The sequence below is a fragment of the Vigna umbellata genome, chromosome 1, assembly GCF_029865625.1.
Source record: "Vigna umbellata cultivar VRB3 chromosome 1, Vumbellata_1.0, whole genome shotgun sequence".
Taxonomy (NCBI): domain Eukaryota; kingdom Viridiplantae; phylum Streptophyta; class Magnoliopsida; order Fabales; family Fabaceae; genus Vigna; species Vigna umbellata.
In genome coordinates, this window is record NC_142165.1 from 25474757 (window position 1) to 25618935 (window position 144179).

The following is a 144179-nucleotide window of genomic DNA, read 5'->3' on the forward strand; positions in this document are numbered from 1 at the left end:
ATGCATTTGATGAAGATGATGATGAAGAGGAAGAGGAAGATACAGAGAGCTCGGACTGATGAGGAGCTGAGATAGCATTTACTGATGAATGCTATCATATGATTATGCTTTTATGGTTTAAGTTTTCTGAACTTATTTGTTTTTGTTTTTAGATTAGGGTTTGATGTACTCTATTGAACACCTGGTTTGTTATGATGGTTTGCTATTAACTGTGATTGTGTGATAAGTAATGCTTGATGATGCTTATTGATTGATTGATGTTGAGATGATGTGCACATTAAAATGCTTATACAGGTGATTCACAAGCTTTGTGAACAAATGCATAATATCATGATTGTGATTGTGAAATTAAGCAGGATGTGCATGTCAAATGTGAATGAGCTTATATGTGAGGTTTTGAGCTCCAGAGTTGTTATTGTTGAATGCTATTACTTTGAAAGCATGAATGACTTTGCCCAGGTTTTCTATGATTGAATCAATTTCTTGTTTTGCATCATATGATCAAAGGCCGTGTTTTTGAAACCCTTTTTTATTGGCCAAATTCATAAAGTTAGCCTTCTAAAAGAGAACACGTTGTGTTCTATCCTTTGAACCCTTAGCCTTAAATATACACTGAACACCCTTGATTGAAATTCTTTACCTTGAGTTAAGTAGAAGATCTTGTGTGGTATTGTTAAATGTTCAAGTTTGGGGTTATTGGGGAAACATGAAAAAGGAAAAAGCATTGAGCTAAGAGCTAAAAACTAAGAATATGCAAAGAAAAGAAAAGAAAAAGAAGCAAAGCTCAATGCAAATGCAAAAGCAAAGGCAAAAGAAAGTTGGGAATGAATAAGAAGATTGTGTTGTTATTCTCTTAACTCAAGGATTTTGTGATCCAGAAAAACCAATTTTCTTGTTAGCCCAGCCACATTATAAGCCATTGAAAAGTCCTTGTGATGATGCATGCTTGTGAATGTTTTTGATTGTGGTAAAATGAAAGGCAAAGTTGATTCATGTGACATTGTGATAGTGGAGTGAATGAGTGAAACACTTTACCTCTTATACACTTGTGTGTTGAGTGAAACACTTTACCTAGTGAGGAAATATTCCATAAGCACATGAACATCCATGCTTAATTGATTGATCATTCATGAAAAATAGCATTTGTTGGAATTTAAATGACTTTGTGAACACTAAAGCATGTGCACATCTTGATTGAACTCTTGGTCTTAAGTTTGAGTGAAGTTATTACTTATCTTGAAAAGAGGATTTTGAATGAGTGAACCATCATATGAATTGGTTGGAGATGGAGTTACATTTTGTTTGCTTGAGGACAAGCAAAGTTCTAAGTTTGGGGTTGTGATAACAGTTGAAAAACTGTTATTTTCATGCTTAAAAGTGATACTAAAAGCAACCTTTAGACTTAGAAACTAGCTTGAAATCATGCATTTTGTTTATATTTTCAGAAATAAGAGAGCTGGACAGGTTTATGCTTGATTTGAGTGTTTTTGTGCAGGTTTTGAGGTGAATTTGGTGAAAGAAGTGAAGAATGAGAGAGAGGACATTAGAAAAGACAAGAAAGAGTGCAAAAAGAGAAGTCGAAGGCACCGCTCAGCGGCAAACTACCGCTGAGCGGCACTCAAGAGGTGGCGTTGGAACCGCTGAGGGGCAAATGGCCGCTGAGGGGAAGAAAGAAGACGCGTAACCACCGCTGAGCGGTAAATGGCGCTGAGCGGCACTTTTTGGGCTTGGACTTTTGTAATCTTTTGTAACTCTAGATTAGTATATAAGGGCTTGCACGTCCTATAGTTAGGTATCTTTGGCAGAAACGAGGCAAACACTCTCTCTTTCACCCCTTTGAAGGAGGATCTTGGATGCTCAGGCTACCTCTTCACCTTTATTGGGTTTATTCTTTCATACTTTCATTGTTATTCATCTAGGTTCACCATGAATATGGTGAACTAAACCTTGTATGTTTGTTGGGGAATCAATGTAATCTCTTGAAGCTCTCATATATGGATTTGTTGAATACATCTTTGAATTAAGACATATGCTTTCTTTTCATCATTAGTTAGGGTTTTTCCTCTTTGCTCAATGCTTGCATTGTTTAACTCATTCTAATGCATGATTATTGGTTTTGTTGATACGGACACGTACGGGGAAATCTAGATCCGGGGAATTTCTCCCAATATTTTACTGACAATATTATATTGGTTGCCTTAAGCTCCTGCGGTAATGAACTAATCATTAGGAATGCTAGGAATTGTATGAACTATTTGATTAGGGAGAAGCCATCTAGAATGGTACATTAGTGAGTGGCATTAACAATGATGATTTGAATGATGAATTCCTAAAATATATGAGAGTGGATGAGATGAAATTGACCCCCAACAACATATTCATTCATATATTCCATTGAAAGTGTTTATCTTTTGTCTTTGCCATTGATCAAAATTCATGCATACATGTTTATTTTCTGTCTTGCATTTTAAACTCAAATATTTCGTTTGTAAGTCTTAGTTAATCAAGAAACCACATAACTAAACTAGGCCGTGAGTCCTTTGGGAAGAACGATACTTGGTCTTACCAAGTTTTATTACTTGAACGATTCGGTCATACTTGCCGATTGTGAAACAAGTTTGTGACATCATATTTTGGTGCTTACAAATTTGTCCATCAATGTGTGAGTAAAAGAATGCTCATTACTTAAGAAATTTAAAAAAATAAAAAAACTCTAATACCATCACATTGTAGTGAAAATTTTGAACTTTATTATGTTACGTGAAAATAAATGAAAATGTGCAGAAATATTAATTAATCTAATAATGTACTAAAACTCCTCAACATAATTTATTTTGAAAAGAAATAACATTTTGGAAACCTCGAAAATCATTCCATATTTATCTCTCGTGTTACACCGCATCAACACCATCCTTTGTAATATCAATTGCTCTCGTATAAATACGATCATTGCAAATGGAAACCATAATCACAAAATGCAAGGGTGAGCTAATAGAATAAACATCAAAGCAACATATAATAATATATTTATCAATTAATAACTAAGCTAATTACACCCCTACTTAATCAAATCCACCATACAATAAAAAATGCCAATAAAAACTTCAATCCAAACAAGCTATGCTATCACCACATCACTATGTTCTCTTTCGTACTCCGGCCACTCGACCTGGTTAGCAAAACAAAACCCATTTACCAAAGCAAGACTTCCAGGATCCTATTTACCAAAACATGTCCCACTTACCAAATTAGGATTTTCACTATCCTATTTACCAAAACACGACCTACTTACCAAAGTAGGACTCTCCTGTTTACCAATACAAGGCCCACTTACCAAAGCAGGACTTCGCGAGCATGCCACTAGAGTACAAAAAGATGATATAAAAAATAAAGTGATCGCAATCACAAATATCATGGCAACCCTCATCAACTACCACGGGAATGGTTAAAACAAATTACCCTACTACCAGAGCATACTTACCTAGAATAATAAAGCCAGTAGCTAATGCACGATTAGTTTAACCAATCCTTTGGGATGAGAATCTGTACACACATTGACAAAACCATATGTCATCTACCATAACACAATATAAAATTATATATTACTTCTAAGAACATTGGCATTCATATGATTCCTATAACAAGCAAACCTAAGGTGGACCTAGGTACATACACCAAAATGTGAAGTTAGAGAAGTCATACACCATATACAAACCAAAAACCCAAGAAATGCACGTAGTCAAACAACATATGTTAAAAAATATGCAGCAAAATGTTTAAACGTGTAAACAAAACCAAGAGAGGTAGTGAATTGGTTTACTAATTAAAAGTTATGCCTTTTAAAAGTTTTCCTTTCTTAAAATATGATTTTACAATAAGAATGATTCCTTTAAATATTAACAGTAAATACAAACTAGAGGGAAAGAGAGAACTTGCACAATGATTTTTATACTAGTTCAGATCAAAAGATCTTACGTCCAGTTGTTAAAGAAGAGATTAATTAAACACTAAAAATAAACAAGAACTTACAGTATAAAGTACAGTAGAGATTTAGGGTCCACCTCTCCTGACAAACAAGAGATGATAGACAATTCCTTTTGACACACAAAAGGATGAATAAACCTAACCTTAAAAAACCCAAAAGAATGAAAGTGTCACGACCCATCACCACTTTCGTGCCTCACATGTATCAAATAGCTTAAACCTAGAAATCAACTACATTGTATATAATGTGAATAACCATGACATGCTACTAACCATTGGACAACTTTATGCCCTTTCCCTTTTTTTTCTAAGGCTAGTACATGTAACGTTACTCATTGAACAACTAAATTATGGACCTACCCCATTTCTCACCACACATTAAAATCTTTCATGCATAAGAAATTATGGAAAAACCCGTGCATTGACCCCTATTGATGAAGTCAAAGGCAATCCTTCTTTACCACATATCTCGAGAAAAAACACACATTCATAGAGTTAAGAAGTGGACCTTAAGCCTAACTCAACCCCACAAAATTGGCTTGTAAGGTGAGGTTTGCACCCACTTATATGCAATAATATAATCTTATCTCTAGTCGATGTGAGATTCCAACACACCTCCCTCACGTCGAGGTATATACATCTCGAGCGTGAGACTAGACATTAATGGGTGGTCTGATAGTGGTCCGATAGCGGGTGGAACAATATCACACAAATCTCGCTAGGATATGCTCTAACCTAGCTCTGATATCATGTTAAGAAGTGGACTTTAAGCCCAACTCAACTCTACAAAATCGTCTTTTAAGGTGAGGTTTGCACCCCCTTATATACTCAAAGTTGACCTTATCTCTAGTCGATGTGGGACTTCTAACACACCTCCTCACGTTGAGCTATATACATCTCGAGCATGAGACTAAACATTTATGGATGGTCTGATAACGGGTTTTGCACACAATTCATATTAAACAATTAAAAATCAGTCTTAAACCAATAAAAATGTTTTAAAAATCTATCAATACTGAATCACAATTACAATTCTATTAATAAAACAAAAACTATCAAAAATACTAATATTTAAAATTATATATATTTTTTATTCTCAAATTATTTTCAATAATTGTATTTAATTTGTAAATTAAATTTATACATGTTGTATAATAAATAAAAGTAATGTAAAATATCTCTCCAAAAGCTATACGTAGAAAATATATTATAATTTATTGTGAAATTTTATTTATTATATAAAAATATTGAACTTAAAATTTATTAAAAAAATTACCTGACTTTCTTAAGTTATAACAAGAATATTGTAAGATTTGGAAAAATAAAAGTTTTAAAAATAAAGTAGTTTTGAGACTTTGGATTTTTGTTTGAAAATTAGTATTCTTAAGTATATATTTTTGTTAAAACATATTTGTTATGTTATTTCTTTATTTTTTATATTTTTGTTTAGAGGTAGAAAGGTCTTTTACCTTTATTTAATTAGTGTCAAAAATAATTAAGGGGTGTAGAAAGGAAAAACATGTAAATCTTTTAGAAGATTTAGTTGTTGTTATTTTAAAAATTAGTTAAATAAAAATAGGAGATATAATCAATTAAAAGAGATATTATTATTATAGAAAATCATTATTAGATATTGTTAGATATTTTAAAAGATTAAGTGGATTTTAAAAAGATTTGGTGGTTGATGATATTTTAAAAAGTAATTAAGAGAGAATAAGAGAGGAAATCTTAGTGGCGTTAGAGATAAACTGAGATATTTTATTAAAACTAAAAGGATAGAGATATAATAGAAGAACATAAAAAGGAGAAGAAGATAAAAAGAAGAAGAACAAAAAGGGGTTTGCATTTTGTTACCCTAAAATCAAAAAATGAAAATTAGAAAGATAAGGGAAAGAAAAGACCTTTTCTAGGAGAAAAGAAGAAGAGATGTAGAAAACCTTAGTGCAAAGGAGAATTTGTGGTGTTTTTGAAGTTAGATAAAACTCTAGTATTGGCGAAGGTCTTACCATTGTTTGTTGTATGCTATGCATTCTTGATTTACTTGCACGAAAATACTTGTTTGATATGTGTTATATAATTATGATTATTTGTTGCTATTGTTGGGCAAGAGTTTGGGTGTGCATGTGAATAGGTTTTCGGTAATATTTGTGATGAGTTTTCCTATGAATGTATTATGTATCATGATGTCTCACTTTGTTTTAGTGGAGATGGGTCATGTTAGTAGGGTACATTAAAGTCATTTGAAAAGAGGAAAAAGCCAATTGAGAGAGAAAGGAAAAGAAGAAGTCATTCTCACATAACATAAAACCTTCACTAGTGTTTTCATCGTTGTGAAGTCATTCACCGTTGGATCAGGCTGATTTTTGGACAGTGGGTTCTAGACACATGGTTTTTTATTTTGATCGTTAGGATTGTCAATCAGAGGTCTAGTTTGGGAGAAAATAGTCTCACCTCAACAACTATGTTTTTGTGAATTTTCATCTTCTTGGTTTTCATTTGTAAGCATTTATGCTTAGTTAGTTTGACTGATTGAAAATCCCATTTGATGTTTTTATCAGAGACTCTTTTGCACCCTATTATTTATCATAATTGATTTTGGTGAAAATGGCAAATTTGATGAAGAATGGACGTGGACCAAGATTGAGGAGTTGTGGAACATAATGATAATCAGAGATTGAGGTTAGTGGTTATGTTTAGGGTCAACTTGACTTATGGTTGAGAGTGGAACATGAGTGAGTGTTGGGATGTACTTGAGTATGTGATTGATGAGCATAAGAGTGGAGGATAAGTCTACTTGTTGTACCCCGTAAATCCTGGTTCTATCTGCAAATAAGTGCTTCCTTTTGCCTTGTGTGCATTGAAAGAGTTGTTCGAGTATTGAGCCTTCCTTGTGTGGGTTAAAGGTGTGTTCCTTGTCCTTATGTGACAAGATTACATGGTCCTTAGTTGGATTGTGGGACTACTCGAGCAAATTTGTAGGGGAGGCTATCGATGATCTGTAGGGGAGGCTATATATCGATGATCTGTAGAGAGGCTATAGATGTCCTGTAGGGGAGACTATAGATGTCTTGTAGGGGAGGCTACAGGTGGGTTGTATGAGCTGCTATAGTTAGTGAGGTAGGGTACAAGAGTGAGATGGACTCTTTCCACTATGGTGTTATGGTACGGTGATGCTCATGGTGTTGTTCATGATTAGGATAGTCATGATGATGGTGTATCTATGATGCTATGCTAATAGTGATGTTATTATAATGGTTATAGTTGGTAGTTAACATAGGTGCTAATGGGTGGATAAACCAAGGGTCTAAGTGTGAGATGTTAGAGATGACATCAATGGTTAAAGATCAAGAATCGATGATCGAGGACCGAGTAATTCATTATGTTTGAATTGTTTATGTTAGATGATTATGAATCTTATTGTTATTACTTCCATGTATGAGATGTTTGATTATTGTTGATATAATCAGAATGTATGTATCTTGTTGTGTGTTTGATTATGGTTGATATAATAAGAATGTATGTATCTTGTTGTGTGTTTAATTATGGTTGATATAATCAGAATGTATGTATCTTGTTGTGTGTTTGATTATGGTTGACATAATTAATATGTATGTGTCTTGTTGTTATGATTATTTTATCGATAGCTTACCCATACATGTTTGTTTTTATGTGTTTGTGAATGAAATTATGAGTGATGATCGTATAATGTGTTATATATGAGCAAATGTTTCAAATGTATGATAGATTTGTGAGATGACAAGGAAACAATTTGGATTTCTCTAAAAAGTTATTTTGGTATAGACTTTTGAAACAAAGTAATTATAATTGTTTTATTTCTTTAGTCATTTTAATTAGTTTTGGAATAATGTAATTGGACAAGACTTTTAAAACTATTATGTTTTGAATAAATTATACATGTTGAGAGATTAAAGTTTTTGAAAAATATGTTTCTATGCTATGATAAAGTTTTGAAATTTATCCACTTTTGTAAAACCGTGACATTCCAGAAATCGAGATGTTACACACACACACACACACACACACACACACATATATATATATATATATATATATATATATATATATATGTGTGTGTGTGTGTGTGTGGTTGGCTAACTTGCGTAATTTTTTAAAGTATACCAAAATTTAGTTGAAAAAAAATACCCTCATATATTATGGATTTTAAGTGTTAAGGTTAAATGTATTTGAATAATTTCTTATTTTCTTTTATTTTTAATTTTAAATTAAAAATAAAAATTATTAAAATACCTCTGTGTTTGAAGTATATCTTTTTTAATATATGAGAATATTTTTGTCAACTAAATTTTATTATATTTTAAGATATTACTAAGTTAACAAATTTCATATATATATATATAATATATATAAATTTACTTATAAATAAAATAAAATTTTTGAAAACAATTTGAGAATTAATCATAATATTTACTTAACTTCACATATAAACTTATAAATATTCATAAATATTAATGTATAGTTCACTTTAAATATGATATGTAAATTTTAAATTTTACATTAAATTATTATTTTAATATTATAAAATTAAAAAATTTAATTGTTAAAAATAGTTTATTAATATTAATTGAATAATTAATGTTTCAGTAACGACCTAGATCTAAAATCATAGTAAAAACAAGAAAATGCACAAATCTCAAACTAGGAAAAAAAAATTGTCAGTCAGCAATAGTGCAAGTAATAATAAAAAGGACGAACCAACTGTTTCCAAGACTTTCAGTACAACCTGTTTGGGACACGTATTTTACCTCTTCAAATGCTGCACGCCGTCAAAACTCAAAACTAAACTATTATACTGTTACAATAAAAAATAATCCTCTTATTAATGAAAAATAAAATAAAAAGATTCACAAACAAGGAAGAAGAAGAAACAAAAACATGGAAAGGAAAGGAAAAGACTGAGAAATATACACACTCACTCTCTAACACTCTTCTCACACACTCTTCGTTTCCCTCTGTGTTCATTGCGTCTACATTCACGTTGTTCTCACTAGCTCCTTATCTACGTTTTTTTTTCTTCTTCTGAATTTCGAGGTATAGATATGTGTGAGTAGTTAATTTTCGTTTTGTAATTTTCGATTCGATTCGCTCTTTTCTGTGTCACTGTGCCCTAGCTTCTGCGAATGATCTGTGCTTGTTGGATCTGATTTTATTCAATTGTTCTTTGTGAAGATCTGAATACGGTTCAGTTTTTGATCTGTTCTTTTGTTTTGCGGGAATTTGAACGGAATTGAGGATGTGGTGGCGCCGGACGTAGTGGAAGGAGGGAGGAGTTCTGCGGCATTTGCATTTCAGCGAGGTAGCTTCTTTTGGCTTTAACTGATTTTGTGTTTTTTTATTTTTTATTTTTATTTATTTTTTCTTGTGACAGTGTGTTTGATGTGGATATGTTTCCTCTGTAGTGTGCTGCGTTGTGAAATGTGCATTGCAACCAGTGTTTTAAATTCCGGTCGCCATCTCGTTTCTTTTTTTGATATTGCGGGAAATTACGGACAAATGCAACCGATGCAAGGCAATTGAGTCACTCATAAAACCTTGATGATGCAGGAAAAATTACTGCCGCGGATTGTAATTTAAAACCTTGATTTCAATGTAAAATGTGGAACTTAGGAACTGAGATGATGGTTGGATGCTTTGGATTTCGGATGACTTAGCCTTAGCGTAAAATTTTGTGGATTGCGTGTTGATGTGGTCTACATAGAGTGATGTTGTTGATCTTGTTGTTGCAATTGGCAGTGTGTGATTTGTTTTAAAGTAGGTGTCTCTCCGGTAAAAGTGTTTTCAAACAGTGTTTCTGTCAACTGGTCTTGCATGAGGAACCAAATGCATCTTCATCTGATGTCTATGTGAATTTCTTTTTTGGAAATTTGGTTTTAATTTTTAGAATATGTAAATTTTCAGGCAACAAGCAAGGAGGGTAAACTGGCGTATTGGTGCAAATGTCAAAGTCTCCCTCTCATGAACCGCGACAGTCCATTTATTCTGGCTCTCTTCCTGGGTGAGTAATTTTTATTTTGTTCATCAGGAATTTATTGTTGGTGAAAGTATGATATGAAAACTCTAAATAACATTAGTGGTAATTGGTGCTAAATCTTTTAATAAATAAAAGTACTTTATGTTCTGTTCTAGAATTTAGATCCACAAGAACATACAGGAGAAAAAAATGAGAAGGAAAAATAAAATAGGTTTCTCCCGTAGGTTAAAATTAGTGAGTTTCTATGAAGTAGCTTATACATTAGCTAATTTTAATTTACAAAAGAATCTTTTTTCCCCTTATAAGTATTTATGGCGAAATTTGTTCAAATAGAAGGAATGATTGGTTATAACTTATCTGAGTTTGGCATTACATCATTCACTTGCAAATGTGAAAATAGATATTAACAAGTGGCCACTGAATATATACGCAGGGAATTTAATGAGGCAATGGGAATGGATGATCCAGAATCTACAATGGCAACAGTTGCTAATTTTGTGGAGCAACTGCATGCCAATTTGTCATCACCGGTTGAGAAAGAAACCGTTACAGCGCGCTTACTAGGTATTGCCAGGAGAAGAAAGGATGCTAGAACACTCATAGGTTCTCATGCCCAAGCCATGCCATTGTTCATAAACATTCTCAGAAATGGAACACCTCTTGCAAAAGTTAATGTTGCTTCCACTCTGAGTGTCCTGTGCAAAGATGAAGAACTGAGGTTAAAAGTACTACTTGGTGGTTGTATCCCACCATTATTGTCACTTTTAAACTATGAATCCACGGAGACCAGGAAGGCTGCCGCTGAAGCATTATATGAAGTTTCCTCAGGTGGTCTGTCTGATGATCATGTTGGTATGAAAATTTTTGTCACAGAGGGTGTAGTTCCAACCTTATGGAGTCAACTAAATCCAAAGAAGAAGGAAGACAAAATTGTGGAGGGTTTTATTACTGGAGCATTAAGAAATCTTTGTGGTGACAAAGATGGCTACTGGAAAGCAACATTAGAAGCTGGAGGCGTGGATATCATAGTGGGGCTCTTGTCTTCAGACAATTCTGTTTCTCAGTCAAATGCAGCTTCTCTATTGGCACGTTTAATGCTGGCTTTCAGTGATAGTATCCCCAAAGTAATAGACTCTGGAGCAGTCAAAGCTTTACTTCAGCTTGTTGGTCCAAAAAATGACATTTCTGTTAGGGCTAGTGCTGCTGATGCCCTAGAAGCTCTCTCTTCAAAATCTACTATGGCTAAAAAGGTCATTGTTAATGCAGATGGAATTCCAATCCTTATTGGAGCAATAGTTGCTCCTTCTAATGAGTGTATGCAAGGTGATGGTGGCCAGGCTCTACAAGAGCACGCAACTCGAGCTTTAGCCAATATCTGCGGTGGCATGTCTGCATTAATACTATATCTTGGAGAGCTTTCACGTTCTCCTAGCCTTGATGCTCCAGTTGGTGATATAATTGGGGCTCTTGCTTATACACTCATGGTCTTTGAGGAAAAAGTAGGTGTTGATGAGAAACATTTTGATGCAACTCAGATAGAGGATATTCTAGTAACTCTTCTAAAGCCTCGGGACAGCAAACTGATTCAAGAGTGTGTCCTTGAGGCTATGGCTAGCCTTTATGGAAACATCTGTCTCTCAAAGTGGCTCATTCAAGCTGATTCAAAGAAGGTTCTTATTGGACTTATAACCATGGCTGCCACTGACGTGCAAGAGTATCTGATACTTTCGTTGACAACCTTGTGTAGTGATAAGATTGGAGTATGGGAGGCCATAAAAAAGAGAGAAGGTATCCAATTACTAATATCATTGCTTGGATTATCCAGTGAGCAGCATCAAGAGTACTCAGTTCAGCTGCTAGCGATCTTAACTGAACAGGTTGATGACAGCAAGTGGGCAATTACTGCTGCTGGAGGGATTCCTCCACTGGTGCAGTTGTTGGAGACAGGATCACAGAAAGCAAGAGAGGACGCAGCAAATGTTCTGTGGAGTTTGTGCTGTCACAGTGAAGATATTCGCGCTTGTGTTGAAAGTGCTGGAGCCATACCAGCATTTTTATGGCTTCTTAAGAGTGGTGGACCAAAAGGGCAGGAAGCTTCTGCTATGGCACTAACAAAGCTTGTTCGAGTAGCTGATTCTGCCACAATTAATCAGCTATTAGCATTGCTCCTGCGGGATTCTCCAAGCTCGAAAGCCCACATAATCCGAGTTTTAGGTCATGTTCTTACCATGGCTTCACAGAATGATCTCCTTGAAAAAGGTTCTGCAGCTAACAAGGGCTTGAGATCTCTAGTTCAGGTCCTCAATTCATCCAATGAGGAAACCCAAGAATATGCAGCTTCGGTTCTAGCTGATTTGTTTATCACAAGACAAGACATATGTGATAGTCTTGCAACTGATGAGATTGTGCTTCCTTGCATGAAGCTTTTGACTAGTAAAACTCAAGTTGTTGCCACTCAATCAGCTCGAGCACTAAGTGCTCTGTCTCGTCCAACAAAGAACAAGGCTGCAAATAAAATGTCTTATATTGTAGAGGGTGATGTTGAGCCACTAATCAAGTTAGCTAAAACATCCTCTGTTGATGCTGCTGAAACTGCTGTTGCTGCATTGGCCAATCTTCTCTTTGATCCTTTTATTGCTGCTGAGGCTCTAGCTGAAGATGTTGTTTCAGCTTTAACTAGAGTTCTGGCAGAAGGGTCCTTGGAAGGTAAACAAAATGCATCTCGTGCACTTCATCAATTATTGAAGCATTTTCCTGTAGGTGATGTTCTTAAGGGGAGTGCTCAATCTCGTTTCACTGTGCTTGCACTTGTTGATTTGTTAAAAGCTATGGATATGGACGAAACTGATGCTGCTGATGCTTTAGAAGTAATCGCATTGCTAGCCAGGACCAAGAAAGGTGTCAGCAACAATTACTCTGCATGGTCAGCTCTGGCTGAAATACCGTCAAGCTTAGAACTTCTTGTCTGCTGCCTGGCTGAGGGGCCCTCCCTTGTGCAGGACAAGGCAATTAAAATTCTATCTAGACTTTGTGGGGATCAGCCTGCTGTTCTTGGTGATTTGTTATCTACTAGTTCCAGATCCATTGGTTCATTGGCTAATAGAATAATGAACTCCTCCAGTCTAGAAGTAAAAATTGGAGGGTCTGCCTTGCTAATTTGTGCTGCTAAGCAGAAGAAAGAGCTTTCAATGGATTCACTTGACGTTTCTGGGCATCTGAAACCATTAATATATTCTTTAGTTGAAATGATAAAGCAAAGTTTTAAGTATTCTTCTTTAGAAATTGAAGTTCTCGCTTCTAAAGGTTTTATGGAGAGAAATGGTTTTCAAGAAGTTGATGAGTTTGATATTCCTGATCCTGCCACTGCCTTGGGAAGCACTATTGCGATGTGGTTGCTTTCAGTTATTGCTTCTTTCCATATAAAGAGCAAGCCCACAATTATGGAAGCTGGTGGACTTGAAGTTCTCTCGGACAAACTTGGAAGATATACTTCAAATCCACAGGTGTATTATAAATAAGCTTTCTATTAATGCTGCGTTAATCAGTTCCCTTTGTCTTCTAGATAGTCTATTCAAATTTTTTCTGATCCATATCCCAGCAAGTAGCAAATACTGAAATATGCCATCTATGCTGTGTGATGGCTTGCGTTATGCTTTCTAGAAAATATCTATTTGCAATTGGGAAATTAACTATAACTTTGAGGTCATAGGAATTGGCATTTTAGAATTCGTTATAAGTGGACCAAATTTTGGATAGTGTGTCATAAAAGAAACAGATTTTGGAAGAAAGAGGTGAGCAATGAAAACAAATTGTTGTAATCTTCATAACAACTTTTATCATTTGGTAGCCGGGCTTCGTGAAGAAGATTCCAAACTAGGGGTAGCCTGAGATGGATCAACAAAATATATACTGCTTTATTTTTTATTAATATGAATTAATATTTTAAAATATAAGTTACTTATCTCATAATTTAAAAATATATGCTTTCTAAACTGTTATATTTTTTCAACAGCTTCTTTGAGAATTCTTTTTCCTCCCTTTTAATTAATCGTTACTAATTTTATTTTAACTTGGACTTGGGCCCATTAAGCTTGAGCTTAAGACTGAATTGTAAACATAAGTAAAGAGTGAAAAGATTAACGCTCAATGTACATTCTGTTTTCTACTAAATTTTGGTCATATGATTGTTATTCTGTTGCTGATCTACATATCTTGATTGCCCGTTTGATTTTGTCTGTTGATCATGGCATGATTTCTGTTGCTGAATTAAATAGATTTCCTACCTAACTTTTGACAGGCAGAATATGAGGATACAGAAGGAATATGGATCAATGCCTTGCTGTTGGCCATTTTATTTCAGGATACGAATGTTGTTCAGTCTCCTGTGACAATGCGCATTATACCTTCTATCACTCTTCTGCTAAGATCTGATGAAGTAATTGATAAATATTTTGCTGCCCAGGCTATGGCCAGTCTTGTTTGTAATGGCAATAAGGGAATAGATCTTGCCATTGCAAATTCTGGTGCTGTTGCTGGATTGATAACTATAATTGGGCATGTAGAGTCAGATATGCCTAATCTCATGGATTTATCAGAAGAATTTTCATTGGTACAAAACCCTGATCAAGTTGTTTTGGATCACCTTTTTGAAATTGAAGATGTAAAGGTGGGTTCTACGGCCAGGAAATCTATACCGCTCTTAGTGGATCTCCTGAGACCAATACCAGAAAGGCCTACTGCTCCACCAGTTGCTGTTAGACTCTTGATATCCATTGCAGATGGAAGTGATAGCAATAAATTAATCCTTGCTGAAGCTGGAGCTCTTGAAGCTTTGAACAAATACCTGTCCTTGAGTCCTCAAGACTCAACTGAGGCTGCTATATCTGAGTTATTGAGAATATTATTTTGCAATTCTGATCTCATTAAACACGAAGCAGCAATCAGTTCATTGAACCAACTTATAGCTGTTTTGCGTCTTGGATCAAGAACTGCTAGATACAGTGCAGCAAGAGCACTTCACGAACTTTTTGATGCTGACAACATTAGAGACTCAGAATTAGCTAAACAAGCTATTCAACCATTGGTTGATATGCTTAACACGACATCAGGGCATGAACAGGAGGCTGCTCTCATGTCCTTGATCAAGTTAACTTCAGGAAATTCTTCAAAAGTATCTCTTCTTACTGATATGGAAGGAAACCCACTTAAATGTCTATACAAAATACTGTCTTCTGCTTCATCCTTGGAACTGAAGAGCCATGCTGCCCAACTCTGCTTTGCCCTTTTTGCCAATAGCAAGATCAGAGCAGATCCAGTTGCCTCAGAATGCATAGAACCCCTTATATTACTGTTGCAGTCTGGTTCTGAGACAGCAATAGAGTCTGGGGTTTGTGCTTTTGAGAGATTGTTGGAAGATGAACAACAGGTAGAGCTTGCAGCAGCCTACAATATTGTGGATCTCCTTGTGAGCTTGGTTTCCGGTACTAACTATCAGCTTATTGAGGCTACCGTATCTGCTCTTATCAAATTGGGCAAAGATAGGACTACAAGTAAACTGGACATGGTGAAAGCTGGCATTATTGATAATTGTCTCAAGCTACTACAATTAGCACCTAGCTCTTTATGTTCCACAATATCTGAGCTCTTTCGCATTTTAACTAATAGTAGCGCAATTGCAAGAAGTTCAGATGCTGCAGAAATTGTAGAACCTCTTTTCCATGTTTTGCTCCGTCGAGATTTCAACTTATGGGGACAGCATAGTGCATTACAAGCACTTGTAAATATATTGGAGAAACCACAAAGTCTTGCCACCTTGAAGCTTACTCCAAGCCAAGTTATTGAACCCTTGATTTCTTTTCTGGAATCCCCATCCCAAGCTATTCAGCAGCTTGGCACAGAACTGTTATCTCATCTTCTTGCACAGGAACATTTTCAGCAAGATATTACAACTAAGAATGCAGTTGTGCCCCTCGTACAGCTTGCAGGAATTGGAATATTAAACTTACAGCAAACAGCTATAAAGGCATTGGAAAAAATTTCCACTAGTTGGCCAAAGGCTGTTGCTGATGCAGGAGGTATTTTTGAGCTTGCAAAGGTTATTATTCAAGAAGACCCTCAGCCACCGCATGCACTCTGGGAATCAGCTGCTCTAGTTCTCTCTAATGTATTACATTCCAATGCCGATTACTACTTTAAAGTTCCTGTGGTAGTTCTTGTAAAACTTTTGCACTCAACACTTGAGAATACAATTAGCATAGCCCTTAATGCTTTAATAGTTCATGACAGAAGTGATGCTTCAAGTGCTGAGCAGATGATGGAAGCTGGAGTTATAGAGGCTCTGTTAGACCTGTTAAGATCTCATCATTGTGAAGAAGCATCTGGCAATTTATTAGAAGCTTTATTTAACAATGTGAGAGTACGAGAGATGAAGGTGTCTAAATATGCTATAGCGCCTTTGTCCCAGTATCTCTTGGATCCACAAACCAGATCACAGTCTGGTAAGCTTCTTGCTGCTTTAGCTCTGGGAGATCTTTCCCAGCATGAAGGACATGCTAGATCTAGTGCCTCTGTTTCTGCATGTCGGGCATTGATAAGTTTACTTGAAGATCAGCCAACTGAAGAAATGAAGGTGGTAGCTATATGTGCATTGCAAAACTTTGTCATGAACAGCAGGACAAATAGACGAGCTGTTGCAGAAGCTGGAGGCATACTGGTGATTCAAGAATTGCTGCTGTCTCCAAACACAGAAGTTGCTGCACAAGCTGCTTTACTGATCAAATTTTTGTTTTCTACACATACACTGCAAGAATATGTATCAAATGAGTTGATCAGGTCTTTGACAGGTATATCATAAATGCTCCTATTACTAATGTCCCTGCTTCACACTTATGCATACTTTTAAGCAACTACTTTTAGTATATGTCCCATGGCTCTACCCATGTCTGTTTACGTCATCTATTAGTAGTCTTTGGTTTAACTGATTAAAAAGAAATTCATTTAACTTTGGAATTTTTTCATGGATCAAGCTTATTATTGTATGACAACCTCATGTTAATACTCATTTAATTTACAAGGATCAGGTTTTGAGTAATAGCTGTAGTAGTTAATGGGAAATGCTTGTTATTCTAAATGTTTCTTTTATTTTTTTCTGTTTGAACTAATATTGTTAGACTAAGAACAGATGTCTTCAACTTGTGATTTAGCATATGTTTCATTTTGGACTTGTTAGAACTAGAAAAACAATACGTTTTGGTTTGTTGAGTTTCTTAGAGGCAGGCATTACCAAGTTACTCTTCATATGCATGTTTTCTCTAGTTATTAGAAATTGTCAACATGTACAAATATCTCCTTTCTATATTTGTTTCTCTCGTGGTATAAATCTTTTGTTCAGCGTAGACTTCTGCTTTTAGTTTCATTTCGGAGAAATGGAGGACCAGTAAAAACATCTTCTGTAATGTTAGAGTTAGTGAAATAGTTTTTTTACTGTATCAATCTCAAATTTGTATTAATGAGAAAAATCAATTTTCACACATATAGATAGGGTGTAATTGTGATGCTTTTCTTTTATATATATTTTACCAATTTTGTTATGCAGCTGCACTGGAAAGAGAGTTATGGTCAACTGCCACAATCAATGAAGCGGTTCTGAAAACTTTGCATGTGATATTCATGAACTTCCCTAAGCTCCACACATCTGAAGCAGCAACTCTTTGCATTCCTCATTTGGTAGGTGCACTTAAATCTGGTGGTGAAGCGGCTCAGGACTCTGTACTTGACACGTTTTGCTTGCTAAGACAATCATGGTCAACTATGCCAATAGATATAGCAAAGTCCCAAGCTATGATTGCTGCTGAAGCCATCCCCATTTTGCAAATGCTCATGAAAACCTGCCCACCTAGTTTCCATGAGAGGGCAGATACTCTTCTGCACTGCTTACCAGGGTGTTTGACTGTCACCATTAAGCGTGGAAACAACCTCAGGCAAACTATGGGAAGCACTAACGCATTCTGCCGGTTAACAATAGGAAATGGTCCTCCAAAACAAACCAAGGTACATGGTTAATTTAAAAAACATGCCATTACACTAATATTATGTCTTTGCCAATGTATACCATTGAAGTTCTTCAATAATTTTTAAGCTGAAAGTGTTGGTCTTTTGTTCTTTGCGGTCCTTTTTCTTTGTTTACCATTTTCTTTGAGCGTTTTCTTCTACTAATTATTACAAGTTTCTACTTCTCAAATCTGGAACGACTTTAAAAGGATTCAGTTTTTGATTATATGATTTCACTTTAATATTGGGTGTAATTTAACTGTGAATCATTCCAGTTTTAGATGTGATGACTGCAGATTTACTTATCATCGTCCAAAATTTATTTATTACATTGTTAATTGATTTGTGTGCTCTCTCCTAAGAATTAAACTTTATTGTACAATATTACTGATACCGTTATGGTTTTTGGTTCTATTAGGTAGTGAATCATAGTACTTCTCCCGAATGGAAAGAAGGATTCACTTGGGCATTTGATGTACCTCCAAAGGGCCAAAAGCTACATATCATATGCAAAAGCAAGAATACTTTTGGGAAGGTAACTAGATATTCATTCCGTAAGTGATATACTCATTCTCCATTTTTATGTGGTAACTGCACATCAGTTCCTTTTCTGAAAGGAGTAATGACTACCGTTCTTTTTATGATGTATACTGGTGTTATTTTGTTAATAACTGGAAGGATCCCTGTCTTCTTCTATCATAAATGTATTTCACTTTTGGGTCAAAGCAATTTTACCCTTTTTTTCACCTTCCCTCTATCTCGACCAAGCACATACTGTAGTGCTTTAATTGCTGACTGCAAGTATTGTGCTTTTTTCTGCAGACAACTCTTGGAAGAGTCACCATTCAAATTGATAAAGTTGTATCAGAGGGGGTTTATAGTGGATTATTCAGTCTTAATCATGATGGTAACAAAGATGGTTCTTCCCGAACACTTGAAATTGAGATTATATGGTCCAACAGGATCTCCAATGATGACACTTGAAAATGACACTAGGCTACTTGTCGGGTGGAAGCATAAAACGTAATCTTTAACATGCTTGAGAGATGCTGGAAATGGTTTTTCTTGTAATTATCAGCATATTTGGATGATCCAATTTTGTAGTCTGGCAGATTAAGTTGCGTCAGTTGTAAGTGTAAATTAAATTATAAATGTCTAGAGGCAAGGGTTTGAAAAAGATGCTCCCACGGTAAAGAAAAAATGTTTACAATTGTACAGGTCAGTCAACAGGTGTTAGAAACTTGAATCATAGGGGGAAAAAATGGCATTTTAATTAAATTTGTCAAAAGTCTTTTCGTTTTTTTTTTCATTTGTATCAGTCGCTGATGTTGGGATCTACACTAGCTTCTGCTGTAAAGTGGCTCTGTTTTATGTTTGTAAGCCACAAGAGATGCTACATTGACAATATGTCACTGTCCATTTGTGTCGGGAACATGCTCTTTTTTCACCACCTTGCCCCACCCAATAAACGATTCCTTTTTTATAATTGATTCTTGGACATTGTTGTAGGTTTATAATTCATTTAATTATTTATTCTTAAATATAAACTTTACTGTTCTTTTCTTTCTTTTTCATTTTCTTTAATCAATGGTTTGGATCTTTCTGCTTTTAGCTCTTGTAATTTACCTCTCAATTTTATAGTTTGCATGCCGCATTTCAGCTGTTATGTATCTATTTGGCGCTGCATCTGTAACGTTTTTGCACCAATGAAGTTACCTATAATTGAGGTCTTGCATTGCATCCATGCAGAGCAGTTATTTGATGAACACCTGTTTAGCCTGCAAGTGCCACTCTTTCATTAAACGGAATAATGTACTAAATCTATGAATTATTTGGACATTATCCGAGTCTGATTAATTATAAAATAAGAATTAGATATATTTTTGGTTCTTAGTATAAAAAATTGTGCTTTGTTTCTAAATTAAATTATAAAATGTTTAATTCAAGCATTTTAGAAAATTAATTTAAAATATTTTTTCATAAAGAATATGTGAAAGTAGTATTATGTGTCATTGTAAAATCTGTATTGTCACAAATAAAACACTCGACACAAAAATGTTTTATCTACTTTACATAAAATACAAAAGTTAAATATTTTATAATTTAATTTAAAAACAAAACACAATATTTTATATAGTTTAGAAACCAAAAATACATTTAACATTAAAAATAATTATTAACGATTTTTTTTATAAATCATATGAGTTTGAGATAAAACTTTACAACTGTGGAAATTATGTTCGTGGGAAAGAAAAGATAAAATTTCATTCCTAGTGAGTAGATCAAGTGCCTGAACTGATTAAAATTAAAAAAAGAATGTTTTCTTTATGCTAGTAGGTTCACTTTGTGATTATCTTCCCACACTTTGCCGCAACGTATTACCAGGCTAGATTTCACTGGTTGATAAAATAAATTATTTCAAGTTTTATTTAATAGGCGTATAACTCAATTTCAATATCTCACATTATTAATTAAAAGTAAAATGAATAATAACTCAATAAATATTTAAAAGGCAAGAATTTTTTCCAAGATAAAAAATATTGTGAGTACTAATGGAAAAGTCAGCAAAGTGTCTGTGAAGATAGTTATGGGTGAGATAAAAAAAATTACACTAATAATAAATATATGATTTTGTAAGAGTGATTCATTATTACAAAAATACCCGATAGTTATTTTTTATTACATAACAATAGGCGTTTCATTTATTTGAAAACTTAACAGAATAGGAAGATAGTAGTGGTTCAAAAAAGCTAAGTTAATTGTGAATGAAATGGTTGTGTCTAGGTCCTAAAGGCAAGATGAAAGAAAAGGGGAAACAGCATGAATGGTGGGGGCAAAAGGACAGTGGCAGAAGGTGGCCAAGGCATATCATAATAAGTTGAGTCCTATATTACAGATCTAAGAGGTAGCTTGCTGCATGAAAATGACAAAGCATAGAAGTAGGTAAAGGAGACACATCAGTCGTCATTTTGGATTAATCATGCACAAGGAGAAAATAAAGAACTACATCAATTCATTCATCACTGAAAAGACTTTACTATCATAATGCATGGCAACCAAATCCAACTAGATCTTCTCTCTTCCTTAATCACTCACTCACCACCACAAAACAAACAACTGCATCAATTCATTTTGGCTTCTATCGTATGGTTACTTAGACCGTCAAAACAGTAAGAAATTCAGCTGTCTCAGAAAATATATACAATAATATCGTATTTATCTGAAGTGAGAATATATATATATATATTAATTTTAATCATCGAATAAAAATATAATTCTGCACTTTAATTTATTAAATAAAAATTATCTACAGCCATAAATTTATTCACAAACTTTAATAAATTTTCTTTAAATATCTTATTTTTAAGTTTCTATCATTTAAAACATGTTATTTTTTTACCCAATGCTATCAAATATTTTAATGTTGTGTTCGTTTGGACTTAATTTTCTATTAAAAAAAATATATGGATTGGAGAATTAAATCATGTTCGTTTACGAGGATTACGTACAAAGTTGATTTGTGGGATAGATGATTTTTTTTATCTGCTGAGTGCTTAGATTTAAAGAAATTTCACAACAAATATCATTTTTAATCTCTATTATTTCATAACTTCCAACTTTGATGCTAAATGTAACCCTGTTGTAATCGATTTTAAATTGAAGGCAGTCGATTCCATGCGAAAACGTAACGCTATAATCGATTTAAATTAGAGGTACTTGATTCCATATCAATGCTTTGATCAGGATGTTTGTTGTTAATTAATTTGCAAGTATACTTCCTTGTATATTTTCATGTCAATAACTTTTATTTTATGTCTATTCTGTTCAAGTTGGATGCTTCATATTTGAACTTTTGTACAGTTGAAAGGATGTATTACTTGACAGCTTTTTCTAATGTAACTTTTTAGTATATAAAAAATAGCTTACTAATTTATTTAATAAAACAAATTATTGAATAAATCATCTTTACTTAAAACATTAAATAACATTTTTTAACATAATAACTATATACTTTTTAAAATTGTATATATTTAAAATAAAATTTATTAATTTATTTTTAATTAATTACTCATTAAATAATAAAACTATATATTTTTTAACATAATAAGAATATCGATACAGATAGGTGCTATGTTTTAACTAGTAATAAATAATAATAATAATAATAATAATAATAATAATAATTATACCACTTATGGTTAAATTATATTCTTAAAAAATAATATTTAAAGAAAAAAATAATAATTTCCTTAAAAAATATTTTTTTAATTATTTTATTAATTTTTTTATTCTACTATTTAAAATATTTTTTATCAAAAAATATTTTATTTATAAATATCATTTTATATTATTATTACTAGTAAAGACAATTTGATAATCTTTATTTTCTATCCACTAAAACATTTTTTAATCTATCACATCAATCCAATCTCGCATAAACTTTCATAAACCTTACATCCAAATTCACTTTGAATCACCCTTAAATCCCTTAAAAAAATAATATACAATTCACTTATAGTACAAGATGTGAACAACCTCACAATCTTACAAAAACAGAGACCAATCAACTCTCTAAACACCTTGAGAGCAATTTCAACTCTTAATAAAGAACACCACAATTCTCTCCTCTTGCCTAACTTGCATAGGAACAAAATCCTCTAATTGCAAATGATGAATCTGATTTTCACATTAATACACCAGTAGTGCAGAGTTGATCAGAAACCTTTCAGGTCAGTTTTCTTGCAAGAATCTTGATGATTAACCCAAATGAGATCTTTGATTCTCCAAGACTTGTTCTTAGACGCTCCTGTAATCAATACTCAATCAAAAAGTTAGTTATGAAATTGACAATTCATAAGAATTATTAATAGGGGGACAATATGAGTGTTAAAACCCAATCCCTGATGTGTTTGGTTTTTGATAATGATACACATTGATTGTAACAACACATATATATTTTCATGACACAACAGAAATGTGTATTTGTGATTGATACATATGTTAGTATGTAAATGTTTTCGTTATAGTTGATACATATGATGACATGTTGATTGGTTTGCATACTACTGTGATCTTAATTGTGTTTATATCTTCTGTATGCATACTAAATGTTTTAATGTGATAAAACCACAAGCACAAAGCAACTTTGTATGAAATAGTTGATTATATTGATGTTGTAATCAATTAAGTTCATCACACAACTTATGTTTTAAACGGTGACAAAATAACAAGTTTTAACCAATTACATTAAGTGTATAATCGATTAAACTCATGTCTTTGCAATCATCTTTTTGAAATGTGTTGTGATGAGTTTTAAAGTGAAAAAATTTTCAAAATCTGTTTAAGTGTATAGCTTAATCGATTACACTGTTTATGTAATCAATTAAGTCTATTATAATTTGAAAATTGTTTTCAAGCTAAGTCATAATAGTGATAACGGTCATATTTTTCAAATATTTTGACTAGCATTTATTTGCAATCGATTATATTAAATGTGCATTAAATTATAATTGTTTTAATTGTAATTATGTTACAACTATAAATAATGTAACCGATTACATTATTTACGTAATCGATTGAATTGCGTCTGTTATGAGAAAACTATAAATTGACGCACTTCACACTGCTCTCAAGACTTTTGATCATTCTAAACTTTCATATCTGATATTTTCTGAATTGAGAAAAGAATTATCGGTGTGTTGAGACGCTCCAAGAAACAAGATATACATAAGTTGATAATCTTGAAGGTTTCTTGAAGAACATATTTGGTTTTCACTACTGATCAACTACTGCACTACTGAGGTGTACTCTTGACTGATCAGATTTCGTTTTTAGCAATCTTGGATTGTGTTGTTCCCTGTGCGTGTGGCCAGGAAGAAGAGTGAGGAGTTTTTTGTACTTTGAGAGGTGTCTCAAAGGGGTGATTGTAGAAGAGGATTGTTCTTGTTGCAGGAATTTGTTATTGGCTATATTAGATGAGTGAGTTAGAGAGGTGGTTTACATTTTGACAGATTGATCGCTATAAAGCCTTGTTGTAAAAACTTATATATTTATAGTGCAATTGGCTTTCAATCTCAGGTTGATTGAAAGGACACTAGATGTAGGCAATGAGGCCCAACCAGAATAAACCTTGTGTTTGTATTTCTTTCCTTATCTCTTTTACTTTCATTGCATGTGCTTTATTGCTTGGATTTTAAGAAAGATTAAAGATCATTCTTAGTTTGCGAAAAGATTTAAAAATCAATTGTTTTTATTGATCACCAATTCACCCTCCTCCCCTCTTGGTAAGAGAAACAAGGCACTTGTTTTCTAACAATTGGCACCAGAGCAGGTTTTCAAAAATTACTCGAAAAATAATCGATTACATTTTCCGTGAAATCGATTAATTGATTCTGAAGGCCTTTGTTTCTCAGACCTTTGGTGAAGGTGCTTCTACATCCTTTGGAAAATAAGGATGTGAATCTTTCTTGAATCTGTAGATAAGGGCGTATGAGATGCTGTGATTAATGGTCCTTTTGAGTCTACAAAATTGATTGATTGAAAACCTGTATTGAAACTTTTCTAAGTGGAATCAAGAGGAAAATAAAAGGGCTTAGTATGATATAAAAGCTAGAAATGTTATTTCTTATGAACTTACCATTGATGAGTTTTTCAGGGTATCAATGTGTAAAAGCGCAAAGGAAATGTGGAAAGTCCTAGAAGTGACTCATGAAGGGACTAACAACAATGAATATGGCCACACTTTTTGACAAGCTTAGGGAACACGAGTTGGAGTTAGGAAGGTTGAGAGAGGAAGAGGAGACTGAACAGAAGCAGTCCATAGCTCTCAAAGTAACCAGCAAGAAAGCCTCAAGGAGAACTTAATCTTATGATGATTCTAATGCAGATGCGCCTGAAAAAGAAGTGATGAACATGATGGTAAAGAAATTTACAAAGTTCATGAAAAATAGAAATACTATATCTGATTTTGCAGGCAATTCTAGGTGAGGTTGGAGAAAAGGAAAAGTTGTAACTCTCACGTACTATGAATGTGGAAAAGAGGGACACATCAAGCATGATTGTCCAACCTTGAAGCTGAAGCATAAATATGAAGAAAGGTTCAACCAGGATAAAAGAAAGAGCAAACAAAAGAAAGCATACATTGCATGGGAAATAATGATGAAGATTCATCCAGTGATGAAGACAACCACAGTCTAGAAGGGAGACAAACTTATGTCTCATGGCTGGATCTGTCAACTCAGAAAGCAGCAGGAGCAGTTTCGGAGATGAGCCTATTGAGGATAGATACTATCAACTGCTGGATGCATTTCAGGAACTCCATGCCGAAGCAATGAAACTTCAATATAAGGTTAATCGATTAAACTCTGCAAGAAAAGATTTTGAATATAGAATCAATAACCTTGTTGAAGAAAATGATAAGTTGGAAATTGAACTTGATAATGTTTTACAATTTGCCTTAAATGGTAAATCTGAAATTAAAATTGTTGAGAACGATTGTAAAGATTGTCATGCTCATGTTGAAAAGATTGAATATCTAACTAATACACTGGCTAAATTTACTCTTGGTAGATCAAATCTAGAAGTTGTTCTAGGATCACAAAAAAGGGTAATTAATAAATAAGGAATAAGTTATAAGGCAAAAAGTGAAAGAGTAAACTCAAAGAAGTTCACTGATTTGAGTAAACCATCAAATATTACTTGTTTCTACTACAATTCAATTGTTCATACTATTAGAAATTGTTACTATAAAAAGGTTGGTGTTCCAAAGGAAAAATTTAAGTGGATTCCCAAAGAACCAACTACTGTGACTAATATCAAAGGCCCCAAGTTCATTTGGGTACCTGCATCCAAACCATATGAAGATTTTGCAGGTAAATAGACTGGACTGGAAGCAGACAACACTCAAGGAGGAATTACAATGGATATATCAAAAATCACTTGAGTATAATCTTTGGTAACAGTTGTTGTTAAATATTATATTCATGCATCATTGTTTTTATCTGTGTATGTGTATTGATGTATGTCTATGATATTTGCTTGTCTGCATTGTTAAATTGCTTGAAAAACTGATTTTACGACTTTTAACCGATTGTATTAGTAATGAAATCGATTAATATGTTCTTAGTATTTCTCTACTTTTCAAAAATCTGAGACTGACTTTACTCTAAATCGATTGTCACTAATCAAATCAATTAAAATGTTATAATGGACTTCGAAGAACCCTCCTCTATCCCTCTCCCTCCTCTCAAACCCTCCCGAAGGTTTCTTTTCCGCTGCTCAATTATTAGTCTCGTCAGCATGAGAAGGGGGAAGCTCGCGATTGGAATCCCTAGACCCAAAGAAACCATTTCTCTTAGGCTCGTCAAAAACCCTAGATGAACCCCAACGGGAATTCGACGAGCCACCCAACTTGGACAGCACTTCGTCGAAGATAATGGAGGCATCGGTGGTGGACGAACTGTGGCAGCACGACTCTGGATGCAGCGAGCAACCTACAAGAGAAACCAAACCGCGAAGTGGAGATTTCTTTGCGCGAGAGAAATGGAGGACGGAGGACTATGCGTTTGGTGGCGGAGGTTCGCCTAGTGGCGGTGGAGGTCGTAGGGGAAGAAGAAGAACGAGGAGGCACGCGCTAGGGAAAGAAGAAAACCGTGTAAACTCATTTCATGTTTCAGTAATTTGAACTAGTGAAAGAGCTACTACCTCGGTTGAACAAATAACCGATGCAGTAAGAGCACTACTAACTCATTTCATCTACTAACCGATGCCTAAAGAGCTAAAAAAAAGTTCAAAATAACCTATAAGACTCGGTTAGAAGGCAAACCGAAATAATATATTATTGCAGAGGGTTTTATGCTTCGGTTTAGTAAATAATCGAGGCAGTAGAGTGCATAGGCTTCGGTTTCCAATGAACCGAAGCGTATAAGTTCGCCTTAATTACAAAAATGCTACCACGTTTTATTATGCTTCGGTTTTGTGAAAACCGAGGCGTATTAGGCACGTTAAAAGACTATTTTTTTACTAGTGCTTGTTTCTCTTACCAAGAAGGGGATGTATTGGTGATCGATAAAAACAATTGCTTTATAAATCTTTTCGCAAACTAAGAATGATATTTAATCTTTCTTGAAATCCAAGCAATAAAGCACATGCAATGAAAGTAAAAGAGATAAGGAAAGAAATACAAACACATGGTTTATACTGATTCGGCTTCAATGCCTACATCAAGTGCAGTGTCCTTTCAATCAACTTGAGATTGAAAGCCAATTACACTATAAAGATATGAGTTTTTACATTAACCTAATCTGACATTTCCTGGTCTTGACTAAAGTCTGGATGCATTCTATCATAATGCTTTAAAGCTTCCCTAACAAATGGATGACTCAAAATAGATGGGTCCCTTTGATTATCAGTATGGCATCTCATGTAGTCATTAAAGAGTATAACCTTTTAAGTCTTGGAATAATAGGAAAGTACCATATTTTTTTAATAGCAATCTTCTTTTCAATTCCTCTCTTATATCAATCCATTCCACAAATAAAACAATTAGTTATACTTTTATGAAAAATTTTACTCTAATACAACATGCATCCTTTTGGACAACAATCAACTTTCGTAAACCCAAACCCCATTTTACTACCGACTTCTTAGCTTCGAAAAAATTATTAATCATTCTATGATCTTTTGGCATAGTCTCCCCCATAAGTTGAACCATCCTATTAAAAACATCCTTCAAACATATTATAATCAGATTTCAAGATTAGAGCTTCCAAAAAGAAGCTGACAATTCTGAGTGATTCTCACATATCCTTCCCACAAGGGTGCTTGCACAGAAGTAATCATTTGATGGAAATGACCTAATTCTTCCCTTTGCTCACAAGTTCGATAATTTGAACTCCCAATATCCACTAGGGGGAATTATGGCAAATCTTCACCATGATTTGTCCACCAATAATAATTACGCATGAATCCACCTTGGTAAAGATCCAAACCAACATGATCCACATACTTGTAAACTTTACACTGACACTTAACATTTCACCTTGTTCTACAAACTTTTCTTGACCAATAACATATTGTAGGAACTCATACATTCCTTCTCTAAATTCATCTGTCAGCTGTTTATTAGCATCCAATCTTTTATACATCCATTTTCTACCTTACGGGATTTCCATCAATACAAACTATTAACTACAATAAATAACATATCCAACCTGATTAATGAATTAACATGTAATGTTTTATTTAGTAATCAAACATTAGGTAATAACATGTTGAAATTGTTCTTAGGCCAGCTGGGATAATCTCTACCCATCTATCACAATTTCTTTCGATGTTTTCCTCTCCAAGTTTCACTACGTGCCAACATTGAATATGGCTTCTGTCCTTCTTAAACTCCTTCATTCTTATATGAACATTATTTGATGGAAATTACATTCTTCAAATCATAATATATAAAATTAAAATTAAGCAGGAATAAGATGAAATGTCAACTCAATAAGTAAAAAACTCACCTCTATTGTAGGTGCACAACTCCTATAACCAAGCTGATCTTATGACTTTCTCAATCTAATTCCAACCGCACCACATGTTCAGTTGCACATCTTCAAAAAATGGCAGAGCTATTTTACTTTATTTCTATGTTTTAGCAAAGTTACCTTAAAATGATAAATGAAAAGAAACGAGAAGTATTTAATAGGGAAGTGTTATGTATGGACCAGTTTAAGACTTTCGCAATAACTTTAGAACTTTATTTAACGAATGACATCAGTATCAAGTATTGTTTTTTTTAAATATTTACTTGTGATCAGGGAGAGAAGCACATAGTTGTGAAATTTATTCCTATATCAGGTTTAGGTTTCCTTATGCAGCATACATAAGAGAACTGAATTAGTATACTAAAATCAAGTTGAAATGGTGTTTAAGAATGAATCAATTCTCTTTGAAATTACCAGTTAATTGCACTGCTTCAAATTATTGCAAAATAGAATTCAGAGATTTTAAATTCTCCCTCTCTCATTTTTCAAATGGAATGCTTACGCTTACTTCTCACATATTCTCCTTTGTTTGAATTTCAAAATTCAGCAGTGTACGAAATCGCTAATTCAAAGCACACGAAGATCACGTCAATTTAAAAATCACAAAATTGCATCGAATCATTCAAAGGATTTACAATTTTCTCACTTATATTATCTAAATTATCTGATTGCTAATTGCACCACGGAACACAAACGCATGGTGGAAAATTTTCCAGATATGTTGTGAAAATGTCGAATTTTTCACACAAATTTTAAATCTAATAATTGATGACTAAACGTTGAACATGTTTTATACGTGTTTGAACCTCCCAAAACACTGTCTTTTGTGCGATTTCTCCACTTGTCCGCTACTACTTTGAACACTGAGGTTTAAGCAAAAGAGCAATTACTTCATGCACCCTCGTCAATTTCTTTCTACACCCATTAATTTTCAAAACTGACATTTTACTCTTGTAAAGTGACATTCGAATTATTAATTTCCGAACTGAACAGGATTTTCGGAACAAAAATTTCCGGAACTAAAGTTATTTTTGAAATTAAATTTTCTATATGCATGAAATATATTCCAAAATATGTTTTTTGGAATAGATTTTTGTAATAAACTTTCCATAATGAATATAATATTTTTCAAACTGAATTTTCTAGAATACTCTACATTAAATGTGTTTCGAAAAATGCTTTCTGGAGTACATGAAATATTTTCCAGAATAACTTTGTAGAATGAGTTCATTTAGAATTTTCTTTTTTTCTTTTTCCTTTACAGAAGTGACAGTGACTATGACCATGGTGGTGTGGTGTAATGATGAAGGTATTTAAGTGTTTTCCTTGTATTGTAGGGTGTTGGAAGAAATTTGATGGGATACTGGAAGAATTGTCTAGCAAAGGATATAATTGAACATCAAGGTTTTGTAGAGCTTGAAGGTAGGTAATTCACACTAGTGTAAAATATATTTTTTATAGCGTTTTTTATACCTGCTAAAATTTATTAGGTATAAAAAGTGATACAGTGGTAGTATGGTAAATAAAAGAAGTTTTTCTATACTTATTCTATCAAAAAATAGGTATAAAAATGACGTAATGACAATAATAAAAAATTTTATACCAGTTACACTTAAAACAGGTGTAAAAAAATATTTTTTCTAATCTTGAAAAACTTTTTCAACATCGGTTAGGGTGTAAAAATTTTGATACCCTAGATTCCTTTTCTCGGGTCACTTTTCTCTTTTGCATCTTTCTCTCTTTGACCCCTCTCTCTCTCTTCTATCAGAATGTTTGTACGCGTTTGCTGCTCTTGTGGGTTGTTGCTCAATAAAACACTCACTGTTATTTGTTTAGAGTTTGATAAGCACGAGCGACAGAGACTCCATTCTCGAAGGTTTGTTTAGGGTTTCACTCTTCCTTCTTTTCCATTTCGATCTTCCTTCTTAACTAGCAATAGTGAGAGAGTGCATCTCAATCCCCATTGGCCAGGCTGACATTCAGGTCGGAAACGCTTGCTGGGAGCTTTATTGTCTTCAACACGACATTTAGGTCTCCTTTCTCAACCATAATTCCTCCATTTCTTTATACATTATCTCTTCTCATGCTCAATCTCGATCTGTTTCTGTTGTTAGCTTTTCCTCTACATCTCAACAACGTTTTTTTCATTTTCGTCTATTATTTGTTTTTCATTTTGTATTGCTTCACCGATTCGCTGATCTGTACGCGTTCTATGTTTTTGTACCAACATTTTTTTCATTTTTGCCTAATTTGTTCCCACATTCACGTGTACAATGTGTATTTTTTTGGACATTTGCTTCTGGTTCTGTATTGTTTGAGTGATTTGGGATTTAAATTTGATGATAACGCCTATTATATAAATAATTTTTAAAATTTTTGTTTATATTTATCATTACATTTCTAACATCAACAAACTTTGATTCCTTTCTGTAACTATTTTCGATTCCTACTTTTCTATCAAAATTGAAGTTTATATTTATCATTACATTTCCTATTGTTATACTTATTTTTTTATAGGAAAATACCTAATAAAATTTAGATTTCGCGGGACAAGACGAGAGGGTGGTGATTTCTGGCCTGAGCAAGGACAAGAACTTGAAGGCTCATATATTGGAGACGAAGGGTGGGAACAAGATTGGATTCTTTTTTCCTCTCCGTCAATATCATGAGGTTTCGTTTTTTCTTTCTTTACAAGTCTCTTCACATTGAAACCATGATTGCTTCTATGTTTGTTTATTTTAGGCTTTTACTTCCTCCAATCTCACAGTTTCAACAACCATGAATATTTCTTGATCAAAGAGATAATAAAATATGTAGAAAAATAAGATTTAGGTGAAGAACATTTATAAAAGGATCATAATTTTTTACCATCACATGATTAGAGACAACATGACACAATTGCCCAATTATTTCTCTTTTTACTACAATTTCAGTTTTCAACATCAAATTTCAGCTCGTGTCATGTTCTGTAAAGTGGTTATGGGAAGTTTGGTTGTTGTAATTAACTTGTAAAGGCTTTTCTAGAATGCATAAACAGTTATAATCTTCACAAGCAGAAAGTTCATATTTTCTCTATTGCTCAACCATGTCTCTTGTTCCTTTTTTTTCCTTCTTCTTCGATTTTTTGGATGCTTGTAAGATTTGATTAGTGAAGGAAGGATGTGATGCAAGCTGATAATTAATTTGATTTAGTTGATGTGAGATTTTTCTCAACCTTCGTTGTTGAAAGTGTAGAGTGCACGTGTCTTAAGCAATTAGGTTGTTCAAATAATGGAACTTTTCCATCAAATTTATTTGAACTTAAAAATATAGATGGCCTGATAGAAGTTTTAATTTCATATTGGGGATTAAACCAATGAGATTATTATAACTTTGAGAAACTTAAAAATGGTGTCAAGTACAGTGGCTAAATCTAATATTATATTGTAACTTTGAGAAACTGAAGGATGAATTGGTAAATGTTTTTTTCATATTGGAACTAAATATATAGATTTTTCATTTAGGAACTAAATTGAAAAATTAATATTTGATGCGAGGACCAAAATTTTATTTTGATATTTTTTTATTTAATTCTTAACTTTTGTAATTTAGGAAAGTTTTACCCGTTAATAACAGTTTCAATAACTTGTTTTAGATAGTTTATAGGTTTTATAGATTTCAGTCTCTTAGTAGCCTATACAAGGCTTAGTCTATGCAGATTTTGTGTGCTTTATAAAGTTGTAGGGGTTATGTATGATAAGTAACATAGTAATAATAAATTTGATATGTATGATAAGGAACATAGTAATAATAAATTTGATGATGTCTTCTTCTAGTTTTTCTCCAATTATATTCTCTTGTCTCTTTCTATTTTGATCTCATGATTATGTTCGACAAATATGAAAATAAAGAGAAAGGAAATCTGAATAAAAATTATCATTAGTAGAACTTTTATACCGGTTTGGGCAATAATAGGTATAAAAGTGAAACTTTTTATACCTATTTCGCGAATAATAGGTATAAAAAATGAAACTTTTTATACTTATTAGGAAAAACAATAAGTATAAAATTGTAATTTTTTACACCAGTTCTATAAAATAACAGGTGTAGAAGTTATACTTTTATACCGGTTCTAGACTGGTATAAAAATAAATACATTTTATACCTCATGCTTTTATACCTATTAGAAAAATGGTATAAAAAACCAATTTTAATAGTTATAAAAAGCCTTTTTTGTCATAGTGTCATTTTCTAAACATTGGATTTCTTTTTTCATCATTTTATAGTAATTGAGTTTGATATGTACTTTGAGTTTCTTTTATATTATGTATGAACATTTTTCACAGAGCAATATGTAAACAAATAATTCAATTCTAAAATTACACGAAAACACTAGAAGGGATGTTGAATAGTGTATGGAAAAACCTTTTCGCAAATGGATGTTTAACAACCTTGGTGACGGTTAGACAATATACATAGGTTGTTAGATGCTTGATTTATAAGGTACTATTTAAACCACAACGTTCAGAGATAAAGTGTATTTCAAGCGTTTAGCAAAATTATTGCAGCATTTAAGAAAGACAGTTCTTAAGGAAAATAGTGTTTGATAACAAGAGCGTTTATCAATAGTTAACTTAGTAAGCAACTACAATGTTTATAAGTAAGGTGTTTTGTAAAGCTAAAACAATAAATACACAAATATTTTATATTGGCTCATTCAACTGAGTTATGTTCAGTTCTCCTCCATGAGAGGGTTCCAGTATAATGTCAACAAGATTATAATTGAGTATTAGCACCACTTTTTGTTACACTAGTAAATTCTGGTAACACCTCTTACGCTTACTAGAACTGAGTATTAGCACCACTCTTGGTTACACTAGTCAATCCTGGTAAGACCTGTTACACTAACTAGAATTGAGTGTTAGCACCACTACTGATTACACTAGTCAATCCTGGTAACACCTGTTACACTGATTAAAACTGAGTTTACCCACTCTTGCTTTCTGCTAAACAACTGTCTAGCGTTTAATTAGCGTATACTCAAAGTTTTTATTCTTTCACAAATGAGTTTTTCTTTGATCTTTTCGTTGTTCGTGTGCTTATCCTTCTTAATCTTCTGTCCAAGGATTCTTCTATTTATAGGCTTCATGGGAAAAGATTCATTAGACAATGCTTGTCTTCAATTTTCAGATCTTTGTAGCCTTTTCATAGGTAGCAACCATAGGTTGAAGTCAACGTCTCAAAGCAAACATGCTTTTTGCAATACTTTAACCAAAGTAGGTAGTACAAAATTTTTAACACGACATTTGGTGGAGAGAACATTCCATGAATGTCTTTTTTGTTTCTAACGTCAACTTCTGACTTGTTCATAATGGAGCAATGGATACTTGTAATAGGTATTTGCACAAAGTAGAGTATAAATGCGTGTTGAGAGATGTGTCCTTTTTTTATTTACTTTTGTTGTTTGAAACTTTGTGCATTTAATGCTTTGCATTGCGCATTCAAAACAACTTTGTCAATTTTTCAATACATATAAATCGTTTAATCACTTTTGAAAAGATACCAAGTATTGATTAATAAAGATTTCATCGTTGGATGAAAATATCGTTTTGCATCAAGGTATTGTTTAGCCTTTAAAAGGTGTTTACTAACAGCGCATCGTTTAGTGGTCTTTGTTTAGTACGAGAGCGCTAGGAAGGTGTTACTCAACATATTGTTTTTGCATCGTTGTTTATAAATTTAGCACGTTTACCAAAAACATCATGTAGCACATTGTTGCATTGTTTAGTAAGATACAATAAGAGTGCGTTTAGCAAAGATATCGTGTAGCATATTGATGTGTTTGCCAAAATATCATTTAATGGTGCGTTTACTACCATATTAGCATGTTTACTAAAATATCATTTAATAATGCGTTTACTAAGATATCATATAGTGACCTTGTTAAACTGATTTTTGTCACCTAAAATCAGAACAAACTAGAGTTCCCTACTAATGTAGTAAAGGGACAACCTAAGTATAAATCCTCGGACTCGATACAATTAAGTTCAGAAATGTTTGGTTAAAATCTTGTTATTCTATTACTACTATTTATTAAAACAAAACAAGGTGGGGAAAGAAATTAAACAAAGAAATTTAAAAAGAAAATAGTAAAGAAATCAAATCTGTATAAAAGAAAAATCAAGAAATAAAATGCAAAGAAATAAAACCTACACTAAAGTACTGAAAACATTAAACCTAACTATGCATACAAGTCAAACAGTAGCTAAAACAAAAGAAACATATGTGCATGGAAATTGAAATGAACAAATCAAATCTGAACACTAAATCGCAACAGTAACAAACTAAACACTGTAAAACACATCAAACCTAGGGTAAAACAACAAAATGATAACATCTGAATTCAAAACACAATTGTAATAAAAATGCAGAATCCTAAACTTGCAGAGAAATTAAATCAACATCAAAGATTAAAGCTAACCTAATTCAGATAACATCATAAATGAGAAAGCAAATGATAACAAAATTTAGAATTAAAACAAAGCCAAATTAGTACCTAAAATCTAACTAATCAAAAGCAAGATAACAAACTCACAAACATAATTGATTTCATAGGTGAATGTACGTTGATATGAATAAAAGAGTGCTTAGAGTTCTCAGGAAGACATCCTGTGAAGTTGAATCCCAATCCAGGGTATTCTAGTTCAAATTTCATAACTTTAAATTGACTATTTCCACTCATTTGTCCAACCAAAGTTCATTAGCCTATTCATCAATCTAAAATTCACAAAGAAAATTTAAATGTGCAAATGATTGAGGATAAAGTTTCAATTACACTCAGAAAGACATTTTGACTAAAGTAAGCCCATCACAGGGTCTTGTAGTTCATATTTCTGAACTTAACAGTGGTAATTTCTACTCATTCTCAATCAATGCAAATCTAAATCTGATATTCACTTTAAAAAGAAAAGAAACACAAATTTGAATCATTTTTTAAGCATTGGACTCATCTCTGACTCGAGAAGACATCTCGAAAAAGAATGCTCAATACAGAGTCATTTAATTCCGAAAGGAATTATAGAATGCAAAGTTCTAGAGTCCAAATCAATTTCTAGGCAAAACAAGAAACACAATCACACATGAACACAAGAAAACAGAAACATCACAAAAATCAAACACATAATCATAAAAACGCTCAAAACAAAACACATCAACGAAAAAAAAAACTTTTTATTAACGAGAAAAGAAGAGTACAAGAAAAGGTACCAAACAAAACTCGCAAGGAGAACGAAAACCTACTCTATAGAAAGCGTGAAAAAAAAACTAATCTACAGAGCGTAAAACTATATTTGAAAAGTAGTAAAGTGTCAAGTCTGTATATTACATTGTAGAAGACTCCCCCGTTTATAGGGTTAAAGAAAGAGGGAAAAAGAAAAAAAAAATGGGAACCTTCTTCAAGACGCTTCGAGCTTCTCCCCATCGGATGGTCATTTTTACTTTGCTTACACTTCTATCATCTATGCCTTCCGATCAACTTGAACGGGCAGCTCTGGCATCTTCTACCTTATTACGGCTTCAGCCTCCGCACGTGCGTCTGGTTCAGCTTTGCGCTCCTGAGCAAGTGACACGAGCTCTTCTCTTCACGCTCTCTTTCTCTATGCATGAACCCTAGCTTTTTGGGTTGTTATTCTCTTCCAAAATGAAACGCAAAATCTGGACCCCTTCAAATCAATTGTGCCTTCAACGCTGCGTTTAATTAATCTTTTATCCACAAAGGCTTCAGCCCATCATAGGTAGCGACCCAATTTCAGCAATTGCTCTTTCAATGAAGCATTCCAGAAGCTCAAGAAAATTGCTCTTCAAATCAGTAGGCCAAAACAACAACGTTCCATTTAATTGGGAGTCAGCCCATATATAATGCAATAGCCCAATTCATAATTCTTCAACACAGAACATTGCACTTTAGTGAAGCCAATCAGCGGCACAATTTGTTTTTGTGTGTTGCTCCCTCCACCACCACCGTATACTTCCTCCACCTCCCCACATTATTTTAAATATAATTATATCCTTAAGTTAAAAAGATTTTTACTTTTACCCTATTTTAAATAATTTGAAACCCTAAGTTTACTTTTCCAACACCCACCTACGAAACTCTCTTCCCTTTTCCCCATTTCCGTTTCACCTCCCCACCTCCCCGCTTCCATTCCTTTTTCTTCCCAGTTTTTTGTTTTGTTTGAAAGCTTCCATTGTTGCCGTGCTGTGAAGGAGCGTCGCCGCCGTGGTGTGGAGGAGCGTCGAGGAGCGTCCACTAGCGTGAGGAGGAGGAATTCTTTGGAGTTTTCGTTTCTTCCAGGTTGGTTTTCTTCACCATTCTCTTCACAACAACCCCTAAAATAAAAAATGTAAACGGAGGTGACATCCTTCAACGGATGTTGACATCCGTTGAAGGATGTGACCTCCGTTTAAAGGTTATGTTTTTTATTTTAGTGTTTTATTTCAAGGTTTATTCGAATACGCACCTGGAGGAAGCACGACACGCACTGCACCACGAGAGCGACACTGCACCACGAGAGCGACACTGCACCACGAGAGGGAGATTGCTTGATAATTCTTTCCACCACCATCAACCTTTGCAACTTGTAGTATCTCATAGTGACGAAAGAAAGAGAAGAAGAAGTATAATGTTAAAATGAAAGCAAAGTATTTTACTCATGTACGGGACTAGAATAGGTTATTAGTGAAATAGGTTGTGAATGAGCAAAATTAAAAAATAATAACCCTAAAAATAAAATTTTACTGAGGGGCAAAATAGTAAAGGGGAGGTGGAGGGAGAAAGGTGTGGTGGTGGAGGAAGCAACACCCTTGCTTTTTTTCTACCTCAGATCAGCCCAAATCAATTGTTGTAAGGATTCATTGTCTCTCAATCTAAATTGCACATATTTATTAATCTTCCGCCCTTTATCTACATAAAAGAAAGAATTCAAAATAAAATCCTATAACTCTAAAAACAAATTTTTACATTTAAAGAAAAGAACAAAACATCAATTAAAAAAATTACTATTTATTATCTAAAAACAAAAAATTAATATTATTTTTACAAAACTCTAAAATTAAAGAAAAATCTAAATACTGTCCTAATTTTAGAAAATAAAAGGCTAAAATGCACTAAAATAAACTTCTAAGACTAGAAAAAGAGGTAAATTTATAGAGTTAACATACCTTTTCATAATAAATCATGGTTTAGTAATAGTGCATTTATTGTTAATTGGATCGTTTGGTTCTAGCGCATTTATTGAAACTTTCCTTGTTCATTCAGATGCCATAGTCTTAGTTTCATAAAAAGCATTTCATTCAATGATATTATTTTCACAAAGACAATACTTTGTCAAATAATCATTTTGTATATCGTTGTTTGTTAAACATCAAAATATAAAGGTGTTAGACAGTCCTGTCTTATAGATGTTGTCTTAACAAATTTAAAGTTTTATTTTAAATTGTATAATCTTAAAAGTGAAGTTAGTATTGTGAATTATATAATACATATATAAATTTCAAATTTCATATTTGCAATCTATAAGATTATCTATTTTGGGAAAAAATCATTATGTATAGATATAATTGTCTTTGTTATTTAAAGCTTTAATGTTCATTATCACTCATCAAAATGGATGATGAATTTTGAGTAAAACATTGTACAAAGCTTATATTGTCTCATGGATGAAGTTTCTTATATCATGAAATATGAGTCAATAGAAGATAAATTAGTTAAAGGGAATTATAGTAGAGAAGATGAAATATTCACATGTTTTAAGTTTTTCATGTCATTATTTGTTTAAAAACACAGTAATGGACATATCTTGCTATTGGAATGTATTTGTGTAGGTATTTGGAATGTGAATGACTTACTTCAATGGGTCCATTAGGTAGCATTTATGGTTGAATTTATCATTGTCATATTGATGCTTGACATTGTTGATAGGAGGAGCTAAACCTACCATTTATGTCTATGTTTTATTATGATGAATAAAAGAATGGTTTTATAGTTTCTTGCACAACAAATGACATAACAATTGATATATATGTATCTTGTTTGTTTGTGCTTGTTATGAGAATTCATTTGTATTAAAATGAATCATGGTTTAAACAGATTGAATATATCATTTTTGGGTGAAATAATAGCTTTAACATTGTATATAATCTGTTAGATTTCACCAGATATCATTGTATGCTTAACAGGGGAAAACTGCTCTGTAATAATCGATTACATAAGTTATATAATTGATTAAAATAGAAAGTTATTCCATTATATGTTTGATTAGTGATATATCTGTTTAAAATGAAAATTGGATTGAAACTTTGCTTAAGTACAGGATTAATTGATTACATAAGTTGTATAATTGGTTAAATCAATTTAATTTGTTTAAATCCATTTCATTTAATAGTTCGACTTGTCATGGTCAAATGAATTTATAACTGGCTAGTATGATTAAATAATTGATTACATGATTAGGATAATCTATTAAAATAGAAGCAAAACTTGTTAAAGCAGCATGAAAAACTTAACAGATTACATAAATACCTTAATCGATTATAATGCGTCAAGATTCAGAAAATCCTATATATATATGCGTCTTGAGCTCTGTTTCAAAACATACAATTGTTATCACTTTCATATACTAACTATTGCATTGAGTTTTGATTACACAAATGCTCAAAAAGTGATATGGAAGAATCAAGGTTCAAATTGGGTGATTTATACATCAAAGTTCTTTCAAGAAAATGGACTAAACTGTTCTGATTTGATCTGCACTAAGAGGAGAGCAATTGAAAGATCAAGATCATCATTGACAACCTGTATTTGTCTACCTGTGCGTGTTGGCCAAGTGTTGAGAGTTGTGAGTGTTCTCAAGGGTTGTAAAAGAGTGAGGGTATTCATCTCTTGTTTTCTATATTGATTTTGAGTGTGTTGAGAAGTGCATTGAGAGGGGTATCTCTATATTTCTATAAACTCAATCAATTTATAGTGGAATCCCTTCAACTCAGGTTGTTGAAGGAGGACTGCATGCATGCTTGTGATTAGCCAATATAGGTTGTCGGTGTTGATCTTTCTCTTTACTCTTTCTCTTTTATTATTGATTCATCACTTATTGTTTATTGATTTCAAGAAAGTCAAAGATTTCACAAAGATTTTGAAAAGAACAATTTTTAAGGATTAAACCAATTCATCCCCCCTCTTGGCTTGAGATATAAGGCATTTCTTCTCTTACAATTGGCACCAGAGTTGGGAATTTGAAAATTACTCGAATTTTAATCGATTACCTTTACTATTTAATCGATTAAATCGTTTCTGATGGCCAATATATCTTAGACATTTTGAGAAGGTGCATCCATAAATAGGCCACCACTATTTGCAGGTGAAAACTACCCTTTTTGGAAAATAAGGATGAAAATTTTCTTGGAATCAGTGGACAAAGGTGTTTGGGATGCTATTATCAATGCTCCATTTGAACTAAAAAAAAATTGAGAATGGCAAGACAAAGGCTAAAGATTTCTCTAAGTGGAATACAGATGAAAATCGAAAAGCTCATTACGATGTCAGAGCCAAGAACATCATTTCCTTAACACTCACAGTTAATGAATTCTATTAAAGAAGGAAGAAGAAGAAGAACAAAAACACACCATTGCCCTCAAGACTACAAGTAAGACAACTTCAAGAAAACACATTAAAGAAGCTGAATATGAATCAGAAAATCCAGAACTAGAAGCAATGAACTTCATGGTAAAAAGGTTTTCAAAATTCATGAAATCTAGAAATAAATCAAGTTCTGATTTTGCAGGAATCACAAGAACTAGCAGAAAGAAAAGCAAAGCTGCTACAGCCCCAACATGTTATGAATGTGACAAAGTTGGCCATATTAAACTTGAGTGTCCTGTCCTTAAAATGAAGCAGAAGCTAGATCACAAAAATAGTCAAGACAACAGAAGACACAAGCAAAAAAAAGGCTTATATCTCCCGGGAAGATAGTGATTCAAACTATTATCAATTACTTGATGCATTTCAAGAGTTACATGGTGAGGTAATGAAAATGCAATATCAAGTTAATAGGTTGAAAAGTGAAAAGAGAGACTTAGATAAAAGGATTGAAAATCTGGTCAAGGAAAATGAAAGCTTGAAATTTAAACTAGAAAGTGTAGAATCATCTAGGCAAGCTGAAAAAGAAAACAGAATGAAAGCTCAAGAATGCATGAATTGTTATACTCACCTAGAAAGAATTAAATACTTGATGAGTACTCTATCAAATTCACTCTAGGTAGCTCCAACCTTGAAGCTTTATTAGGTTCCCAAGAGTGTGCTCAATAAGCAAGGAACTTCGTATAAAGGTAAAAGTAATAAAACCAATCCTAGGAAGTTTACTGATCTTAGCAAACCTTCTTCTATATCCTGCTTCTATTGTAATAACATTGGTCACTTATCTAAAGCATGCTATTATAAGAAGGTTGGTGTTCCTAAAGGGAAATTAAAATGAATTCCAAAGGAAACACAACAAGAAATTAACAGTAAAGGCCCCAAATTCATTTAGGTACCTGCAACAAAACCTTTCAATTGTTTTGTAGGCAACTAAGATGAATTGGAGACATAGTGACTCAAGGAAAGCACAAAACTGAATCATATACTCCTTGAAATCATCAACTACAGTAACAAGTTGTAATATTGGCAAAACATGCATCATTTATGTTTTGTATAATCATGTGAATGTGTGTGATGGATGTTGGTTATTTGGCATGAAAGCATTGTGTGAAAATTCATTTATGTGTGTTTTAACCGATTATGTTAGTGGTGTAATCGTTTAGACTTTTCTCATTGTTTTCACTAATTGCTGAAACTGTGATCTGTTATGTCTTAATCTATTATGTCAATAATGTCACTTTTATGCTTAAAATGCTTCCACAAATATCTTAGACTCAGTTTGTACAAATTACAACTATGAATTTAGTGAATTTCATTTTGATAATTATGTTTGTTAATTAGGATTCATAATTAGGGATTTTTGAACTGCTTGATTTTAGATTGAATTGTTGATTTGGATTTGTGTTTGTATGCATATGTAAGTGCTTCGCATCATCTCCTACCTTAATTGACCATTCATACATTGTATATTGCATTTTCGATTCATGCATCAACCATCACTAGATTATTTTCATTCATTTTTGTGTTTTAGTTCAAATTAGGTATTTTAGATAGATTCTAGTAGTTTTAAGCATAGATTCCAGTTGCATTAAGTGTCATTAATAAATTTGAAGCTTAATATAGTCTTATTCTACTTCCATTAATTTAAATATTTTATAAAACACTTAGGTTGAATTAGGTTTCCATCTAGGAATTTCATGAAATAGTTCATGTGCATTTTGTTTTGCATCATTTTAGGAAAATTCAGAGGCTAGAATAATTTGTATTTAATAGTTCGTGCATTTCTACGTTCTCAAGTTTCCATTCCATCCATTATACATTCATTTAAGAGCTAAATTAAAGAAATAGAGTTCATATTGCATGTTAGTATTTGATAGTAACCTCCTTAGCTAGGTTAGATGCAGAATTTGGTGGGTTAGGAGGAAAAGGTTCACAACCTTGCTGCTTGTATGAGGATAGGGTGGTGTTTGATGGTACTCTTAGAAAGGTTAGACCAACTCTAGAGGAAGGTAGCTAGAGGAGACCAAGTGGGATGCATCTAGCCTTTGGTGACCTAAGATGGATAGTATGGCACAAGAATGACAACATAATATTACTCAAATTCAAAGGTGAAAACAAGGGTGGAGACACCTCTATTTATAGGCTAAGGGTATCTCCAAAATGTAAAAGCAAAACCTTCAAAACACTATCTTGACCTAACTTAGAGACAAAAGGCAAAACTCCTCTCCAATAAGAGAATGACATATGACCACTACCTATGAAGAATCCTCTCCATTCTTAGAATGACATGTGACCACTAATTATGAGAAAAACTCTCAAATGTGAGCATGACACATGGCCACTGGGACATCCCACACACCCTTGTCCACCAAGCTAGGTTAAAACTTTGCCACATGGTCAAATCTAAGCTCATGGACATCCACTTTTGGTCAACATTGAGCATTGGCCTCTAAAATCCCTACACTATTTGGCCCAAAATACAAGTTCCAAATTAAATTATACACTATTTGGTCCATAATGCAAAGCCCAAAAATAAATCCCAGATTGCTTGATCCAAAATACAAGGCCCAAAAATTATTCTTACTCTATAAGCTCTATGATAGCCTAAGGTGACCTAAGAGAGAGAGAGTCTAAGCCCATATTTCACATATGACTTTAACTCTTCTTGAAAGTATTTGGTCATGACTAGGGGGTATGCCATCAATATTGGTTTAGGTACTGCATTATTAGTCTATTTAGTTTAGATTACATTAATCTTAGTTTAGATTTTAGTCATTTTAGATATTTTTAGAGTAGTAATAGTTGTTTCCCACTCAAATCACATCGTACATACTAGAGTCACTTAATGACTTGTCTATGGATTGATTCTTGGTTGACCTTGTACTACATTTAGGGAAAACCATTATTCGTATAAATCTTATGCGACTAGAGGTTTATCAAACACATTTTATGTTTTTCCAAGTAAAGGTGGAATGATAGTCCTGTGAGGTCAACAAGTTTTTAGATATTCTTTGTATTACAAAATATTCTTTGTACGATGACCATTATCTATACTTGTTTTCATAAAAACACCTTGTTATTTTTGTATAATCAAAAGTGATTTAAAATACTTGTTTGTTTAATTCAAGCGAGTTAAACAATATATTCAATTGAATTATTTTATACCAGGAGTGATTATACTCATATTAAATCAGGAGTTGTTAACTCGTTATAATCTTTTCAAAGATTAGTAGAACCTCTTAAGAGTGCTTAAGGAAGAATTGAACGTAGCTCAGATTGGAGTGAACTAGTATAAAAAAACAAGTCTTCTTTCTTGCTATTGTTTTAAAGGCTTTCTAAACACTTATTTAAATCCTTCAATGTTTAACACTATCTACAGACCGTCGATCCTTGCAAATAGCGTCTAACACTAAATTGCGAAAAGATTTTTAAACTCTATTCAAACTTCCCTTTCTAGAGTTTACATGTGATTTCACCTTGTACCTTGTATTGTTAGTATGTGTTAGTTGAGCTTGATTGTGTTGATAAAAGATTGAACATAGTTTAGATTTTCAAACAAACAAGTATAAAATACCTTATAAATCTCTCTTAACTTTTATTTGTTGCAATTAATACCAATTATCTTATTATAAAGGTCACGTGAACTAAGTCGTAATCGAAACATGACATTTGACAACTAAACTCTTAAATAGCAAGATTTGCATCCTAACTATCAATTATAATTCTTTGAAGTCCCACGTCGATTAGAGATAAAATCAATTTACAATATAAAAGTAGATAGATGTAAAACTCAACTTATAATAATTTCTTTTATTATAAAGAAAAGTCAGTTACATATTGATTTGTTGTGTTTATGCTTATTTTGAACAAATTGTTTTATCAAATATGTATTATTTTTTAATTATAAAAATTAATTAATTTTACTTTACATTACATAATAGTTACCTTTTATTTATGAATAGATGATAAATCGTGTAGTTTGTGATAAATACAACATAAAAGGCTTTAATGTGATAATATCTTTAGTGAACAAAACACATCTTAAAGGGTTTATAGGACGTAATTAGTCTAATTACTTAACTATGTTTATAAGTATCAAATTTTTTTACTTAGAGGTAATTTGTTGCTTCTACAAATTTATCTATTAGTCCGATCCTTCTAATAACTTCTAGATATTTATTAGATCGTTTTGAGTCTTTAAGACTTTGGTATAATAATATTCCACATTTTTATCTCAAAATATTTTCTAATCAGGTGCAATGTTTTTCAAAAAGAAAAATTATTAATTTTTTATTTAAATAGTAATAGATACTAAAATTTAATGGCATAAATCAACTTTCTCTCTTACTAGAATTAAAGAAGATGAAAAGCAACAAATTACACAATCAATATTTTGTAAGACATAAGTGTACATTAAAAATCTTAATGAAAAACTATTATTTTTCAAATCTTAATGACAACTAATTAGATTTTCGTACTATGAAACAAATAAAAATAAACTTAGTAGCGTATTAAAATTTATATTTTAATTTATTTGTTTGGGTTCCATGAATAATAGGACAGAAGGTTATGTCCTTTTGTGATATGATACAACCAAAATGAATTATTTAGACTTTGAAAAAAAATAGTTTACTGGGACAGTTGAAGGTATATAATTTTGTCTAATAAGGACAGGCAAAAGGCCTTTGTGGTGTGGCAGAATTTTAAATATATTTTTGCAGAGAAGCTCGAATACCGTTGTTACTAACCAACAACAACACTCCCACACTTATTAAACAAACAATGGCGCCATTACCCTACCACATTGCGCCACTAACACCAACACTCTCTCTCAGACATGCTCCACACTCACCTTTCATCTCCATAATAGATAATGAATTAAATGTTTAATAGAACACTTTTCTTTCATATTTAAAAAAAGGATTTTCTCTTTAAACTTGTTTATTGAAAAATATATTTTTATTTTCTAAATTTAAATGCAAAACTCGAGTTCATCGTTTTCTTAAATTTAATAAAATTTGATTATCAAATTTGATCTTCAAAATTTTAAAATAAGTAAATATAATCATTTCAATCTAAATGTGCAAATTTGTTTTTAACATATTAAACAATATATTACTTGACGTGTTTAAACTCACTTATCATATTATAACATCATTTAATATGCAACAAAAAATGATTATAACTATTCATGTTTTTTTAATTTGAAAATTAAAATATATTAAGATTTTGATAACAAAAATGTATTACAATTTTGGAACATATACAATTTTAATTTTACGTCTCAATTTAGATATTATAAATATATTTAACTATTGTTTATTTTATAGACCCATTAAAAAATGTTCTTGTTTTATGATAATTAATATGCATTGTCCAAAAATTTGTTATAAAGAGAGGAAAATAAAATGCATCCGTTATTAATACAAAATTCTTATACGATAAATTAATAAATAGTTATTAAAAGTATACTTTAAAATATATGTTTAATGTTTTTAATTTGTATCTAATTTAAATTTAATCAATTTTATTTTTTTTACTAAAAAAACAATTAAAATATATTATAGTCATTTATAAATAACCGTACATGAAAATTAACTTTACGTTCAAAGTTTCACTTTTATTTAAATTCAAAAGAAAGGCAAAAAGTAATAGAAAAATCAAAATAAATTGTCCTCTTTTTGGAGGGAGAAGACAGAGTCCAAACTCCAAAGTCTCTGCACTTCCATGGCCGGCACGTGACCCATTCCTTCTCTCTCTTAAACTCTTACTCTTTCTACCGCCTTCTCCTACCTCTCTTTCCCCGTCAATGTCTTCTTCCTCCGGCTACGTCCGCTCCTCCCAACGAGCCTCCATCTCGCCGCTCCGCTCGCGGAAATCGCCGGTGGGACCTGCCAAGCCCGCCGGAAGACCTACCACACCGTCCTCCTCCTCCACCTCCTCGAGGCCGTCGACCAAGGCCTCTATATCTTCGGTGGCTGCCGCCGCTGTGCTCGACGTGAACAAGGCGAAGGAGAATGTCTCTGTCACAGTTCGGTTTCGACCCCTCAGGTTCGTCCATTTCGCTCCCCTCTAGTTTGTTGTTTAGTATGTGTGTTTTCAATTCGTATATTTTTCATTATTATTATTATTATTATTAAACAATGTTGTTAATGCGTTGTGGTAGTGGGAGAGAAATTAATAAGGGGGACGAGGTGGCGTGGTATGCGGATGGGGATCATATAGTGAGGAATGAGTACAATCCTTCAATTGCTTATGGCTTTGGTTAGTATTCTTATTCACTAATTACTACACATGTTAAACAAACTCTTCCATAAAATAAAGGAAACTCTTACTATATTCCATCTTTTTCGTAATTTTTCGTAATTAGACGTGTCCTTCCTATAGTTAAAATGTTAGACTTTGTTTTGTATGAATTTGGATTGCCTTTAAAATATTAATTTTAATTTTTTTAATATATCAAATTGGGTATATTTTGAAGAAATATGGACAATATCAAGAACACAACAAAGAATTAGACTCATTTTGTATGTACTAAATAAAATTACTGTTCGGTTAAAATTAGCAATCAAGGTAATTATTATTTTAAGGTAGTTATTGTTATAGTCAATTAATTTATTTATAATTGAATGATAGTGTAAAACTCTTTTATTGTCATGAGTACATAGAGTGTTTATGGTATGTCTGGACAATGTACTCCACAAGAACTTTTAGACAAATAAAAGTAAGAAAATATAAAATCAACTTTTCCATAAGTTAAAATTAGCTGTATAAGTTACTTTGTAAAACTCTCTTATAACTTCACTACTTTTTTATTTTAATTTATGTATGTTAATTTTAGTTTTTGGAGTTGTTGATTACATTAGTTTTTAGAAAAGTTCTTAGTACTTGATGTACAACTAGTGCCAAAATGAGTGCAAAGAACAATAACAAAATAGTTTGAGTATCACATTAACTGGAGATGCAAAACAAAGAACACATAAAATAAGCTAAAGATAAATAACCGTCTTGTTTAATAAGTATGTAAGCATTAAAATTCACTACTTCATTGATTCACTTAAAACAACTACAAACTACTCTTATATAGGATTTCTAAATTGAAGAATGTAGCGTATATTACTTGTTCATTCTGTGCGTTCCGTCTATGATGTTTCTTGTTACTATATTTTTCCTGTGACAGATAAGGTATTTGGGCCTGCCACAACAACTCGGCATGTTTATGATGTGGCTGCTCATCATGTTGTCAGTGGTGCAATGGAAGGGATTAACGGTAATGATTTTGCTGTTATTTTTACTAGTGCATGTTAAATTGATTTTTTGAAAAAGGAAAAAATTAATAGATAGAGGACTTGTAGCAAGTTAATGATTTATTAGTGGCCTGTAAGTTGTCTGCAGGAGCAATTTAATACTAATAATCCCAATTTATGACGGTAACTCGGTTGTTATGTCAGAAAAACTATTTTCTGATGACATTCATAGGAGAACAATTGCTCTTCAATAGAATACAAAATCCTTAATTATGGAAACTCCTAATATATGGTAGGCACAATCTATCCCTATAATTTAGCTTCAATTATCCTGTTCAATACAAATAAAATATAATGTCAGCCTATCCTCCTAATTACGGAATGTAATTAAATCCGCTAATTGCAAAATGTAATTAAATTTGTAGAAGTAAATATTATCTCCAACATAAAGTTGATGAGTCGATGTTATCCATTCCTAAATTGCCAACAATAGATTGAAATGTAACACCACTTAGCCCTTTTGTCAATACATCTGCAAGTTGAATTCCGAAGGATGCAAATGGTGTTCAAATTGTCCCCTTATCCAACATCTCCTTTATGAGGTGTCTATCTCAGTTTTATCATGTTGCACTGGATTATGCACAATATTTATTGCTGACTTGTTGTTGCAATACCTTCATCCAATCAATCTTCAGGTTTTCTAAAATTATCTTTAAATGTAGTATTTCACAAATTCCTAAGGCCATTGCTCAAAATTCTAACTCTACACTTGACCTTGCTACAACATTTTCTTTCTTGCTACTCCAAGTCACCAAATTTCCTCTAAGAATAGTGCAATATCTGGAGATAGATCTTTCAATCATCTATAGAACTTGCATACTCTGCATATGTAAGCTTTTAATATCATCTCATTCCCCCAGAAAATAGAATTCCTTTTCTAGGAGTTTCTTTGAAGTACTGAGGAATGATAAACAACTCTGAGATGAGTTTCTTTGAAGTATTGTGGAATGATAAACTACTCTGAGATGAGTCTCTTTTGGATTTTGCATGAACTAACTTACAATCCTTACAACATAACCAATGTTGGGCCTAGTACAAGACAAGTGGATCAAGACAAGTGGATCAATTTCTTAACCAGCCTTTGATAATATTGTCTGTCCACTACAACATCTTCAGTAGTTTTCTCTACTAGTTTGCATCCTAATTTACTAGTTTAAGCCAGCAAATCTAGCACATATTTTTGTTGGGAGGTGAAAATACCATGATGGGAATGAACAACTTCAATGCCCAATAAATATTTCAATTAGCCTAATTCCTTATTTCAAATTTTATTGTCAAACATGTTTTTAAGGTTTCTGTTCTTGCTTGATCACGCTAAACCAAGCAGAACTGCCATGTAAATTTCTTCCTCAAGAAGATAAATTCCTGCACACTCTATCCATTGCTAGCTGCTAGAGAAGATAAATTCTAACAAAATTCATTTTTGTAGTGTAGGGGAATAGATAATTGCATAAATAGTTTTATATTGGTTTGAATCAAAAGACCCTACATCTAGTTGTTAATCTCTCTAAAGAGGGATTAACCAATCACTATCAAACAACCATAACTTACAATCACAGATAATAAAGTTTGGGCTAGAAAGCACCTCTCTTGAAGACACAAGAGACGAACAACACTTCTTTTGACACAAAGGATGAACAACACCTCTTTTGACACACAAAGGATGGACAACTTTCCTATCAACAACAACACTCAATCACTTGAGACACACTCAATGAAAGTTCATGCTCTATAGGTTTTTCAAATCCTTTTTCACAAACACAGAGTTTCTCTAGCAGTTACAGTTCTAAACCTCCAAGTAAAATAATATTTTGGAAACTAGGTTTAGCTAAAATATATAGACTCTCTCTTTTGAAAATTTGGTGAAAAGTTGAAGAGTCTGGTCGCAGCGGTTGCTGACAATCGAAGTGATAATTGATTATCACAAAACCCTATTTCAAAAAACATTTTCTCGCTGTGATAATCGATTACCAGTAGTGATAATTGATTGTCACAGAGACTCTTCCGAAAAACTTGATTTTAATTAGATAATCAGTTATCATATAGGTTTTTGTGAAAAATAAAACTTTCCCTGAATGCTTTGCTTCTTGGGTTCTGTTTATTGACTCTTGATCTTCTAATTTAAATAAAATACATAGATTACAAGACTTCAACAACTAAATTCTTAAGTCTTTAATGTATCTTTTAAATCCAAACATTCTTTAAGTCTTGAACAATTCTCCATGAGTCATCATCATCAAGACTCTTTACTGAAGCAAGATATTCATCTTCTTCTTTTGTCAACACCTAGTTGTGGGATGAGCTTCTTTCTTCAACTTGTTTTGATGTCAGAGGCTGGCTCGGCACGATCCGTTTGTTGGGGGCCAACGGCAGGTGGGGCTAAAATGGCCTGGCTTGTTTTGCCACCCTGAGTGAATACTATGTTCACTGTGTACTTTAGGAAGTTCTATATTTTGTCCTCACTGTAATTTTATTCTTTATAACAACCATATCTTGCTATTAATACAATGAATGTATATTAGAACAATCCCATAGTCAGAGGGATTTGTCTCCATAGAATCAACTGTCCATATTTCCTAAAATAACTAGCAGGTTCATGTGTTTATAGGCCTAATGACCTTATAATTGATACAAAAAAGTAGAATATTTAGTCCTTCTAAATTTGAGATGGTACTAGAGCTCTTGATCTTTAGGAGCTTCTAATCATGTCTAGAAACCCTAAAACTTAACCATCATTGTTGCACAACCTTGACCCCTATTGCAACCTTCATTGTTGCGCAATCCACCCTCCCATGATCTTTCCCACCTATGATGGCTGAGATCATGAATCATGGTTTGTAATTTGGGGATACATCCCACATTGATGGAGAATTGCAGCTTGTTCTGTTTATCAGTTAAATGGAAATAATTATCTCAAATGGTCTCAACTGATAGGACCATCTTAAAAGGAAAAGGAAAGGTCAATAACTTCACAGATAATGCCCCTGATGAAAATGATGCGAAGTTAAAATCATGGGATGAAGAAGACTCCATGATCCTGGCATGATTGTGGAATTTAGTGGTCTCATGACTTAGTGATATCTGCATACTTAAATCAGCAAAGGAAATTTGGGAGGCAGTGGAACAAACTTATTCTAAGGCCAAGGATGCGACACAAATCTATGATGTAATGGTGAAAAGTAGGGCTGCCAAATAAGGAAACAAATCAGTTACAAAATGTGTCAATCAACTCAAATCTTTGTGGACGGAATTGAATCACTGTCAGGCTATAAAAGCAAAGTGTTCAAATGACTTACAATCCTTAAGAAGTACATTCAACAAGATAGAGTCTATTGTAGGCTTGAATCCTAAATATGATTTCAAATCATGGAAAAAGAGAAATTCTAAAACTTACTAAAGTGGTAGCCATTATTCGAAGTGAAGAAAGCAGTAGAGGATTGAAGTTGGAGACCTCAATTACTGAAAACTCAACAATGATGGCTGAAGGTGGAACAACCATGATTATTAATTGGAGCAAAAACAAGATCTCCAATATGTAGATAAAACATGATGAGGCCTGATGTGCCTACTACAACAAGCTGCACCACACAAGGGAAAAATTACATGTTGTGGATGGGTATGGGATCTGCAGGACTTAGTCATTGATTCCATCATTGCTCTCAAATGATCAAGTTCCTCTTTATAAACTTTCGTACCAGGCATTGAAAAAAATTTCACAAAATGAAGATGGAACATGGAGAATCCATTTTGGCAAAAGAACCAAAACAATTTATTTAATTCAAATCAAAGCCAAATGAAACATCACCACCCTTGGAATTGGCTCAGGAGGTCTTGACTACCTTGTTTGCGGGGACAAAGACTATTAACAAGGCAACGGAAACAAGACTCCTTATAGCCATCTCCGAAACCAACTTGGACTATGTAAGAAAATTAAGCATTATTTTATTGATTACAATCAGTCCAATTACATTCTCGTCATCTTTATTTTGTAAAATCAAATCCTTTAAAATAAGGAAATAAAAATATGTTGAAATAAATAGGAAGATTCTTAACATACTTTTTTGTAATTACTATAGAGATATTAATAATACTTTTGTCCTAATAATCTGCTATTTACAACACAAATAAAGTAAAATTTGTACATATTTGATAGATATATCTTATATCCCTATTGACATTCAACAGAATTAAATCATATCTCCAATAGTTTCCCACTAAAATGTGTGGTTTATTACTAGTGAGACAACTACATATTTATGGGAAAAAGGAAGAAGACCATGGTTCCTTGCCCCATTCATTTACCATTTTGGTTGTCCTTGAGTACACAAAAAGAGATGGTGTCAAAATGCTACACAATCCTTTTCTCCTTGGCACTCCTTTGGAATCAATAAATAAGGTTTTATGTTGTTTAACCTTGGAATAGCCTGCAACTAGTTTATATTCATGATTCTGAGATAGGATCTGGTTCCTCCCAAAGTTGGCATTGGTTTGGTTTTATAAATCTTTATGTTGTGTCCGAGGTGGAATCGTATTATTTCCTAGCAAAACACATTGGTGGTCTTCTCCCTCTTTCACAAACCAATTATAGCACCTAACACAATATTGGTTGAAAATTGCTTTGCTGATCTGCAGGTACTGTTTTTGCATATGGTGTTACTAGTAGTGGAAAGACTCATACCATGCACGTAAGTTAACTGTTTTATCATCTACATACAATGTTATCATATATGCCACCAAACTCTGTATTATTTTATTTGAGCTTTGCAAAATGGAAATGTGTTTGATAGTCCAACCTGTTATTGATCCCCCCACCTGGTGGTTGCAGTCAAACTGTTGCAAGGAAAAACTGGTTGAATGGGATTTATGGCTATTTTTTAATTTTATTTTTTATTGAATTTGTTCGGGAATATGATGTAGGTAGAACTTGGAATAAAACTATTCGAAGAACTACAGAACTTTAGGGATTCCAATGAATGAATAGAATCCAAAATATATTGATTTGAGGAAGATTACAAGACTGTTTATTCAGAATTCAGATGCCCTCATTCTCTTTAGAGTGTGCTTATTTATAGAAATGCATTATACCAATTAACTATCAATGCCATAAAGAAAAATCCTAACAGAATAATCAAATTTAGATTGATTGGTAATCAAAATTAATCCGATTGATAATCAGAATTAAATGGATTGGTTGTCACGTAGCTTCCTTATTTGTGTTCCTATATGAGAGTAGACTTCTGAGTATCTTTGTTATTTGCATTTCTGCATAATATTTTCATTCCCTTAAATATTCTGATTTTTTTGGGATAAAATTTAGAGAAACACATTGGACAAAGGACACCTTTTGACTTTGGGGAGGTGTGCTATACTTAAATTTACAAGAAGGAATAATTAAGTGAATAATTCTAACTCTATTCTCTACTTTACAACGAATATAAGCAACTTGGGAAAGTGGAACGGGTATGCCTACAATTCTATGGTTTCCAATGGTTACAAATCTAGTCACTTAATGAGTTCACAATGTTGGGGAGAGTGATGTGTGAATGCTAAGTAACTGCCTATAAGTTATAACTTATATTTGCTAATCATCTGCATTAGCATGGACTAGAAATTTAACAAGAGGAAAAAAACCTTATATTTGCTATATAATTTTGCCAGGGGGAGCAAAAGTCACCTGGAATTATCCCACTTGCAGTGAAGGATGTCTTCAGTATAATACAAGAGGTACAGAGTTGAGTTTTTCAAATTGCACTTTAAATCCGCTCATATCCTTGATAGGCTATGTTTGTCATTTCAGACTCCTGGTCGGGAATTCTTATTACGTGTCTCATATCTTGAGATTTACAATGAGGTTAGCATCATATACTACTACAATGTTATATTGACCTCTCTCATCTTTTTCAAGCTTGTTATACCTATTCTGGGGCAATTCATCTTTGAAGTAGCAAGAATGATGACCAGATTAACTCTATTGTTGTTAGAGAATAGCCCTTGCAAAATACAAAAGGACCATCTGAGTTTTAGTTATGGTGTAAAAAATGGATTGAAAGATTTTGTTTAAAAGCAGGTGTGACATTAGCTCAATATGAAATGGTTGCAGATGACATAGGTTGAAATGGGTGGACCATTATGTAGAGTGATGCCATTATACAAGTAGACGCATGGACGTTTGAAAACAGCATGAATATTTATTTAGTGTTTGTTCAATAGAAAATGGAAGCTACATGTTTTATAGCACATACAACCCTGTTGGAACCCAGTTTTCCCAAAGGAAAATAAAATGCTTTCCACGAAGTCTGTTGCAGATGAAAATGGTAAGAGGTTTAGCATTCCATGTTGCAAAAAATGCTTAGTGATATGGTCATTGACGTCTTGCAGTAGACTTAAAATATTAAATTTGGCTTAAAACTTTATCTTGGTTGGATCAATTGTTAGGGAATATAAGCATACAAAGTTGTGCTTTGAAAAAAAAAAAATTTAATTTCAAATGTCTTCTCACTTAATGTTTTCTCCAATTTGATTATCAACTCCAAGCCTGATAGTTGTTAGTTGGGTTTTTAGGTTGGGTGAGACTTTCTATATTGTTGGGGGTCTTTGTATGCAGGGGACGTTTTTGATAGTTTGGAGAAGGGTTGACAGGGTTTTTGGCATCCTGTGTGAAGGGAACATTGTCCCTTGGCTGCTCTCATACTGTATTTGTGCCCAAAATCAATAATAATAGTTCTACACAGTGAGTATAGGTGGTTGCAGTGGGTTTTTCCAGGTTTCTTCTATCTAGGAACCTAACAGCATCCCTTTTCTTCAATTTTGTCTGCTCTTGTTGTAGGTCATTAATGACTTGCTGGATCCAATTGGGCAGAATCTAAGAATTCGAGAGGATGCTCAGGTATTTGTATTTATTAATTAATATTGGTTTCAAGAGCTGGTCATTATTTATTTTCATTTGTTCATCTCACAAATAGCTTATCCAAAAGTCTTTTGAGTTTCTTTTTAGAGCTTACTATGTTGTTAGTTGTTAGCGTTGTGTTCTCACTGTTATAAGTTTTAATTTGGTGAATTTTACTTGGCCAGTTTAACTTCAACTTTCCGCATGTCTGATCTTTGATTGTTGAAATTATAAGGTTTAAATATGGGGAAAGAGAGTTTTGAGACTTTGAATAATAGTATATCAGATCAATATTGTGTATTCTAATATGATTCTTAATTCTTGTAGTTGTAAGGTCCATACACTTCTAATTCTTGTATGAACATATGTAAAACAATCCTAATTCTGCCATAAGAGATCCCAATTCAAATTCATATCTGTTAGATATGTTTTGTATATGGGCTTCGGCCAAGCCCTATGTAATGCTTTATATTATATCTTCCTCAGCTGTGAAAATAGGAAGACAAAAGGATTATGTCACACCAACGCATACCATTTCTCTCTACAATATCAATATAAACCGTATTTTATGTCAAATGTAATTCTTAGTGTCATTACTTAAGTAATACCTGGAAGCTAGCTAAATTTGGTACTTGTTACCAGCAATGTTCTTCGATACACAAAGAAAGCTACTGGTTCTTATTTTTCTTGTCGTAGACATCACATAAAGTAGGCACAATATGCCTTTTAATTGAATCTTATAATGAGACTAGAGGTATATGTAATGGTAACAGGGTACTTATGTTGAAGGAATCAAAGAGGAAGTTGTGCTATCTCCTGCTCATGCCCTTTCTTTGATTGCTACTGGAGAAGGTATGAAAAACCATTCAGTGTTTTTCTTCTCTTATCATTTTAAATCGTCGGTAGCATTCACTTCTTAGTTTTACCCTTAGAATGCCTTACGCTCTGCTCCACTGAAACATGACCATCCTTTTCTCTTAAATTTTTCTGCTTCCTGCAATTTTATGATCTCCTGGGAGTTATTTATTGTTGAAATATTTCCTTTGGTCATGTATTGTTAGATTCTTGTTTATTCTAATTCATGCATTTTAATTCTTGTTTCTGAAATAATGCAGAGCATAGACACGTGGGTTCAAATAATTTCAATCTTGTTAGCAGTCGAAGCCACACTATTTTCACCTTGGTATGTCAAGACAATCTCCATATGCTTAAGATTTTAATGCATGCTTCTTTGTCATTTAAAACTCCAAAAGAATTTCTAGTGGGCTTAGATTTAGAATGTGTTCAACATTTTTATGTTTACTAATATAATTTTCTATGTTGCCAAAGTCTTGTGTAAAATACCTGTCTATATGCATTATTATTGTAGTAGTCTGGCAGCAGCTACTGAACATAGGTGAATATGTTTGCAGCCTCTGGACTCAATGTTATATAATCAAATTATTTTCAATAGGCAATATTATTAAATGTACGAGTAGTGGAATGCAGTCATGAGTGTCAAAAGTATTTGACACTGACATGGTGACTATTTTGAGATGCCCGTTACGGAGTAAAATATCTGAAGTTCTGGATCTTAGAGAATACATTTGTCACAAGAAAGAAGATTAAAAAACAAAAAAGAGAAAATGTACTTTTTCTCAGGAGTTTCATATTTTGGGAACATGTCAAAAAGATTATAGAGGATTCTGATCCTACACTACAATCAGAACAGAGGTTGCTTGAGAGAAATTGCTTCTTAATTCTTAACACAATCCTTCTTATTAATACTATTAGTGATTGACTACAGAAGCTAATCAAGAAATAATTCTAGAGCTAGTTAGAAGCTGTTAACCAGAGTCATAATAAATAACAATCTAAATTAACATTCTTACAGTCCAATCTAGTTAATGTTGCTTTAAGCTTTTGGTTGTTCAGAAGCCACACAAAACAAACAATTCCTGGCAGATGTAAGATGCTATAAACATAAGAGGAATATAGTTTTTATTAAGTGATTGCATTGAATATTCTTCTTTTTAACCTTCGGTAATACCTTGTTAGGACTTAATCACAAGAGGAGAGTCTATAACCCAAAAAGAATAGTTTGTTAGGTGGGAGAGCGTTAAGGTTTAAGTATTCTATGTGAGACTCGTAACATTGCATCCCCTTTTTACGGGCTAGACATCAAATAGCTTCACTTTATCAACACTGACTTGCTGATAGTCCTTTTCTTCTCTAGAAGACTTCACTTATACCTATTTGGCTGGCACTTCTATCCGTCCTATAGATACAATCTTTTCATAGCCCAACTTTCAACGAAAGACCCAATTTTCTTTTCTTCGAAGATGATGGAAAGTGATAGCTTGGGCCCAAGCCCATCTGCCAATCAAGGACCAAGCCCATCTTTCAATCAAGGCCCCATCACTAGAGGTATGGCTAGAAGACTCCTAGAGGACCTAGAAGACATTCCCAAGCAAGTAGAAATGAAGAACTACTTTATTTGGAAAGAAGGCTAGAAGAATTTCCGGATTTGGCTGCGCTCAACGCAAACCCTCTCTCGCCCAACGTGCGCGTGATGATCAGCTTAAGTTGGTAGCACCATGGAAAGGCTTGGATGGATCTATAAATCCACCTTTCCACCTCTTTGTAATCACTTTGTACATTAATGGTAAAGAACCTCTGTTGAGATGACTCCAGATTCTTTCCTCTTCAAAGTTGCGGCTAGAGAGAGAGCTTGACCTCCTCTAGCCACCTTCCTTACATATATTATCCTTCTAAGCTTCCTAGCTCATCACAAATACAACCACACCCTTGCACCGAGCTACTATTCCATTACTTTGCCTCCTTAGTTCTCTGTTTCCGCTGCCTCCATTTTCACATCACGAGCTGTTCATCCTTTGCTCATGGATTCCTCTTCCAAATGCCATCCAGAAGAGTGTATCAGAAAGTAACTGGCCAAATTGACAATACATTAAGAAAATTAAGTTTTGGTCTGTATCAGATGGTCCTGACTCAAAAAAGCCCATATTATTGGTGGTGTGCACTAGTTACATTACCAGTCAATTAAAAGATCTAAGTAAAAAATATTTTGGTATATATTTTTTTCTTTCACTTCCTTATTTGCACTCTTTTAAGTTTTAAACTAATTTTTGTGGTTGCAGAGCTCTATTATTTCATGAATTGGTTAATTTTGTGTCTAGCTAGCTATATGACAGAATTCATTATCAATCTGTTTACATCAATCATAATTGGGATTGTACTATACCATTGTTTCTACTTTTTATTGTGGATTATGCTGTTTTAGTGATTACATTGTTTCTATTAGACTATTGAAAGCAGTTCGCGAGGGGAAAATACAAGGGAAGAGGATGTGACATTGTCCCACCTGGTAACACTCACAAGACCAGGATTATGATTACTATATTGCTCCAGTAAATACCTCCATCGTTTTGTTTATTTCTAAGAGCTCCTTCCCCACCCCCCAACTCCTTTTCCAGCACTTAATTGACCTTGCAGGTTCAGAAAGTTCTAAAGCTGAAACAACTGGTCTGCGGAGAAAAGAAGGTTCTTATATAAATAAAAGCTTGCTTACTCTTGGAACGGTAATACTATACTAATGTTTTAGATCTTAGTTTTTCTCTTGCCCTGTTTTATGCATGACATTGTAGTTATTTCAAAGGACAGGTACTGTACATATTTATTTTGTTTGCTTTTGAGGTTAGTTGTGTATTTGTTGATTTAGGAGAAACTATGGTTGATAAGTTACTATAGGACATAGTAATTGTTAGAATAAATAGAAAGAAGTTGTATTGGAAAACTGCTATCTGAACTGTACCTGTCTTTGTACCTTGGTCTCTAGTTTGATATTTTCTCTTCTCTATACTCTTTGTATCAGAATTCTTTCAATATAAATATGAGAACATATGAGAGGAGTGATTAAGGTCTCTCAAATATAGTCTCTTTTATTTATCAACTGTAATTAATTATAAGTGTGTTGTTAGAAGCTGTTGGATGATTTGATAGATCTTTTTGTAATCATTACTTTAGGGTTAGAATTCTCTATGTATAGAGACTGGTGTATCAATTCAATAAAATTTCTCTCATTTAGTTTAATCTTTTTTCAATTTGGTATCAAATCTCTTGAATGTGGGAGCTCACCTTCTGCATTTCTTTCACATTTCTTCTTTTTTGTCTTAGCTATGGTTCCTTTTTATAGGGTTGCCTAAAGTGCGCCCAACTTGTGTTTCACGACCGTTGTTTCTACCACCATTGTTGCGCCGCCATCTTAGTAGTCGCTTGCTTGCATGCACAACTTTTTTCTTTGGAGTGGGGTTTTTGCACCACTCATTTCTGGTACCATTCCCGCCACTGCTTGCTTGGTTGAAGTCATCTTGAAGTGGCGGTTCCAAATTTGCCATTGTTTTCCCTTTTGCCTTTGGTTGCATGTCTCTCCTATGAGGAGCACTGATCATGGCGACACTATTATGCTTATTTCTCTTTGATCTATTTATTGTCCTAAACAAAAGAGCTATGGAATTCTTTTACGTGACCGAATAGGAGACGTAAGGAAATCAACCTCTCACACTCAAAACAAGCAAAAGAATAATGAAAGAATGGAATTGAACGAATGAATCTCTTTTATTGATGGTAATATCTGAGTAAACACAGGTAAACAATAATTGGGAGCATAACCTCCTTCAATTACTTTGGGAGCATAACCCCTCTCACAAGACAATAATGTCTGTCACAAAACTCAATAATCAAAAGCATACCTTTAACCCTAGACTCTAACTTTATTTATACTAATTATTTCTCGCACATCTCTTATTAAATATTTTCATAGAATATATCTGCATTTAATATAAATATCCCTATATTTAATATAAATATCTCCCCATATATTATCCTAGATATCTTATATTGAATATTTCCCTGAATATATATTTATTTACTCTAATTAACTTATACTATATTTATTTACTCTAATTAACTTATATTGAATATTCTCTCTGCTTCCCACCATTCGGCCTGGTCGCTCCCCGCCTCCCACCGTTTGGCCTGGTCGCTCCCCATTGTCCACCGTTCGGCCTAACCTCTCCATGCCTTCCACCGTTTGGCCTTTACGGTCAATACCGTTCGGCCTCACTTCCCCTTTTGTCCACCGTTCAGCCTAACCTCTCCATGCCTTCCACCGTTCGGCCTTTACGGTCAATACCGTTCGGCCTCACTTCCCTCCTACCTTTCTTCTCCTTCTCATTACCTCCCACCTTATACCCTAACAAATTCCTATTTGTTGGCATGACAACTCCACTATGCAATGTTGATCTTCCAAATTTGCTTGATTTGAATGGTTGAAATTATCTCCAATGGGCTCAATTTATTAGGTCCACGTTAAAGGATAGAGTTAGGCTCAACCATATTGAAGGAGAGGTCATATCTCAAGATAACCCTTATTTCCTAATTTGGGACAATGATTATTCAACTAGTTACATGGCTATGTGGATCCATGACTACATGAATCAATAAAAATTATGTGTCCTACTATGGTACTTGTAAAATTTGGGAAGACCTTGCAAATACATATTCCATGTGACTATACATATCTACATGCTGTAAGTTAGAAAGTAAGATCTTAGGTACAAAGGTGCCCTCTCTATGGAAAAATATTATGGAATGTTGAAGGGTTATGGATCGAGTAGGACCAATATCAAAATTTGGCGCTTGAAAATAGCAGGGATGTTGTAGCTCTTACTCAGTTTGTTGAACAATTCAGGATATTTAAGTTCTTATTAGGATGGAATAAGAATACGACCTGTTAGGGAACAAATTCTTGGGAAGGAAAGACTCCTCTTTTTGAAGGTATTGTCCGAGGTGAGGAGACTAGTTGAATGGTCATGATGAATGAGTATTCCACTCAAAGAATTGCCATGTTCTCTGGAAAGGTTTCCCGACCTAGAACTTCAAATTTTGGGAACATGAAACTCAGCTCAAAAGGCAAGGAGGAGTGTTGGTGTTCTCATTTTTAAGAAATTTAGCCATGTTAAGGAGATTCAACAACTTGAGGGGGAGCATATTGATTCAAGATAAAATATAGATGATAAGCAGCAATAGGATTTTGTAATTAGTTACAAGTGTGCTATAAGAAGCTGTTAAAAGATTCTAATATCTCTTGGTGATTATTACTTTAGGATTAGGTTTCTTTATAAATAGAGGTTGATGGATTGTTTCAAAGATCAATTTCAATAAAATCTTCAGTCAGTAGAATCTTTTTGAAGTGTACTAAATAGAACATTTTTTCCCTCTTCAGTACTTGCTTTGGTAATAATTTGTTCTTGAGTTTTATGCTTCACTTTCTTCATTAATCCTTTGGATTTAAAAGTCCTTATATAGCCCATATGTTACGATATAAGGTAGGGGTAATAATAAGGGTTGGAAAGTATATGAGCAAAGAGAATATTTAGTATTAGTTAATTAGAGTAAATAAATATAGTATAAGTTAATTAGAGTAAATAAATATATATTTAGGGAAATATTCAATACAAGATATTTATAATTAAGGATATATGCTAGGATAATATACGGAGAGATATTTATATTAAATATAGGGATATTTATATTAAATATTAAATATAAGGATATTTATATTAAATGCAGATATATTCTAGAGAAATATTTAATAAGAGATGGGCGGGAAATAATTAGTATAAATAAAGTTAGAGTCTAGGGTTAAAGACAGGCTTTTGATTATTGAGTTTTGTAACAGAGATTATTGTCTTGTGAGGGAGGTTATGCTCTCAAAGTAATTGAAGGAGGTTATGCTCCCAATTATTGTTTACCCTTGTTTATTCAGATATTACCATCAATAAAAGAGATCCATTCATCCATTGTTATTCGTTTATTGTTCTATTACGTGTGAGAGAGTGTGAAAGGTTGTATTTAGCTAGTTTACGTACTCAGGTACGTAACAATTGGTCTGACATGCCGGATCGTCAAGGGAGGAAACTGTCGGAACCTAATAGAGACGAGTGAAAGACATCATGGAGGGAAGAGTGAATGCTGTCGAAGGAAGATTGGAGGTCATAGAAATCTCCATGGGAGGACTGGAGGCAGCAGTCCAGGAACTAGTGAAGGTGATGGGAGAGCGAGGTCGACGACATGAGGGAAATCCTGATGGAAGTCAGGGGTCTGTCAACGGGAGAAGGAATGAGGAGGACGAGAGAGATGGCAGCAGGCTAGATGGTGGACACCGAGAGGAGCAACCGTATTGGAGGAGAAGGGTAGACTTACCCATATTCGAAGGAAGCGATCCTTTGAATTGGATCAATAGAGCGGGCAAATTCTTTGAGCTACAAGGAGTGTCGGAAGAAGAAAAGTTGCGCCTAGCCTATATCAGCATGGAGGGAATCGCGGGACACTAGTTCAGATTCTGGAGGGAGAAGGCCAGGAACCGTTCGTGGGCAGGATTAAAGGAGTCAATGGTGATCCGTTTTGGAGGAAGAAACCGGGGAACCGTCTTCGAGAGACTGGCGGCCTGTAAACAATCAGGAACCGTGGAAGAATACATCCAAGAATTTGAAGTCTTGGTCGGCCAAACGGAAACAATGCCCGACGCACAGCTGATGGGGTACTTTATGGTAGGATTGCAGGAGGGGATCCGTAATCAACTCAGATTACTTGATCCGCGGGAGTTGATGGACGTTATGAGACTGGCAAAGGACGTGGAAGAGTTCCAAGGGGGCGTGAAGGCTGGGAGCGGAAGTGTGATCGTGAATCAATCTGGAGAAAAACCGAACGGGGTGGATACGCGACTGGAGCTCAGTCGCCCAAACCAAGGCCGAACGGTAACTGCCGTGGAGAGCCGAGCGGACATCACGGATTGGGGACCGGACGAAAGGAAAGAAACGTGAGGGATCTACCTTATGAGGAATATGAAAAACGTAGGAAAGAAGGAAGGTGCTTTAGATGCGGCGAGCGGTTCGGTCCTGCTCACCATTGTCCGGACAGGAGTTTGAGAGTCCTGATATATGCAGAGGACGACGAAGAATTTCCACCACCCAAACCTCCAGACTTGAATTGATGAGGAGCCATGGGATCAAGCTCCCAAATCCAACCTTGGGGACAAGGTTGTTTTACAGCGGGGAGTAATGTTACGATATAAGGTAGGGGTAATAATAAGGGTTGGAAAGTATATGAGTAGAGAGAATATTTAGTATAAGTTAATTAGAGTAAATAAATATAGTATAAGTTAATTAGAGTAAATAAATATATATTTAGGGAAATATTCAATATAAGATATTTATAATTAAGGATATATGTTAGGATAATATACGGAGAGATATTTATATTAAATATAGGGATATTTATATTAAATATTAAATATAGGGATATTTATATTAAATATTAAATATAAGGATATTTATATTAAATGCAGATATATTCTAGAGAAATATTTAATAAGAGATGGGCGGGAAATAATTAGTATAAATAAAGTTAGAGTCTAGGGTTAAAGACAGGCTTTTGATTATTGAGTTTTGTAACAGACATTATTGTCTTGTGAGGGAGGTTATGCTCTCAAAGTAATTGAAGGAGGTTATGCTCCTAATTATTGTTTACCCTTGTTTATTCAGATATTACCATCAATGAAAGAGATCCATTCATCCATTGCTATTCGTTTATTGTTCTATTACGTGTGAGAGAGTGTGAAAGGTTGTATTTGGCTAGTTTACGTACTCTGGTACGTAACACCATATGTGCAGTGAATTATCTAACGAGTCGCTTTGTCTGTTAAGAATTGTTTGGAATACATCTCTGTGTCGGTAGTAAGTCTTTGTTATAAGGCTATAAGGAACATATTTTGGTTATTTCTAGTATTATGCTATGGTGCCAGCTTGTAGTATGTTCTACAAGTAAAGAATATCAATGGTGTACTCATGTTTTACATTCTTATGGTGTGACATCCCCAATATCAAATTTTGTAAGTGAAGTAATTATCTTTATCTTGCTTCTGCATTGCAGGTGATTGCTAAACTAACAGATGGAAAGGCAACTCATATTCCTTATCGAGATTCAAAGCTCACTCGATTGTTACAATCATCCCTTAGTGGCCATGGAAGGATTTCTGTTAGTGCAATTTATCTTTAAATTTTCTGCCAGTTGTAATTTGTAAACATTTTCATCGCCAACTAATGTTTGAAAATGAATATGGTTTGGTTGTTGAAGCTCATTTGCACAGTTACTCCCGCATCTAGCAGTAGTGAAGAGACGCATAACACATTAAAATTTGCTCACAGGAGTAAGCATGTTGAAATCAAAGCTTCTCAAAATAAGGTTAGTTAATGTGTAAAATGCCGATATTGTGATAATGTTAGGTTTCTTGAAGGCAAGAAACCCTGAACACCATCCTAGTATGAACACTATATACGTAACTCACCCTAGCTCACAAAAGAATAACTGTCTCTTTATTTCTGGCAACACAACAATGTACAAACGCATTTAAGGAAGGCTGTCTTCCTCCCCACAGGATGCAAAGATCCTCCCTTTTTTCCCTGACATAAACCCTTATGACCTATCAGATAACCTCTTGACACATTAGTTTCATGCTATTTAACTTTTAGCTGATTTCCTGTGCTAGATTTTGGATGAGAAGTCTTTGATCAAGAAATATCAGAGGGAAATTTCTGAGTTAAAGCAGGAGCTGCAACATTTAAAGCGTGGCATGGTTGAGAATCCCAATATGCCCACATCTTCACAAGAAGATCTGGTTAATTTGAAGCTTCAGGTTTGTGCTGAGGCATGTATATTGGATCATCTAAAAAATGCCACTGTACTTGGTGGGAGACTTATGTGTCTTGAATCTTAACCTAGTGATATCTTTATTGGGTATGATGTTCTTTCATTTCCCCACATTAAGCATTACTTGATTATGTAATAGCTTGAAGCTGGCCAATCTAAATTGAAGTCGAGATTGGAAGAGGAGGAACAAGCTAAAGCAGCATTGATGGGAAGAATTCAACGTCTAACCAAATTAATCTTGGTTTCTACAAAGAATGCGATGTCATCAAGCATTCCAGAAAGGCCCAGCCATAGACGGAGGCATTCTTTTGGGGAAGATGAGGTATTTTCTTACAAGGGTACTCCAGTTAGTGAAGCAGTCAATATGCTTTGTAATTTGATCCTTTAATGTATAGACTTTCAATCGATGTGTTGTTTTTACATACACATTTGCAGTTTTTTACAGTAAAATTGTAAACGCTATTTATGATAGTGACAGATGTTCATCTTCTTTGAATGCAGCTAGCATATTTACCAGATAGAAAACGTGAGTCCTGGATAAATGATGATGCAGGGAGCCACGCTTCAGTTCCTTCACCAGAAGAAAAGGATGATGTTATCAATTTAGATGAATTGGGGAAGGATTACAAAAGAAGCAAAAGGCGGGGAATGCTTGGGTGGTTGAAGCTAAGAGTAAGTTATTTTCTTTATTTGAAATATATTATTTACTATGTTGACATAATTGACTAGATGATTGAAGAAATCAGAAGTTAATATGAATCTATAAATAAAAAAAATTCTAATTCATAAATAATAGGTTACTAAAGATTGGGGACTTTTTGCCTAGTGTGGATTTGGATTTTACGATTGGTATTGCTTGATCTAAATTTTACATGAACTTAGTACATCACATTTGTATGTTATCCGACCAATAATATTTACCACCGATGCAGAAACCTGATAATGTTGATGGATTATCACCAAATGTTGATAGTGAAGGGTCTGCAAATGGATCACCTGCATCTGGCTCAAAATTAACTCCAACTAGAGTTATGCTTTATGACATGAAAGATTCACGCAGGAATTCAGTCAGCAGAAAGCATAATGCCCCAGCCATTAATTCTTTTCCAGGAAGAACTGAAGCAGGTGATTTATTCAGTTTAACTGTTGGAGGCCGTGAGCTTCCTCAGGTAAGATCTCAAATACTAGTGATCAATGTTTTTGGAAAGATAAACATGATACATGCATATTGAAATCCACGACTTTGTGGATGTGAACCAAAATTGTGTTGAATGACTTCCTTGCAGACTGGAACTACTGTTACAGATCAAATGGATCTACTGCGGGAACAAGTGAAAATGTTGGCTGGAGAGGTGGCCTTCTGCATTAGTTCTCTGAGAAGACTGTCAGAGCAAGCTGCTAACAAGCCTGAAGATATCCAATTACAAGTGAGGTTTCTACTTGAGATTGACAAATGACCAACAATTTTAATATATCTGAGTAAAACTGGGTGGGGTATTTTGGTTATTATGACAGGAGGACATGCATAAGTTGAAGGGTGAAATTAGCCAAAAGAAGAATCAAATCCGTATCCTTGAACAACGGATGATTGGATCCTTAGGACATGCACCAAGTAATACCGAAATGTCACAGGTAACTAAATTAAAATATATTTGAAGTGACCTTGGCTTTACTATGTTAGGAAAATAAAGATTTTCTTTATCGAAAACAATTACACCAATGACATTTTCATACTCTCTAATTGTAAAAATAAAGTTTTTTTAAATAAGGAAATAAACATATACTGAAATGAATAAAATAATTTTAAAGATCTTTTTTCCTGATTATTATGTAGATATTGAGAATATTTTTGCTAATAGTCTGCTATTTACAACACTTCCTCTCATTTTGTATGTGACAACCAGGCATCATTACATGAAGTTTGGTTCTAATCATCAACATATACCAAAAGTGCACAACCTTGCATTGATTTTTGTGGATAAAAAGCAAAGAGTTAAATTTACTGCTTACAAAACCTAGCTGACGAAGTGTTGGTTGCAACCTGTTGAACCATTGTTGTGGTGCTTGTTTTCACCCATCGAATGCGTTATTCAATTTACAAACAAAAAATTTGTCCCCCACTTCAACTCTAGGAGGTTGTCATATAAACTATTTCTTCAAGAATACCAAACTTTGACTAAGTTGTTTGTTTCAGTCGTGAGGATCTCTAGAGATATCAGTGAGGGCGTTACTGGACTACTTTTGATAGAAATTTCTGTAGTTGACTCCGATGGGTTTGGTTTGCATGTACTGGGTCCTATGCTCAACAAATGAACTTCAAATTTAATTCTCTTTTCTTGCCTTGTCGAGAGATACTTCCCCACTTTCTTTTGGTTAAAGAATAAAATCTATCATACCCAAAGTTTTAGTTGCGATTTCAGTAGCTTGTAATGAATGACACTTCGTTTTCTAATGGTTCTTAATGAAAGCTTAGTTTGCAAATTTTCTACGTATTCAAGGCCTTTCTTTTTTTTTCTAAAATAAAAATTGGAGTATATTTTATCGGTAAACATCAACTAACACATTACTTTATAATGTAGGCTCTATCCAAGCTTACCACTGAGCTCAATGAAAAAATATTTGAACTTGAGGTAGGTTGTCTTGTCCTCTCATAGTTTCAGAATGGTTTCATTGCATTTAAGTAGCATAAATCTCAGTACTATAGTAAGGCGTTCTAATGTTAATTGGGCATTCAGATCAAGTCTGCAGATAACAGGATACTTCAAGAGCAATTGCAGTTGAAGGTATATCACACAATTGTATGACCTTTTAAGGCGACTTGTTGCAATTCCTGACATTTGCTTAAATTCTACAGAATTCAGAGAATGCTGAGATGCAAGAGACAATTATTTCACTAAAGAAACGGATAAATTTCTTGGATAAATCATCAACTTATTATCGTCATGTTGCTGATAATGAGACTGACTATTCTATAGACGTATTGGGAAAGTCTGATGAAGCACAATCAGTCAAAAACTTGAATGTAATAGTTTCTCAAGTGCAGGAAGGAAGTAACGATTCAATTATACATTCCGAAGTTCTTGTGCAGGTTCTCTCTCTCTTTCTGGCACCTTCTGCTGAAGGAAACTTAAAATGAATAAATTTGGGAACTGATTCTTACACGTGTTTTCTTGTTTGTGTTCCAGTAGGAGTGAAATAATTTTTACTATAAAATTGTGCAGGCTGCTGAAATAGAGAATTTAAGGCAAGAGAATGTGAGATTGGCAGAAGAGAAAGACGGGCTTGAAATTCAAAGTCAGAAACTTGCCGAGGAAGCTTCATATGCAAAAGAGTTGGCAGCAGCCGCAGCAGTTGAACTCCGAAACCTGGCTGAAGAAGTGACTAAACTTACATATGAAAATGCAGAGCTGAGTGGTGATCTGGCAGCTGCAAAAGAGACACCTGGCAAATCAAACTTGTCTCCAGCATCTTATGAAAGCAAGCAAAATATTAAGAATAATTTTCAATTAGATGGGAAATCAAAAAAGCGTGGGAATGAATTTCTTATTGAGGAGTTGCAGAAGGACCTTAGTGCTAGACTCCAAAGAGAAGCTGCTCTAGAAGCAGCTCTGTCTGTGAAAGTCGAAGTAGAAGCTGACCTAAGAAGGACACTTGATGAAATAAAACACCAAAAACAAGATTTGGAATATGAGCTTTCTAGCATGCAGATACTGGTGTCAAAGATGAGGAAGTCTGGCATTAATGTTGAGGACAAGTCAACAGTTCATGTGCGTGATGATGTACAAACCAAGGTTAAAAGTGGATATCCAACATCTAATGGGTACTCTCATAGGAAACAGTACAAAGAAGCTGAAACTTTAGGATGCATGGAAGATATGATTGCATTAGAAGAACTAAGGGCTAATTATCAAAGAGAGAGAAGAAGATGCAAGGAACTTGAAAGTCATATTTCTATACTGAAGGTATCTCATTTTGATGATCTCATTTTATATTTCATTGATCTTCCATGATAATATGAATCATACTAATTATCTGCATTGAGGGAATTTCTTGACTTAACTAAGGTTGGGGATGAGAAAATGAGTTTAGGTGACTGGTTTTTACGAGAGAGACGACGAAGTAAGAGAAAATTGAGGAAAGCTAGACTGTAAAGGGAGGAGGAATAGATGTATTCATGATAGATATGATTAACTAATTCTATAAAATTGTAATTAATAAAATAGAAATTTCTGTCAGAGAAACATAATTAGTGGAAAAGCATGAATAAATCTTTCAAAGAGGATAGATCAGACTACAAATACAACTACATATGTATCTGAAAGAATTTACCTCAGTCTATAGTGTGACTTAGACTACATTTTTGTGTTTGAAATTCAGACACTGAATTAGGGAAAGCGGGAATTTACAAAGTTCGTAACACAATTTGCTTAGATATCTGGAATCTAGTAGCTAAATCTCTGGCGAGCTTTAGGTTCCTGTATGGCTGCAGCTAAAGACAATGGACCAGTAGGAATGATTAATAGTAAAAGAATATTGCAACCAGGGAGACCAGCTTCAACAAACCAAGTTACTAGCACCAGCCTAAAATTTGCAACTAGTATAGAAAATTCATACTCTATGGAATTTGATCTTTCAACACGGTGAAGCAGTATCATGAATTTGGTTTCTCAGTCTTCTTTGAAGAGTAGGAATCAAAATTGCCTAGAATAGTTATTTCCGTAGGGGTCATGTATTTTGTTTTAGATAAGCCTGGACTTGGTTTTCTGATTTTCATACTTGAAGAAAGATCGGAAATGATATTACTTTTAACCTTTAATAGGGTGAGGATATCGCTGGTCTGGATGTTTTGGCTCTTGAAGAACTACAAAACCTTCATATTGAGGCAATAACAAAGATTTGCCAGGCAAAGGTGACACGTCTTACTTTCCCGCCTTTCAAAAATAATTATTCATTGCTAAATCTTTTCGAAAGAAAATTATATTTTTTCTGCTTCGCTTTAAGATTTTAATATATGTTTCAGGGTCATATTTTTGTTATTTTTTTTTCTTATTTTCCTTTATATTCTGGAAAAGTAAACACCAACTCCGTCGAAGATGTTTCTGATATATTCACATTGATGATGCCTAGATATGTTTTTTAAAACCGGCTTTCCAACGTACCTGATAATATCTGAAATCACCTTTCTTGTACAACTGATTACTTCCTTTACTCATTGTCTGTCTGACATTTTCTTAACACCGGTGCTGAATTGGCAATACCTAGATATCGATATTATGAATTTTCAGTGTCTGAAGAGGCTGTATATGTAAAGAAAAGTCCTGTAAGTTAATTCAAAATTGTAGACTTGCATTTACCAGTTCATGAAAACCACGTGGTGTTTATGGAGGAAGAAAACTGAGCAACATGCTGTTCTTTTATTTAGCAGTTGTCTTTTAAGCGGTGTACTTGTCTGTTATCTTCTACCTAATATTATAATCTCTTGCGACCAACCTATGGTGACTGATGAATGGTATTTAACATCTTGCAGTACGCCAATCAAAACTTATAGCATCTTGCTGGAGTGTTACAGACAGGGTATTCGAAGTTAGTAGCGATTCCCAAGCATTCGGACGCCTGATTTTTATTTTCTTAATTTAGGAGGTTCTTTTAACTTAATATGCATTTTAATTGCAGATACATTATACTTCATAAGTTACCAAAATACTGACAACCACCTACCAATCATACTTAAGCTGGTGTATGGAAGCGGTGAAGCCCTGTCAGCTAATTTAAGTGAATAGGTAGTTGCTGCTGAAAGGTTTTGAGGCCGCACGACTAAATGAAACTTTTGCTAGCATGGATTGGTAACTGTAGCTTGTGTCATTTGGTAGTTATCATATACAAATTCACAAAATGAAGCTTATGAAGCTCAAAATATTGTACTAAGGTGACAAAAGAATCTATGTATATATGTTGTTCCACATGGAATTATAGATGCTCTCTAGTGTACATCCGAGCACCCTTTCCCAACAGCTCATTGATCGTCTATATTTTCAAAAGATGCAGGGTAACCGTTCCCAAATATACCCAAATTGGCTGCGTATGGGTGTGGAAAATCGCCTTCCAAATCACGTTCCACACTGGTAATGAGAAAAAAAAAAAACACTCTGGTAAACACTTGATGTTCAAAATGATATAAGAAATCATAATGTAAAACATATTACTTGGGAAGCCTATCACAATTTGAAGAAGCCCATCCAATCTGCTGCTTCTCGTTGTCATAAATGACCATTTTATCTTGTAAAGAAATGTCTGAGATCGACAAAAAGGTGTATTGCTATCAAAACGACAAATAACGAGAAACAAAAGTGGAATTTGTTTATACTTAACATTAGACATGCCTTACCTCCTATTATGTTGAGATTTTCAAGTCCTACTTCGGTGCCATCAAGAATCCCAAAGCAGACATTGCCATGTTTCTGTGAAAGTGCAGTATGTTAGCCTATCTCATTTGTTCTCTTAACTACAGATTTAGTCTTAAACGGATCTCACAGTGATAATAAGATAAGCTTCTGGCGGAAGGTGCATCTGCACATTCTTAGTTTTTGTGAAGATAAATGCTAGGGGTTTGAAGTATTTCTTGACATCACTTAACGATTTGAAAGATTTTGGACCCTTCCAACAAATTGGAAGTGATGGATCATCGGTTGCTCTTGTCAACTGTTTCCCCTTTAAATCATCCGACACCTGTATCATCGATCAAGGATAATTAACTGAAGATGGCGGAATAAATATATGTGGAACATATAAGACAATGAAATTGATGGCTAAAATTGAGGCTTTCCAGTTTCCATTTTACCAGATTTACAACAGCTTGATACACCAGGGAGTTGAAGTATGTGTAAGAGCTCCCGCTATCGAAGATAAGTTGAAGACCCTTAACTTTCGTAGCTTTTCCATTGAACAACAGCTCTGCTGGTCCTGAGCTGTAGTGTTTTCTGAAACAATTATTGTTTGCAAGCATTCATGAGTGGCAACAGATGATGCATGTCTGAAAAAAATAACATCTAAGAAAGAACAAATAACATTAATTTTAAAACTTACTCCGAAGAAGTATGCAGCATGGTTGTCCAAAAAATTCCTGAAGTGGGAACGGGATCATCTCCAAAGAATAAAAACCCTCCTCCTCTTGAACTTAGGCAGTGTCCAACTACATTGCGTATCAGACCTAAAGAATGAAGCTGAGTTAAAATGCTTGCTCTGCCATTGCCAAGGCCAATGACTCCTGCTGTAGAAGGTGGGGAGGTAGAACCAGCATACTTTTGATCATATCCGCACCTAGCCATGCATCACACAAAGAAACTCTTAAATTATTCACAAATCCTGTGAGCAGATCAATTTTGTTGTGTTGCCCTATTTACTTATGCAAAATTTCACCATATTTTTATTAGCATCGTAACTTCACCAATAATTAACTAATTATGTCTCGTTAGAATAAGCTTCTGTATAAACACTTGTATAAGAAGAAAACTACAAGCAAAAGTGAATTGAGCTTTTCCTATGACCTAAAATCATCTCATGCAGCAAGTTTAGAAAATTTTGATGAGAGAATTTCCATAAAAAGTGCAGAAGTTAGTTTTAGCTCATGTGAGGTCAATCGTTTTACCTGCTTATTTTCTTTGTCTATAAGCGTTAATGTATAAGTTTATCCAAAAAAGAACCCTAACAGCAGATACACAACCAGTGTGATTCACGCAGATGTAAAGAAAACACTCACCCAAAGGCTAACTTAGGGCGGACCACAGAGCCATTGGTGAATTGAAAATTAATGTAGTCCCGGACTAGCACACCCAGAGATGATCCATTATCTGCATACTCAACTTCATAGTCACATTGGTCATCTGGGGAAGCACAATTATGGTCGGTTGGTAAGTGCACTTCAGAACACAATTGTTCCGCACATTGCACAAGGTTGTGATTGGGTTTATAAAGTTGGTCACGAGGCTGCAAAAATTTAACACCAGCTGAATACTGATTCTGAGGATAGAATTTAGAAACAGGCCTAATCTTAGTTTAAGCATTGCATACCTTTGTGCAACCTATACATGGTGCATCACATTGAACCCAAGTGATGTCACTACCCGAGTCTATGTCAAGGTCGTAAGGCTTGGCCGGATAGCCAATGTTGAGAGTCACAGTGTAATGCCTGCATAAACAAGATTAAGATATTTTTCACGGAATCATCATAGTTTAAACTATACATTAACAAATCTAGAGATAAAGACCAATTTATAAAGAGAAGTCAACCTTACTATACTTAAGTACCTGGTTTGGGGAGGATATATTAGACTTGAACTTAGTTCCCAATAAACCAATTCACTTTAGAAATTCAACAACCATATATCCTTGTGTTTCCCCCAAAACAGGCATAAGAAAAAAGTGACTTATTTTGTTAACAGAGATGGGGTCCAATTACCCCACCCTTCAAAAATAAAGGACTACAAAAAAAAGGTTAAGAGGTTAGTCACACCTACTTTTCCTTCTGCTCTAACTAAATTAAAAATTGAATGGTAGGTAAAAATCAATGATACAGCCATGAAAAGTCTAAGACTAGATCAGGGATCAAATTACAAGAGCTGATAAAAAGCAGAATCGGTTTTTTTTTTCCTATTTTTTAAAAATATTAGAACACAGGTCAAGGATGTTTCATAAGCACAGCTCAACTTAGAATAGAAATACCAGAACAAAGTCATCCAAGAAAAAGAAAACATTAAATCATACTAAACAAGAACTGAGAAAAAAAATGAACAGTGAGAAAGTGATTAAGTTTGAAGAAAAAGTCATGGTAGAATAACAACATACCCAAGAGGGTACACATTTCCTTGAACTTTGAAAACAGCTGAGGAGGAAAGGCGATGGGTGGCGAGGTTCTTGGCTTTGTGGGGTTGATTGGCTGCTGAGAAAGAGAGTGGGAAAATGGCAGAAAATAGAAGAAATAATAGGAAAAGCGTGTGCCATGTTATTCCCCTGCTTCTAAAATCCATACTTGGAAAGAACTTTATGAATGAAAAGGGGGAAAAAAAGGTAGCAATGATTCAAGCAAAGGTTGTCTTCGAAAGAAGTGAACAAACGAAGAAAGAAAAGGAAAACGAAGGATTTTGGTTGGGAGACTGAAATGTAAAACGGCACTCTGCTATGCGGTGTCTACTTTTCTAGTTTGAGTTTTCTGTCAGGTGCAGTTGGCACATAACAACGTTATTTAATGTTGTAGTTGAATTTTTTTTTATAAAGTTTGTCAATTTTGAAAGTTACTAACAATTTTTATATTCATAAACCATGGATATAGCAAATTGTGATTTCTAAAAGTAGTTATTACAGTGTACGCTAGATAAGAAATACTTACATGAATTTCTTGAAAAAAAACTGTTATTTTTTCTACCATGTTAAATAATATAATAAGAAAAGTCTGACATTTTCTTGCAGTATTTAAATTTTTTTATTTTAAACATTATTCTTGCATTAACTGTATACGCTAATTTAATTACTTTACTTTTTTTTATTAAATCTTTACTGTATATACTTTGGAATTTATTGAAATCTAAACTATTATATATTTGAACTAAATTAAACTATATAATTGATATAATATACTCAACCGATACAGCTTGGATTATAGATTTAATACCATTTTTAATTTCTATTTTCGTCTACAACGTTTTTTTTCGTATATATATTCAATTTGATTTTTCTTTTTCATAACGTCGTCGTTAGTAAAGTGTATATCTTTGTAAGAATTTTTTTATTTTTTAAAACTTGTAAATTTTTATTTTTTTCTTAATTTAAAAAATAGTTGTCACATGATATTGTGAGTATAACGTGTTAATACAGTGTATTTAATTTAATCTCAATTTTCATTAATATTATTTAATTTAATTCTAATTTTTGTTAATTTTATTCTATTCGATTCTCATTTTATCTTTCTCTAAATTAAGATTAAATTTAATTTTTGTTAAATATTTTCATTATTTTTAAACTAATACTAACTATATTATTGGAACATAATTATTATATTTATGTTTGATTTTAACTCAATGCAAAAAAATAGGATTAGAGTTGGTTCAAAAATAATCAAAAATTATCCTACTAATTTTAAAAATTATAAAAAAATATCATTCCAATTTTAAAAACAAATTAGAATTTTTTTCTAATTTTAGAAATAAATTAGAATTTTCCTTCTAATTTTAAAAATAATGAAATTTTACTTGTAATTTTAAAAATCATAAAGTACTTTTCTTATAATTTTAAAAATAGGGAAGAAATTCCCCTCTAATTTTAAAAATAATGAAGCATTTTTCTTCTAATTTTAAAAATAATGAAGAATTTTCTTTCTAATTTTAAAATTAATGAAGAATTTTCATTATAATTTTAAAAATAATGAAGAATTGTCCTTCTAATTCTAAAAATAATAAAGAATTTTTCTTCAATTTTAAAAATAGTGAAGAATTTTCCTTCTAATTTTAAAAATAATCAATAATTTTATTTCTAATTTTAAAAATAATGAATAATTTTATTTCTAATTTTAAAAATAATGAAGAACTATCCTTCTAACTTTAAAAATAAAAAAGTTCTTTTAATCTTAAAAATAATGAAGAATTTTTCATTTACTTTTGAAATAATGAAGATTTATTCTTCTAAAATTTAAAATTGGAATTAAATTGAAAAATATTAACATAAATTAGGACTAAATTGAAAAAATTAACAAAACCTATGACTAAATTGAATAAATATAATAAAAATTAAAACTAAATTGAATAAACATTGACATGTGGCATTGATCTTGACACGTGACACTGATATTGACTTAATATGTAACACTAACATTGTTTTCACACGTGGCACTAACGTTGCTACATGACACAATATTGTTTTAACATGTGGACAAAATTTTTTAAATTAAGAAAAAAATGTAAAAAGATTTAAAAAAATAATAATCAATTTTAAAAAAATTTAAAACCATAAACTAGCATGTGACACACATGATTTATCTGTCGTTAGCTATTCATGAAAAGTAATAAAATTGAACATAAATTATGAAAATTGAGACCACATTGCATACTTGAAAAAATGAATCTCACATTTAACAAAGTGGATGAAATAGAAACTAGTATTAAACCTTGATTATATTGTTGTTATTTTAGTGAATTTTGTTTTTTCATTCAGGATTTGATAAAGCGTATTTTTATTTAACACTAAGCTTGAAATTTTAGATAAGCAGTGAAATGAAAAAAAAATATCCACAATAAACATCGAACCCAGTCCAATATTTTCTTATCAATTACTTGTTACACGTTATCAATTATTATGTTTCATAATGCGCATTTCGGTAACCTATTCCAAATTTTCTTTCACGATTGCATATTTTTCATTCATAGATCTCATTCGTCTCGAAATCTCCATTATAGTGTGGCTTTGAGGACAACTGATTTTGGAAAAAACAACGTAACATTTGTAATGTCTCAATTTTAGGGTGTCACAAGTTATTCAAAAATCGAAAATGTCAAACTTTTTATCATAGCGTGAAAACATATTTTTCAAAACCTTAATATTTAAGCATACATAATTGATTCAAAGCATATGAGTTCCAAAAGCTTATCTAATTACATTATTCAAAATAATGGAAATTGTTAGAAAAGTACTAATGGCAACCATCTCACTAAAGATCCCATCACAAGAAACATGGCCAAACAAATACAAGAAGAGTCAAACAAAGAAGGTGAAGTCATAGTCAAATTCTTCTTTTCATGTGCCATATTGAATAAGTTTTGGGCTTGTATTTGGGCCTAGTAGTATAGGATTTTATTTGGGCCTTGGGCTTAGTAGTATAGGTTTGATCGTGCCTTGTATTTTGGGCCAAGAAGAATAGAGTTTTGACCAACCAAGTCAACAAAGGGCCAAGGCCCAATGTTGACCTTGTTTGGACGTCTATTTTGGTGAGTTGACCAAGGGGTCAACTTTTTGGACAAGCTTGGAGGCCAAGGAGTCATTTTCGTCCAAGACATGTGGAAGCACCCTATTGGAGAGTGTTTACTCCTAGTTAGTGGCCATGTGTCACTCTAAGAATGGAGAATCTTTCCATAGGTAGTGACCACATGTCACTCTCTCATTTGAGAGGATTTTTGCCACTTGTCTCCCTTCTATTGGAGATGATTTCTTCTTTCTCTCCAAGCCAACCAAGGTGGCTCTTTTAGGTTAAAGTTTCTGCCTATTTTGAGATACTTTAACCTATAAATAGAAGTGCTCTCCATCATGTAATTACCTTGGAAATTATAGTAAAGTTATTTTGCTATTTTGTGCACAAAACCTCTTCTAAGGTTACCTTGGGCTAGAGTAACCCAAGTGGCCTCCTCTAGCTACCTTCCTCTAACTACCTTCATCCTTCACCATTCAACACATTGAAATCGTAAACCTTCTACCTTCATCTACCATCATTTTGCAAACCATCATAAAAATCGTGAGCATCTTGAGTACATGGCTTAGTTGCTTCTAGATTTGGCTTGTCCTAGCTAGAGCATTGCCATCAAGTAGCCCCTATATATCAAGCCAATAGTGGGTGAATTAGATTTCAAAAACTTTTTAAATCTTTAAAAAATCTTAAATCTTGAAATCACTAATCAAAGGTATTTGAATCAATCAAGTAAAGAAATAAAAAGAAAGACTAAAAACACAGAAAGATTTATACTGGTTCAACTCTTCACAAGCCTATATCCAATCTTTCCTCAACAACCTTAGTTGGGGAGTAATCCACTAATCAAGATTTAAGTTCAAGAATACAATTATACACTCAATTGCTTTCCTCACCACATTCAAATCTTAATACAACCAATACAAGAGAGGATACACTCACTCTCAATCAATACAAGAGATGATACACTTAATCAATACAAGAGATGATACACTCAATCTCTATCCTGGCCTACCCAACACAAGTATCAAATCACACAAAATGAATAAGAACTTGATGAGATTACACTCAAGTAGTGCAAAAATATCAGAACAAATAAGCTCCAATGAGTCTTGATGGATTTCTTAATTCCTTATTCACCAATGTTGCTTTAAACCTCCAAGAACTCTTCTTGAGAATGCTTATACTAAAAAATCAAAGAGAATGTTAGTATTTGCCAATTAAAACGTTAAAGAGTCAGGTCTCTAATATGATTTATATAGAAAATTAGATCATGTTGTAGTTTAATTGATTAGATTAATATCATAATCGATTATGCTTTTCTTTTTGTTTTAATCGATTAGATCACTTATATAATCAATTATTTTTTACAGTTATGCTTAATACTACTTCTATCAATTAACCTAATAGATTGGGTTGCTATCATAATGGATTAGACTATTGTTTCTGTTTTAATTAATTATATCACTTATGCAATCGATTAAACTAACACTATGCCTTGTTTCACTTCCATTCACCTTGTTTAACAAATTAGACTATTTGCATAATAGATTATGTCTATCTCTCTGTTTTAATCGATTATGCTACTTATGTAATAGATTATAACAAACAGTTTTGCCCTGTTTTTGCTTTCTATGTGTTTTGGCTTCTTTTAATGGATTAGATTATCTAAGTAACTGATTAATACTACCAGAAATATAGACTCTTGATATGTTTAGGACTATTTCATTCATCCTATCATGATTAATACATCTAACACAAACATAGTTAATGTTTCAAACATTTTTTACAAATTATGTTGTGCAAGAATGATTAGAACATTTTCTATGTATTAACTGTTGATAGGGGGAGCTTTAACCTCCTTATATATTTGTTTTTTATGATGAACAATAGAATGATTTTATGATTTCTTGCACAACAAATGACATAACAATTGTTTTATCTTTATTATGTTTGTGCTTGATATATGAATTCATTATTGTTGAATGAATCATGCTTAAACAGATTAATAATATCATTTTTTGTTGAAATAATTGATTAAACATGGTATATAATCTGTTAGATTTAACAAGATCACTTAGTAAGATTAATAGGGGCAAACTATTCTATATTAATCGATTATACAAGGTATATAACCGATTAAAATAGAAAGGAAGCCATAATTTGTTTCATAAGTGAGATAATCTATTAAGAATAGAAGTTGGATAGACAATATGCTTAAGTGTTAGAATAATCTATTACATAAGTTTCCTAATGGATTAAATCAATTTACATAGTCTAATCCTTTGAATTTATAGCCCGATATATTATAACGGTCAAATGAATCATTAACTGGCTTAAGTGTTTAGATAATCAATTATATGCTCATGATAATCTGTTAAAACAGAAGCAAAAGCTTAATAGATTACATAAAAATCCTAATCGACTATAATGCGACAAGATTTGAAATATCCTATATATATGCGTCTTGAGACCTATTTCAAAACAAGAATTCGTGATCACTTTCAAATACTAATATTTTCATTGAGTTTTGCTTACAGGTGATGTCAAGAAGTGTTCTTGGAGAGTCAAAGCTTCATTGGTTGATTACCCATCAAGATTCGTTCAAGAAAGTATGTTAAAGTTGTTCTGATTTGATCTACACTAGAGGAGTGTACTTTAGAGACCAGGTTCTTCATAGATAATATTTGTATTGTGTTCATGTGCGGGTTTGTTAGGGGTTAAGGGCTGTGAGTGCTCTTGTATTATAAGATATTGATGTTGTTCATCTCTTGGGTTGCTATATTGATTTTAAGTGGTGAGAGGAGTTCATTAAGAGGGGTATCTCTGTATTTTTGTATACTCAATCAATTATAGTGGGTTCTCTTCAACTCAGGTTGTTGAAGGATGACTGAAAGTAGGCTTGTGATCGTCGAACCAATATAGATTGTCTGTGTTGATCTTTCTCTATTATTTCTCTCTTATTGATTCATCACTTTTTGTTTATTGATTTCACGAAAGCCAAAGAACTCATAAAGATTTTGAAAAGATCATTTTAAAAGGGTTAATCCAATTCACCCCCTCTTGGCTTGAGATATAAGGCCTTTCTTTTCTTACATTAATCACTCATCATCAAAAACCAATATGTTTGGAGTTTAATGCTCCCCCTATCAACAATCTCTCCCTTTTCTGATGATGACCAATCACTTTCATCAATTTTCCCCTTTTGGGCATTAGCAAAATAATTAAGTATGATGGATTCAACAAGAAATGCATCAAGTAATTTATAAACCAATTTTGACATATGATGCTCCCCCTATAAAAAGGAATAGGTGCATTAAGAATTTTCATATAAGTAATTCCAATAAAATCATATATGGAAGGAATGATTATTCAATGCAAGCAACAAATATTTGGCTTAATCAATTATGTGCAATTGTGCAATTGAATGTTCTAGATATACCAATTGATAAGAAATGATAGTTTAATGATTACTGACTCAATTATGAGGTAATCCATACATTTTCCAGTGATGAAATGTTATTACAATCAATTATACTCTTAGTGAGTGAATCTTACACAAATATCAAGGTGCATAATTGATATGTGTTGGTACCAGCAATCGGTATCGTTGAGTCGCGCAGCTAAAAAAAATAACATAAAGCATGTTCGGTTAATTAAAATGGTTCCTCTAATTTTCTTGTAAATGTTTTATCAAACAGTTGATGTGCAGAAAATGTAAAGAGTATAGAGAGTAGAAAAATCACACAAATGATTTTTATCTTGGTTCAAATCAAAAGATTTTACGTCCATTCGTTAATCACTATAAAGAGTGATTAACTATTTCACTAAAAATAGTTTCACAATTACAATAAAAGTGAATGAAAATTTAGAACAGCAAGACCTTCCTTCGACGAACGAACCATAAGAGACTTCCTTTGAACAGAACCGCTCCGACCTTTGACACACAAAGCGCGAGCTTCTCCTATTCACAAGGCTTGACAAGAGCAAGAACTATCACTTAAGAACTTCCTCAGATGCATTGTATTCTCAAATGGTATATATTCCCTTTTCACTCACAAAGAGCTTCCCTTAGGCACACAGCTCTAATACTCTAAAATGAAAAGTTACTTTCTAAGAGTTGTGGAAAACACTATTTATAGCCTAAGGTTCGTGCAAGGTCAGAAACTAAAAAGACACATTACAACTGCCAGTGATAATCGATTATTGTAAGTGATAATCAATTATATGCGAGACTTGGAACAGTTAGGATATTTAATTCTTCAACCGGTCGGCTCCAATTCTTCACCTTCTTCCACCATTCGGCTCAAGCCCTCATCGCCTTCTGTCGTTCGGCTTGGTTCCTCACCATTTTCCATCGTTCGGCTCGACCCCGTATCACCTTCTACTGTTCGGCTTGGTTCCTCACATCTTTTCAGCATTCGGTGCTAACTGTTGGGTCTGGTCATCATCTATTAGTGATTGTTCGGTCTTGTACATGTGTTGTGTTTATCTGTTTTGTTCAGCTTTCAACTATTATACGTCGTTCGGCCTTTTAGCTTTGCTCAACCTTCAACTATGTTTGGCATTCATCTGCTATACGTCGTTTGGCCTTTAACTGTGTTCGGCCTGGGTTTCAACATCGTTCGGTCTTCAACTGTTATATGCCGTTCGGTTTGCATCTGGGCTCTTGTTCCCTTTCCTCACGGACCAACATACAAGAGTGCTTTTAAACTTAAGACAACAAGAGTCTTCATATTCTTCACTTTGTAACATCATCAAAATCATTATCTTCAAGAAACCAATGCTCCTCATTGGTAACAATATGGAACAACATGCCTAGATAGAAATTAAGAAATGGAATAAAAGACTAAAAATGTAAGAGAGAAAGAAGATGAAACTTAAGGATTAGAAGGCATGCGACTTGAAAGGATCCAAGATAAATGCCAAAGAGGATCGCCACTTGTTCTTCACAAGATAAGACCCATACTTAGACTAAGAGACAAAATGTTATCTCAAAGAAGTAATGCAATTGAATGCAAAACACTCTTTATATTCAAATTTGAAGGTGTTCAAGGTGTATGTACAAAAGAGACCTTAGATTGCTTATATAGCATTAGAAGATGAAATAGATGGAGAAAACTAATGGATGTGGGACTTGGAGACCTTCAACTGGACAAAAACTCTCAAGGCTATTTTAAGTTCCACATCTCTTAATTCTACAACATCTTAAAGGTATATAAGCTACCTAACTAGTCTAAAGATCAAAACTAAAACTATATATGAGATAACTTGCAATACAAGCAACTAAAAGAAGAAGAGACTTATTTATTCTTCTTTCTTTTAAGTCCAAGCTTTGTGAAGTCCCACATTGTTTGCATCTTAAAGAAAAGAAGAATATATAAGCTTCTTTACAACCAAACAAAGAGAAAGAAACTAAAAACTAAAATAGGAAAAATACAAGCCTAAGAAAATCTATGTTATTTCTTTTTATATTTCTTGTCACTCTTAAAACTCTTCATTCTTGCCTCATCTATGATCATATCAAATTGTATTGCCTACTTCCGTCAAAGTACTGAAAAAGCAAGCATGCTCTAAGAAGTTGACTTTAACCAACAACTGCTACATAGGACAACACTAAGAAGACTTAAAGATCAAAGTAAATCTTTGTCTAACATATCTTTTTGAGAAACCTTTAAATAGAAGATCATTCAAAAAGAGAATCAAGAGAATAACACATAGAAAGAAAGAGCTCAAGAAAACAAGCGTAGAGAAAAAGCTCAAAAGCACATGAGAACATCTCAAAGAGAAAAGCTAAAGAGAAGAAACACTCTCAAGCTTCATTTATATATAAGCTTACTTTTGTAAGAAGAGAGAAGAGAGATTCAGTGAGTCAATTAGATTGAATTGTATTGAACACATTATCTAAGGACTTGTAATCAATCCTTTGATTGTAAATTCTGAATAGAATTAAAATACTTTACGTTTAACTTTAAGGAGTTAAAAGGTAGCTAGACAAGTTGTCTAGTGGAAACTAGGAGTGGGTGGAACTCTGACATTTAACTTGGTAAATTTAAACCGTAGCTAGACGAGTGTGTCTAATGGAAATCATGAGTGGGTGAAACTCAACTAGATAGTGTATCGAGCAGATACCAGGAGTATCTAGGGATACTAGGAGTGGTGAAGAATATTGTGCAACCAGGAGTAGGTGAAACTGAATACTAGTCAGAGTAACGGTGGTTACTTGGTATGATTAGGGATACCAGGAGTGATGAGAATACTTAGTTGTAATCTTGTTGAAGATTATAGTGGAACCCTCAAAGGTATTAGAGGAGACTGGACATAGTTCGGTGGAGCGAACCAGTATAAAAACAAGTGTGTGTTTATTGCTTTATTCTCTCTAAACGATTTTCTTGCAAATCCTGTAGTTGCATTTTATTTTAATTGATACAAAAGCTCTTATTACCAAACGTCTTTTCATTAAAGAGTTAGTTTTATCAAAACATTGCAGCAAACATTTATAAACTATTGAAAAGCATTTGCCAAAAGGAACTTATAGTTTAAACTGATCTTTAAGGTCGAGCATTTAATAACTTATGTACACTTTTTAATCCTCGACAAAATTGTTATATTATCTCCTTTGCGAAAATTTTTCCTATAACACTATTCAACCCCCTCAACCCCCCCTCTTTCCTTCTTCTAGTGTTTTTCTAGGTACTTCGACTTCTCCTCTTCTCAACCCTTTACCCTAACCCAGAAAAAGCTAACTTATGCATAAATGGAGAACATCAAACAAGTTTCCATCTCTTTGGAAGAAGTATATGGTGAGGCAATTCTAGACAAATGAGGAGTTGCATAGTGAAAGACTCACCTCCAAGATACCTGGAAAGGAAGTGCAGGTGAACATTGCCACCATCACTACTACTATCGACTGTGAGTGCTACAACAACTCCTTCTATGAAGGTTGGGATAACTTATATGGCGATGAAGGAATGGTAGAAAGGGTGTTGTATGACACAAGCTTCAATAAAGACCTCATTGGAAAGGAGATTATCCATCGACAAAGATAGATGATTTCTTATGCAAAGGTGATGCAATATGTTGTGTCAAGATGACTTTTTAACATTATTTTTTAATCATATAAATTAAAATGATTATTATCTTTGTATATTATAATTGATGGTTAAATATGTTTTTCGTCCCTTAAGTATCACACGATTTTGATTTTAGTCCCTACTCGAAACTTTGATGGTTGTTAGTCCTCATAGTTTGAAAACTCTTACTATTAGTCCTTAAAATTAGATGGTGTTAACTTTTAGTAGATGTGGCAAACGGCGAGGCCACGTTTTATGCCAGCTGCCCTCTTCACTCTCTGCCACGTTGGTTTTCTTTTTATTTATGAAATTAAGTGATTGACATGTATTGTTGATTGAAATCAGATTAACAATTAGGGTTCTTAATTATCGGTGAAAATCCTAAAAGGACGGTTCGAGAAATCGACCTTGGAGACGGTCTCGGTGTGGATTTCGGTACCGAAGCGCAGCGACTGCTTCCAACAGTTCTCCATGAGCTCGTCGCCAAGTATGTCGTCGGGGAAGCCGGGGAAGTTCTCAACGTTAGTTGTGGTGGTGAGCTGGCCGTCGGGGGCGATGTCGTTTGCCATCCTTCGTACACGACGATAGTATGGGCGGCGAGATCGCTTCCGATGATGCAGAGTTTGGTCTTATGGATCTAAATGTGAGCCATGGCGGCAGAAGCGTACCCAACACTGGTCAAGTTTCGCGCCTTCGTTAGGAGTTTCTTCCAGTTATGATTATTAGGGCAAATTCTAAATTTCCTTTCCCTTCCTTCTTTTAATCTTTAAATTATTATTTCCAAATTGTTTCATCCTTATGCGGGTGAAATTTACCCTCACATCCACAAATCGCTCTTCCAGTCTCTCTACAAAGCTTGTTAATCATCAAATGGATTATGCTTGGAGTACAATGCTTGGAGTAAAACTATTTTCCCCAATTGAAAAAAAAAATTCTCAATTAAAAACCCTAATTGTTAATCTGATTTCAATCAACAACATGTGTCAATCACTTAATCTCATGAATAAAAAGAAAACCATCGTGGCAGAGAGTGAAGAGGGCAGCTGACATAAAACGTGGCATCGCCGTTTGCCACATCTACTAAAAGTTAACGCCGTCCAATTTTAAGGACTAATAGTAAGAGTTTCAAAACTATAAGGACTAAAAACCATCAAAGTTTCGAGTAGGGACTAAAACCAAAATCGTGTGATACTTAAGGGACAAAAAACATATTTAACCCTATAATTAATGATAAAATTAAAATTTTAATTATTAATAATTTAAGTTAAAGTATTATTATATATTTACATCTCATAAATAATATAATAAAAATACAATTTTTTTAAGACAGGCAAAGGTAAACCTATTTTGTTATTCTTAATTTTATATTTTAATAAAGAAATATTTTTTTCACTTCATTCAAGTACGGTGAAAGCAGTTGACAAAGTGCAGAAGGCAATTGCTTGTTAGTGTATGTCTAGGGCCCTAGCTATCATTAGAGATTTTAAAATTTCTGTTTGTAGGCTATTGGTTTCTACACTCTATCACATTTCTATCAGCTCCTATCATCTACGGAATCTATTTTTGAGAACACAATAAACAATTTTGGAATTTTGTTTTCCGGAAAACAATCAATCCTGTCTATTATGGAAAAAAATAATTCGGAAGTTTTTTTATGGGGTGTAAAAAGCAAGAGCCAGATTTGTATTTGAAATTTTCGGGCCTTGAGGACTGGGCTGCAATTTTGTGGGTAGCGAACCCACACAACCAACTAATAATTTGAGATGAGAATTAACCATTTCTTACAACAATACGTAATCCCAAATTTACACATAATTATCAGAAGTTATACCATGTCTTAACTTAACCATTCATTGAAAGGTGGTCAGACACGTCTTTTGTAGAACATTTAAATTACTTCCCATTCATGGGTTGTTAATAATCGATAAACAATCATATTATTAATTAGGGATGACAATAAAATGGGGTGCACCTAAAACTATCTCATTTTTAAAGTAAAAATTTATTTACATTTCCATTTCCATTTCTATACACAAACAATATTAAATTTCTGTATCATTCATCTTAATTAGAAACAGATATTATGTACCCGTGTCCTTATCCTGAATATCAACCAAATACTTTTCTTATAAAAAATAAAAGTCACTGTAAAAAAATAGTGAAATTAACAAATATTCAATGTAAAAAATATATTTTCTTTTATTATGATTATATAAATATTAAATAAGAGTATAAATAACAAAGATGAAGTTCAAATATGAAGAAGAGTAAAAATAATAAAACATGTGACCGATAAAATAAGTTATAAAGTTAAAAGACATTAATATATATAAATAAAAGCTAACAATAAAAAGATATTTTATTCTCCTATACTACTTTCTTTTACTAAAGTTTAAAACACAAGAAACTTATATATTTTTTAACGTTTAGATTTTTGTCAAATTAAAAAGATAAACATTTACTTTTTTTTAGATAAAATAATGTATTCTTTGCTCTTATTTTATTTTATCAAAATTTCAGTATTTTTAATTTTCTTCATTTTTTCTACTTTTTAAATGTAATTAAATTTTATTTTATTTAATAATTTTTTATTACTAAGATGAACTTGAATATTACTACACGCAACTGAGGACTACGATAGGTACAAATGCTTAAATAAAATAGACAATGGTAGACCAGTAAAGTATGAGAGGACTGAGAGAATTAAGTATAAATAAATGAGATTCTTACGAAAACTTGTAGACAAATATTTGTATATATTTTCTAAACAAGTTGGAGTACCCAAGTATCCCATTATAGGTATAAAATATCCTTTTACTGCTACAAATATTATATGTAACAAATGATGGTAGAATGCTTATTGCTTCTGGGTGTATAAAATGAACATGGAATTCAATATAATTTTTACTTCTCCTTCTCTATAACATAAGAATCCAAGCTAACTCGAACAACTTTAATGTTTTGATATCATGGTTATAATTGGTAAACTTCACATAGATTACCTTAAGATTTCATAGGTTTTGTTTGGACGAGAATAGATTACCTTAAGATTTCATAGGTTTTGTTTGGACGAGAATAGATTTGGAAGAGTGAATTTAGAAGTGAATATGAAATTATTTGGACTAAGAAAAATTATGTGATCTAAGTATATTTTAGAGGAAAATTTTGAAAATGTTTATATATGATATGATCGATAAGATCAATGAATTTTTTTTTAATAAATATTATAATTAAAAAAATGTTTCAAAAGTATAAATTAAAACTAAAATTTACTTAAAGAAAAATTATATAATTTTTATTAAAAATAATATTTATAACCACAAATTAAAATATATTCAATAAATATCAAAATTTAAATGATTTTATTATTTTAATTACATATTTATTTTAATATAAAATATTTAAAAACATTATATATATATATATATATATATATATATTAAAATATAATTAATATATGATTGTATATATAAAAGGTATATATAAAAGAATAAGTTACTGTAACTTTCTTTTTGCAAATGTGTGAAGAAAAGTTTAAAGTGAAAAAAGTTTCTATTTTTCTTTTTTTTTTTGTGTTTTAACCATATTTATTTTATTATTTTTCTAATTGTCCTCCTCACACTCTTTTCGTGTCTGTAAATGTGTCAAGTGTAAAGTGTAAAATTGGTCTAAAAAATGTAAAGTTTTTTAGTTTTTCAAGAAAGAAGAGAATAAAAGGTAAGTAAAGGTAGTATCAAATGAATGTAAAAAATTTAGGTATGTCAAAGAATCATTTTCCTTAAAACAATATTTCATTATCAACATTTAACAAGTTAGCCTTAGTTTTGAAAATGGGACGACATCATCTAAAGGTATGAATACACTACTACAAGAAGTTTCCATGAATACTTTCTTACAACTTTTTCACAAAAATTGATAAGAAAAGCGTTTCTTACCATTTTTCCTATAAATTTTTATTGATGAGAAATTCTTTCATGAATAATTAATGTTAACACCCAGTTTCGTTAATAATAAACAAACAAAAATAAAAAATAATAATAATAAAGTTAAATATATATTTTGAATTAATAGTGGAAAAAAAGACTTAATATGAAATTTCTTTAAATTTTTAAACTTTAATATAATAAAAAAAATGATAATAAAATAAAGGTTTAATGATTCCATAAGTACTTATTTTGGGTTAGACTCTCAAATAAGACCCCTATTTATTGATTTTCTCAATTGGGTCCTTAATTTTGAAAAATTAAAACAAATATAGTCTTGCCGTCAAATTTGACTAACGACATTAGAATTATGTTGATGTAGATGCTGATGCTAAATTTTTAAATGATGTGACAAATTTTTAGATAATTTTAGTTGAGTCTAACATTAATTTTTGTTTTTTTTTAAATTAAAAAAATTAAGAAAAGTTAATTGAACTTAATTGTTTTTTAAAATCTATTTGTAGTGTTAGACGTCTATATAGATGGCTGATCTATAGTGTTTGACGTCTATATAGATGTTTCATCTATAGTGTCCGACGTCTATATAGATGTCTGACTGTGCAAACCGACGTCCCATTTGACATCACCCATAAAGACGTCGGGTCGGGATCAGACATAAAAGGCCCAAAATAACAGACGTTAAAAGCCTTTTTCTACACTAGTGAGCCTTCGCGCATATGATCTTGGGAGGATTTGGCGGATGCTTTCTTGAAGCAATATAAATATAACATCAATATCGCACCGGAGAGATTACAACTTCATATAATGGTGAGAGAATATGCCCAAAGGTTGAGAGAGATTGTAACTTTGGAGTCTGAATGATTTAAAGAATATGCCCAAAGGTTGAGAGAGATTGTTGCTCAAGTAGAGCCTCATTTACATGACAACGAGATGATTACCATATTCCTAGATACCCTACATTGACCATTTTATGAGCACGTGATAAGGAGTGTCTCCTCGAGCTTTACTGATATAGTGATTATTACGGAAAGGCTTGATGATGGCATAAGAAATGGAAAAATTGCACTAGGCTCAGATCTGATAACAACTTTGAATCCTCAAATGTCTCATTCCTATCAATCCAACCAAGCCACGAGGTAGAGAAATTACAATAAGGACTAGAAGGTCGTAAATTTCACTCTTATCCTCATGACCTACACAAAGCTATTACCAGATTTCCTCTACAATAACCTCATAGAGGTTTGTCCCACTAGGCTTGTACTACCTTTGTACCCAAAGAATTGTGATGTAAATGAAAGATGTCATTATCATGGAGGAGCGTTTGGACATTCAATAGAAGCATGCATAGCTCTAAAGTGCAAGGTACCATCTTTGATTGACTTAAGAAGGCTGACCTTTGGAGAAAGACAACCCTATGTTAAAGAGAATCCTCTACAAGGACATGAAAACACATTTGCATGAAGAACTCCTTAGATTTAGCATATGAGATATATTATCTTTCACATAAGATAAGTCGCAAAAAAAAGCAAAAAGGAATAAAATAAGATTGTCACAATTTGAGCCATTTGTTCTTTTTTTAACTTATCAAACTTTTTTTTCTTTCAAAAATATAATAAACCGCGAATGTCATGCTTTCGAGACATTTCTGCGCATGTTGCTTAGAAACCTCCACCTTTCACTTTCCCAAAATAAAGGATTGGCTTTAACAAAAACTGACACTACCCAAAGTAATAAACACAAACCTTTACACTATGGAAAATTTGTCTTGCCAAGGTTGTTCTCACTTGTTCTGGTTGAGTGATCCCTGAATTCCTAATGACAAATAAAAATGATTTTAAAAAATATCTAAAAATATAAGAAAAGAAGGAAAAAAAATTACTCGTGTTGAGGTCCTCTAGTGTTGTCACAAGGTTAATCTTTTGAAAATAAAGTAATTAGCATTTGAAATTATGTGTGGCCATTTTTCTTTATTTAAAAAAAAATACCTGTTGCTACCCTCATTGAGTGAAAAATATATTTTTTTTCAAAATTATTCCCAAGTGATGGTTATCATCACATTAGAAGTCAACTTAGGATACAAATAGAAAACATTTTGTGATTAAATGAAGAGAGTTCATCAAAAAGTGACGATGAACAAAAAGGAACGAAAAATGATCTTGAAGAAAGTATTAATTTTTTTTTGAATAAATAACTAATACAATATCAAGATGAAAACCCTTGTTTCAATTAAAAATAATCACCCACAAACATTAGTTTGGACATTTATATCCTTTCTTTCAATATTTTTCAACCTTTAGCCACGTTACAAGCCTGATAAAAGTCCACACAAATTGAATAATGATTGCTCAAACTTTTCATAAAACTTAATTTTGTGAAAAGGCGAAATAACTAACAATGCAATCATGAAAAAGAGTGAAGGAAAAATAATGTCTTGGGAAGAGGGGATCCCCCTACTAGCTAACCAAAATAAAGCGAAAGAAAATCAAACCAATTGGGGTCATCCTTTTAGCTAATCCTTTCCCTAACCATTGCCTCGTTTGAACAAAACCCATGCCCCAAAATTGGGGCAACTTTGTGGGTCTCATCCGATTTTTTTGGCCACCCTCAAATTGGAGCATCTTTATAGGTCTCATGTTTTTCTTTCACCATTGACATTTGTAGATCCATACCCCTATACTCATTTTCCCAAACACCAAAATGGGGTAGCTTTTTGTATATCTTGTATTCGTATGGCTATCCCAGCCTCCTCAAAGCCCTTTACAAACATCTCTTTCTAGCCTTTCACTTGCTTGCGAATTCAAGCACACGTGTACTAATGTCGCAAAAGAGAAAGTCAAAATAATGATCATCTCAAACATTAGACCTCAGGATGTATGACATTCTCACTTTTATAAAATATTGAAAAATAATAAGGAGTTTGAATAGTATAAAGAGAACAATTGACTCATGTAAAAGAAAATAAACAACCAAAACAAAAAAAAAGTCAAAACATAATCAGTTTCTCACCATAGATTCATGCATGTAGGGGTTTCAATCCATTCACTTGAAATAAATAATAATGCAAGACCATTCGCACACCTCTTCAATCAAATTGGTGTTTTAGAAATAAGATGGTATTACAAAATTCATTTTAAGCCTAGTTTCGTCTCGCACCTATAAGTCTAGTTATGTCTTGTAACTATAAGCCCAATTTTTCTAGCACCTGTAAGCGTTGTTTATCTGGCACACCAAGCCCAGTTTTGTCTGACACCTTTAAGCCTAGTTTTTCTAGCATTTGTTAGGACAAGACCAACTCGTCTAATATAAAGGAGAAGACAAGTTCATCTAATAGAAATCTTGGTTTTGAAGTTTAACTAATCAACATGAAACAAAGAAGTCCCATTAAACAGAAAACTCTAGGTTAAAACCAAATACTAGGATAGAAAACCCTAAGTTACAGAAAACTCTACGTTAACACTAATCACTAGGATAAAAAAATCCTAAGTTAGAAAACTAACTTCAAGATAGAAAAACCACGAAGAAGTTCCATAAAAGAACTCATAAGATAGAAAACCTCAAGTTAGAAAAGGCAACGAAAAATTTCCATTAAAGAATAAGAAAACTCATGGGATAGAAAACTCTAAAAACCTTGAAATACTAAAAGCAAGAGTAGAAAAGCTTAAGTTAAGAAATGATAACCACAAAATAGAAAACCTCATAGAATAAGAAAACAAACTCAAAACAATAGGATATGAAACCCTAAATTTGGGAAGTACAGGTATTCACACAACACTAACAAGGATCCTCTTAAAGGAGTCTAACATACCAAACAATCATGAGAAAATTTAGGCTATCAAATTAAGAATAGGACAAGCAGAAAACTAAAACACTAACTGGATACAACATAAGAGAAATAGGAGTAAGGTCAGTTGAAGAAAACATGTAAGGTCTTAGGAAACAGAAGAACAACTAAGCCAAACACCTAGATGCAATGGTAAAAGAAGTCAAAAGCATCTAAGAGAGTTGAAGCTGAAAGCGTACAACTTATCATACCTAAAGGGTATTCAGATTAGCTCTTGGGAAAACAAAACAATCTCAAAGAGTATGTCATTGACAAAGCACACTAAGAGACTAAAACTTAAAACATAAACAAAGTTAAACGTTGTCTGTAAAGGCAAAATAACAAAAACGTTTACTTTTCCTAAACGATACCATAAGCTAAAATGTTGCTTTTTTCAGACGATAAAGTCCTTAATCAATGTTTGGTATCTTTGGAAGAAACGCTTAACTACCAAACGCTACCTCAATGGTAGGAAATCAAAAGCATTTTGTTCTTCTGAACAAGCATTAAATGACATTAAATGCTTAACAACAAAAGTGATATTTGACGAGTAATCTACACAAATTAGTAGTAGGTAACAAGACAAACATTCATGGAATGTTTATACCTTAGGAAATCATAACACAATACCTAAGCCTAAACAAAACATGAAGACAATATGTAAAACACCAATCAGGAAGAATTCTCTTACAAACTAAACGATATCAGTCAAACACACAAACAAAACAATGGAAAACTTATAATGCTGAACAAATGATAAAAACATTTAGAAACACTAAAATAAACAACAAATAGAACATACTTGTTATACATGCCTCTATCTCGTGCAGGACAAATGCTACAAATATTCATCTACCTCATCTTATAAGCATCCAATATGAACGTTGGAAGAAAAAGACAAAAGACGAGTTGATCAGTTTATCAAAAGTTGTGTCAAATGAGAAGTCAAATTTTCCTTTGATAAAAGCTTTGGAAAGCATGATTACTCTGACAAAGGACTTCATCATATGACAAACATCTTAACCAATAGCTAGAAAAGACCAGATATCAAGACAAGCTTCATGAAACAGTCATATTATAAATTTCAAGACAAACATCATCATAACGGTTATATCATCAAGGTGTATAAATAAAAGACAAGAAGAAAAAGATGATGATGATGATGATGATGATGATGATGAGGAAGATAAGACAAGCAAGAAGATATACCATCATCATTTGAGCAAGGAAATCTCTTGAAGCTATTAAAAGCAAAACTCCTCTAACCAAGGAAATAGTAGAAGAGAAGAGCTCAAGAAAAGAAATATTCTCTCAAGCCTCATTGTTATATCCATTCATCTTGTGAGTGAAGAGAAGAGAGAAAAATAAAAGAGAAAAAGTTAAGCAATACTCTTGCGCTCTATTATATTATTTGATTACTTTTGTAAGATGAGAGAAAAGAGTAAAGAGAGAAACACATGTGACTATTTAAACTGATTTGTGTTGTAATCAAAATACTCTCTATGAGAGTAATAATCTAAATGACTTGTAAGAAATCATTGATTACAATTATGGAGAGAATGAAAACACTTACAACTTGACTTTGGACAGTTAAGGAATTCTAGGCAAGGTTGCTTAGTACCAGGAGTTGTGCGAATAATCCTCCAAGTGTAGGGTAACAAATGGTTATTCACTGACTGTGGAGAGTAGGAGTGGTGAGAATACTCAATCAGTCTAGGGTAACAGGAGGTTAGTCGTTGACTGAAGATCAAGAGTAGTGCGAATACTAAACCAGTCAAAGGTAATTAACAACTACTTGTTGAATGGGAAATTAGGAGTGGTGTGAATACGTACTCAACTGGTTTAGGGTAACTGGAGATTATTCGCTGATCAGAGACACTAGGAATGGTGAAGAATATTTCACAACTGGGAGTGGGTGAAACTCAACTAGGCGATGTATCACAATGATACTGGAACCGTCTACGAAAACCAGGAGTGGATAAAAGCTCAACTAGACTATGTATCACAATGATACTGTAATCATCTAGGGATACTAGGAGTTCTGAATAATATTACACAATCAAGAGTGAGTCAAACTCAACTAGTCAGAAGTAACGATGGTAACTCAATAGGACTAGGAACACCAGGAGTGGTTTAAAACACTCAACTGTATTTTATTGAATATCTAATGGAACCCTCTAAGTCAACTTAGAGGAGAACTAAATGTAGATCTAACAGGTGAACTAGTATAAAACATTGTATGTCTTGGCTTGTTGGTAAACAATATAGGTTTAGTTGAAGCTTTTTCACACTCTCCTTCTCTATCAACAAGAATAACTCCATCTAATGTTATTGCCTACATAATACACTAAGTTAGTCATGTAAACGATCTTTGTGGAATAGAGTTTATAGACGAAGTATGACTAAGTCACAAGTGCTAAGTACATCATGAACAAATCATTAGAGTCGCGAAAAGATATAGAAAACACTATTCAATTCCCATTCTAGTGTTTTCTCGCACCTTCAACACCTATAAGCCCAGTTTCATTTGGCAACTATAAGTCAGTTTATCTAGCACCTATAAGTCTAGTTATCTAGCACCCAAGCCCAATTTCGTCTGGCACCTTTAAGCTCAGTTTGTCTAGCATCTGTAAGCCCAATTTGTAGGACCTGCGAAAAATGTAGTAATGAGAACATAAAGTGGGTTTTGAGACTTGAGTGTTATTATTGGTAATTAGGTTTAATGTTTAGATGTTGTTTATAATTATAATTGATATGTTAGTTATTTGTGTTTTATTAATAAAGTGCAACACATGATTGGTATGTTGATAATTAGGTGATTTGGTGAGTGTGTGATATTATTAATATGATGTGTTGGTTTGTTAAGAAGGATTGTTTAGTATTGTAATGGGTATGGGTTCAATTCTATGGAGAAATTGAATTAAGGGAAACCTTTGTTTTATTTGTATTTTTGCTTAGGGGCAAAATGGTCTTTTACCTTTATTTAATTGGTGAAGAAATTAAATAAGTGAAGTGTAGGAAGTAAAATTGTGTAAATGAAATAAAATAAAATAAAAGGATAGTTAGAGTTGTGTTGTTTTAAAATATATTATTATAAGTGAGGAGATATTAGAGATAGAGTTGTGTTGTTTTATAAATATTAAGATATAGAGAGAGTGGTGGTATTTTGTGTTTTAGAACCCTAGAAACTCTAAATCAAAGAGAGAAGCAAAAGAAAGAGACATTTGGGAGAGAAGAGAAATAACAAAAGAAACCTTTAAGGCAAAAGGAAGATTAATGGTGTTTTGGGGTTGTAGATAAATCTCTAGTATTGACCAAGGTATGGGGAAGCTTACCTTTGTTTGTTAATTATTGTATGTTATATGTGTTCTTGGTTATTTGGACTAATAATCCTTGTTTGATATATGTTAATATGATCATGATTATGGTTGTATGTTGTTATTGTTAGGCAAGGGTTTATGTATGCATGGGCACAAAGATTATGTAATATGTGTTTATGTATGCATGTGCGTAAAGATTATGTAATATTTGTGTTGGTTTTTCCTATGGTTAGGTAAGGGGTGACTCTCTTTGGCATTGGTTTTTGAAAAGAGAGAGTTACTCTCTTTGGCAAATAGTTGTAGAAAATAGAATGATGTTCGAGTATTGAATCTTCTTTGGTGGGTGGGGGGGGGTAGATGATATGCCTTGTGTGATAAGAGAATAGGTCTGAAGCCAAAAGAAGGATGACTCAGGTGTATCTGTATGGGGAAGCTATAAATGGGGTTGTAAGAGCGGCTGCGGTCGGTTGAGGTAGCGTACAAGAGTATGATTAAGTCTTATCATGATGTATTTCATGGTTTGGTGATGTTATTCATGATTGAGATAGTCATGATGGTGGTATATCTATGATGATTGGTATTGAAGATGCTTCATGTTATGTTATGTTGATAGTGATGTTAGTATAATGGTTATAGTAAGTAGTTAGCATATGTGCTAATGAGTGAATAGACCAAGGGTTTATGTGTGACGTGTTAGAGATCAAGGATCGAAGTTCGAGGATCCGGAATTGAGAATTAAGGATCGTGTAAATCATTATGATTGAATTGTTTATGTTAGAGGATTAAGAATCCTATTGTTATTTATTACTATTATGTATGTGGTGTTTGATTATTGTTTATATAATCAGTATGTTTATATCTTGTTATCATGATTGTTTTATCAGTAGCTTACCCATACATGTTTGTGTTTTTGAATGAAATTATCGGCGATGATCGTATAATGTGTTATATGTGAGAAAATGATATTGCAGATGTTCTAGAGGTATGATAGATTTGTGAGATGACAGAGGAAAGATTTGGGTTTCTTTAAAAAGTTCTTTTGGTATAGACTTTTGAAACAAAGTAATTGAAGTTGTTTTATTTCCTTCGTTATTTCTATTGAACAAATGTTTTTGAAACTATTATGTTTTGAATACATTATGTTGTTTAGAGGATTAAGGTTTTGAAATTACGTTTTCCGCGTTATGATAAAGTTTTGAATTTTATCAATTTTTGAGTAACCCGTGATACCCTGAAATTTTGGACATTACACAGTTTATCTAGCACCACAAGCCTAGTTTTATTTGACACCTTTAAACCCAGTTTGTCTAGCACCTGTAAGTCCAGTTTATGTAGCACCCTGAGCCTAGTTTCGTCTAGCCCCTTTAAGCTCACTTTCATTTGGCACCTGTAAGCCCAGGTCCATCTGACCCTCAAAGTCCAACTCATTTGGCCCCTAAACCTAGGAATATCGGTCTTCTAGTAAGCAATAGTCGAATTTTGACACCCTTCACAAGGTTCGTACACCTCATTAACAATATCCATAAGATTACTACACTATTTGTGAGACTTACACTAGTAAAAAATTGGGTTTTTACAGCGCACATTATGCCACGGTTCACTAGAAACCGCAGCATAATGGTGCGCGGTGGCAGTTTTGTAAATAAATCGAAGGAATATGCCGCGGTTCAGAGGGGAACCGCGGCATATACGCCAGTCAACCATCCCCTTTGACGCCACGTCTGAAAAAAAAATTAAATAACAGCCTATATGTCGCGGTTCTCTGGAAAACCGCGGCATATACCCCTGCCAATTTATTGCAGGGGCTGACTGAGTCAGAGAATTTCAGAAGTTACAGGGGTATATGCCGCGGTTCTGAGAGTAACCGCAACCTATTCTCCTACCTGAAATAAATTTAAAATGAATTTGAAATATTTAGAGGAATATACCGCGGTTGCCCTCCGAACCGCGGCATATAGTTTAAAAATAATTTCAAAAATGCCATCTTATACCGCGGTTGCCGCCGAACCGCGGCATATAGTTTAAAAATAATTTCAAAAATGCCATCTTATACCGCGGTTAAGTAGTGAACCGCGGTAGATTCCCCAGTCAGAGTTAAAAAATAAAACTTTGCAACAGTATCGTCTTGTTCGCGCAGACGCTCAACAACTTCGACTTTTCTTCTCCCGCCGACCACCCATCTCAGTTCCCTCGTTTCTTCACCGTTTAAACTCAAAATTGTTCGGTCATTTCCCATTTTTGACGATAAAAAATAGTTTTAGCCGATCAAAATCGTTTGAAACGCCTGTCATTCCTCTCCGCTGCCATTCCCCTTTGTTGCACCAAGCTTTTTCGTCGCCCCTGTTCCAGGTATTTATGCCCTTTTGCATTCTTAACATGATTTCTTCATTAGTGGTAACTTTAACAAATTTTGATAACTTTAACAAATTTTGATTTTTTCCCAAATGTTGAATTCATATACACTAATTAATATGAATTGTCTTTTGCAGAGATTCAAGACACTACTATATGCAGGTCTGTTTTTGTGGTAGTGGATATCACAAAAACAGACCTGCAATTTTAAAAAACTGCAGGGGAATATGCCGCGGTTGTAACCCCAACCGCGGCATATAGTGGACAAAATTTTTTTTTTTAAAAAAAGGATTTAGGCAGCGGTTCTTTGGACAACCGCGGCATATTCCGCAACCTATATACCGCGGTCATAACCGCGGCCTAAAGTCTCTGACTTACTACCGCGGCTGGATATGCCGCGGTTCGTAAACCACGACGTATAGTGAAAAATAACCGCGGTAAAAGCCCCTCGCTGTACTAGTGTTACACACCTTTTATATATATATATATATATATATATATATATATATATATATATATATATATATATATATATATATATATATATATATATATATATATACACATACATATATATATATATATATATATATATATATATATATATATATATATATATATATATATATATATATATATATATATATATACATACATATATATATATATATATATATATACATATACATATATACATACACATATATACATACATATATATATATATATATATATACATATATATATATATATACATATACATATATACATACATATATATATATATATATATATATATAAATAAAAATATATATATATATATATTATTTTTATTTATATATATATATATATATATATATATATATATATATATATATTATTTTAATTAAATAAACTATATTTTAGTAATACCTTAAATGAATATAACATGAATGAATATAACAAATTTAAAGTTGAATTTGAACTAGAAAGTAAACAAGACATAAAAATTTAAAACCATAAAAAAAGTCACGAGAAGAAAAATATGAATGAATTAGAAAAATGATTTAGCTTAGTAGTCTTATTTTGGCTGGTTTTTTTTGTTCCTTACTTGATTGATTACTAATAATGTATCTGAGTGTGAGATAAATAATTAAAACATGCAAATTATGTCAATGTTAATTAGAATGAAAATAACAAAGTAAATAGAGTACTCTATGTGTATATTCAATACAAGAGAAATTAATCTCATACACAGTTTTTATAATATTCAACATGGTATCAGAACTATGTTAGAGTCTATCCTAATGATATTTGTTGTTTGTTTGCTCCACTGACTATCAAGTTTATTCTAGTTTGATTTTTGGTTTTTGAATCCACTCTAGTACCATTCCAATAGTTTAATTTCTTTTGTCTTCTTCCTTTTTTTTCTACCCTTTAATTTCTTACTTGTCTTGTTTGATTTCTTATTGAGTATGTCTTGACAATTCTCCTTTTGAGTTTACCATATATTCATTTGAGTTTTTCTTGATTTGATTCATGGACCTCTTGATTTGGCTATTCCATTTTGGTGTTGTTTCCTTCTTATATGTGTACTAAATTCCTTAGGTAACCTTGATTTAGTTTAACCTTGAGTTTTGTAAAATTTAAATTGTCAAGAATTTTTGTATGGATCACGAATGGAGACGCTTCAAAATTTTCTATACTTTACACTTACTATCATTTATGGTATTTTTTTTTCTGGAATTTTCAAAATTTTATAGTTTAAAGTATGTTTTTCATTTTATTAAAGTATGTTTTTCATTTTATTAGTACTTTTCACTCATTTTTTATACTTTTGCACTTTTATTTTAGATACCCATATTACTTATAAAATTCTAAAAAATTCTGTGATGTATTTTTATATTATATATTTAATATTCTATTATTTCAATGAAAAAAAAATATTAGAAAAAAAAAAGTCTATCGTAAACATCAATTTGGTGTCTTCTTCTATGACATCAAATCTTAACAAACATCAAAAGTTTAAAATAACATTAGTCATCAAAAGTTTAAAATAACATTTAGTTATAAAAGTCATTTTTGTATCAGTGTGTAGATATAAGAATTACAACATATTACACATAATCAAATATAATCATAAGATTGTTTATTTCCTTAATTTTCTTTTATAGACGCTATATAATTAATTTGTAAGATAAATTATCCATTGAGATTAATTTTAAACTTGGTCTCTTATCTGATTATCTTTACGGTTTCAACTGTTTTTATTTAACATTAAAAAACACGAGTTAGATGATAGAAGCTAGAAGAGATTTTTTTGTCGTTTAGTCTTTTAATAAACTTTAATAAGAACAATTTTGTCTTAATGTTGTTCAACTGCTTAGTCAAAGAAAATCAAAATCTTAATTTAACTTTAATCAAGGAACACAATGGAACCCGGCAGTAAAGAAAACCCAGTTTCCTGTAACTCGTTTTATTCGCACAAAGCATGAAGAAATCCTTCATCATTTCTTTGAACCTGGTTGTTGCAGAAAGCTATGGGTTTGAATTGGGAAGATGTCACTTTTAACATATAAAACAAATTATATTAAAAAATTAATTTTTTTCCATATCTTTAAGTTATCCAATGAATCTTAGAGAAATTTTCTATTCGATGCTAGAATAGTACCTAGCAAAACTTATTTCTAAAGTAATTCAACCCTTTGTAAGAAAATGTTATTTTTTCCCTATATAGATTATTCAAACAAAGTACACATTTAGGTGATAACATTTACTTAATTAAAGTTGCCAAGCAAATACCAAAGTTGACACAAATGCATGCATGAGTTTGTTTACATTTCCATGAGGAAACTTGTTTTGAATATGAGAGATCATAGTGAAGGCGTGATTGACGACGAGACCAAGAGACACCAAATCTTAGGAGTTAAAGTCGCATATCAACTTTACCTAACAATCTCAACCACTTCTTGCATCACTCTTATTCACTGAAACAAATGCTACTTAAACTAAATTAATTTTTTTTCCAATAAATTCGTTTGAAAAAAAATAATATTCTTGTAGCAACATTATTTATCCAATAAACTTATCAATTATTTATTTTAAAAATTCAGTTTTCAGAAAACTGAATTCAGAATGTGAAATAATATGATTGGTATGAAAAAATAGTTACAATTCAGTTTTTGAACGGTAGAATTTGTTTTTTTTTTTTAAATTCTTTTGAATTATTTTTATCTCCTTTTGCAAAAAAAAAAAAGAAAACTTTATCGGAATTTTGTTTCCAGTGATTGAATTTTCAGATAATTTTCAAGTTCAAGTTTCTAATGAGTGAGTTTTCGATTTTTAGTGAAACTATTTAGACTTGAAAATTTGATACCTCAAAAACTGAATTTTAGCTTATTTTTCAATACTGGTGGCACTATTTCATGTTTAAAATTCAACTTCTGATGATCGAATTCTAACATGAATAATAAACAAGTTTATTATGATAAATGATATTGATACAAGTTTACAATTTTTTTTTAAAAGGCAGGTTTATTAAGAAAAAAAATTGTTAAACTAATATAGTGCACTTTTTAATTTTTAAAACCTTCTTTCTTTTCTTTTTCAAAGAAAACCTACCTCTCGAAACTAATTTTTGACATAAAAAAAAGACCACACAGAAAAAATAACTTATGAAAAATAAATAATTAAAAAGCTTCTTGGTAGAGAGACTATATAATGGTGTAAATAATTTGAGAAAGACTGACAACACACATTCTGCATCATATTTTTATATAAAATTTATTCAAAATTATACCTTTTATAAGTTTCACTTCTTAATCAGTTTTTATTTTTTAAACGAAGGAAATATAGAAGGGCAAAAGTAGGTAGGTGACACAAAGAAATAAAATAAAAAATCCAATTTTAATAAAAATAAAACAATCTATTATAATATAAGAAAAGAATATACTAAAAAAATTATTTTAATATTTATTTTGTTTTTATTAAGGTTTAATGTCTCAATAGGTCCCTATTTTTGTTCAGAATTTGAAATAGGTCCCTTTATTTTTTAGCATCTCAATTGGGTCCTTATTTTTGTTAATTTGAAGCAAATAAATCCTTTCTGTCAATTTCATCAAACGGCGTTAATGAATGTGTGACGTGGCCTGAGGACAGTATTGACACGTGTAAGGCCACGTCACACATTCATTAACGCCGTTTGATGAAATTGACGGAAAGGATTTATTTGCATCAAATTAACAAAAATAAGGACCCAATTGAGACGCCAAAAAATAAAGGGACCTATTTTAAATTCTGAACAAAAATAGGGACCTATTGAGACATTAAACCTTTTATTAATAAGTGTCTTAAATATTAGTTTATAAGTCACTTTATATTTTTAATTTTTTTATTTATGTTTATTTTGTTGTCACATATAAAATTTATTTTACCTTTTTATTTATTTATTTTATTTTCAAATTAATTTTTTATCCATATTTATAGAATTTATTTTAACTTTTTATTTATTTATTTTATTTTTAAATTAATTTTTTATTTTTATTTGTTTTGCTGTGTATGAAATTATTTCGGTCATCAATTATCTATTATATATTATCTATTATGTAAATATTTAACTAATATTCATTATATGTTATAATATAATAAAAGAAAATATTAACAAAATCGATAAGTGTTAATTGTGAGTTTTTTTTCACTTGATATTTTTATGATACTAACTATTATTATTTTACTATTTTTTTTCTTAAGATATATTTTAATTTATTTTGTAAAATACTATCATTTATAATTTTATCTTTAAAAAACTATCAACAATAAAACATATTTACATTAAGTTATAATACAGATATTTTTATTAGTAAATATTCTTCATATTTTAGTATATAAAATTTAAATTGATATTACCTAATAAATAATTATAATAATCACCTTTACGTATAATTCCATAAATTTCGTATAAATATTATTTTTAATAATTCATTTCAAAGGTTTATATATATGTATGTATATATATATATGTATATATATGTATATACATACATATACATATATATATACATATGTATATATATATACATATGTATACATACATATATATATACATACATATATATATACATACATATATATATACATACATATATATATATATATATATATAATAAAATACCGTAATATTATAAATTTTGTATATTTTCTTAAATTTCATTAGAAATATATGTCAATGAACAATTAAATTTAGTAGTTAAATATACCAAATTACAAAAACTCATAATTATTTTTAATATTACAAATTTTCATATATACTCATATAACTAACACAATTTATTTGTTTGTTTTGATTAATACCTTTTTATTCCTTGACACTCTAATTTCCCGTTGAACTTACTTGTATCTAAAATTAAAATTCTTTCATCCATGAATATAACTTATCATTATAAGAAAATAAAATATCTTATATAAATTTCTTTTAAATAATAAATTGAAAATATACTGTTTAATACATATTGCATTCTTAAAAGTTATTTTTAAAATAAGATTATTTTAAGAATAAATAAATAAATAGTTCTTTTAAGGCTTAATACCTCTTTTGGTCCCTCGAAAGAGGGAGAATGTTCATAATCGTCCTACCTTTTTTAAAATGTTCAAAACGGTCCCAACTTTTAAAAAAATTGGTCAACTTAATCCTTTTTGGTTACGGTGTTAAATTTCTAACGATACAGCTGCCACCCTGGACAAAAGTTAATGACGTGTCCAGTTTATCTGACTGTGTGGCAACCCTAATTCCCAAACCCTAGCTTCCTTGTGCCGACAGCACCATGGGCAACCGTAGGCCGTCGTCAGCCACCCTATCGTCTTGCCGCAACCTCGCCATCACCCAACACCAGCGTCGCCGCCGGTAGCCACCACCGTCACCAATACAGAACGCGAACGCCAAAGTCGCAAGTCCTCCATCATCATCTTCAGCATCTTCCTCGACTTCCATCTCCACCATGAGACACTTTTCAGGTCGTCGTAGAGCTGCAAGGACCGTCATCCACCATGACCATTGTAAGAGCACTCTCTCGCACACACCTGTAGAAACCCAAACGGAGAAATCCCCAATTCCAAAAATCTTTCGAAACCTAAATCACCGCCACAACTCTTCAATTCATCTCCTCATGAGTTTTGCCCAACCTTGAGCTAGCCATCAGTGCCTCCACCAGACCTAAATCACGCCATCTCCCACGGCGATAGAAACCCACCATGGCCAATGTTCATCATCTTCTTCGCACGGTAGAACCATCACGCCGCACCTCTAGATCGCAACCTGCACACCATGGTTTCTCCACCTTCACAAACCGCGAGCACCTGCAAGAAAAGAAATCCAGACAGAGATTCCATATCCAAATTGTAATCCTGATCGCACAACCATGGTTTCTAAATCACGGCTTTAAGGAGCCTGAAACATGAGGCGAGGTTGTGGAAAGACAGCAGGGTAGCTGACGGCGGCCTACGGTTGCCAATGGTGCTGGCGGCACAAGGAAGCTAGGGTTTGGGAATTAAGGTTGCCACGCAGTCAGAGAAACTGTACACGTCATTAACTTTTGTCTAGGGTGGCAGCTGCACCGTTAAAAATTTGACGCCATAACCAAAAAGGATTAAGTTGACCAGTTTTTTCAAAATTTGGGACCGTTTTGAACATTTTAAAAAAGATAGGCCAATTCTGAACATTTCCCCTCTTTCGAGGGACCAAAAGAGGTATTAAGCCTTCTTTTAACATATATCCTTACATATATTTTAACCATTATTAAAAAAAATTCTAACATCTTTTCAAGTTACATTTAAAGTATTACTTATTTTTATATATTATTTTATACTTTTATGATTTCTAATTATTTAATATTTAATAAAATTAAATTTAGAAAAATGTATTTTACTTCTATTTCTTAAAATATTATTTAAAAAATAATCAAATTTTTTATTCATAATAAAATATAAAAACATATGGGATGAAATAATTTTTTCTTAAACAATTTATCGATAAAAAAACATATTTATCATTTTTAGTTTAAATTATAATATAAATATTCTTATTAAAATAATATATTTATTTACAATACAAATTTTTTATACTATTATAAAAAATCCTATACATTTCTTTTCTTAAAACATTCCAAAAAAAATTATTTTAAAATTAGTTAATTTTAGGTTTAATTATTCCAAGTCCATTTCTTTTAGAATTTTAAATAGTTTATTAATTATTTTTTCGTCTCAATTGGATCCTTGTAAAATTACTTTAACTAGACAATTTGGTTAAAGTGATTAACGAGGTTAACGTGACACATCGATGTTAGTTTTTTAAATAAAGTGGTAAGTTGTTAGATACTTAATGCTTAGTCTAACGTGAATTTTTATTCTTTTTTAGATTTAAAAAATTGGGAAAAGTTAATTGAACGGAATTGTTTCCAAAAATTAGGGATTTCCACCTTGCACCAACCACCATCCTTCTTCTCCCTCAACCCTTTTGTGCCACCATTTCCACCTTGCATTAGCCACCATTAACATCGTTCAGCCACCATCTTCATCACCTTCACAACCAGAACTGCAAAAACCCAAAAAACTAGGAAGTCATTGTCAAACTCGCATTTCCCCACCATGGAGATCACCACAACAACCCAAATTGAAACCACGAATCCACCATCCTCCTTCACCCGAACCACTGAAACGTAGGAATACAAGTCGCGAAGCTCAAACCCAACCTCTTAAAACCCAATTCACGCATCCTAGTTCAACCTTTGAACAATGACATCATGGAATCGCCTCCTCCATGGCAATCTGCAGAAAAACCCCAAATCACGATTCACGACAACCATTAACGTGACAAAACCCCCAAATCTAGTAGCCATGGAACCCTAATACGCGAGTTCTCCATCATGCATCTTTGCAACATCACCACCATCATCAATCCCTAAACCCTAACCCTGAACACTAAACCCTAATACCCTAAACCCTAAACCCTGCAACCATCTTCTTGAGGGAACCCTCATGTCTTCTCTTTCTACAAATAGATGCCACACAAAATGTAGAAACCCCTTCATCTCGCGGATCAAACCTGCAAAAAGACCCAAGCAACAGAACCAAAAAAATCTTCAATCTTCATCGCGAGTTGTAGCCCCGTGAGCATTCACACTGATCAACCATGAGCCAAATCGCGCTACCACCATGAGTTACTTGTAGGAAAACCATATTCGAACCACCAAGTGAAACCTAGAAACCCAATTTGTACCTTTACCAAGGCGTAGAAACCACTTGTGATTAATTGAAACAATTTTGCAAAATTGAGGACCCAATTGAGACAAAAAAACTAAGGACTCTATTTGATATTTCCAACAAGAAAGAATGACCTAGAGAATGATTAAACCTTAATTTTAAAATAAATAAATAATTACTTCTTTTAATTTAACTTTTTAATTTAACATTCTTTTATATATTTAATTACTTTGTCATATAATAAAATTAAATTTTAAGAAAATATATATTTTAGTTTTATGTCTTAAAATAATGTTATTTCAAAAAATAATATAGGTTTATTAATAATAAAAAGTATTATCATTGTCATATTAAAAAAAATAGTCATGTAATAATTTTATCTTAAAAAAATTCTCCATACAAAATTATATTTATCATTATTTTATTAAATTATTATAGAAATATTTTTATTGTTGAATATTCTTATTTTTTATTATATAAAAATCAAAATGATATTATTCAATAAAAAAATTAACATGATTAGTATATACATGTAACTTGTTTTAAATAAGGGTTAAGTATTTTTTAGTCCCTAAAGTTGAAAGCCAAATTAGAATTCGTTCCTATATGAAACTTTGATACATTTTAGTCCTTCAACTTTAAAAATAAATGGATATAATTATTTTAATTGAATCATGTTAATTTGTTTACTTGTTAAACAATCTCATAGAGTGACATTTAAGCTAAAATTTGTTTAATAGTATAAAAAATTCAAGCATCAACCTGAAATATATCACTTGACATGTAAAAAATTGTATTACAATTGGGCTAAAAGGATTATATCCATTCATTTTAAAAGTTTGAAGAACAAATTATATAAAAGGTTTAAATACAAAAACAAATTCTAATTTTACATTAAAGTTTAAAACTAAAAGTATATTTAACTCATTAAATAATTATCTTTGTCATAAAATATATTAAAAGATTGTACTTAATAGTTACTTTTCAAAGGTTTAGTATAATAAGAAAAAAAATCAGACTTCAAAATATTATAAATTTTGCTTTATGTTCATTGAATTCATTTTTTACTAAAACAACAAATTGTTAATAAGCTTGTGACTTTAATAAGAAAAAAAAAAACTAATCAACTAATTATCTTTAAATATATTATCCATGTATATAATATTATTATTAGATGAGTCTAGGAATATATATTTACATGTATATTGATTAAACGAGTCTAACAACAAAAACTAGACGAGTATAACAAAAAGAATTTAAATAAAAATAATTGTACTAAATATTTTTTCTATATTATATTTTTCATTTTTAATTTTATCATTTTATGACTTCTAATTACTTAGTCATTTAATAAAATAAAATTTGAAAAAAAAAATTCTTTTATTTTTAAAATAATATTATTTAAAAATAATATATATTTATTGATCATTCAAATTGTTTTCACTATAATATAAAACAAATTGTAATGTAATAATTTTGTCTTAAACAAATTACATTTATCTTTCTATATTAATTTTATTATTGAATACTTTTCGTATTTTTAGTACGAACATAAAAATAAGCATAAGATTTTAAATAATTATATTTATAACAATATAAACTAAAATATTGCACTTAATAATTTATTTCAAATGTTTATATTAGATATCTGTAATAAATTTTGTTATTATTTTAATTATTTTATCTGAGTGAGGGATTTGATTTTCGATTAGGCGTACATCTTTTTATGTTTCACTTTCCCAACGACTGAAGTCGAAAAAGGTACATACAATTTTTCAAAATTCTAGCTATTATTTTAATTATTTAATCTGAGCGGAGGAAATTGACCTTCCTTATACAATAACTGAAGTCATACATCATTTTTCGTTTCGGTCCTAATAATTGAGATCAAAGACTCTGAAAATTTTAAAATTTTTAAGGGTATTTGGCAATACCCTATTTTGCCTCCATTCTTGCAAGAATTGAAGTCCTTCACTTTTTTTCTACTTTGATTTTTAAAGAATCGAGGTCAAAAGGTGCGCAAATTGTTTTAAATCTTTAAAAAAATTTAGGTTTTAATTTTTTTGGGTTTTTTTAATTATTTTATCTGAACAAGATGATTTGACTTCAATTTTTATTATAATTGAAGCATAATGTGTTGTCTAGGGTTATTTTTAACAAAATATTTACGAAGGCGCCACTGTTTTATATTTTTCTCTACGATTTTGGTTCTTTGCGAACGCCTTTCTCCCACCATCCTTCATTCACTCGTACAAAAACAGCATATAACATCGAATATTTTTTACCTTTCACGTCGAATTCGAGAATGACGTTGAATTAAAAAAATTCAACGTTAATTTAACGTCGAATTTTGTCAATATATGACGTTAATCAATTTTTTTTAAATAATTGTAATCCTTTTTTACAACTCTACGAGACCTGAAAAACAGAACTATGAACGATAATATAGGATCAACAACAAATAACAATAACAAACAACAAATAAGTTCAATCAAACAACAAACAAGTTCAATTAAACAAAAACAACAAACAAGTTCAACCAAAGAACAACAACAAACAAGTTCAACAAACAAAAACAACAAAAAATAAGTTCTTCAAAACGAAAATGAAAACTAATCTTCAAAAGGTGGGTTCATTGGAATAAGGTTTAATACCTCTTTTGGTCCCTCGAAAGGGGGCGAATGTTCAATGTGGTCCTACTCTTTTTTAGAAGTTCAATGTGATCCCACCTTTTGTAAAAAGTGTGCAATCAAGTCCTTTTTGGAAACGGCGTTAAGTTTTTAACGGAGCAGCTGACAGGGTGGACTGAAGTTAGCTACGTGGCTTTGTGTGGGTAATACGTGGCTGTGAGTGGGTGATACGTGGCTGTGAGAGGGTAAATCAGAAGTTAGGGTTTGAGTTGCAGAGAAATTAGTAATTTGGGATTTATCGTCGTGTTTCTTCTGAAGGGTGTTCGTCGTGTTTGAAAAGTTGGGGTAAAGGATCTTCTCGGTGGTCCCATGGTTGTGGTCTTCAGTTACAGAACTATGCAAATATAGAACTGAACTGCAGTTACATAACCATTTGGAAACTTCCTAAAATCAAATCAACCACCGAGCCTTTTGGATCTTCAGCGGTAAAAGAAAAAAAAAACAGTGGAGACTTATAACAGACCGTGAAATCCTTGAGTGAAAAGCCAATCGAATCAATATGAGAAACAGAATGGAGAAATTAAAAACCAAAAAATGAAATTGGATGTGATCGACAGAAGCAAGCAAGCAAGCATCATATTGCGGTTGAGTCAACACATTTTTTGCGAGGAAAGCGAAGAGTAAAATTAGAAAGTGACCATGAATAAGCCATGCAGAAGCAGAACCGGAGGACCTCGTTCTCCACGGTTCCCAAGACGAAGAGAAGAAGAAGATACGCGCTGAAGACCTAACAAGAAGCCGTCCTTCGTTTGAGTCTAAGAGTAACACGACGAACACCCTTCAGAAGAAATCACAAATTACTAATTTCTCTGCAACTCAAACCCTAACTTCTGATTTACCCTCTCACAGCCACGTATCACCCATTCACAGCCACGTATTACCCACACAAAGCCACGTAGCTAACTTCAGTCCACCCTGTCAGCTGCTCCGTTAAAAACTCAACGCCGTTTCCAAAAAGGACTTGATTGCACACTTTTTACAAAAGGTGGGATCACATTGAACTTCTAAAAAAGAGTAGGACCACATTGAACATTGGCCCCCTTTCGAGGGACCAAAAGAGGTATTAAACCTTGGAATAAAGTTTTGCCACCAGTGAGAGAGCAGAATGTGCATATGAAGGACAAGAACACGAAAATAATCGGTGAAAACAAACGAAAATCATACCTAAAGTAGTTAATTAACATGCATTTGTATCAAATGAAAGAAATATTACATGTGATGGTCTTCAAACTTCGTTCCAAAAAAGTTTGAGCAGAGAAGAGGGTCTAGCGCGCTGTGGGTCCTAAAACCCCTAGTCCTACGTTAGCCCACAAATTGGGCTTTTAGTATTTTGACTTAAAAATGGCTCAATGGTCCAAATCTATCCAAAAATACACTAAAAACAAGTTTACACATGAATTAAATCTAAAACACCTATGTGGAGAGTAGTTGTTGACATTCTTGTCCTCTTGAAGTTCCAAAATAATATTCCAAATAATTCCCTGCAATTAATAATAATGTAAAGGGTTAAATATGTTTTTAGTCCCTAAACTATTGACCATTTATGGTTTTCGTCCCTCTTCCAAAGTAAGGTACAATTTAGTCCTCAATCTTTAAAAAACGTTCGTTTTAGTCGAAAAAACGAACGTTTTGAGGACTAAAACGAGGACTAAAAACAAAATTTTGAGGACTAAAACGAACGTTTTTCTAAAGAATGAGGACCAAATTGTACCTTACTTTGGAAGAGGGACGAAAACCAGAAACGGCCAATAGTTTAGGGACTAAAAACATATTTAACCCTAATGTAAATAATTAGCCTCAGATAATTCAAATTAATTAAAATAAAAATTATTGGTCAAATTAAGCCCAAATATCAAAACTGAAGAAATATTAGACAATTAAACACAATTCTTTAATTAAATGTAAAAAAACTAAGTGAACAGTGTAAAATATTGACTCATGTCCACGCTTACTTGCTACTTATTTAGATATTTTGTGTTCTTAATATATATATATATATATATATATATATATATATATATAAATAGTAAAATATAAGTATGTTTTTGGAAACAAGTACAGTTATTAATAAATTATATAGGTTCAATTTTTAAAAATTGAACATATCAGTTCAATTATTATATTAAGCAGTTCAGTATCTTGAAGTTGGCAAAGAAGATTAATAAAATAGTATTAATAGACAGCTTGGTGGGAGAGGAATGAAAAATGATTTTAAAAATGACAACTGCTTCTCTCTTATCAATCCAACAATACATTAATTAACTTTTGAAATTCTAACATTTTCATAAAATATTATGTAAACCATTATTTAGTCGTAAAGTATTATCAAATCCTCCACTCAAAAATTTCAAATAGTTGACTATTGTTCTCCTCATTTTTTTAATTCTTGATGTATTCTCATAAATATCCACAAATCAACCTGTTAAATAAAAAGAGTGTATTTGAAGTTGTAATTCTCGGACATAAACACAGAACACAGAATCAATATGAAGACTCGTGGTTCCGCCAAAATCTCTGCAAAATGGGTTCCAATTTTCTCTGTATTTTCCTTCATTCTTGGAATGATCATAACAACCAGGTCACTATATCTTGATCGTCTTAACTTTTTTCTTCACACAATTTTTATACGATTCTTCTCTGTTCACTGGTCCTGTTTATTTTATTTTGTTAAACTGAAATACTAAAGTTCGAAACTTGAGTCTGTGAATTGGCCCTTTGTTTTCCCAAGTTCAAATTTTTATTGCTCATGTTAATGACTGAACTCAATAACGACAACGTTGTTTACTTCGCAGGATGTGGGAGGCACCTGAGTCTAATGGGGTGCTTCTGTCAAATCATCGACGCGACCAAGAACTGCAAGTGGTGACAGGGGATTGTGCCACTAAAAAGGCATGTTTTTATGGTTCACTCCCAGTGATCTCTTCAGTTCCATTTGCTGATGTTTTTTGCATTACGTTCTATGTTTTTTAAATTTGTGGTGGTGTTTTGAATGTGTCACGTGCAACCTGTGCAGGATAAGGATGTAATGAGTGAAGTGTACAAAACCCATGAGGCCATTCAGTGAGTGCTGAGAGGAACATGTTTTTAGTTGTGGTTAGATTTGTTTCCATTTGCAATTTGCAATTGAAGTGTTCTTTGAATGATTGGTGTTTATGTTCTTCTGGAGCGGTGTCAGATCCCTGGACAAGCAAATTTCCGTCCTGCAGATGGAGCTAGCAGTGGCAAGGAGTGGCAGAGAATCTGAAATCTCAGGTGGTTCGGCTAACACCTTGGCCACAAGATCCTCCATTGAAGGCCCTCCAAGGAAGAAGACGTTTCTAGTGATTGGCATAAACACTGCTTTCAGTAGCAGGAAGCGGCGTGATTCTGTCAGAGAGACTTGGATGCCACAAGGTATCTGTGAATGGAAATTGTTTTAATCTAATATAAATAGTGATGCACTCATTTCTGATAAGTTGTGGTTTTGGCTTCTCCTTTTGGTCAGGGCAGCAGCTTCTTCAACTGGAACAAGAGAAGGGAATTGTCATCAGATTCATGATTGGTCACAGGTTATTTCTTGTAAGATTCTGATTGTGCTAGTAAGGTGAAATTATCATCAAAATAAAGATGGTGTGAATCAGGGGAGAGTTACAATAATGTCTAAAGTAACTAAGGTCAGCAAATGAATTAATGGCTTTATGCATAATTCCTTAAAATGTAAAGTCATGTGAAGTTTCCTTTGTCATGTGAAACACCTTTATATACTATTTGTTGATATGATAGCACCGAAAGATTTTTCCTGTTTTATGTGACAGTTATCTCCATTACACAGTTATCTGACCGGTAGATTCTAAAATGAGCCACAAAATTTGTCACGTAGAACTTAATTTTTAACCCTTACCTTGTAGAAGAACCATCGGTGACAGAATTACAAATTGCAGTAGAATTTTCTGTAATCCTTTACTTTATGTATTAGTATGAGATGATCAAGCTCATAGAAGATTCTTGACATCACAAAAGAGTAAATTCTGAAGTTACCATAGGCATGCTTTTATTATTACTCTGATTGAAAATAGATACATGTTTAAAAGTGACACATAGTTACCCTTAACGGAACTGACATGAATGATTTTGTCATGGTTGTCTCAGTGCAACTTCTAACAGCATTCTTGATCGAGCTATTGATTCAGAAGAAGCTCAGCACAAAGATTTCCTTCGCCTGGTAACTCATATCACCGGATCTGTTTTTGAGATAAATCCTGATAATCCATCAGGATTATGATTTTGTTAATTCATTTTGTAGGAACATGTTGAAGGGTATCATGAATTGTCTGCAAAGACAAAAATTTTCTTTTCTACTGCAGTTGCAAAATGGGATGCTGATTTCTTTGTCAAAGTGGATGATGATGTCCATGTCAATTTAGGTATATGCTGTCTCAATACTCGACATTTTTCTTGTGTTTCCATGCTTTTGTTTCCTCCACCCCATTCCCCTCACAGGAAAGGTTTGTGCTAACAACTGCTGCCATGTAGGTGTACTTGCAACAACCCTTACTCGTCATCGTTCAAAACCCAGGGTGTACATTGGATGTATGAAATCTGGACCTGTTCTTTCACGAAAGTAATTCCACTTGACTTATGTTTTTCAATTCTCCTTGTTGTGGCTCTGTGTTATCTGATCTTGTTTCTTTCTCTAGGGATGTTAAGTATCATGAACCTGAGTTTTGGAAGTTTGGAGAAGAGGGTAACAAATACTTCCGACATGCAACTGGACAGATATACGCAATCTCTAAGGATCTAGCCACCTACATTTCCATTAACCAGTATGGATACAATTTTTCATGCAACACCAAGCCACATTTTAGTTAAAAAAAAAAGACCATTTATGCATGAGTGTATTGTTAGCATTATTTTAAATATAAAATAAATATTATAGCATTTTCAGTTCCTATTTTTAAGGAACATAAAGTGGTCCATTAAGCCATTATTTTTATGCTTTTAACTGCATAGAGGTTATAGAGCAGTTATTAATTTTTAAACGTAAAGCCCATTTATTTTGAAACCTGTGATGGCCAGACTTTATATAAGGGAATGGGTTACTCTCAGTTTTGATCACTAAGCCTACTCCTCTATTCAGAAAAACACACCATCGAGTTTGAGTGAGTCAAGGTTTAGAAAACAAAACTGTCTTGTGTTTAGATTTACAAAATTGCAATGGCAGGAGGTACGCACATTATTCTTTCATTTTTTCTTCCGCTGTTTTTGATCTGAATGTGTTACTGTGATGTTAATATAACAGGTTTAGGTCAATTTCATACTCTGCTATTTTATCATTTGGTATCAGAGCATGTTTATTCCTCTGCCTTGCATGTTTTTCGTTGATTTGGATTTTAGATTTATGGGTTTTATTATTTTGATTCTTTTGATCCAAATAATATTTTCCAAATTAACGTTAAACCTGATTACAATTTTTCTTGTAATCTTAAACGGAGCTTTTATTAAAAAGCGAATAAAATTACCCAAATCGTCATTAAGATTCCGGGTTGACGATGAACCGTTTCGTTTAAATTTTTTCTTCTTCACCTTGGAGTCGTCTTTCCCGGCGTGACAATATGGTGCTTGACCTGCGGCGATATCTGATTGTTCATCGGAGTTTGTAGGATTTCCCATAACGTCCTGGGATTAACCTGTAGATGAGCGACTATTTTCTGTGCCTGTGTTTCTTCACCAATTTCTGCAGCGACTCGTCCCTGTTTGGATTCGTTCGGCTTTAGCCATTCTTGAACTGTGTTGTTGCTTGATGAAGGGAATGAAGAAGGGTCTGTTGTTTTTTCGTGGTGAAGAATTGGGTCTTTAAAGATAGAGAAAGGGTTTATGCGCGTCGTAACTACAGCTTTGTCCTTGAACCCCTATTTTATTTTCACTCGTTTTTGCGTGTTGCTCTGTCATGCACATGAGAATTAAGCCTCTGCCACGCACATGAGAACTAAGCTGTTCCTAATTTTGGTCATTTTAATGACCTCTAGCAGCTTTATTTGCATTGCAGCTTTATTCTCTTTTCACGCAACATTAAATATTGTTAATGGATGCATTGGTGCTTTTATATTCAAATAATGATATAATTATTATTATTATTTTTATTTAGCATATAATATAAAACACGTTTTATAATAATACGTGTTTATGATACGTAAGCATATCATGTTTTATATATATATATATATGTGTGTGTGTTTAAATGTTTTTGGGTTGATAATTATGTATATTTTATAGATATTATTTGTATGTATATATTTGTTGTTATACGTGCAAATAAAATATACATTATTATTACTATATTTACATATTATGAATTTTATGTAAATATTTATATATTATTAATGTTTTGGTAGTAATATAATTTTAATAAATTAAAGAGTAGCCACAGCATCTTTAATCAATTAAAATTGTGTATAAAGTTTTGCTACATGAGAAACATTAGTTGTAAATAATTATATATAATGTGATGAAATATACCCACAGGATTTTCCTTACATTTGTATGATTAATTAGGATAAAATGTTTATTATAATTCTTAAATTTCCCACAGGAATTAGGAATGTGATATAATTTAATAGTTTTATCATAAGGTTAAATGAGTCTAATTGAGTAAGACTTTAGCCCACAGGCAAGTTTTATGTTAATAGACTTATTGGTAAAGACATGTTTTACATTGGTAAAACATGATATTTATTTTAGTCTCAAATTTTGATAATGAACATGAAAATTTTGAATTTGCAGTTTCTCAATCTGTGAATATTTCTGATATCAAGTGTGGTATTCCCGAATTGAAAGGAGATAATTATAAGATTTGGAAGGAGAGAGTTCTTCTTCATTTAGGCTGGATGGACATAGATTATGCTATTAGAAAACCTGAACCACCGGGTATTACTGAGACTAGCAATTCAGATGCCATTGAACTTTATGAAAAATGGGAGAGGTCAAATCGTCTCTCCGTAACGTTCATAAAAACCAATATTTCCGCTGGAATCCGGGGTTCGGTTGATCAGTATGAGAATGTCAAGGATTTACTGAAGGCTATTGATGAGCAGTTTACGACATCTGATAAATCTCCATTTGCTTTTGTCTGTTATGAATCTAATTTGACTAGTTTTAATCATAACACATGGTGGATTGATTCTGGTTCTACAATCCATGTTTCTAATACCTTGCAGGGTATGGAAAACCTAAGGAAACCGATGGGAAGTGAGCAATGCATCTATTCAGGAAGCAAGATGAGTTCACATGTTGAAGCCATTGGGACGTGCAATTTAGTTTTAAGCAGTGGATTTGTTTTATGTTTAGAAAAGACCTTTTATGTTCCCAGTTTTAGTAAGAACTTGATTTCTATTTCACAACTTGCACCTTTGGGTTTTTCATTTAATTTTACGGATTCTGGTTTTACTTTATTGAATAAATCCAAGGTTATTGGCTTTGGGGAATTATGCGATGGTCTTTACTTTATTAAATTGCAAAACAATGCTGCCTATAGTTCTATGCATGTTTCCGCTGGGTTAAAAAGATGTGTTATGAATGAGGATTCTTCTGTTTTATGGCACCGAAGATTGGGACATATCTCCATTGAGAGAATTAAGCGATTAGTAAATGAAGGAGTACTTAGTACTTTGGATTTTACTGATTTTGAGACTTGCGTGGATTGCATTAAGGGTAAGCAAACTAACAAGTCCAAAAGAGGTGCTAAGAGGAGTTCAAATTTACTAGAAATTATTCATACAGATATTTGTTGTCCGGATATGGATGCAAGTAGTCCGAAATACTTTATCACCTTTATAGATGATTACTCACGATACATGTATCTGTATTTACTTCGTTCTAAGGATGAAGCCTTAGATGCCTTTAAAGTTTTTAAGGTTGAAGTAGAATTGCAATGCGGAAAGAAAATTAAGATTGTGAGATCAGATAGAGGTGGAGAGTACTACGGTAGATACACGGAGAATGGACAAGCACCTGGTCCGTTTGCTAGATTTCTTCAAGAACATGGGATTGTTGCCCAATATACCATGCCTGGCTCTCCAGATCAGAATGGTGTAGCAGAAAGAAGAAATCGAACCTTGATGGATATGGTGAGAAGTATGAGAAGTAATTCAAAACTTCCTCAGTTCTTGTGGACTGAAGCACTTAAGACGGCTGTGTATATAGTAAATCGGGTCCCAACTAAGGCTGTTTTAAAAACACCTTTTGAGTTATTCAAAGGTTGGAAACCTAGTTTGCGACATGTACGCGTTTGGGGATGTCCGTCTGAAGTAAGAATTTATAATCCACAAGAGAAGAAACTAGACCCAAGGACTATTAGTGGGTATTTCATTGGATATGCTGAAAAGTCCAAAGGGTATAGATTCTATTGTCCAAACCATAACACTAGGATTGTGGAATCAAGAAATGCAAAGTTTCTTGAAAATGACTTGATTAGTGGGAGTGATTTAAATCAAGACGTTGATCTTGAAAAAGATCACTATGAAGCTCAAACCTCTCAATCAAATGAAAGATTGGTAGTCATTCACGCTCCTTCAGTTCAAAAGCGTATTGAACAACCAATAATTGATGTTCCACAAATTGCTGAAAATGATAATATAGATCAAGTTGTTAACGAGGAGCAACAAGTAAATGTTGAACAACCAGTTGAACAACAAGCTTCTCATCAAGATGTTGACACAACATTAAGAAGATCTACTAGAATCAGAAGACCAGCAGTTTCTAGTGATTATGAAGTGTATTTACAAGAATCGGATTACAACATTGGAGCTGAAAATGATCCTGAAACGTTTTCACAAGCCATGAGTTCTAAAGAATCAAACCTATGGTATGATGCCATGAAAGACGAGATGGATTCTATGGCATCCAACAAAGTCTGGGATCTCGTTCAGTTGCCTGATGGTGTAAAATCCATTGGATGTAGATGGGTTTTCAAAACCAAAAAGGACTCAAAAGGAAACATTGAGAGACATAAGGCAAGACTTGTTGCCAAAGGATTCACTCAGAGAGAAGGAATTGATTACACAGAGACATTTTCTCCTGTATCTAAGAAAGATTCCTTCCGAGTAATTATGGCATTAGTAGCTCATTTTGATTTTGAGTTACATCAAATGGATGTGAAAACAGCATTCCTTAATGGTGATCTAGAGGAAGAGGTTTACATGAAACAACCTGAAGGATTCTTTTCTAAAGACAGTGAACACTTGGTATGTAAGCTTAATAAATCCATCTATGGATTAAAACAAGCCTCCCGCCAATGGTATTTAAAATTTCATGATGTTATCACTTCATTCGGTTTTGAAGAAAACATCATGGATCAATGTATATACCAAAAGGTCAGTGGGAGTAAGATTTGTTTCCTTGTTTTATATGTGGATGACATTTTGCTTGCAACCAACGACAAGGGTATGCTATATGAAGTGAAACAATTTCTCTCAAATAACTTTGACATGAAGGATATGGGAGAGGCATCTTATGTCATCGGCATTAAGATTCATAGGGAAAGATCTCGAGGCATTTTGGGTTTGTCTCAAGAGACCTATATCAACAAAGTTTTAGAGAGGTTTAATATGAAGAATTGTTCACCAAGTGTAGCTCCCATTGTAAAGGGTGACAAACTTGAATTAAGTCAATGTCCGAAAAATGATCTTGAGCGGGAACAGATGAAAAATATTCCATATGCTTCAGCTGTCGGAAGTCTTATGTATGCTCAAGTTTGCACTAGACCTGACATTGCATTTGCAGTTGGAGTTTTAGGAAGATATCAGAGTAATCCAGGTGTTGACCACTGGAAAGCTGCAAAGAAAGTAATGAGATATCTTCAAGGAACAAAAGATTTCATGCTCATGTATAGACGAACTGCTAATTTAGAAGTGATTGGCTACTCCGATTCAGACTATGCTGGCTGCGTTGATTCACGAAAATCAACGTCTGGTTACATTTTTATGTTAGCTGATGGAGCAGTATCTTGGAGTAGCAAAAAGCAGACCTTGACTGCTACTTCTACTATGGAAGCTGAATTCGTTTCTTGTTTTGAGGCTTCTTCACATGGTGTATGGTTGAAGAGTTTTATATCTGGGCTTAGAGTTGTGGACTCAATTGCTAGGCCACTGAAGTTGTACTGTGATAACTCTGCTGCTGTTTTCATGGCTAAGAATAATAAAAGTGGAAGTCGAAGTAAGCACATCGACATTAAATATCTGGCCATAAGAGAACGTGTTAAAGAAAAGAAAGTGGTTATTGAGCACGTTAGCACTGAGTTGATGATTGCTGATCCTTTAACTAAAGGCATGCCACCAAAGAATTTTAAGGATCATGTAACGCGAATGGGACTTGGTTCCATGACGTGACAATCATTGTAAGTACTTTCATTTTGATAAAACTCTTATTCAGTTTGATGTTTTTCTCATATGTTTTTGTGCACATTTATTTTGAGAAGATATCATTTAGTTTTGATCTAGCATAAACATATGGTTTATGCATTAAGTTGAGAGCTAATGTTGAGAGAAATATATATTGTGGTACATGGAAGATAACACTCACTATCAGAGGACCTATCGCCATGACTCGTATATATTCTGTCACTTGTTGTGGTTAATAATTGGATAAATGGACCAAGTGGGAGAATGTTAGCATTATTTTAAATATAAAATAAATATTATAGCATTTTCAGTTCCTATTTTTAAGGAACATAAAGTGGTCCATTAAGCCATTATTTTTATGCTTTTAACTGCATAGAGGTTATAGAGCAGTTATTAATTTTTAAACGTAAAGCCCATTTATTTTGAAACCTGTGATGGCCAGACTTTATATAAGGGAATGGGTTACTCTCAGTTTTGATCACTAAGCCTACTCCTCTATTCAGAAAAACACACCATCGAGTTTGAGTGAGTCAAGGTTTAGAAAACAAAACTGTCTTGTGTTTAGATTTACAAAATTGCAATGGCAGGAGGTACGCACATTATTCTTTCATTTTTTCTTCCGCTGTTTTTGATCTGAATGTGTTACTGTGATGTTAATATAACAGGTTTAGGTCAATTTCATACTCTGCTATTTTATCATGTATGTTTAAGATTAACTTTTTTTCACCTTTGACACTTACTAGATTCATCATATACTTTGAAACGTTTTCCAATGTTGGAGATTCCACTCAACTAAAGATAAAACAAATTTATAATATATAAATAGATGAAAACCATATCTTATAAACTAGTTTAGTAGAGTGAAGTTAGGTTTAAAGTTTATTTCTTAAAATGGTATTAGAATCATTTGAAAAATTTATCCTAGCAATGTTTATTATTTGTTGCCAGCTACTAAAGATAACATCAATTATAGGTTAAAAAATCTACTTTTTATCAGTTAGTTAAAGGAGTTTTCTATTGTAATTCATGGATGAGTCCAAGTTTAAAGGGTGATCCTAATTGCAGGCCAATATTGCACAAATATGCCAATGAAGATGTGTCACTTGGTGCATGGTTCATAGGTCTAGAAGTTGAGCACATAGATGAGCGCAGCATGTGCTGTGGAACTCCTCCAGGTATGACATGTGGAAATTCTTAGAATATGTGACACCAACTTGGTGTCTTCTTCCCATGACACGTTATTCCTAACCAAAGGTTTGTGCAGACTGTGAGTGGAAGGCACAAGCAGGTAACATATGTGTTGCATCCTTTGACTGGAGCTGCAGTGGAATATGCAAGTCCGTGGAGAAGATAAAATATGTGCACTCAAAGTGTGGTGAAGGGGATGGAGCCGTTTGGAGTGCTTTAGTTTAGGTTTGTTTTTGTGTGAGGGAATATATATAAGATAATTAGTACTATTATTATATCATGTAACATAGGCCTCTTTTGTTCCTTTCACCCTTCTGCACAATGCTTTTAAAGGTGCTTGTGCAAGGTTAGTTTCAATGTAGCATGTACCCTAGATAAATGAAATTAAATGAATTATAGAATCACTTTCTTTTTCTTGACTAGTATGAAATCCAAAACTTCACAAAATTAAAATTCAATTGCTTCCACTGTTAAAAAAAGTTTAAACAATAAGCTTCTACTTTTTAAATTATAGATGATTCATTATATTTATAAGTCAAATTGTAATTGGGTTTCCTTAGCACAGTTGTATTAAAGTAGATGAAATATGTTTCTATCTAATTCAATAGACATACTAAAGAGTATAGCTCAACAAGGTCTGTTAAGAATCTTTAATCTGAAACCGTACAAATCTATTTCTATTAAGATAATATCCACGTATCATAATTAATCTCGGCAATTTAGTATTATAGTTATTATTTATGATGAGGTATCATTATGTTATTATTAACTACATTGTTATCACATGCTGGAGATAAGTATTATTTTAATGGAAACGTAGGCCGACGATCTATGTTGATCCTATAAATACAAATAGTATTCCCTAAGGAATAATTACTTAATAATCACTGATATTTATTATATTCATAAAATCCTAAACTCTCTTACTGACTTGAGTGTCAGATATTCTTTTGCCGCTATATCTCCCTCCCTTTTGAGCAACGAGGAACTCCATTCCAACTAGCAAGAGCTTTCAAGCCACCACCAGGATCTGATCCCGGTAAGATCATTTGGCGCCCATCATGGGGTCTTGGTAAAACATTCCCTAGCCTTATCACCCTAGAGTACACGAGTTGTATGCTACCCCAAGTAACCGGAACTAAAGAAGGCGGCTTATCTCTTTCTCTAAACTCTTAACATAGGCCGCTAGCTCGCTTGTTAGGAAGTTGACACTCTCCTCAACCCAAATGACCAACATTAGCCTCAAGGCTTGCAAACCTGGACAACACAATTGGAACTTTGTACCAATTTCAAGTCTTACAAGCAGGCCAAGATGCTCCAAACGACCTTCACCTCAACCACCTTCACTTCCTTCGACAACAAATGAATTCAAAAGAAAATATAAGAAACATGAGGACAAGCACAATGAGGACTCAGAGCAACAAGGATTGCTAGAAGTGAAGTAACAGTATAAAAGCAAGTTAACATCATCATCAGCTTAGTCAGACCTACCCAAACTAGCAGCACTGAACAAAGTCAACCGCATAAAAAACGAAGGTCGCCTAAAGTCTATAGCTAAAGTCTCCATAAAGTTGGCAACACGAAGAAAAGACAATCTAAATTTTATAGAACCTAACAAATTTTGCCCTACAACTTGGCATAAAACTTCCTTAAAGTCCACAACACAAGTTGGAAGGACTATTCTTACAAAGCAACTTTCGAACAAGCTGTGTTGAAGAGCCAATCCACATATGAGTTTGGTCGAAGGTCCAATCTACTTGCAAAGCTCGAATGAAGGGCTAATCCTATACAAGCTTGGATAGAGGGCCAATCTACCAACGAAGTTCGGCCAAAGGGCCAATCTGCATACAAGCACGACCAGAGGGTCAATCCACCTGTGAAGCTTGACTGTAGGTCCAATCCACATAGGAACTCGATTGGAGGGCCAATCTACAACAAGCTCAATAGAATAATCAATCCACCTACAAACTATACAAGCTGGCCAAGATCAGAACAAGTGATCAGACACGATGATAATCAAACTCTCAAGACTAAGGGAGCTTATGTTTCTACCCATACCAATAAACATACTAAAGTGCACAACTCAACAAGGCTCATTAAATCTCTTCATTCTAGAGCAGCCCAAACCTACGTCTATTGTGGCAATATCCATATATCATAACTAATGTCGGTAGTTTGGTATTATGGTTATTGTTTATAATAAGGTATCATTATGTTATATTTAACTACATTGTTATTATATGCTCGAGGTAAATATTATTTCAATGGAAATATAGGCTGATGGGCTATGTTAATCCTATAAATACTGTTGAGATTGTTGATAGGGAGAGAACTGATTTAGCTAAACCTACAATCTCAGAGCTTCTAGTTTTTTATGATGACAACACATAATTAATAATACATCTATTGTTAAATGTGTTACATGTTCATAGCTTTCATGTTTATGATTATTTGAGAACATGTTTGTGTTGATTCTGTCATTGCTACAATTCACTGTGTTTTACATGAGATCTTATATGTGAATGCATGACATATGTTTTAGAAAAGAAAAACCACATGCACTTTTGTTGAACCTATAATATGTTGCAAAACAATAATTTTAAGTTGACTTCATTATGAAGTAAGTCGATTAAAACTCATGGCTTTGCACAAACTTTTTCAAAGTGTGTTGTGAGTATTTTTGGAAAGAAAGTTTTTCAAAACTGCATTGAAGTGTTACAAAGTCGACTGTATGCACAAGCTACTCGACTTAGTTAGTTATGGTTTGAAATTTTGTTAATGCTTGTGATGTCTAACTACTATATTTTATATCTTTGACTAAGCATTGATTAAGAGTCAACTGTATTAAATATGAAATCAATTAAGTTGGTTTAACTGCTACTAACTGTTATAATTGTTTGAGTATAATCGACTCTATTAGTAGCATAGTCGACTTAGGAGCGTTAGTTTTGTAAAAATCTATATATAGACGCGAATTTGATTTCTGCAGAGACTTTTCTGAATCTAACGTTTTGATTGAAATGTTTCAGATTATTGATCTCTGGTAGAACATGTTAAAGCTCCAAGAATCCATCAAGAAAGACCGAGGTGTTCATTCTTTGGTGATTGCTTGACGAGCAAAAATCTGTGCGTATTGACTGATTGATCAACCTGCACTTGCGGTGTTTGATACGTGATCAACTTCTTCTCTCAATCTTGTGAAGATTGTGGCTGCCCTGTTGTGACCACAGGAAGAGAACGTGCAACGTTCTAGACTTTGAGGATTGTTCAAAGTGATTGAAGACTACAGGAGAGGGAACATCTTGCTGCTGTTCTTTGTTTGTATATGCCTATATTTTGATTAGAGGGTTAGATAGGTGTTTTATATTTTGACGTGGAGGTCGCTATAAAAACCTTGTTGTAAAAACCTTGATCATTATAGTGCATTTGTTTCTTGGGATTGGAAGGACACTGGATGTAGGCAGTTTGGCCGAACCAGTATAAAAACCTGCGTTTGAATTCTCTATCCCTACACTTTTAATTTTCTAAGTCAACTTTACTTTTCACGTAGTCACTATTTTCGTGCACTTAAAAAATCTTATTCCTTGCGATTCAAGAAACTTTTGAAAGATCATCCTTTTGTGAAAAAGATTTTTAAAAGACTCTGATTTTTGTGTTTCACCAATTCAACACCCCCGCTTCTCTTGGTATTGAAACTTAGTCATTATATTTCAACAAATACAACTAGTATTTTTCAATAAATACTCACTTAATAATCAGTCATACTCAATATATTTATAAAAATATTAAACTCTCTTACTTTGACTTGAGTCAGATCTCTCCCTTTGACCAACAAGAAATTACATTCCAACCAACAAGAGCTTTCAAGTCACGGTTATGATCTTAAAACCGGTTTACAAATCCACGTTCAAGATTCCGATAAGATCATAATATTTTATAGACTAATATTTATGATGCACATTAATTTAGTCGGAATAAGATATCTTAAAGACCGTCCATTAAAATAGATAAAAAAATAGAAAATTTGTAGAAAACACTGTCTTGAACACATTTTTTTTATTCTTCCCTAGTTTCCTTTCATTTTTACATTTGTTTAGTAATTGTACCATACTTGGTTTTACTTATTCTTTAAAAATTACCCCTTATTTAAGAAAGATAAGAATGCTATTGTTTCTCATGAAAAATTTAAATTTAAAATGTGAATTCAATACATTCTTAAAATTAAAGTTTAGATAATTTTTAAACACCTTTGTGAGTAACTTACAGTAGGGCATTAAATATTCCCTCTTGAATTAAGTTTTTTGAAACCCAATAAAATTTCTAAAAATATTTTTCATGTTACGCCGCGGTGGTGTTGGTCTATTTTGAGCAACATAAAGTGAATTGGGGCTGACGGAGCTTCCTTGTGTCCCGTAAAACCAAGCCAATTTTAAATTAAAATATATTTTAATACATTTTTTTAAAGGAAAGAATACTATAATGTTGGTTTTAATTCTTCCAAAGACATATTATCATTTCAAAGAATTAGTTTTGGTTCTCATTAGATAGTTTAGGCTTACCTACATAAAAGGCTACAAAATTAAACTAAGCGATATCAATTAGTAGTGAAAAAAAAACTGTCTACATTACATGTTCACACGTAATAAATATAAATATCTAACTACATAGTTTTATTTTTCCATAAATATGGAGTCATGGATATCCCCCATTTCCCACAAAAATTGCAACACTTTTGTTTAAGAAACCAACATGAAAATAAATGAAACTCGATAATTAACAATAGAAATAAATCTTAAAATATAAATTGTAAATATAATTCAACTTTACAAAATATATTTACATATTGTAATTTAATCATATATTTAATGAGAATTTTCATAATTTTTTGTTATGTTTGAACCGAAGAAAATTTGATATGGATTTGTTAGATCTTACCCACCACATGAAGAAAATAACATATAATATGGGTGGGTAATGGATGTAACGACCACCTTGTCTCCTATGTATCATAGTTTTATTCTCTTAATAATGCAAAGTATTATTGAAGAATTTTACATATGGAGCATCACTATTCACTAGTCACCACCCAACCACATATATTAAGTAATAATGATAATTTAATTTATTCTGAATATGGTATGAATGAGGAAAGCAGTGGGTGGGCATAATTAAGAACTTTGCACGTAAGCTTTGGGTTATGGTCACAACCTGCCAAAGAGATATCTTGAGCATGCATTGTATGAATCAATTGAAGAGCATATAAAGTACGTGTGGCCTAGCAAATCATATGGACCTCGTTCACCAAAAAGCATGTCCTCAAGTTTGAGGACAATCTTTGAAAAGAGGACTTTCACTTTCACTAGTCTCATCCTTGTTTTACTTTATTAATAATGTGCTTTTCTATAAATAAATGTTAATCATTTTTTTTCTTCTTTTCATTTTGCCTTTTCTCTTCCAAAAAGGACTTTCATTCATTTTCTCTCAAAAAATAAAAGTACTTTCATTTTTTTTCTCACTCTCATTTTTTATGTATCTTTTTTCTTTAAATTTTGAATATGATTTTTCAAATTTATTACAGTACGTAAAGACCTAGAAAATGATATTTTAAAAGTGATAATTATTTAAAAATAGTGAGATTTAACCATTTTAATATTAAAAAAATTTTAATATAAACAATTTTGTTATGAATAGATTTTATTATTTTAAAATACATTATTTCTCTATAACCCACTTTTCTAGAGTTCTCTAACTTCTCTACGAGTTATCATTCCTTATTTATCCTTGAAACGAGCTCTCCACTTCCATCCAATCGGTTTTTCAGATAGAGTAAGTTAATTTTCTACTTCTCTCATTGATCTATTTTTGTCTTTCTTTGCATGTTAACTATCTAGGTTGTTGAACGTCAGGACTACCACTAAGCGTCACCTTTTGCGAAAGGCTTGGCACCAAGCGGCGGGACTATGCCACTAAGCGTTACTTTCTGCATGAAGCCTAGCGTTGGGCACCACTCATGAGTGATAGTATACATGTTTGAGTTTTGTTATCCCATGGTTGTTTGATATATATAAATGGCAATGTATTTTATGCATGTTTATGAGTTTATGGTGGATATTCATGTATAATATTATGATGATGAATTTGTTATTGGTTATGTGATGACATACCCCTTAACCATGGTCAAGCATACTCAAGAAGAGTTGGAGTCAATAATGGAAGGTCGGTCTAAGCTCTTACCATCATGAGCCATTAATGAGTTCTTGGTAGATTAGATTTATTTTAAACTTTGTATCATGGGACAAGTAGTATATGATTTTCTTTTTGGGTCTTTTATAATAGGCTAAGTAGTGTACAATTTTGATAAACTTGAGTCAACAAAGGTCAACACTTGTTGTTGACCCAAGAGAAACACATATTCTACAGTTGACCCCATGAGTCAATGTTTCGTCTTTGCCTTGGTGAGCAAGGGAGAAGGGTGTCCCACCTTTGGGAGATAGTGTTCATGTGTCATGCTATTAATGGAGAGGATTTCCCGTAGGTAATGACGATGCGTCAATCTAGAAATGGAGAGGATTCTCCTATGTTAGTGGTCACATGTCCTCCTCCTAATGGAGAGGATTTTTACCTTGGTCTCCAAGCTAGCCAAGTTCAGGTTTTTAGAGTTTTGTTTTTACAATTTGGAGACACTTAAGCCTATATTAATGTAAATTCACCTTTGTATTGAGTATTGTTATGCTACTAAATTTGTGACATACTACTTAACTTAGGTCACCAAGGCTAGAACATCCCTTCTAGGTTTCTTCTAGCCATCCTTCCTTATGAGTTGACCCAACATATCTTGAGAACCCCCAAAACCACCATAGTATATCTCTCTTGCTTGAGTTATATAGCTTAGAGAGGAGGAGTCACCATTTCATCACATCAAAACCACCATATGTGTACCATATTTTTACCACCATCAAGCTTCCGCAAACCACAACCTATTTGGGAGTCTCCCCTTGGCTTGAGTCATATAGCTTGGAAGAGCCTATGCCATCACTATGAGTGTGGTATACGTGTTTCACATAATTCCATGGATCTTGTGGAAAGATTCTATGATGGTGTTTCAGTAGCGTAAGCATTGATGTGGAGTCCAAACATTGGAGGTTATCTTTGTCACTCTAATAATTATTCAATCTTAGGTAGAGTAGAATGTGGTATGTGGTGAGAGGTGTAGGAGGTTCTAGTCTACGGATTTTATCTTGGCCAAAGATGTTAACGGACTAACCTTGTGTGTGGTTAGGTGAAACTCATTGTCAATGATTTTATAAAGTAGAAGAGGCCACTACAAGTGCATGACCCTCCAAGATTTTGCATCAATGCTTTATCTCGATATTTGAGTCTAGAATGAGTCATGATATGTGATAGGGTTGTTTTATGAATGAGTGTTGTATGGTGTTTATTTCTATATTTATTTATCAAAACTCTTTTGAACATTAACTTACCCTTTCTTCTGTATTGTTCAGTCTGTATTGTTTTCCTTTTTTGTAATGATCACTTTTATCAATGTGAGCAGATGAGGAAACAAGAGTTTATCTACCTCAATAGGGTTGTGTTGTTGTCATCTCAATATTAGGTTGCTTTTTTTCTTTTTTTCTAGAATTTTGAAAAAAACTCTTATCTTTCTTATTGTACTATAGTCTCATGTTACTATAGTTATATTTTGAAATAATTATAATAACAATTTTCTATATTTTTTATTTTTCTATTTTGGATGTTATTAATAAATGTCTTATTTTATTAGTTTATGTTGCTAACATCGGTGTTACATAGTAAATCTTTTGAAACTTATATATTAGTGCCACTAATTTTATTTTTTAAGAAAAAACATGAATATAATTTGTCGGATGGAAATTTGGTTTTTGTTTTTAAAAAAACTAATATATTAATTTAGTTATATAACAAATTGGTGTATTAACTAGACATATTGTTCTAGGTTGTAGTAAGTATCTATAATAAGAATAGGATCTTTTAAAACTAATATATTAATTTTATAATTAATATTTTATGATTTATACACTCTAAGACAATATTCATTTATCTGGCCGATTAACATATTATCATACATATAATATGTCCAGCGTCTCCACATACAAACAAACGATTCACCTATCCAACTTTTTATATATGCTAATGACAACGTAATTAGATGCTACTCTTTAAACAATAGACTCCCATCTTTAGATGATCATCATGATTTTGTTATTTTGAGTGAATTTAAGGGAGTTGATTTAAGAAGATTTGAAAGGATTTGAGGATAAACTTTTTTGTCGTTTATTTGAATGAATTTGAAGATAAACGAGAGTAAATTTAGAAATAAATTTTTTTAATTTATCACGTCACTATACTAATTTCTAAATTCACACCTCTAGTGTCTCTAAATATTCTTTACCTAAATATTCTTTTACCTGTTACTCTTTAGATGCTAATATATCTAACTATAAGAATAGGATATTTGTTTAACTGTTTGGTCTGTAAAAACTCATTCCATCAATAATAATCTTATAACTATAATTGAGATTAGTACATGATTTAACAGGTTAAAGAATACATGTGACAAAACAGAAAAAAAATAACATAATTCTTGATAAAAATAAATTTTATTTTGTGATAAATCAATTTTTAATTTTTTTTCGTTCTTCCTTTTCTTTTTTGTTTCTTGTCCGCTTCTTGTTTTAATTTCTTTCATCATGAATGAGGAATCAACACATACCGTCATCTTAGTGAAAATCGCGCAACTCCTCTTTTTTCATTTTGATTTTTACTCAAACAATTATCATTTGTATCACTTCCTTAAGTGCAAAAAATAACTTCAGTTTGTTTGAATAAAAGAGGAGATTAAACAAAATCACTGTCAATTGATTTAAAATTAAACTTTTAGCTTTTCACAACTTTTCAGCTATTTAAAACTTTGTTTTAATAAATTTTAAAATATCACAATATTAGAATTCTAGCAAGTATGTAAAAAATTAATTTTTCTAAAACACTGAAATATAGAGAATAAGACAGAGAGTAAGTCACACTCAAACATTTTATATTGGTTCATATAAAAAACAAATCCTACATTGAATTGCAACCATTTCAAACAAAGTGATCTTTAATTATTATCTTTTAATATTACAACCATTAATTACAAGTGAAACATATAAAATCATAATCAAAATAAAAACAAATCTTCTTTAAATACTCAAAAAGAATGATAAACTATATCTCATGAAATCTCAAGAGATGAAATTCACCTCCCTTAAATAATAATAAGGGATGAAGACATTCTCCTTGAAATATCACAAGAAATGAAACATACTCTCTTAAAACCATAAAGGATCAAGACACCTTCCTTGAAATACCACAAGAAATGAAACCAACTCTCTTGAATTCCTTAACAAACTTCAACGGATGAACCAAACTTTTAAACACTAGCAAAAATTGCACCTTATCACCAAGAAAACTCTTGATGAAAATTAAAAGACACTTTCAAAATTAGTTTAACCAAAGCTTCTCACAAAGCTAATTTTCGCAATCTAACTTCTATACTCTCGAAACATAGAGCTCTATTTGATTTATAGAAGAAAAACGTGCTTTGACCCATTTCAGAATAATCTCATTTCAAAATTAGGTATCCATAATCTATTATCACTTGAAATAATTGATTATTCCAAAGAATTCAAGTTTAGAAAACAATATTACCCTATTAATCGATTATTGACGGGAATAATCGATTATTCTAAGAAGACACGTTTTGTGCAAGAATTGTTAAGATATTTATGAAGTAAGTACGTTGTAATTGTCTTCTACATTTAAACTCTCTCTTACACTTAACTAATACAAAAGCATAACATATTTTGAAGACTCCAAACCCAATTTTCCAAGTCTTCATTGTTTTTGACATCCAAGATATTTCCAAGACTTCAACGCATTTTTCTCCTTGCAAAATGTTTTTAATATTCCAAGTATTTTTCAGAGTTTAATCTCTTTCTCCATAACTCATCATCATAAAAAATTCCTCTTAATTTTTGGACACCCATATTTTAAAGTAACAAAGTTCATATATGAAACCATTGATGCACCTACAAAAGAATATTCCTCCTATCAAGCTTAGAAACGATGAAAATACAATATGGGCAAAGCATCTTATGAAAGAGAAAAAAAAAAGAAAAAACATGGAGTGATAATTGTAGGGCCAACACACACACATACACATAGATCTCCACACTAGTAAGATATTGTCCGCTTTGAGTCAAACCCTCACGAATTTGCTTTTGGTACCACTCCAAAAGGCCTCTTACCAATGGAGGTATCTTATGTGTATATAAACTCATGTCCATCTCTTATTTTATCCGATGTGGGACTTTATTTGTACCCAACATCCTCCCCTCAAATAAAGGACTATGGTTCTTCTACCTCCCCTACAGTGGAAGTCTTTTCTTATCCTCGAGTACACCATGGTCAACATAGAGCATCTCTTTGCCCTCTTTCACGATCTATGGTCACACAACATTGAGCATATCTTGCTCTCCACCTCTCATGATTCATCTGGCTATCTACCACTGACCACCTGTCAGGACTTCACCTGATCATGGAGGGACGTACTCGACTAAGTCCGGTCACCAGACTTGAACCTGACTTTGATACTAGTTTTGTTGGAGTAATGAAGAAGATAATGCACCGAAAGAAATAGCAGAGGTAGAGAGAAATGAAAATTGTATTATATGTATATCCAATTCTATATTGTTTACAAGTTTTTTATATAGAGCAAAGAAAAATAGTTGTGCAGTTGTTATATTGACAATTGGCCACTAAAAGTTGATTTATAATATCTAATACTTCCCCCTAAGTCAAATACTTAAGAGAAACAACTCCTATGCTTTCTTTCAACATATCAAACCTTTCAATCTTCAAAGGCTTGGTAAACAGATCAGCCAACTGCACCTTAGTGGGCTAAAACAACTCTGCCCTTATTTACCATGTCCCTTAGGAAATAAAATTTAACTTCTATATGTTTACTCATTCCATGGCTAATAGGATTCTTGGCAAAGTTGATTACTAAAACATTATTAATCTTCAACTGAATTGGCTTCTTCATAGGCACCTTCAACTCTTCCATCAGCTCTTTGATCCACACGCCTTGACACAAAGCAAAACTCCCTATTATATACTCAACTTCAACTTGAGAGTGCCACCACCGATTTCTTTTTAGAGCACCAAGAAATGGAAGCATTATTCAACATGAAGATATAATCTGAAATGCTCTTTCTCTCAATCGGATCACCTCCATAATCTGAGTCTGTGTAACCTGTTATCTCCTCTACAATTTCTTTCTTCCAATAGGAAATAACACCCCACAGTCCATTGTGCCTTTGATGTACCGTAACACCTTCTTTGCAGCATGCATATGAGATTCCTTTGGTTTTATCATGCTAATCACTCCCACACAGAAAGTTAAATCAGGTATGCTATTACAAATGAAACGTAGTGAACCAATGATTTGCTTGAACTTTGTTTCATCTGCATCCATCTCAGAGTCATCCTTCATCAACTTCATATTGACTTCCAAAGGACTCCTTGCAATATTACACTCCATCATATTAAATCTTTTCAGCAAATCACCTTCATACTTCCTCTGATGCATTACTAATCCAGCAGCTGTATAGGTGAATTCCATCCTCAGGAAGTAGCTCAATCTTCCCAAGTCAGTCATCTCAAATTCAGCTTCCATGATTTTCTTGAATTCATCTATGCTTTCTGGATTAGATCCTATGACAAGTAGATCATCTACATATAGGCAGATGATAACCAAATCTTCCTCTGAATCTCCCTTTACATACATTCCATGCTCGACTATACATTTGTTGAACTTCAGATTGATTAAAAATGAGTCAATCTGCTTGTTCCAAGCTTTGAGAGCTTGTCTTAGTCCATAAATTGCCTTTTTCAGTCTGTATACATGGTGTTCCTTTTTCTTCTTAATGAATCTAGGTGGCTGCATAACGTACACTTCTTCATTAAGGGGACCATGTAAAAATGCAGATTTAACATCAAGCTGAAACAGTGAACACTCCCTTTCACAGGCCACTGCTATCACCAATTGTTTGGGCTCCAATCGTGTTACTGGCGCAAATACTTCGTTGAAATCCACCCCTTGCTTTTGAAGAAATCCCTTAGCCACAAGTCTCGCCTTGTGTTTCGAAATTGATCCATCAGGATTCAATTTTTTCTTGAAAATCCATTTCACCTCAATACATTGTTTTTCGGCTGGAAGATCAACCATTCTCCATGTTCCATTCTTCTCTATGGATCTAATTTTCTCTTCCATCACATTACACTAGACTAGTTGCTTCATATCTTTGGTTTCATTTAATGGTTCTGCTCTAGCCATTAAGGCTAAATGCACAAGATCTCCCCCTTCATCAATTTGTACATCAAAATATGTTTCAAAATCAAAAAATCTGTGAGGCATTACCCTTTGCCTCTGTTTTCTCTAGAATCTAGTGTGTTGAGGTGTATCAATGATCTCTGCAACTTCTTCAGTCTCTACAGGGATGATGTTATCAACAAGGTCATTCACCTTTGTTCTCAGCAGATTGGTTTGCATTTTATTCCAGTCCTACCTCTCCTTTTCAAACACCACAACATCCCTTCTTAGCATCATTTCTCTCTGATTGGATTATAGAGCTTATATGCACATGTAAAGTGATAGCCAACAAATATCATTGCCTCACTCTTATCCTGCAGCTTGGTTCGTTTTTGATCCGGTATGTGCATAAAAGCTAATGATCCAAATATTTTTAGATGGCTGATAGTTGGCTTAACACCTGTCCACACCTCCCACAACACTTTCTCTTTCAACGTCTTTGTAGGACATCTGTTCAAAATATATACAGTTGTTGACACTACCTCACCCCATAAATTTTGTGGCAATTCCTTCTCTTTAATCATGCTCTTGGCCATATTGAGGATTGTCTTATTTCTCCTTTTTGTCATCCCATTATGCTGAGGAGTATATGGTGTAGTGGTTTCATGCGTAATTCCACATGTTTGACAATAGCTCTCAAATGCACTTGAAGTATATTCACCTCCTCCATCAATTCGAAGGATCTTCAATTGCTTTCCATGCTCCCTTTCTGCATATGCTTTGAAATTTATGAAGACATCAAGTGCATCACTCTTCATTTTGATCATATATCCAAAGCATTTTGTTGAATTCATCAACAAAAGTTATAAAGTATTTGTTTCCAGCCAAAGAAGATACCTCAAACGGTCCGTGATAGACTGTCGTTGAAGCTATCAAATTAATACTACTTTTCAAGGCAACTTTAGTATTGCCAAGTAGTATTTAAGAAAGTAGATAGGGTTAACGTAACCCTGAATCGTCTCCCAACGAACACAAAATTGATTTCGAATATCTGACTCTTATGAATGTTATGCAATCCTTATGAATAAAAGTAATGGTTTAAGAATGTTTAAAGAATAAATAAGAAAGTTAAAAATAGTTATGATGAAATAGGCTAATTACACTGCTTTTCCAAGATAGATTCATCATCGGTTATTCACAGATAATTGTTCAATTGATTATTATTCAAGTTTCAAATTAATTAAAGTACATTCTTAATTAATTTGAGGGCGATCATGCATTTAACCAAAGTAAATTCTCAATCAAATGCAAAACATTTCTAGATTATTCACAATAAATTCAACCAAAGTACATTCTCAATCAAATTTTATTGTGTTTAATCATGTCTATTCTTAAATCTCTTAACTAAATTAAAAGCTAATCAATCAAAGTAAATTCTCAATTGATTATAATTGAAATTATTACTAATCAACCAAAGTACATTCTCAATTGATAGTAAAAATCATTTAATCATATGAAAGTTCCTAAATTAAATCAAAGTAAATTCTCAATTAAACCTAGAAACCCTAGAATTCATATAATCAATATGCATGTAGATTCAAACACATTATGATGCAAAAATCTTTACTTTTAACAAGATAGAGAGATGAAAGACATAGAGAAAGAACAACTTAAATCAATAATCAAAATAAACAATCGTATTACATCAATCTAACCTCAGAATCCATAATGGAATTACTGCAGAATAGCCCTAGATGCTTAGCTCTCCATGAATGAAGTTGAATACAAGATGAAAGAAAAGTGAGAGGAGTATGAGAGAATGAAAATATGAAGTGAAGTCCCTCTTTCTGCATCCCTTGGGTCTCTTTATATAGGCTTGATTGGGCTTGGACTCTGAATAGTTTGTTGATAAGATATTTTCTGTTGATATATTATATCTTTCAAATATTCATTAGATTAAATCAGTTTTAAAGAATACTTGATAGATATTAACTTAATTATCTTATATCCTATATCTTCCAAATAACTAAAAGATTTAAATAATGATAAAATTATTTGGAAGATATTTTCTGTTGATATTCGCAAATTAAATTCAACAACTGAATTTTATCTTTTAGATTTTCTGACTTTCCAAAATTGCACAAATACCCTAAAATTTCCTCTATCTACACTTTAGCCCCTTCTGAATTTTTCAAATAAAATCTGATTTTGGGCCTTGAATTGCCATTTGAACCAATAAAACTTATATTCTCAGCTGCACAAATAAACATTAGAACATCCAAGAATAATTTATGCACTGAAACTCACTTTTTACGTCTCTTTATTTCCCAAAACCCAACAATTCCAATCATCACAAATTCACTTAAAATCAACCATTTAAGCACAATTATCCCATCAAAAATTTGAACTTTAAAGCATAAATGTGGGCATAAATATGCACTCATCAGTCCGCATATGTTAGAATGCACCAACTCCAAGCAATATTTTGCTTTTGTTCTCATCTGCGACTTGAAAGGTTTTCTGGTTTGTTTACCAGCCAAGCATGATTCACATATACTCTCAGGTATAGTGATTTTCAGTATTCCAGATACCATGTTTTTCTCACCAAGGTGCTTCAGGTCTTTGAAATTTAAATGGTCAAACCTTAGGTGCCAAATCCAGCCTTCATCTTTATTCATAGCACTCATGCACTGCAGATTTTCTACTGCATTCATATTAATCTGAAATGTCCTGTTCTTTGAAATCTTGCACCTCAAGATCAAGTTCTTGTTCACATCAAAGAGTTTCATCCTATCATGTTCCCATCACAGCCGTGAACCCTTTCTCCACCAACTGGCCAACACTCAATAGGTTACACTTCATGTCAGGAACGAATATAACATTAGTGATCACAGCATGTGATCTATTCTTCCTTCTTACTGTCACACCCCCCATTCCTTCTACTTTTAGAGTGCTATCATCAACAAATTTTACCTTACTTCTCTCTGTTGCATCAAAGTTGATTAGTCACTCCCTATAACAGGTCATGTGGTTTGCTGCATCAAATTTTATTCGATATGGGACTTTGTTTGTATCTAACAATAATTATGTTTGATACTTTGTAAAAAAAAATTGGAAAGTAAGATGTTCACCAATCACAATAGCAACTATAAGTTTTTGTTTGCCAATAACTCTTTTAAAAGAGGGAGTTTGACAACTGTTGTGACCTCGGCAAGCGTACCGAATCGTTCTAGTAATAAACCGGTAAGTCCGGATATCGTTTCACAAGAGATTTGCTTAGATTCACTGATTGTTAAAGTTTACTAATTTAGCGATTATTAAACGTATTTTTATAACACACTTAAGATTAGCATACAGATTTAAAAAGTGGTAAAAATAGTCGAATTTAGGTTCATTGGGGTTGACATTCAAGTTCATCACTTATATAATTTTCTACTAACACAATTCCTCAAAATTAAGCATCGACATCCTAGGCGCATACAAGCCTCTGATTCCTCAGATGACAATTTCTGAATCATTCAAACTAAATCACTAATCCCTTAGCAAATTCAGTTCTCAGATTTTCCTTAAACACAATGTCACAGATGACTAAAAGTTCCAATCTATGTCTAGAATTGAAATCCCTTAGTTGTTCTATCCTAGGTCCACGGTCTCATGCATTTTCCAATGATTTAACCGTTTAATTAGCTCAGATTTCCATTGTAGGCATGAATAATCAAGATAGAACACAAAATTCATACAAGATCATGTATTAACAGATAGATTACAAAGAGTTTCAGAACTTTACTCTCAACCCCAGTGAAATGGAGTTTTAGCTACACATATGCATCTCAAAAGCAATAATTGATGGATGGGATGGTAGAAAGTGATGGTTTTGCACCTTGGAAGCACCCATACACGAGCTAGACGCGAGCTGCAGCGTTCCCACTGTCTCCCCCCTCTCTCTGGTTCAGTTTCGCGACATTTTAAAGGGAAGGACCTTAAGTGAATTCTCGCTGGGCGACTGGTGCAGGCTCGCTGGGCGAGGAGCTCCAGCTGGCTGGGCGAGTGATGCACTCCAAGTCTTTGATATTATCCAATCCTTATTCTTGGATATAAAAAGCATCAATACACATTTAAACATTCAAAACTATACTTACATCAACATTTATATACTTTTCATGAGAATAAACACTTAAACTACTCAAAAGCACAACATTTTAAGTAACAAATACAAGTAAAGTTTACATTTATCAACAACATCGATTATTAATTTTAGTGCTACTCATCATGTTTCTTCCTCTCCATAAAATTTTTCTTCTTACAAACAAATTAATCCTATAGTTGTTAGTTTACCTAACGGATCAAAAGTTAATGTTACTCATGTTGGTATAGCCAAAATCAGTGATTTTTAAAGATGTTCTATATATTTCTATTTCTTTTATAAATTTAATATCTATTTCAAAATTAACCTCTACTCTTTAACTACCCAAAATATGAAATTTACAAGATCTCTTAACTTTTAATATGTATTTAAATTATATTTTAGATTATTCCAACACTAATATATATATATATATATATATATATATATATATATATATATATATATATATATATATATATATATATAACGCAAATTCCTATCTTAATAAATAATACAATTTTATATTTGTATTGATATATTATATATCTTAAAAATTGTTACAAAACACACCTTAGTTATCGTTGTATATTTTTAATTTTACTATTTAGATAATATTAATACTTATACAATTGTGAACAAATCACATTCATCCGGTCTTATCTTAGATTGTTTAGGTCGTAATTGAGTATCAGGTTAGATGATAAAAATAGAATTAAACTGTTCAAGTAACACCTATAAATTTTCTTTATCTATTTAATTATATCTTTTCAACATAAACTCAATTTAAAATATTTAAATGCAATTGCTCATAATAACTTAATATTGGTGGTAAGCCAAACAAAGAAAAAAATTGATATAACCAAAAGCTAAAAGTTAAGAAAGTGTGTGACATATACATGACCTTGTTTAAAATATTTATGACCAAGAATTCATAGTATTTGAATGCAACTCTGGTCCTCACAAATGTATCAATTTGATTGAGTTGCCAAATAAAATTTTACACATGCCTTCAAATTCTTGCATATATCATTATCAAAAGAGTGACAATTTATATTCACATTATGTATTATTTTAAGATATCAATATATATATATATATATATATATATATATATATATATATATATATATATATATATATTAAAGTGACTAAATTCATTGCTGATAACTATATACCCATTGGAATGTTTGAAAATTGACTAGTTACAATATGGCCAGTAAAGCTAATTTGTGTCCACTAGATTGGAAGAAATCCTTGACAGAAATGTAGATCATAGTTGATATTGAAAATTCCAGTAACAAAGAGATATATATTAAATGGAAAAATATGAACATACTATTTGTGATCTTTGTGTTTATCTTTTTCTTTCTTAGAATTTTAAGGAAGATCCTCACACCAATAAGGTTACTGTTGAGACTATTTAATATAAAATAAAATTTATGAAATTTAAAACAAATTAAAAACTTAGAAGACAATACTCAAATTTAATCATTTGTACTAATCTAAAAATTTATTTCACCCTAATCTTTGTAAATTAAATTTTGTTAAATTACTCTTAATCAAATCAATTTATAGTTACTGGCTTCCATTATTTCACTTTAAGGATACATCAACTACTTAATTAATAATCTTAATCAAATATAAGAACTAAGAATTGATTAAACATTAACATCAATTTCCCAAATAAGTATTTTTGTTATAAATATTATCGAATTTAAAGATATATAAACTCACTACAAGACATGTGATGTCATTCCCAATATAAAAAAAAGTTAAAAACAGTAAATTTGAAGATTTTCTTTATATATTATTTATCTCTTCGTTTTCACCTAATACGATACTATAATTATTTATAAAAAGAAATAGAAAATGTAAGTAGTTGAAATTTGAAAAATCAATTGACGGTGGTGGAAATTCAAAGTTAAGTTGTAATGTCATGTTTTCTGTTCCCTAAAGCATGCTCCATGGCAAGGAAATGTGAGGTGAAACAGTAAAATGAGTCTGAAATGAAAGAAGAAACAATCCATATAAGCCAACCACACGATACCAAAATTATTCCATCACGTGTTTTCCACGTGAAGACAAAGATGGCATGTCGGCTGCAAATTTTTTCTATTTTCTAGTTTTTCTTTCTTTACATTTTATACGTATTTGCATGTGATTGGTTCCCCGATTAGATTTTACCCGATCATTTTCCCCTCTTTTGTAATATATTTTTCCAAATTTCTAAGCTGTTCTATCTTATCTGTAAAAAAACAAAAATATTTCAAACCAACATGCTTTTTAAGAATTAAAAACAATTTAATTAGGTTTTAAATTTCTCTTATATTCATATAGTTTTATTTGAGTTTTTTTCATAAGTATTTAATTATATTTTTTAGTGCCTAAAAACTGTTGATTAAATTATGATTTTGGTGCATATATTTTACAAAATTATTAATTTACTTTTTTATTTTCCATTCATATAAGTTTGGTCCTTATTATTTTTAACGGAATTTTAATATTTAATCTTTAACATTTACATTGTGCATTTTATTTTTCCAATTTCATATATCTTGTTCAAAGTAAAAAAAAAACACATATAATTAAATAGAAAACAGTATTATAAAACTTCATATGAGAGGATATATCCCAACAAGAAAACATGAAGGATCCATTTATACTTGGAAGCCCTACACATGATTAAGACCGAGCATAACTGCTAGTATAAGACCGAGCGCTTGACCAAGAACGAGCACTAGTACAAGAGAGAGAACTACCACCTAAGACGAACAGTCATGAACAGGTAAGATTAAAGATACCGAACCCAATTCATGACCAAGTACCTGAACATGACCGAGCAATCAACAGCGAACGCTCAATTATCTACATAATTCTGCAGAATTATGAACAAGCTAGATTTTACCAAAACTAAACAATTTACCTAACTTCTAATCCTCCAAACATGAATCATAAACACCTTTACACCTATCCAAGGTTACCTAAAATCTTTCTAACACCAATCTAAAAGATCTCTTAACAGATTTCACATAGATTATGCAGAATCAATAACCCAATGACAAAAAATCCATTTTCCTACTATTTACATGTTTTAAGGCAACTTAAAGGTTCTAACAATTCTAAATAAACTTTCCGAGACGTACTTTACCACCCAATTTCACTCCTAACCTCAAACTTTCATTTTCCCTTATTCACTTCTTAAAAAAAATAGCACAGACCGAACGCTTTTCTGCAGAAAACCTAACCAGTTCACAGGTTTCAGCCATACACAGAACTTCAAACACAATTCAATCAAACATCCACTTATTCAATCAAACATCCACTTATTCATACATGCAAACGTCCAAACAGAAATTCCAAACACAGAAAAACATAATTAAATTACTAGCTTCCCTTACCTCGAATGAACCAGACAAATTCTACACTTCCACAGTCTTGCCTAACCTCCACGTAACTTCTAAAGCAGCCTACAAATTTCTGATCGGTGAAAAGGAACCAACCAAAGGATCAAAAGACAGAAAACATATTCAGCGAAGTAGTTGATGAACACATGCAAGTTGAACAGTGCTTGCATGTAACAGAACAGAAAATGCAGGAACCTCAAAGGACGAAGGAATTGAACTTACCAACTCCAAAACAACAACTTGATCGGTGAAAAGAGAAGCTCTTGACACTAGGAAGGCTCAGGAACAGCCTGATTGATGATCAGATGAAGAAAAAGTAAGAATTTCTAGAGAGAATTTGTAGAGAGAATGAGGAGATAAAAGAATTCAGAAATTTGGAAAGAAGAAGTGCATGCAAAGAATGAACGAGATTTTAAAATTTTTGCTTATATACTACCACCGAAATCGTGCGGTCCAATCAGCTGCATACACTTGGTTTTCACTGAATTTTTCGATCCTTACAATGTGTATATTCATAATTATTTTCATGAGTCAATGTTATTTTAGATTATGAATAAAAACAAATTAATTATTAATGAATAATAAACTTTTTTTTTAATAAACCAATTCACAATTTTCTTAAAATAGTAAGCAAAATGTATCTGAATTGGTCATTGAAAAAAACAAAGATTAATTGGTATTTGATTTTCCAAACGAGTGTATTCTCTTTTGATTTTCATTCCTAATGAGAATAAAGAGAAAGAAGCAGAAAAAGAAATATGGTCAGACGAGTTATTATATAAAGTTTTCCTGAAAGCATAAAAAGAAATTAAAACGAATTATATAAAATTTTCCTGAAAGCATGAAAAGAAATTAAAAGTAGGATAAAATTGGAGTAAATAAAGTTACTTTTTTTGTTAAAGAGTGAGTAGTCTCCTCAAAGGCTTGTTATTTATGAAAATAATGCGTGGTAGACAAATTTGAGTGGGCATCAACTCAAGCAGTGTGTTCAATAATTTTAGTAAGATATGTTACAATCGTGCGTGCAAGCGTGACAGAGAGAAAATGTTTCTATTCGCCAATTGTCTTAAAAAACTTTTGCAAAATTTATTTAGATGATGTGGAGGAGATAAATTAAGGATTTAATAAATGAAAAAATTTACTAAAACTTATATTACAGCATCGAAAAATACACGAGAATGCTTTAATAACATTTTTTTAATTTCAATAAGAAATTTTTCTGTTTTTTATTTTATTTCTTAACTAACATTAAATACTTTTAATAAAGTTATTAAGCTTTGTTGACTTTATGTACCAGCTTTAGAACGATTTGATCCATTTAGTCTATGATCTATATGCGTTTGTGTAGGGTTGAATAGTAAACTTATAGAGAAAGCAGTTTTATAAAATTAATAATTATATCTTAAAAACCAAAAAGAAATTATTATAATAAAGTATTTAAAAATTGTTTTGTTATATATATATATATATATATATATATATATATATATCAAATTATTGTATTTAAAATTAAAATTAATTTTATTAATATGACTTATGCAGTAAAAATAGTAATATTATTTAAATTTTTAAAATATATTTTATTTTTTACTATTGAAAAGCAGATCAAAATGATATAAAGTTAGGTCAAAAAACGATTAACTTATTGAAAATACTCTCAGACAAACCCAGTACAAATTCATTTAATTTAATTTATTAAATGTTTCGAGTCGAATTGAATTGGTTGACGCGGAGTCAAACTGAATCAATTCTAATTGATTGCTCGATTAATTAGTTTATCTAGAAATTAATTAAGAATTAAAATTTTGACTTAATATGCTAAATAAAGAAGAGTTGGACATGAAGACAAAACACGATAACCATCATTAATTATAGTTTAGGAAACTTCACTTAATGCAAAGTACAAAAAACCTGCCCTAAAATATTGGCTTCTTGGTGAACGTGGCTGTACCTCATTATATGTTTTCCACTATTGACATTATTCCTTTTGAATCTCAAACTCAAAACTATTTTTAGAAATTTTATTGCAAACACTTGTATTCATAGAACTATCATGGAGTTTTTGTGGATCTTTAGAAACAATGTTTGGAGTTGTTCTCATGAATTGAAAATACCTTCTCACTTTCTTCACTAGAAAATTGTTGTTATATTTTAGAATTTTAATTTAACAATTTTTTATGTTATGTAACTATTACTTTTTATGTTTAATAGTCTTTTTGGTCTCCACTTTCGTTACCTAATCTCAATTTAGTCTCCATTTTTAAAAATGTTTGGAATATGTTCATAGTTAGTAAAATTTGCATCTAATTTGTCTCTTCCGTTAAGTATCATCAAACGGAGTTAATTTATTAATGATGTGACACCAGTTATGTAATATAATATATGATCTATTAAACGGAGTTAATTCACTAATCTGTTAAGATTTTTATTTTTATATAATATAATCTATGATCGTCAGTTTAGGATCGGACGGTTTACACAATAAAAAACAATCATTTAATCATCTAGAGACAAGTCGGTTAGATTCTGTTAACTGAGCAGTTATCTTTAAACAACAATTAAGATTGATGATTAACTTAAATCAAAATACGATTATTACCAGTTGGGTGGTGATGAGATTGGTGTTAATATAAAACCCATTTTGAAATTTATAAATACATTCTTGAGGTAACGAGGTAGATTAGTTAAATTTATTAGCTATTTATGACTTAATTTATCACATATTTGTTGACTTTAATATTAAAGTATCTTTAACATATAACCTATCCACTGGGTTGAATTGAATAAAGTAAAGAAAAAACGGTAACACGTACCAACAGTTGGATACATATATATGATATGAAAGACTTATACCTTCAATTCCATAACAAATCATATTGGTTAATTTTTTTATTTTTATTTAATATAAAACTTAGATTCGTATTTGGATTTTTGAATAAAATTGGACTAAAGAAAAATGATAAGCTGATGAAGAAAAGGGAGCGATCCATAGAATGATAATTTATTTACTTACTCGTGAAAGTAATATATGATAAAGTGGAAAGTAGGGAGCTTTAAGTAATTAAAGAAAGCGGAAGCTTTTGGGGACAAAGAGTTGTTGAACCTATGATTTAACCACCACACACTTTAGCATGATCGATTGGTTAGGATTTTGATCTCTCCACTTAGTCACAGACAGATGAATGTAACACTTTCCACTCCTTAAAGAGCCTAAACACATAACCAAATTCTGTTCAACATAAAATCAAAATAATGGTCCACAATTTTCCTGCTTCTCTTTGTTTCTTGTGTGCACCACTCTTCAATGAGGCTCCTTCTCTGCAATCATTATGATTTATTATATTTTCACTTTGGCACCTTCTCAATTGTTATTTATTTCTTTACTCACAAAATTAAACATGCTCTTCTTGTATATTTGGCAATCTCAGAGTCTCAAGTAAAAGTCCATTCACATCTGGGCTAAGCATGAGCAGTGAAAATCATCATTACTTTTACCATCAGAACCTGCAAATCCATCGCAGAACCACGTTTCTGCCAATGCTATGTGCAAGGCCATCATCCATGAAAGATGTCAGTCTTCCACGGTGGAGAGACCAAGCAGGATCCTTTTCCAATGACCCTTTGTCCCCAAGAATTGGTTGCATGGGTCAGGTCAAGAGGCACAACAAAATACTTGGACTTCTCACAACCAAAACTACCACCACCACCAACATCAACATCAACATCAACATCATTTCCCCCTCTGTTAACTATGCCAAGCTTAAAAAGCTCTTTTCTGCCAAAAACTTAGCCACCACCACCACCACCACCACTAGGCCAAGAGGAACAGAAAACAGTGGGAATGTGCCCAGAAGCCACAAGAAGCATATGTGTAAGAGAAATGAGAATGTTGTTCCCATAAGCATTGAAAACATGGATCTTCCTCTACCTGTGATCAAGAGAGTGCAGAAGCCAGAGGAAGAGAGGCAAGTGGATACTCTTTGGAAAAGAAGGTCTGGTGGGGCTGCATTGAAAACCTTACAACTTCAACAGATTCATCGTTCCAGACATCATCCTCGGCTTACAAGTGTTTGATGAGTCATCGGATATGCCAGATGCAAAATTCTTCTTCTGTTTTTTCCTTTTCTCTTTGAATTTTTACATTGGATATAATCTAAATGGCATGTTTTTAGTTTTCGTGCTGTTTGATTTCCTGGTGTATCTCACATGGAGTTGGTTCAGAATATCCTAGTTATGTTGTATATATATATATATATATCATCATGAATAGATCAGATCATAGATCTAGCTTTTCTGTGTGTTCCAATATTAACCAAAAGAACCTACAATGGAAGTTTCTGTGTAAAAGTTGCAGGATCTGTGCCAGAAAACACCATGAATAACTTAACACGATGCAGATAATTGATCACATTACCAGCATCAGTGTTTCACAAAGGAAAGCCCTTATTCATTAATGAGTTATTATGATCATAAAAGTTAACAACATTTAGTGGTAAGAATATTATTTAATGTAATTATTGAAGATCCTAACTATGCTATAAATAAGAAAGTTTATAATATATAAAGGAATAAAAACTTTATTATATAAATGGTATTGTATGATTAAGTTAGATGTAAAGTCAGCAATTTACCGTAATATTCTCAACAATGTTGTACAGTAAAACATGAAATTCAGGAAGTCATGGATTTGAATTTTCAATTCTGATTCTGAAGCTTATGCTGGAGCAATGCAAATCACAGTACAAAACTTATATCACTGGATGCACGAGCAGCAGTTCCCACTGCATAATGCTAAAAACATTAGCTTATTGCCATGAAAATATATGGAAAATCGTGTTCTGTTGGATCAATTTTATTGATCAGAGTAAAATATCAAGAATTTTTAAAAAAAAAAAATAGACTATTTTACTATTTAAGTACAATTTACAAAATTCTAATTATATTTTTTCTAATTTTGCAAATTGTGAGAATTCTGTTATTACTAAGTAATTTATTTATTTTAATTATTAACTTTAATTTAAACAACTAATAACTTCTCCAAATAATTATCTAATTTGACTTTGAATTTAAATTTAAAATTTTTGTAAATATCTATTGAGAATTTTAATATTTTTGCATATT

At 32.6% G+C, this 144179-nt stretch overlaps 5 protein-coding genes and 1 pseudogene across 14 annotated transcripts; 4 read left to right on the top strand and 2 right to left on the bottom strand.

Moving 5' to 3' along the window:
• The first annotated feature begins 8855 nt into the window (after nucleotides 1–8855).
• LOC124848081 (CELLULOSE SYNTHASE INTERACTIVE 3) lies at nucleotides 8856–19529 on the top strand. Of its 8 annotated transcripts, none has more exons than XM_088101843.1 (9): nucleotides 8856–9054; nucleotides 9193–9319; nucleotides 9423–9774; nucleotides 9922–10018; nucleotides 10428–13497; nucleotides 14292–16836; nucleotides 17589–18043; nucleotides 18462–18578; nucleotides 18866–19529. In XM_088101843.1, the coding sequence occupies exons 4-9, from the start codon at nucleotides 9960–9962 to the stop codon at nucleotides 19025–19027; spliced, it is 6408 nt and encodes a 2135-aa protein (XP_087957969.1). In that variant the 5' UTR covers nucleotides 8856–9054; nucleotides 9193–9319; nucleotides 9423–9774; nucleotides 9922–9959; the 3' UTR covers nucleotides 19028–19529. The 8 variants fall into 8 exon arrangements, with proteins under 8 accessions (XP_087957969.1, XP_087957975.1, XP_087957983.1 ...); XM_088101849.1 differs by having other exon boundaries at nucleotides 9423–9612; XM_088101857.1 differs by having other exon boundaries at nucleotides 9210–9319.
• A 6791-nt stretch (nucleotides 19530–26320) lies between these two features.
• Nucleotides 26321–28215, bottom strand: LOC148205003 (uncharacterized; annotated as a pseudogene).
• A 17709-nt stretch (nucleotides 28216–45924) lies between these two features.
• Nucleotides 45925–70174, top strand: LOC124848079 (P-loop containing nucleoside triphosphate hydrolases superfamily protein). 3 transcript variants are annotated; one of them, XM_047325691.2, is made up of 26 exons: nucleotides 45925–46297; nucleotides 46413–46510; nucleotides 47427–47516; nucleotides 52186–52238; nucleotides 53212–53277; nucleotides 53351–53404; nucleotides 54380–54439; nucleotides 55213–55291; nucleotides 55555–55622; nucleotides 57741–57803; nucleotides 57913–58017; nucleotides 63431–63535; nucleotides 63635–63742; nucleotides 64047–64193; nucleotides 64347–64529; nucleotides 64709–64879; nucleotides 65140–65376; nucleotides 65494–65634; nucleotides 65723–65839; nucleotides 66787–66837; nucleotides 66943–66990; nucleotides 67062–67295; nucleotides 67429–68169; nucleotides 69027–69116; nucleotides 69735–69790; nucleotides 69881–70174. In XM_047325691.2, exons 1-25 carry the CDS (start codon nucleotides 46056–46058, stop codon nucleotides 69753–69755), a joined length of 3372 nt encoding a protein of 1123 aa, XP_047181647.1. In that variant the 5' UTR covers nucleotides 45925–46055; the 3' UTR covers nucleotides 69756–69790; nucleotides 69881–70174. The 3 variants fall into 3 exon arrangements, with proteins under 3 accessions (XP_047181647.1, XP_087958012.1, XP_087958019.1); XM_088101886.1 differs by lacking the exon at nucleotides 46413–46510 and having other exon boundaries at nucleotides 46114–46297; XM_088101893.1 differs by lacking the exons at nucleotides 45925–46297; nucleotides 46413–46510; nucleotides 47427–47516; ... (1 more) ...; nucleotides 53212–53277; nucleotides 53351–53404 and adding an exon at nucleotides 53677–53867.
• LOC124848080 (aspartic proteinase Asp1-like) lies at nucleotides 70023–73420 on the bottom strand. Its single transcript, XM_047325692.2, has 9 exons — nucleotides 73049–73420; nucleotides 72275–72392; nucleotides 71964–72190; nucleotides 71291–71524; nucleotides 71046–71184; nucleotides 70739–70933; nucleotides 70593–70665; nucleotides 70411–70498; nucleotides 70023–70326 (listed from the first exon to the last, which is right to left on the bottom strand). Exons 1-9 carry the CDS (start codon nucleotides 73228–73230, stop codon nucleotides 70221–70223), a joined length of 1362 nt encoding a protein of 453 aa, XP_047181648.1. The 5' UTR covers nucleotides 73231–73420; the 3' UTR covers nucleotides 70023–70220.
• A 36592-nt stretch (nucleotides 73421–110012) lies between these two features.
• LOC124848077 (beta-1,3-galactosyltransferase 7-like) lies at nucleotides 110013–119541 on the top strand. Its single transcript, XM_088101905.1, has 11 exons — nucleotides 110013–110157; nucleotides 110372–110468; nucleotides 110593–110639; nucleotides 110755–110972; nucleotides 111064–111127; nucleotides 111708–111780; nucleotides 111862–111982; nucleotides 112092–112179; nucleotides 112256–112381; nucleotides 119018–119127; nucleotides 119217–119541. Exons 1-11 carry the CDS (start codon nucleotides 110066–110068, stop codon nucleotides 119363–119365), a joined length of 1185 nt encoding a protein of 394 aa, XP_087958031.1. The 5' UTR covers nucleotides 110013–110065; the 3' UTR covers nucleotides 119366–119541.
• A 22738-nt stretch (nucleotides 119542–142279) lies between these two features.
• LOC124847236 (uncharacterized) lies at nucleotides 142280–143414 on the top strand. The gene has a single exon (XM_047324678.2). The coding sequence runs from the start codon at nucleotides 142524–142526 to the stop codon at nucleotides 143130–143132; it is 609 nt and encodes a 202-aa protein (XP_047180634.1). The 5' UTR covers nucleotides 142280–142523; the 3' UTR covers nucleotides 143133–143414.
• The last annotated feature ends 765 nt before the right edge of the window (nucleotides 143415–144179 follow it).

Excerpts from the sequence above, each read along its gene's own strand:
- LOC124848081 (XM_088101843.1), top strand. The coding sequence starts at position 9,960 with ATGTCAAAGTCTCCCTCTCATGAACCGCGACAGTCCATTTATTCTGGC. Across the intron at positions 16,837-17,588 it reads GTTGATCAGGTCTTTGACAG|CTGCACTGGAAAGAGAGTTA; the intron begins GTATATCATAAA and ends TTTGTTATGCAG. Across the intron at positions 18,044-18,461 it reads GTCCTCCAAAACAAACCAAG|GTAGTGAATCATAGTACTTC; the intron begins GTACATGGTTAA and ends TGGTTCTATTAG.
- LOC124848079 (XM_047325691.2), top strand. The coding sequence starts at position 46,056 with ATGTCTTCTTCCTCCGGCTACGTCCGCTCCTCCCAACGAGCCTCCATC. Across the intron at positions 54,440-55,212 it reads GAATTCGAGAGGATGCTCAG|GGTACTTATGTTGAAGGAAT; the intron begins GTATTTGTATTT and ends TAATGGTAACAG. Across the intron at positions 64,530-64,708 it reads ATTCTTTTGGGGAAGATGAG|CTAGCATATTTACCAGATAG; the intron begins GTATTTTCTTAC and ends CTTTGAATGCAG.
- LOC124848080 (XM_047325692.2), bottom strand. The coding sequence starts at position 73,230 with ATGGATTTTAGAAGCAGGGGAATAACATGGCACACGCTTTTCCTATTA. Across the intron at positions 72,191-72,274 it reads CATGTATAGGTTGCACAAAG|CCTCGTGACCAACTTTATAA; the intron begins GTATGCAATGCT and ends AAATTTTTGCAG. Across the intron at positions 70,327-70,410 it reads AATTGTGATAGGCTTCCCAA|TGTGGAACGTGATTTGGAAG; the intron begins GTAATATGTTTT and ends TCTCATTACCAG.
- LOC124848077 (XM_088101905.1), top strand. The coding sequence starts at position 110,066 with ATGAAGACTCGTGGTTCCGCCAAAATCTCTGCAAAATGGGTTCCAATT. Across the intron at positions 110,469-110,592 it reads GGGATTGTGCCACTAAAAAG|GATAAGGATGTAATGAGTGA; the intron begins GCATGTTTTTAT and ends CAACCTGTGCAG. Across the intron at positions 112,180-112,255 it reads GGACCTGTTCTTTCACGAAA|GGATGTTAAGTATCATGAAC; the intron begins GTAATTCCACTT and ends TTCTTTCTCTAG.
- LOC124847236 (XM_047324678.2), top strand. The coding sequence starts at position 142,524 with ATGAGCAGTGAAAATCATCATTACTTTTACCATCAGAACCTGCAAATC.